This window comes from Bombyx mandarina, chromosome 17 (genome assembly GCF_030267445.1).
Source record: "Bombyx mandarina strain Sakado chromosome 17, ASM3026744v2".
NCBI classification, from domain to species: domain Eukaryota; kingdom Metazoa; phylum Arthropoda; class Insecta; order Lepidoptera; family Bombycidae; genus Bombyx; species Bombyx mandarina.
Window position 1 is genome coordinate 9,828,112 of NC_143223.1, and position 144,179 is coordinate 9,972,290.

Genomic DNA, 144,179 nt, shown 5'->3' on the forward strand with positions numbered 1-144,179 from the left:
TAGATCGGCCGTAACACCAATTTCGTGATAGATCTAATTACGAACCTATAACCTAATAACAAGAAATAATCGGGGTCTAATCACAAATTCACCAGGCCTAGGATTCGCTGTATGGTGCGCACGAAAGACTGATATATATAATTAAATATACAAATATTAAACAACCAGACAAAGACCAGTCACACTACTATGTGCCCAATATAAGAGTCAAACCCATAACCCATGGCTTGCCAGTGACGGGCGCTAGATTCTACGCCACCGAGCTTTCAAGTAAGACTACTGTTTTAAGCTCTACTTGCCAAATCGTTTCCTTACTGACGACAGCTCTTTATTTGCAAGCATTTACGGTTCTGTTCTCAGATTCAAATTACCATTCATATTATGAATAAGTTTTCCATGTAAAGGTTTTCGCTAAACTAGTGGTCCCCTGGTAGTCGAAATTCGACTACAACTATTGGAAATTATAAGCTTGTACACTATTATAATTCTATTGTCAAGGACTATTAAACTTCTTTAATCACAGATTTCGTCAAGACTATACTTTAGACAAATATTAATAAAGAGAAAACAATATTTAATCTATTCTCAATTTGACAGACTATAACTGACAGACTGCAAAGAAAAGTTTGACAATAAACAAATAGTATGCATGCGTGTGTGTGTCAAATACATGGTAGTGTGTGTAATGTTTTTCTTTATTGATTTAATGTATCTTTTATGCATTATTTTAAAAAAATATTAGCATTGTGCACTTCTTCTCTATAGTATTTATAAGTGTGGAAAATTTCATACTCCTCCGTCCGCGCAATTTTCGTAAAAAGGGATACAAAGTTTTTGCTTCACGTATTAATATATAGATTAGACAAAACTTTCCTGAAAATCAAATGAAATACTTAAATATATAAAACGTGATAAGCCGCAATTTCAATGCAATTGAGACTTCAATCTTATGTCATAGTATTTATAGTGGTATTCACCTTGGCTTCGGTAAAAGTTTAATATCAGATAGACAAATCATCTGCATATCTCAGCTTATATCGTACTGAAGAAACTACTATATAGTTTAATATTTAAGTACGATAGTTTATTTTTTATTATGACTCAAAAGGGGAAAATGTTACGAAATATGTAAATCATTAAGATTCTTTGTAGCTAAAAGCACTAAGGTAAGTACTGTGAATTTAATTTAAAATCTTGAAACGATCTCACAGCGAAACCCCTTGTGAATATTTGTGTTTTTCTTGTAGCGATGCATTAAATACGCTGCCTGCAAGAAGGTTTCGTTATCTCAGTAATGTTGAAGTACGTTCTAAATAAAATTTAAAAGTTTAATAAATTTGCATACTAGAAAACATAAAGAAAATTATTCTTATCTTTTTAAGCATAAAGAAATAAGTTAATCTCTGGTCTTTACTGTTAATAAAGATACAGTTATACCTATAATAGCCTGAAAAAAGCCTCAATAATAATCTAAGCGATATTATGTTCTCATAACCTTTATATTTCCATAAGAGAAACTTCAGCCAGTATGAACAACTATGCTTTAATATTATTTCTAAGAGTACTTCATCACGTTGAAATATTTTAACCGCTACATTTGAAAGATTGTTATTACCATATTTTCATAACATTCACAATTCTACTGTATAGCCGGCTACTAGATTACATTAACTACAAATGGAATATCGTCACCCACCTATAGATATGGCTCTTACTCGAAATGAATACCTCCCTCCCATTCAAAAAAAAAACCTTTGTATGAAAACAATTCAGCTCAAGTTCATGTTTCATATTCAAGCACTTAATTTCCAAAATTCTGTGATTCCCTTCTTATTTTTCAATTTGATCTTCAAGAACTGAGGCTCATGTTCCGTGGGGTCTTAGAAATCGTACTAGTGATTAAGTGAGGTAGCTCAATTCTTTCGTTTTCTTTTATTACATTACTGACAAAGCAACAAAGCATACCATAGGAGCTCTTCAATAGACTAACTGGCACTAACTGCAAACCCTCTAACTACAACTTGACCAACAAGTACCTAATAGTTTAGCGAATCAAGTTACTCATCCTTGGTATGTTATGAGAAATTGTTTTAGACGATCCCTTCTTTTCCTTTTACCATCTCACCGCCAGACGTCATTGCAACAATGCATGGATTATGCCTTTTTTGAAGTACTACTTGGCTTTGAAATTAACTCTCCTCCAGAGTACTGTGACATATTTTTCTTCAAACGAGGTTTGATAAAAGGCATCAGTGGTAGCCCGGAGGCTTTTCCAGTTTCACCAGGACAGGTGGGCGAGCAAACGCTCAGCCAGGAGGGGTGGGATTTTCTAACAGCTGCCCGAGTGCCTCCAAAGGAGACCTCAACTCAAGAGCAACTGCTTCGCCAATAAATCGACTACCGGATCGGAATCACGACCTGCTGAGGAGATACAGCGAGAAACTCAGCAGACTGATGCATGCCTTAGGTTGCACTTCGAACCCTTTGCCGAGTTCGACGAGTAGGGTTACCGGGGTCCCTAAGCTTGCTATTAGTGTTAGAGCTAAAGGCGTCTAATGCAAGAGTTATTGTATCTGATGGATCCGTAAGGACGTGTCTAGGGCGACAACGGTGACTGGCTTCTGCGTGATCAGGATTCGGGGAGTACTCAGCGGCGGCAACGATAAGGCGATTATCATGACGCATAGTCTTGTCGAAGTACCGTTCCAACGCTGACTTCTTGTGATACCCGATTGATTCGAGGCACAAGTCGTCGTATAGGTCAAAGTTCCTCACGAACCGCGGAGCTCCGGCAGCTAACCTGCAAAAGCGGGATTGTAAGATTTGGAGGGTGTCTATGTGTGTGCGAGCCGCGTGAGCGAACACCACACTCGCGTAAGTCATGACGGGACTTACGCAAGCTTTGTACAGTGTCATCTCGTTCCGAAGGAACATTTTACTCTGCTTACAAATCATAGGGTAGAGTCTGCCGAGAATAAGCGCGACACGGTCGCAGACTGAGGTATCAGTAGTAGGAAGCGTCTTGGTTTTACTCCAGATATTATTTATGTCCTTGAGTGACGTTAATAAACTTCCTATGAGACGAATATGGCTCAATTTTTTTTTCTTTTCTTAGATGGTCGGATGAGCTCACGACCAACCTGGTATAAAAGTGGTTATCGGAGTCCATAGTATTCTACAACGTAAATCCCACCACCCATCGAGAGACAAGAATTCTAAGGTCTCAGTTTTTACAGTACAATGGCTTCCCCACCCTTCAAGCCGACACGCATTCAACACGCTTCAAGGCAAAAATAGGCAGGATGGGGGTACCTACCTGTTCGGTCTTATAAGGAGTCCTACTACCAGTAACTGTCTCCAAAACCATTAAAAACTTCTTTATTAATTTAAATGAAACCCAATGTATGATACAACCAATGAAGGCTGCGCGTATTATTACAATTATTTATTCAATACCTACTAACCATCTAAATAAATTAAGGAAGACTTTTAATTTAGTCCAGGGCGGAATAACCTGAATTTTATCCTTTGAGGATCTCAATTTTATCATTTAAATTGGCGTCGCCCAGAGCGAGCGGGGCTCTGCCAAAGGCAGTTGGCGTCAGACGCCACGGAGTACTTCCAGAAACTTCGATTAACGAGTTCCGAAGATTTAGTGGCACTGTAATCGCATAAGAATTACGTCTGTTGAAAGTTTATCGAGTTTTTTCTTTAAAATTTATAGTGCAGTGTGAGTATAGCACGTTGCAATTTTCAAATTTATTTATCAAAATTTACACTCTAACAACCAGTTTGATAAGGATTTAAATCTTTCAAGATTTTAAGAAGATGATTCCTAATATAAAACGCAACATTTTAATTTTACTTAATTACGCTTATGATAAATTATTAGGGGTTACCTCAATAAATTGAAATTCAATCTGAGATTATTTTGTTAACACTATTTGCAATTTTTTACAAGACATAAATCAAACTTAGAAACGAACATAACATGTTATATGCAATCACGTGACATAAGGCACTTCAATATATTTGTACTAGCTCTATCTTAAATAGATTAATAAATATTTGGTCAGTTATTTTTATTCAATAAATGTTGGTTTTGTTTTGACTTGATGACGAGTGCTAATTGTCGCTCTTAATCAACCAGTGGTACGACTAAGGCTCTGCCTACAGCTAAAAATCTATTCAAATCTAAATCTATAGGGCTTTCTCTGGGCTTATTGGTATTAGAAATACCATACAGACTCCGAATATGAAATCGCTTGCTAATCCCGACTAAGAAATATGCTTATTACGATTACTATGAAGCAATAAGGAAATATCTGTGATTTTTTTTGACGTGACAACGTCTTATAATTCGACGAAGCCGGCTGCACGCACGAAAAAACATGACTCATGAGGCGTTCCATTTAAGGCTTGAAGTGCAAGCGAGAGCGCGCAACGAGCGACAAAGAGGCACAATCGGCCTCCGCGTTCGACAGCGTTCGACATCTGTCTCTCTCCTACTTGAGTGAGCGTGGACAGCTGTTATACAATAATACATTTACATGTTTTCGTCAAGTATGAAGTTCAGTGAAAAGTGAATGTGGTGTCAATTGTCCATACAAAATATCTATCAAACAAATAAAATTAAAATTTTCTTTTGAAAAATGAAACCATTCCATCAGTATTTTCTTATCACGTTGTCACGTTCAACTATCGTCAGTAAACCGACTTTACAGACAACCGTTTTTTTTTTACTTGCATAAATTCTGAAAATTACAAAGCTTTGCTCAAAATTTCAACCCAAAATCAAACTTACACAAATCTCGTTCGTCAAAATGTAATTGCATTAATCCGGGTTCCATAGTTCGAAACTTATTTGCTTGACTACAACGGTATTCCCCAAGACAAGATTGCTAATATTACTGTGACAAACTCGTATCTCGGAGGTTTGATCTTTGAAATTAGCTCGCTCTACTAATTAACGTAAAGTTTTCGCACAAACTTTTGGCAACACTATTAACGTCTCAGCGAAAATATTAGAATGTTAAAAGATTAATTAGCTTTTTTGCTGACGCTCCTGAAAGATTATTCACAATTTGAAGTAAATGTTTCACGCATGAAAATATAGTGTAAATCATTATGATTAAATTTTTTTTTTTTTTTTTTTATTGCGTAGATTGTTGGACGAGCTCACAGCCCACCTGATGTTAAGTGGTTACTGGAGCCCATAGACATCTACAACGTAGACGCGCCACCCACCTTGAGATACAAGTTCTAAAATCTCAGTACAGTTACAACGGCTACCCCACCCTTCAAACCGAAACGCATTACTGCTTCACGGCAGAAATAAGCAGGGCGGTGGTACCTATCCGCGCGGACTCACAAGAGGTCCTACCACCAGTAATTACGCAAATTATAATTTTGCGGGTTTGATTTTTATTACACGACGTTATTCCTTCACCGTGGAAGTCCATCGTGAACATTTGTTGAGTACATATTTCATTAGAAAAATTGGTACCCGCCTGCGGGATTCGAACACCGGTGCATCGCTTCAACACGAATGCACCGGACGTCTTATCCTTTAGGCCACGACGACTTTTGTATATCATTTGTATATTATTATATTTGTATATTAGACGTTTGTATATCATGTGTCTTTATTAACTGTACTTTGGGTTTTTTTGAGCTTGAATGGGTAGTGACACACTATATATACAATACAATTGGGATTAGCATTCATGTTTCAAGGTTACGATAATCACGTCATGATACGTTACCGCAACTACTTTATAGCATGTAGACCATGAGCTGGTTTGATCATCACGAGCGTTAATATTAAAAACATTTTGACATTGTAAAAAAAAATATGCAAAATTTCATAAATTTTAATTAAACATAAAAGTAGTTCATGTAAGTTTTGTCACACTTCAAACTTTCGGCCATCTTACTTTAAAAGTAAGTCTTGTATAAGACTTGGTAACAAAATACTTTGGGAGCAACAAAATTACTCCGACGTTCTTGGTGGGCGAGATAGGAATATCCTTAAAGGCGTAGTAAACTCTTCAGAAAGAAATGTATTTACTGTATTATAAGATTCTTTTTCGTTTGTGACAAATTATTGCTAAGTTAATTCAACTAGTTCTCAATAATAGACAGTAATTCTTGCGTAGCCTACGGACTGATTTGAGAAACATGGCAGAATAAACTTATTCAGTATAAATTTATGAAACTAATTCCACCTGCCTACTTATGCCCTGAGCAGAGATCGGTGAAAATACTCAATACGGTTTTTTTCCTGCGAACTGTAATAAATTCGTAAAACCGGGAACCATTTCTAAAAATTAATTTATGTCAAGATATTTCAGTAGATTACATTAACATATAATTACAGGCGAAATATTATTATATAATAATAAATGATATGTAATGGCTACTAAAAAAAACGGTATAAGATAAATAAATAATCAGTCGATTAAGTTAATTACTGAAAAAATTGCAAAACTTTGCCCACAGAATAATAACACACGCAACAAACGTGGTAATTCAGAAATTTCAGTTTATTAGAATGTTTTTTCGACCTTCATTAATAATTTGTAATTACTGAACTAACCTAAACATTATCAAGCAAAAATTAGACGTAAGACTTCACTACGTAAGTTCAAAATCACTTTGACAGGCGCCACATTATTAATTCTTCGGCGTTAAACTTCGAGCCGGGGTGGCTCTGCCTCATTTTGAAGTTAATTAAACGGCCCTCATCGACGTCTTCATTACGGACCGTAACGGCGTGTCGAAACTCACAGATTCACTAAGGTTTCCGCATATCACACTATACCAAACACTTTTTTTTTGTTACTTAATCATTATTTCTAAGTTTTAGCTTATTTATTGGCATGGATAATCCGAGGAGCTCACGCTCTTAACTGTTGCACAACTATGAATGCCTTTATCCCTAATAGCTATGCTCTAAGCCTCTATTGGATTGCAATAATGACTTTTAAGCCAGACCGCATGATTGCTTCGCGGCAGTAATGCTGACAATGATAAGTCAGTCAGTATATAAGACAGACCAGCTGGAAATTTACGGTCATTAAATAAAATTACTGCTACGCAAACAAGTGATGGAAGCGTCAAATTCCGAAGCTCGTATGTTCCACAAGAAGCTCCTGCCCCTAGGGGTTGAATAAAGGGGTTCCCGCAGTCAATAAGACTAACGGCGCCACCCAGAAAACATCCTGCTGACCAACGACAGCAATAGGTCCCGTCTTATCTTTGTGGCGAGGATGCGGCCCTGCTTTGTGAAAACGAGGCAGTACGCGAGCGTGTGCTCCGCCGTGTCCTCGTCGCAGCCACTGAGGTGATGGCACTGCGGCGTGGGGTCTCTCCGTGGGACGAGGTGCAGAGAGTGGTCAAAACAACTAAACAGCCGTGTTCCGTGAGCACTTGCGTTGCCCGTTCTCAAGTCTCACCTTCCGGGCAGAAAGGGGTGGAGGGAATCGCTACCGAAGGGTCGCAATTCGCCATCCGTTCGCTGTTTCGCTTCGAATTTATTCATAGACTTAACTACCTAGCTTAGTTAGTGATTAGTCCTATAAGAATAACTGATTACTGAAAACTAACGATATATCGTCTTTCCCATAGTGCTAGTCGCTTCGATATCCGTTTTCGCAATATGACAACAGACGGCATTACTGATGCCACCATAACACTTCTCAAACGTTCCCGATAGTACTAGTTATTTTCATATTTGTTTTTGCTATTTGACGACCGATGGCGTTAACCTTACCGACATAATAATATTTGTTACTGCAGCACCTAAGAAATTTTAAGGATCAACCTCATCCTTGTAAACTTTGTACTATATTGTTATACACAGACACACGTATTGTAGAATCAGGCTAGCTCGTTACCTCAGTTGGCTAGCGGCGATTCTATTGTTCTCTTGCATTCATAGAATTACAGACTGATTATTCAATGACTATTGTGTGTGTATACATCTATTATATAATTATTAAGGACATATCGGACTGAAGATGATTAAAGTATTATTTTAAATAAATTAGAACGCCTAAGCCATTATAGCACTTTCAGCGCTTTTTTTTTATTTACATCTAATCATCTGTTCAAGCGCGTCTAATAAAACGGATTGTTACTTGTGAGATAATACTGGGCTTTAGATTTACAAGTTTTTAATTTATTGTGTGTATCACTGAGTTTATTTTGACCATGATATTTCAAGTAGTTTTTTTTTTAGTTTTCTATGAATTTATATTTGAATTCGAAGCTTTTTAACTTTCCTTACAATTTTTATAGCTTTTTAAATGCAAAAGCATACCGTTAAATAAAACCGTTAAAATTTTGTGTCAAATTTTGTGTAATACAGTAAAAAAATGGTGGTGTACAAATAAGTAATTTTATTGCGTACAAATAAGTAACTATAGCGAATTAGATGTCACACCACAAAATTAATATCTAATTATGCAGCACTCAGTGCCGTATTTTGACCGTTTCCCTCAGTATAGTAGCCCATTTTATAAAAAAAAGTTAAGTAATTATTAATGACTTTTAACACTATTAAATAAAAAATAAATTTTGTTTTGATTATGTTCGAATTTTGATCATTGCGGGAGCACTACCTTTTTGAAAAAAAAGCACTTATTTCATTTAAAGGGATTTAGAACATTTTTATAATGATCTTTAAACAGTCAACATGTACTAATTCTGTAGTTTTTTAACTGCTACTGTAAGTTCGTTTCCCACACTGGCAAACGGCACATCATTTCCCAGTCCGAAGGCTTTTCAGAATAAGGTAAACCTTTAGTAGCTCTCCGGTTTCCAAAGAACGTTTTACGAGGGTCCGACAAATCCCCGAAATGGTTCTGTGTGGCACTCAAACTTGCCGATTTCTGTCCCCCAACCCGCGTTTCAATTTACCCCTTGTACAGTTTATCTGCGAAATAAAAGTTGACGTTTTTTTGTTTTTTGTTTTTGTATTTCAACAACACAACCGTTCTTGCTGTTTTTAGTGTCCAGGTCAAATAGGAAAACTGTGTGAATGCAGGATAATGTAAACGAAATATATTCACGACGTCAATACGAAGTTTTTTTTTTATTTCTTAGATGGGTGGACGAGCTCACAGCCCACCTGGTGTTAAGTGGTTACTGGAGTCCATAGACATTTACAACGCAAATGCGCCACCCACCTTGAGATATAAGTTCTTAGGTCTCAGTATAGTTACAACGGCTGCCCCACCCTTCAAGCCGAAACGCATTACTGCTTTGCGGCAGGAATAGGCGTGGTGGTGGTACCTACCCGTGCAGACTCATGAAGTCCTACCACTAGTAATTACGCAAATTATAATTTTTCGGGTTTCATTTATATTACACGATGTTATTCTTTCACCGTGGAAGCCGATCATGAACATTTGTTAAGTACATATTTCATTAGAAAAATTGGTACCCAAAAATTAGTACCCGCCTGAGGAATTCAAACACCGGTGCATCGTTAGATAAGAATGCACCGGACGTCTTATCCTTTAGGCCACGACGACTTTATTTTAGTGGAAACAGAACCAACGGCTGTCCCAACCATAGAAATTTAGATCCATGCAACAGAAATATGTAGGTGTGACGCCTCAGAACACATCTTGTCACAATGGTCACGCTGTACGTGACTGGTGAGTACTCACTCAGATAAGAATTCGGTAATGAGGTAATTAGTAGTAGAAAGTAAATATTACTACTACTGATGGGTAATGGAGAAGTACTAGTCGAAGCATATAAATAACAGAAGTGATGGTTACTCGTTGATTTACAATTGTTGGGGAAAAGGTAGGGGTAGGGGTGAGTATTATATTGTATTGATATAAGCGTGGGAATTAATGTTAACACATGAATTGTTGTTTATATAAATGGCACCGCATCCGAGTGTGAGTGAAAGGAGAGAGGATGTGAGCAGGATAGTCGATGTTGTCTTTTTTTTCCGTACCTATGCTGATAGCCTTGAGAGGCTATTTCAGCTTCACCCTAACGTGTATAGGTGAGCTCACCGGGCTCAAACCGAAGTGATGCTAACACTGACCTTAGCAAGAGCAGTGCTTCGCAGAATCTACCACCGGATCGGAAACGCGACCCACTGAGAAGATTCGGCGAGAAACTCAGTGGGCTGTGTCTATGGGTTAATTCGCTCGTCGAGCCCTTCGTCGCAAGCGATGGGTTCGACGAGGACGTAATGTAATAAATAAAATCCGTAATGATGGGCTTTGGGTGACGTCGACTGTTTTCCATTCGGTCTACAGGATCGGGTATGTAGTTTCCAGCGGCCACGACAAGAGGACTCTCATGTCGTCGATGTTGTCGGGAACAAGACGTAGCGCTCACTTCAAAACGAGGAAAATAAAGAAGTGATTTGAAAATGAATATTTTATTGCTGAACTCACGATCCCACATTGCCGATATCAATTATAATATTGCGGTAAAGTCGCCGGGTAATTGTAAGGTATCTTATACATCCTGCCAGTTCTGTGGCATTTCTAAAAGCAAGTGACGATATTAATATTTGTTGATGTTTATGGGCTCCGGTAACCACTTAATAACAGGAGAGAGTTGAGCTCGTTCACCGGTCTAAGCAATAAAAAATTATAATAAAAACGCCAAGGCTTTCTGAAACATAGACGTTTGCCTAAACAGAAAAGGAAAATTATGTTACCATTGGCTAATGAACAAACGGTTTTGTTAAATACTAAAAACAAATGGTTCAAATAGTTTATTAATCATATTCGATAAATTTTAAACATTTTACAAGCAGTCACAATACATTTATTTCGTTTGGAATAGCATTCCGATAGAATGAAGTTGCAGAACTTATGTTGAACTTATGTCTTCTTAGCAGGCTGAAAAATAAAACATATTAAGTTTGGCGTTACATTATTCATCTCTGTCTCATAATCTCTCAGTCGTCCTCTGACATTGTGTCTTTGTGCACTCATCAAATAAAATACATATAGCATTTTCATAGTGAAACAATAGGTAGGTATTAGCGATACTTCAAACTTGGTGTCTTATTCTATACATCCCACTAGTTTAAAAAAAAACTATTAACAAAAATTGATATCCAACAACAACCCCCAGGCATCAACGTGTCAAAGCTAACACATATGTACGATTGCAGTGTATTCAAATTCTCTATTGAGCATCTTAGGATTATTTTTTTTTGCTTAGATGGGTGGACGAGCTCACAGCTCACCTGATATGAAGTGGTTACTGGAGCCCATAGACATCTACAACGTAAATGCGCCATACACCTTGAGTAATAAGTTCTAAGGTCTCAGTATAGTTACAACGGCTGCCCCACTCTTCAAACCGAAACGCATTACTGCTTTACGGCAGAAATAGGCGGGGCGGTGGTACCTACCCATGCGGACTCACAAGAGGTCCTACCACCAGTAATTACGCAAATTATAATTTTGCGGGTTTGATTTTTATTACACGATCTTATTCCTTCACCGTGGAAGTCAATCGTGAACATTTGTTAAGTACATATTTCATTAGAAAATTGGTACCCGCCTGCGGGATTCGAACATCGGTGTATCGCTAGATCCGAATGCACCGGACGTCTTATCCTTTAGGCCACGACGACGACGAAGTAAAGACATCGTGACCGAATGGATATGATACCCAGTGTAACCGTATCGAACGACGCGATCACGTCGATGCTCAAATCTAAATCAAATGCAGGCAGCTACTGATTTATCTAATGAACTGTATACTGAAGACGAGTTCATTAATGATTTCCACGATGAAGGAACTACGTCGTTTTAATAAAAATAAAAATCCTCAACAAATTCAATTTGCGTAATCATTACACAACAGTTGAGATACAAATCTAAAGTCTGAGAAAGACTGGTCGTTTTCACGCCATTATATGGGCACATGCTTAAGCCACTGCGTTTCTCGTCGGATCTTCTCAGTGAGTCGCGATACCTATCCGGTGGTAGATTCTGCGAAGTACTGCACTTGCTAGGGCTAGTGTTAGCGAATTCTCTCAGGCTTAGCCCGTGAGCCCATCTACTCGTCTGCGAACTTGAAATAGCCCCTTAAGTTACCAGCGAACAGGTAGGTAAAAAAGTTATCCGGCAACCACGATACGGTGAATGCTTTTAAATTCAGACAGGAACATATGGCGTTGGAAACTTGTAACATTAATGCGTAAATAATATATATTATTATATTTACACAACAATGCACACAGTACTGTGTAAAGTGAGCTATATGTACAAAATTTATTTCCTCAAAATTGTTGAACATTAAAACGTCGCAAGCGCCAAATTGTATAAACAACGAATTTGTTTTTGTCTGCATCAAGAAAAACAATGAACTCCAAAATGGAATTCATGTCAAATGAAACTAAAAGCAGTTAACTTAGACCTTCAACACCAGGCGATACAGACCGGTTTTAATTGAATTGTTGTTAAATGATATCACTGTCGTGTTTATCGAGGCAAGTGTATTGAAATGACGCAGCTTGTTTTGATTTCGTTAATGACATCAATATAATGCAGAACGACATAATTTGAAATAAAACTCACCAGCCTCAATCCCAACCTGCTCTGCTGTTCCTCAGGAGTATAATCAGCAAATTTGTTAATGCCAAACGTAGTATATGGATTCTTCTCGTTCAATTGGTTTATCTCTGCCAAGTTTTTCTTGAATGATTGATAATGCAGCTCTCTGTCGGCATCATCCTTGTATTCCCTGTTATGTTCTTTGACGAAACTCTCGAACAATTCTTTGGCTTGATTGAGGTCATAATGTCTCGGAGGATCTGTATCCGCCGAGGACGCCATTACTACTGTGGCTATTAACAACGCCACACTGACGAAATTCATTTTTGCGCAATGTATTAACAGTGGAACCGGTTCACTTGTGCCTAGTTCTGCTACGTTCACTCAAATGTGTCGTCTCGTTGATCGCTATGTTATTTATATAGGTCGGTCCACATCGTTACCAGTGTTTGTCAACCTTTGACTTTTACAAGGAATAAACAAACAATCAACCATACGAAATGTGCAAAGTTTTAGTTTTAATTTGATTATCTAAAATGTGTACGTGAGAGATAAATTTATATTTTACTTTGTGTCTGATTTGAATTACGTCTTTTTCGACATGGTTTGTTTGGTACAGGTAGCGATACGTTTTGTTTATTCAATTGGAAATAATGTGCCAATGCCTTTTTTTTTAATTATAACTGATTGAAACTTTTTTTAATAGCGTCAAGTATTGAAATAGGTATTCTGCAAGTCGTTTTCATTACCGGAAAAGTTTTTATAAATTTATTATTGTTTTTACATAAATTAAAACTACGTTTTATCATAATTTTAATTTTAAAAAACGAAGATGATTTCATGAGGGGCCTAGTTATTTGATAGTGAGGTTTTTTTGGTTGTTGGTTTTTACTGATGATAGGACCTCTTGTGAGTCCGCGTGGGTAGGTACCACCGCCCTGCCTATTTCTGCCGTGAAACAGTACCTAATGCGTTTCGGTTTGAAGGGTAGGGCAGCCGTTGTAACTATACTGAAATCTTAGAACTTATATCTCAAGGTGGGTGGTGTATTTACGTTGTAGTAGTTGTGTCTATGGGCTCCAGTAACCACTTAACACCAGGTGGACTGTGAGCTCGTCCACTCATCTGAGAAATAAAAAAATTGTTGTCTTACTGAAGGGCAACACTGTTTACAAATAAACAAAGTCGTCGTCGGTCTAAATGATAAGGCGCACGGTGTACTTGTATGTATGTATATACAAAACCGCGAAAAGTAAAATTTATGTCATTACCGGTAGCAGGGCGTCTTATGATCCGACACGTGTATATTTGCTTTAATGAGTTCCGGTTTGAGGGGACAGTAGTAATAATTTCCAATGAAAACTAAAACCTCTGAGAAGAAAAAATTGTAAAATAATCATTAGTCGATCGAAGGCCTGCGAGTGCGATTCACATATAAAAATGAAATTATTTGAAATTGAAATGTTTTCAAAATTTTACAATTTTATGGAGTTATTTTATCGATTAGAATGCGTTCGTTGAAGAGTAAAGTTTCTTTTAATTCACCCACCGACTGATATTTCACTGTAGTGATATTTCTCTGTAGCGATATGTACATATCAAAGCAATATAACTTATATTTGCTGATTGCCTTACTCAAAAAAAGGGAAAATATACACTGACAATAGATGTAAGCATGTCTAACATAATTTATGTAAGTTTTCCAGAATCAAATATAAATAAATATGAAAAATTATTTTATTAATAAATTATTTAAATTAATAAAAAAAAGTCGTTCATTTCCAAACGCTTTATTACTTAAAAACTAAACATCAACAAGATAACACTGTACAGACTCCATTAAATATCCATAATATATAATATACACAGTACACATCTAAATGATGAATTAAATAAAAATTATTCACTCAAAGCTAAAATTGTAATATCACAACCTTTCATTCATATAAAGACTTCATTTCGGCTTCGGCAAGTTGGTTTTCGCCGTCACGAGTAAGTTTTTATAGTTGATACTTTAACATATACATATCTACATTACTACATCTATACTAATATATATCATACACGCACTAATTACAAACTCTGAAACTAAAATACTATAATTTCTTAGTGATTTTTTGGATTCTTCAGTTTTGAATCCATATTATTAAGTGATAGAAATTGGTATTGCTATTTTTGTTGTATTCAACTAGAAATACAGGAGTTTTTTGGTTCGTCAACATAAGTTACATTATCTTATTATTTAAATGGACGTTGTCAGTTTTCTAGAGCTGTGTATCGCTTATGTTTACCTGTGAATCTTCCGACAGAGTACCTGGAACCAATTAAATAACGAATATCGGTATCATTCATGCTGGGCGGCTTGTTACAGTTGAAGTCAAAATATCGAATGTTTTGAACAGTAAAAATAAATTTGATTGTTTTTTTTTATTGCTTAGATGGGTGGACGAGCTCACAGCCCACCTGGTGTTAAGTGGTTACTGGAGCTTATAGACATCTACAACGTAAATGCGCCACCCACCTTGAGATATAAGTTCTAAGGTCTCAAGTATAGTTACAAACCGAAACTCATTACTACTTCACGGCAAAAATAGGCGGGGCGATGGTACCAACTCGTGCGGACTCACAAGTGTGCCTGCTATCAGTAAAAACCAGGTCTTGGTTTGAGTGACAGTTTACTGAACAATTTCATGTTATAAACATTACTTTTAGTGTTAATTATGTTTCATAGTGAATGTATGATTTTTTATGATTGAGGGATCATCGGTGGCCCGGAGGCCTTTCCAGTTTCACCATGACAGGTGGGCGAGCAAAAGCTCAGCCAGTAAGGGTGGGATTTGCTAACAGCTGTTCGAGCGCCTCAAAGGAGACCTAACAACTCAAAAGCTTCGCGAATGAATCTACTACAGGGTTAGAATCGCGACCCGCTGAGAAGATCCGGCGAGAAACTCAGCGGGCTGATGTCTAGGTTAGGTTGTATTCGTGTATATGATAAACCGATGATATGATGACCGACACGGAATTCATAGGACAGATTTTATTCGCTCTGACACTATTAAACACTAGTTGACCCGGCAGACTTCGTAGTGCCTCAATCGATGAATAAAAGACCTAAACTTTTGTATAAAATAAACTTAAAACAAACAAAAGGAATCCGTCCGACGGGGGACTCATCAAAGGAAAAACAAAATCGTTATTTTTATTTAATTCCGAGCATTTTCATATTTATCTACCTTTTAAACCTTCTCTGGACTTCCACAAATAATTCAAGACTAAAATTAGCCAAATCGATCCAGCCGTTCTCGAGTTTTAGCGAGACTAACGAACAGCTTTTCTTTATTATATGTATATATTTTAAAAATGACATTACGTAGAAAATATATGGATAGTCCATATTGCGAAAAGTCCCGTTTGACTGTTTGCCTACGACATCATGTATAACACTAATTCGTATGCAGCCAATCAAATTATTTTGATTGCACATTAAACGATCGGTTGGCGGTGCTCCAATAATAAATAAACTCAATTGTACCATCAATATGTCACAGTCGACTGGTACATTAACACTAGCCGCGCGCGCATCGCAACCGGAAACTGCTTTTAAACACTTGAAATATTGAGGCAAATAAAATCATTTTCGGCCGGTTTTCGAATTTCATATGATGCGTTGTTGATTGCTTATTTGTTCTGCTTTTAGTATTCGTATTTCGGTTTACGTTAAAAAAAAAATGACGGTAGTTTTAGATTACCAATAATGTTCACTGTTTTGATTGAGGCACGATTTTGGTAAAATTCTTATTCAGTACTTCCTTTTGATTAATCGAAGTTTAAATTATTGTTATATGTTACGTACATTATGCAACGTTCGAATTATGAAAACGTTGAAATAAAAATCCACGAAACGATAAGGTTTTTTTATCTTTTCGATTTAATCAAGAAAATGTAACAACAAGTATGAATTGCGCTACAGAGATAGATAACTTAGAAGAGTAACGAAGTCGACGGACAATGACTTGCTTCATTTCGCAAATATGATAGACGCAAAACACTCTTGAATATTAGATAGTGGAAAATTTCCAAAACAAAACTCTAATTGAAAAGTTGAAAAAGTGTTTTACCTGTAATCAGCATAGTTATTGAAGTTAAACTTCTTTAGGCGCGTTAAGAGTAAAATTTTACTACCAACAGATTCATTACGGCTATAAAGAAAAGATACAGTGCAGACTGAGAAAATAGACGGAGTGTCTCGCGAACCACTCGACCGTGAAAAGAGAGGGAAAGGACAAAGCGAACGAGGTCGTTTCTCTAATACACAGCATTCCCTATTAAAAGATAAATTTGATTTATGGATTAAAAAGAAGAAAACTGCAAAAGAAGTTTCACTTCTTTCACACGCACCAAGCTGCACGCGCACCAGTTATTTGTTGATAGACTCGCCGAAATAGCGCTTGTGTAAGAAATGAAAATGATATCAATATAGCGATATTAAACACAGCGAAGTGTGCTGGACTGAAATGCAATATGGCATTTTTTGGCACCATTTTTAAAATCCTTCCGCTTGCTTCTATTGATCCACTTTTGGAGCGAAGTTCCTTATGGGACGATGCGGAGGGGTACTTTTTTTTTCCGGGTAGGGGGCCGAACCTCCTACGAGGTCCCCGCGCAAAAGGGGCGCGCGGGGTATGTGAGACATAACGATCTGCATGGTGTTGTGAGCAGACCGCGGGCACCCTAACCGGGAAAAAACTTCCGTAACGTAAGATTTTTATTAGTAATGCACACAGTGTACGACTTAGCTTTGTAATAACGTACAAAAAATAATATATTTTTTATCATTCATTGACCACGATCTCAGAGCGTTCGTTTGCGCGAATAGAACTTAAAATTAATATTTTTATAATAAGGAACTTCGTTCCTATCCGGTGTCCCACGACACCACACATATTTTTTTTAATAAACTGATATGATGCTCCTTATTTCTGCACTCCATATACTTCTGTGAATCAATTCAAAGAATTCAAAGGTCGATCGTTCCGCCGGGAGATATAATTTCTTACCGGCCAACAGTATCCTGAGCTGCTCGGCGTCGCAGAAGTGAGGGTCCTGGAGAACGTTGAGCAATTGTTCTTTCACTAAGGGATTCGCGTCACACCAGAAAACGTGACCGCCACGTGACCATTCCGCCACTAACATTTTCAAACTCTGCAAGAAGAGAAATAAAACGCATAGTACATATTTTCTTCGGTTTTTGCGGGTCGAGGACATAATAAAAACTAACTTTTACGGTTCAATTTTGCATTTTTTAAGTAATTATATTATTTCCAACGTTTCGGGTACTTTACAGTTGTTCATGGTCACGGACTTAGGTATTGTTTGTCAACATTTAAACATTGCGTCAAACATTTTTTTTTATAAAAAACTAGCTGTACCCGTCCGCTTCGCTGGCCATTTAAATTGACATTATTAATTCTCACCCCCACAAAGATTCTCATCATTAACGCCCCCGCAACTGATGTAGGGAGTCCAACACCCATATAAATATTAGCCTATTCATTAAGTACATGCATTTTCTACATGGATAGTAAGTTTCAAGTCAATCGGATGGATGGTTCAGTAGTTATAACAGAACATCCGTAAAAACCACTGTAGATTTATATATTAATCATTCAGAAATCATTATATCGCAAAAGTTGCTTTAATTATTTAAAACAAAACTGTTTTCTTGATGCATTATTTAACTAACTACAAAGAATTTTTTTCGGTTTCCAAGTAGAAATATGTAGGCAGATATTTATGCCTTAAAACTAAAGTATGTTTATACTAAACGTTGACAAAGAATTTCATAGTTTTAATACTTGTCAAACAATAAACTGTACTTTATGAGACAACAAAGCAATACAATATTACAAATTCGTATTATTCACATCCCATGATATTCCTTTGTTGTGCTCTGACTCATGACCGATTTATTAATCGCTATAAATAACACCTAGTAAACAATATAATTAATTCCATTATAATGAATATTGAAATGTAATAAAATTAAATGAGATGCTATATTGAATAATCTATGCCGTAAATGAGAGAATAGGTACGATCCAAAACATGGACACGCTGTTGAAAAATGGTTGGAAGATACATTTCTACTGGTGTTAGGGCATCTTGTGAGTCTGCACAGGTAGGTACCACCACCCTACCTATTTCTGCGTGAAGCAGTAATTCCATTCAATTTGAAGGGTGAGGCAGCCGTTGTACTGTAAAAACGGAGGCCTTAGAACTCGTGTCTCTCATACATTTACGTTGTAGATATCTATAGACTCTGGTAACCATTTAACCACCAGATGGGCCATGAGTTTGTCTAGGTAGGGCGAATCCTGAGTGCAAATGGCTAGTGCTAGTCCCAATATCCTATTTTTAGCCCTAAGCATTAAGGCAGAACGGCTGCCATTATTCTACAATTAAGACATTTTTCCCTACCAAATCGCCGCTAACCTCGGGGGCTATTCTAGTTACTCGCGGCTTAGTGGACGAGCTCACAAGGTTCAACCTAAGAGAAAGTGCTAACACTAGCCCTAGCAGAGAAGTGCTTCGTTTCGTGCGAAAATTGAGATGTTCGCGTCATATCAGTATCTTTATTAAATATATTTAGTTTATCTCGTGTGTGTTTCCGGCAACCAGAGTTCTTAGTGCGAATTTTTTAACGTTTTCGATATCGTAAAGGTTAACCCAATTTGTATGCAGATGAAACAGCTAGCGTCAAACGTAGATAAACGTTCCAACTCCATACAAATTTGAGTTAACTTTTACGCTATCGAGAACGTAAAAAATTCGCACTAAGCACACAGAAGACAGAACAAAGTCCTAGCTTAAGGCCGTCGAATGACGTTAACGAATGAGCTTTTCGCAACCTGAAAAGTCATTTCAACATCCACCTTGAGGCATTAGGTAGAAATCTTCATTATATTGTTTACCGGCTCTCCTCTATCCTCTAATCCACAAATCATGACTGCTTCGCGGCTAAATAGCGGTACCAGATAACAAAAATCCGAAGGGAATTCTTACCTATCAGAGTTTGGTAATGTGGCCTGTTGTTTTACTACGATATTATACTACGTACTAGATTTGAACCGACGATAAATCATAAGAAAGGAAACTAGTACGTTGAGCGATGTGATTGAGTGCGAATCTCTCGTCTAAGCCGTACGTCATTTATGAAGCCAAATTGCATAACTGTGTAACCGTAGATCGGAACGTTTCCGAAAAAATAATACAAACTCAGTTTGTTTTGTTATTTGTGCTTAATATGTAAACGAGGAAAAAGGGAAAAACTTTAGTTACTCAAACGCAGTTGAGAATAATTCTCTGTCCGATGACGAAATGAATGTTGAATCGCGTAATTTTTTTATGTGATTTATGATTTTTGTACGCGCGGTCATGATGCTTATTGAATTTAATAATTCCAAAAATATTCAAGTGCCATATTGGCAGATGCGGATATATACTCTAGTAGATAGTGTGTTTTATTTTAGTGAATATCCTAGTGAACTTTGTAACAAAACTATATTATATTATACAGAGACCATCAGGTAAATCTAATAGAGTTACTAACTGCATGTGCTAATATGGCACTTAAATATTATAAATGTATCTATTACTAGGTATATAAAATCTATTGTTTTGCAAAGCAGAAGGATTTTAATATTGTTGTTAAGTTACACGCGGTCTTTTGGCCTCAAACTAGGGCTTCGTGTTACTCTATAGTACTCTATACAAACAATATATATTACATACAACAAGTTCCCATATACAAACTTATATATATTTTAGTTTACAGTATAGTATCTATCAAGTGTCAAAGCAGAACTATTCCTGCCTTTATATTACAATGGAAACTTCGATCACATATCTCAAATGGGCAATACTCACGTACATCTGGTTCCAACTTAACACCAAACGAGTCATAAAATTACTACAACTATCACTAAATTATTAATAAAATAGAAATTATTTTTCATTTAACCAAGAAACTTACCTGCAAAAAAGTATAGTCCATTCTAGACACTGCGTCACAATACACGACTAGAAGTTCTGTGGACCTTATAAAGTTACCGTTAACATTCCCATTGGTAACATTATTCCCGTGGCTAGCATTATTCCCATTGGATAAATTCCCGTTGGCAATATGATTTCCATTAGCGATATTGTTCACATCACTAGTTCCATTATTATCCGAATCAGGTATTATTGTTAATGTTTCTAGTGCTGTAGCCGGGATGCTGTTGTTTTTAGGTTTTCTCAGAGATATCAGTTTTGATCTGACTTGTTCTGCTCCAGCGAAATACAAACCGCCGCACGGATGGATCGCAAAATGCGCTGGCAAAACTCCGTCCTGTATAAAAAAAAAATTATAAGACCATTATTTCTTAATTTACTCGATTTTTTATGAGAGCTTTTAAACGCCCCTAAGATAATTGATCTTCAGATTCTGTAGCTGGGTATTATTTTTATAATTTCTAAATAGTACCGGCTCACAATTTACTCACGCAGTGTATACATAATTGCGCATATCCCGCAATGAACCAAAGGGAAAGGGGGGTGACTGAAAATCAGCGCTGTTCGACTTATCGACTCAGAACAGCATTAGCTTAGCCATTTGCCTTTTTCGTTTTATTTTTCTTTTCTTTTCTTTTATTTATATTTTATTTTATTTATTGTGAAAGGCAATAAATGATTTTATTATTATTTATTTATATTTATTTAAAATCTTATTAATTACATATTATTTTTATTATTATTATTATTATATATACACAATAAATATAACTGAGTCAAAGTCGCAAAAATATATCTGTGTCATGATTTTCGGAGCCACCCAGTGGTTACCATTTTTATGTAACATTTCACAAATAAATGCACAATTAATTAACTACAGTGGCCGTGACGTTCCAAAAGAAGCCGTAGTCGGTAAAATATTTAAAAAAATCAGCGTTCTGAATCGAAAAATCAAACAACAACAGAAATGAAATTGTATTCGACTCACATTAACATAAACTATATCGAGTGGGGGTCTGGAATGGTAGTAGAGCAGCAGTAGCATGTCTACTACAACTCCACATATCAATCCCACTTCGATACCCAATGCTAGACAGCATACGAAGGAACCCAACAGCGGTATCAGGTCTAATCCTGTGGATAGAAAGTTTGTGTGAACTTCATCAGCATTATTCAATAGATACGCGGAGACGGCGGCTACCAACAGCATTGAGGAGACGGACGCGAGATGAAGGAATTATTTATGATAAAAATAAACGCTGTGTAGTTACTACTAGCACCATGACCACTGCCGTGGCACTAGTAGAAATAGCAGACACTACAAATCGTGGTAAGACACAACAGTAAATGTAAATTACTGAGAAAAAAAACGTAAAATAATTAAATAAATAAATAAATATTTACTAACAATCACGCCACGTTAACTGGTCCCGTGGTAAGTTCGTAAAGAACTTGTGTTACAGGTACCAGACAACGGAAATAAATGTTCTATTTTTATTATACACATACATATATTAAATATACATCCACAACCCTGGAAAAGACATTTTTATATTTATCATACAAATATCCTCCCTTGGCGGGATTCGAACCCGCGACCCCCTTGTGTAGTGACCATGTCACTTACCACTACACCAGACGGCCGTTGAATTGAGTCACTCATTAGATTTTCTGCCTTACGGTGATCTTTAAAAGGGTATTTTTTGTTCTAGACAAGCAAACAAGCGACTCATTGCTAAGTGGATACCAAATTCAAAAATAAGGTCGAAATCTCAATTGTATTCTAAGACCGAAATACGTGACATCCTATCACAGTCTTGGTTCTTTACAGTCGCAGGCGATATTAGCAATGTCACACCTAAGCTATCCTTGTACATTGCACAACTACAATACATTACCTACGTAAATAAATAGGAATATATGATATATTAGCAGCTCTTGTGTAATCCTTCAGGAATAATTTAGTGATACGCTTCCTCTTCGGTCAGCGGTCATCCTTAATTAAATAACTGAATTACTCATTATAATCTTTAGTGAGATTATACGGGTGCGGTTCGGTGCCATACCGAATACGAAATTTAATATAATCAAATAAATCAACTGATACTAAAATTATTATTAGACCAGAAAATCGATCGAGCCTGCGAAAAATACGTTACGGGTTACTTAAAGCTGATAATGATACTTAAAATAATTGATTATGCTGCATTCATAGTGATGAGGTTTAAAAATGGAACATCTAAAAATGTTTCGATTTAATGGGTTTTTTTTTTCAATTACCACTCTCTCGGGGACATCCACAACATCGCAAGCAACTGTACCGGAAACACCTTTCATTAAAATACATTACATTACGTGCCAATTCATTTTCACCACACCAAAATCAAACTACGAATCCATCATTGTATTACAAACAAAATAAATTTCCTGCGAATCTGTACAACGGAACGCGAGTTCATAAATTTACGATCAAGAATCTGACGCAGTGCGGTGACCCACGTTAATATTGTACACAGTTTGCGTCGTAAATCATTACGGTACTCACGGCTGGTGTTCCAGAGTTTCTTCAGTATGTCCGTGTCGACCATGTGCAGGACGGCGCAAACTATCACGGCGGAGAGCGCGGCGCGCGGAATGAAGAAGAAGTACGGAGTCAGGAGGGCCAACGTCAGTAATACGATTACACCTGTTAATGTTAATATTACTTGCAAACCCACATCAGTGTGCTTAGTGCTAATTTTTTAACGTTCTCGATAGCGTAAAAGTTAGCTCATATTTGTATGGAATGGGATCGTTTGCGTACGTTTGCCGCTAGAGGCGCTGTTCCAAGTGCATACAAAACTGGGTTAACTTTTACGCTATCGAGAACGTTAAGAAACTCGCACTAAGCACACAGTTGTGTTACAGTTTATTTTCCCTACCTCATCGCTGATAGCCTAAGGGGCTATTCCAGCTACTCATAGTCCGGTAGGTGAGTTTGCTAATACTGGCCCTAGCAAGAGCAACGCTTCGCAGAATCTATTATCGAAAGCTTCACTAGTATTTAGGTGTGACGATCTATTTGTCGAATTTCTCTGGTAAGCTTTATTCTGTCTCGTTTTTAAGAATCAACGCTTACAATTCGATACCATCCTTAACTTATTAAATACGCTTTGTTTATAAATGTATGACGTAGTAGCATAATTACTCATCCCTATCGCTCTAACGTGACCCCCGTTATCATTGTTATGTCCTGCTAGAGACTGGGCTATCTATCGGCATGTACGAAACAGGCTAGTGACATCATCCCACCCACACGCGTATGATTAAGTTCCTGTCCGACCAGGTGAGGTGATCATTGCCACTGAGTCAAATATGTACCAAAAAAGATTTACTTAAATACCCTAAAAATGAACCCCTAGCCTTCATTAACATAATATAGTATTGAATTAGTGTGAAATTATCTAACATATTGATTTCGTTATTCATATGAACAAAACAAATTAGTCACTTATTTTATGTCAAAACGCCTGATGGTTAAGTGAGAGACAATTTGATTTAATAAAATTTCAATACACCATCACTGCTATCATTACATAGCATTGCATTTGATGAAGATAACGTTAATGGCAAAGAAGTATGCCCAAAACTTCCTCAGAAGTATAACAATTAGTTGTTTAAAATTCTAATCGATTTTGAATTCGACACACCAGCAGTCTTTTGAAAAATTAGATGATGATATTTTAAAAGCCATAATTGCCTACAGTATTTTAGGCTTTTTTTTGAGCAGGCGAGCTCTCAACTGATCTAATTTGATATAGTCTCACAAGAGCTTATAAATATCACAACGTGAATACCCATCTTAAAACCTGAATTTAAAGTCGAAATGGTACGGTTCTTCACTATAACGCCTTTATAAAAAAATCTACATTTATAAAAACAATACATTTTATCCATTAAAGGAAAAACATGAAATCCCCTGTCTTAAACTTAGACTAAAATTTGCACTGGGCATCATGTGATCTCTAAATCACTTGTACAATTTCAAAACTCCGCGGAAACTGAATAGTGACAGTCAACTATAATACAATGAAAACTTTTTGAATTATTTCAGTCTCCAAGACAACGTCATATACTGCACAATATGAGAAATGAAACATAGAATATTCATTACGTTTGCCTTAGCAAATCTTGCGTGATGTCATCTGACCGCGTCGAGTCAAACAGATTAAATCTGATCAATTTCGTATACCATCGAAGATATTCCATAAATCAAAGGTGCCATTTGTCTAGATTTAATTCAGATGAGATTAAAACGTTCTCGGTGCTGTCCGAGATATCTCACTCGAATGAAACTTTGACGCTATCTAAAATTTATATTGAAAAATCTCAGACAAAAGTGGCCTCGAATCGTTTCGTAGATATGCTCAATTTTAATGCAAAACCCGAAAAATCTATTGAAATTCAATTGAGCCGAGTAAATATTCATCGGAGGGATCTTTGAATAATGCAAATTCTAAATAACCGAAGTTTGCAAGCTGACGAAACGCGACATGCGATCGTTACGGCGCCCTCAGCGTCAGGGGTGCAGGGCATTTGATTAAACAAGATGTCAGAGTTTGCTTAGGGCGTCCATCATAAACGTGAAACTTTTTCACCGAATGCCTTAAGTCCAAGAAAACTTACTCGTTTTTCTTTGTTACTTTGAAATGTTCAATATCTTTCTTATTAGATGTTGCTACTGAATATTTGGTAGCAGTTAACAAAAATTATCATTTGATTTCTATTTTAAATACCGTTAACATTACACCCAGTTTGGAATCCGTATTCCGTAGCCCCGTGACTGTTTTGCCTCTGACATAGCTATCACCATGATCGACGATTACCACTCAGAATCAGGTAGATACCTTGAATACCTTCACAAGCCATCTGATTTTAAATGATTACTAATATGTAATATTGTATAATACTGATTGATTTGAAAATTTTAAAGCAGATATTTTGCGAAATTTGAGAATGGTTGGAAACCGCCCCATCTTCCCTCAACACCGTATATTATGTTCCCTTGTACATTTTTAATAATTGTGAAATGTAACTATCGTCGCTGGACTAACGATACAGCTCAGATCTTTGCTTTACTGATGGTAGGACGTCTTGTGTGTCTGCACGGGTAGGTACCACCACCCTGCCTATTTCTGCCGTGAAGCACTAATGCGTTTCGGTTTGAACACCCTTCAAGCCGTTGTAACTATACCGAGACCTTAAAAATCGCATCTCAAGGTGGGTGGCGGCATTTACGTTGTAGATATCTATGGGCTCCAGTAACCACTTAACACCAGATGGGCCGTGAGCTCGTCCACACGTCAAAACAATAAAAAATTAAAAAACTGAATATATTTTTTTCCAACACATGCGATGCCTCCATGAATACGATACGGTCTACAATAAGGAAAACTTGACTTGTATAGTATGGTTTGCTAAGCGACTATATACATATGTATCATAATATATAGTATTTTCGAATGAGATTTTTTACGGCTATCGTGTCAGGAATCTCAACACTGGCTGTTTTCATTTCAAGGACCATTTTGCGGTACAATTTTCTGTACAATCTTCAGTAATTTGATAAGTTCATAGTTTATAAATTCCTCCAATTAATCGTTAACAGTCTGAGGAATATAATAATTGGAAAGATTTTCAACTTTCAACAAAATTTAATTCGAATCTAGTCAATAATCCAATATCTTAGACTGATTTGTATTTATTTGAATAGTTTCTGAAATTCGAATCATTTATCTTGAAGTTTCTAAGTTATTCGTCTATGGTCGTGATTCACTAAGCGTATAAGGGATTGTTATCGAACTTGAAGAGGTTTGATTAAAATAACCTTCTTCAGAATTTTAATCATATGATTCTTATTTGACAGATTCTTATTACAACTTTAAATTGGATTGAGCTCCCTGTGCTAGTTGACTCGTCTATGATATAAATTCACGATATTGAAAGCCTTTTCAAAGAACTAATAAGCCCATTATTGTTGATCTCCAATGGTAACAACTAAAAATGAACCAAAAAAAGAGGATCATCTATCACCAATTTCGTCATCTAAATTTTCTTTCCAAAGTCGTCTACTTCAAACGGAAAAGAGCGATGTGATAAAAAAAATTCTACCTAATCGTTGGTAGCCTAAGGGGCTATTCCAACTTCACGTGGACCGGTAGGTGAGCACGCGGGCTCAACTTGAGAGAATTTTGAAGTCGTCATGGCCTAACGGACGTGGCCTAAGACGTCCGGTGCATTCGTATTGAGCGATACACCGGTGTTCGAATCTCAGACGGGCACCAATTTTTCTAATGAAATACGTACTCAGCAAATGTTCACGATTGACTTCCACGGTGAAGGAATAACATCGTGTAATAAAAATGAAAACCACAAAATTATAATTTGTGTAATTACTGATGGTAGGCTCCAGTAACTACTTAACACCAGGTGGGCTGTGAGCTCGTCGACCCATCTAAGCAATAAAAAAAAAGATTTGCTAACACTAGCAAGAGTAGTGCTTCGCTAAATCTATGTACTACCGGATCTGAATCGCGACTCATTGAGAAGATCCGGCGAGAAACTTAGTGGGTAGCGATGTGACAGAAAAGAGAACGAAAAAAGTTTAAACCTTAATCGCGCTTACATCAAGATAATCTTAAAGCTTAAGTACTTCGAAGTTCCGAACAACAATATTAGGCTTGTTTTTGATAAGATGAGCTGATGAGCTCACGGCTCATTTAGTGTTAAGTGGTCACCAGAGCCCATAGACATCAGCAACGTGAATGCCGTCGCCCATCTTGAAACATGAAATTACAGTACAAGGGCTGCCCCTTCAAACCGAAACGTATTACTGCTCCATGGTAGAAATAAGCAAGGCGGTAGTTGGTGTCCATCGATGCGGGCTTACAAGATTGGCCGTGATGACTTTTTTCGTCGGTTTACCGAGCAATGAAGCCCGATTCATGAATGACCTTTCCTTCCCGTAATTACTTACAATAGTCCTAATTAGAAATTTTTAATGTGAGGAAAATGAAAAGAGAGAGAAAGGGATACTGGACCCCGTCGAACAAAATTATTTTTAAACATTTAAAACATTTAAAACTTTACAATCTGCAATTTATTTTGAAGTCGGAAATACGACGACATTATTTAACTTATTTTCGCTTAATACTTTTAACCAAATATCGTTATCTTCATCATTAAATTTATTTTATTCACTATTGAAACTCTAAAACAAACTCTCAGCCATTATATTACAAACGACGTATAACGGTATTTGACTATAGACGACCACCGATATTTTTTTTATGATTGAAAGATTACTGGTGGCCCGGAGGCCTTTCCAGCTTCACCAGGACAGGTGGGCGAGCAAAGGCTCAGCCAGGAGGGGACCACCGATTGTGCTCTGTCATTCGACTATAACTAATTGAAATTATAAGTTTGTACAGTATTACGATCCTATTGTCAAATTCCATAACCACATATTTCGGCAAGACTACACTTTAGGCAAATATTAATTAAAGACAAACATTATTTAATCTATTCTTTTTTTAAGGGATTTTATGACCTGGTAACTAAGGTCTTTAGGTCATTTTAATCTTTTTTTTTTTAAAGGATTTTATGACCTGGTTACTAAGACCTTTAAGTCATGTCTTATTTTAATTTATATTCATATTTTTATGAAAAATGATATTATGGATTGAAATGAAATGAAGATGATTAATTTGAGACATTAATCAACTGGGATGAAATTAAATGAAATTAATTGAGATGATATAGGATGAAATATAATCTCAGTAAAATGGTGGTCATTTACTAACATTTTTTCAGTGGACTTTTTGTAGGATCCCGAGAAGTTACGTCCAGCGGCTTTGTTTCATTTTCCCACATTTGTGCACTTTCACAGATATTAAACAGTTAATAAACCACCATTATTACACATTTAAACCTGAAAAAACACTAAATAGACAAAATAAAACAAATCACACAACTTCACTCCTCGCGTTCCCGCCAAAAAGTCCTCATTTTAATCTATTCTCAATTTACCCACAGATTATAAGCAATAAGAAAAGTTTGACAATAAACAAAAAGTATGCATGCGTGTGTGTGTCAAGTACATGGTAATGTGTGTAATGTTTTTATTTATTGATTTAAGGTATTTTTTATGCATTATTAAAAAAAAAAATTAACATTCTGCACTCCTTCTTTATATTCTCTATAGGTGTGGAAAATTTCATAATGCTCCGTCCGCGTAATTTTCGTAAAAAGGGGTACAAAGTTTTTACTTCATGTATTAATATATAGATTTTCTGTCTGTGCCAACAGCCTACATCAGCAACAGTCACCCATAGACACAGCCCACTGAGTTTCTCGCCGGATCTTTTCAGTGGGTCGCGTTTCCGATCCGGTAGTAGATTCTGCGAAGCACTGCTCTTGCTAGGTCCAGTGTTAGCATCACTTCGGTTTGAGCCCCGTGAGCTCATACACACGTTAGGGTGAAACTGAAATAGCCTCGCAAGGCTATCAGCATAGGTAGGAAAAAAAAAAAAAAAAGCAACAAGAAAAAATTTGACGAAAACAAATTTTGATGCACTGTCACGTATCCAGTGCAAACTTAGACAATATATATATTTATTTAATTTAAGATACTTACCAGTATAGAAGCCAGCGGCCGGCGTCTTGACCCCGGAAGCTTCGCTGACAGCGCTCCGTGTGAACGAACCGTTCACGGGAAACGAACGAAAGAATGCCCCGAACAAGTTGCAAGCGCCCAGAGCCACTATCTCCTGAGTCGCGTCCAACGTTCTGCCGTTCGCTGAGTACCGTCAACTTTGTTTAAACATCGCTTTAACGTTCCCGATCGTCAGTGCTGGATTTAAACTAGGCGCAGTCGGGGCAAGTACCCAGGGCGGCAAATTTTTGAAAGTAATTTTTTTTTTTATTCCTATCAACATTGCTCAATATAATTAATTAATAATTTTCTTTTTAATTGATAATTCAACAAATTCAATTCATCAAAATGATTTAATCAATTTATTTCCTTGGACATTTAAAATAATAATGGATTTTTCTATTTTCTGGAACTAAAGAAATTTAATTAGTTTTTTTTATGATGTAATATAATTATGAGTCACCCTTAGTGAAAAATTTATAATTGTTAGAAAAAAAAACAAATATTTATTTATGTTTTTGGAGTGTAATACATATTATTATGATAACGTTTCTGCAATAAATTAGTTACTTTAATTTTAAAACATAAAATTTATAAACTATAAGTTTAAGTTTAAGTATAAATTCCAGTATTGAGGCGAATTTTTTTCCAGTGCCCATGAGCGGCATTAAGTTTAAATCCAGCCCTGCCGATCGTTGCAATGAAGAATAATGGATTGTTATAGTTTATATTCTTGGGCGATATTTTACAGGGAACAGTTCAGTGTGAATGGTCGGAGCGATATTAAGTTTTATTGTATCGTTACATCGTGGCGTCCGAAGCGGTGTTGTTTCATAGTTTAGTACTATTCGAGAAATTTTATTCGTCGATAAGTTAATTAATAGTGTTCAACATCGACGCAATACAGAATTGAAAAGCAATTCGTTCGTACATTGTAGAGTACTTTATAATTAGAGCTCAATCTTTGCACTAGTTAACTTATAGATTGTATTGTTAGCAATATTTTATGTAAAAATAAGAACGATCATATCACTCGTTTTATCAAAATATATCTGCACGTACTTTTCTTTAGAACAAACCAGCAACGTCGTCAATAACCTTAAAAGATATAATAAAAACTACTTTTATGGTTTAATCTTACGTTTATTATTTCCGACATCTCGATTACTTCACAGATTTCGTAATAACGGACGACTAAGGTGCTATCGTCGACATTTCAGTAATGCGCTAACTACCGTCTAATATTATCCATACAAAAAACATTTCCAATTGTTTTGTAAAACCGTAAAATTACTTTTAATTATGTCTCCGATCAACGAAAACCAAGGAAAATACGGCTTTAAAATATAGCTTTCAAAAACTTCAATCGTAATATCAAAACATAACCTATTTATTTTAAAACTTCCTGAAGAAGCTTTATCAAATTATAAGAGTTAGTGACATTATAGAAACCCGTGAGAAGCTCACGAAACATTAAAGTTTATTCTGTCACCACTGAACTCATGTTTGAATTGATGTTGAAAGTCCTTAAAAGTTGTTCGCGAACTGTTGAAAACTTTCGCATACTTATCTACGTTCGCGACATTAAACAGTTTTCACGCCTACTTTTTTACTCGAAGGGTCACTTTCTTTCTGACTACTAATAAATCGAAAAAGTTTGATGAACCGTTTCTCAAGCTGCCTTTATTTCGGGTAAATCAAAACGAAGTCAAGACAAAACTTCTCCTTTTTATAGCGACCAAAGCAGGCTCCCTAATCATGGGTAGCTCAAGTCATCGATTCTTTTCAAAAATATGTATTTTGAAGATGGGTATTTAGAAATACTTATGGTATAGCTCATTCAACGTAATGCTAAAAATGAATGGAGACGCAGCGGCTATGGGTATTGGCAATGAACTATACTCCTCAAATCGGATACGGTAGTAACTATGCCCCCCCTCGTAGGCCCCTCAGGCCGACTCACGGCGTTCGATAATGACGAAAAAGCAGAGCTGCTGGCCGATACATTGCAAACCCAGTGTACGCCCAGCACTCAATCCGTGGACCCTGTTCATGTAGAATTAGTAGACAGTGAAGTAGAACGCAGAGCCTCCTTGCCACCCTCGGATGCGTTACCACCCGTCACACCGATGGAAGTTAAAGACTTGATCAAAGACCTACGTCCTCGCAAGGCTCCCGGTTCCGACGGTATATCCAACCGCGTTATTAAACTTCTACCCGTCCAACTCATCGTGATGTTGGCATCTATTTTCAATGCCGCTATGGCGAACTGTATCTTTCCCGCGGTGTGGAAAGAAGCGGACGTTATCGGCATACACAAACCCGGTAAACCAAAAAATCATCCGACGAGCTACCGCCCGATCAGCCTCCTCATGTCTCTAGGCAAACTGTATGAGCGTCTGCTCTACAAACGCCTCAGAGACTTCGTCTCATCCAAGGGCATTCTCATCGATGAACAATTCGGATTCCGTACAAATCACTCATGCGTTCAACAGGTGCACCGCCTCACGGAGCACATTCTTGTGGGGCTTAATCGACCAAAACCGTTATACACGGGAGCTCTCTTCTTCGACGTCGCAAAAGCGTTCGACAAAGTCTGGCACAACGGTTTGATTTTCAAACTATTCAACATGGGTGTGCCGGATAGTCTCGTGCTCATCATACGGGACTTCTTGTCGAACCGCTCTTTTCGATATCGAGTCGAGGGAACCCGCTCCTCCCCACGACCTCTCACAGCTGGAGTCCCGCAAGGCTCTGTCCTCTCACCCCTCCTATTTAGCTTATTCGTTAACGATATTCCCCGGTCGCCGCCGACCCATTTAGCTTTATTCGCCGACGACACGACTGTTTACTATTCCAGTAGAAACAAGTCCCTAATCGCGAAGAAGCTTCAGAGTGCAGCCCTAGCCCTAGGACAGTGGTTCCGAAAATGGCGCATAGACATCAACCCAGCGAAAAGTACTGCGGTGCTATTTCAGAGGGGAAGCTCCACACGGATTTCCTCCCGTATTAGGAGGAGGAATCTCACACCCCCGATTACTCTCTTTAGTCAATCCATACCCTGGGCCAGGAAGGTCAAGTACCTGGGCGTTACCCTGGATGCATCGATGACATTCCGCCCGCATATAAAATCAGTCCGTGACCGTGCCGCGTTTATTCTCGGTAGACTCTACCCCATGATCTGTAAGCGGAGTAAAATGTCCCTTCGGAACAAGGTGACACTTTACAAAACTTGCATAAGACCCGTCATGACTTACGCGAGTGTGGTGTTCGCTCACGCGGCCCGCACACACATAGACACCCTTCAATCTCTACAATCCCGCTTTTGCAGGTTAGCCGTCGGAGCTCCGTGGTTCGTGAGGAACGTTGACCTACACGACGACCTGGGCCTCGAATCTATACAGAAATACATGAAGTCAGCGTCGGAACGGTACTTCGATAAGGCTATGCGTCATGATAATCGCCTTATCGTAGCCGCCGCTGACTACTCCCCGAATCCTGATCATGCAGGAGCCAGTCACCGTCGACGCCCTAGACACGTCTTTACGGATCCATCAGATCCAATAACCTTTGCACTAGACGCCTTCAGCTCTCGGAGCAGGCTTAGGGACCTCAGTAACCGTACTCGTCGAACTCGACAAAGAGTTCGCCGTGCAACCTAACCCATGAATCAGCTCGCTGAGTTTCTCGCCGGATCTTCTCAGCGGGTCGCGATTCCGATCCGGTAGTAGATTCATTCGCGAAGCAGCTACTCTTGAGTTGTTAGGTCTCCTTCGGAGGCGCTCGGGTAGCTGTTAGCAAATCCCACCCCTCCTGGCTGAGCCTTTGCTCGCCCACCTGTCCTGGTGAAACTGGAAAGGCCTCCGGGCCACCAGTAATCCTTCAATCATAAAAAATAAAAAAAAATAAAAAATTAAAAAAAACTATACTCCTGTGATACGATTACAAGAGATCAACCTAAAACTACTTAAAATGCACTTAATAACTTTATTACTTCAGTCATTAGGTCGCATACACAAAATTAAATGTCATGGTACTTTATGTTTTTGGAAAACTATTAGTCGTATAGGAATAAACTAATTACATTATTTGAAAGCAGAGGCTTTAAATTGGTTCCTCATATTTTACTTTCCGTCTATTTTTATTTGGGATTACAGGAGGCCAATCCGAATTCTTCTGAGGACCAAGAACATATCCAGTCCCAAACCCGAACCATGTTCTCCAATTATACCAAAGAGCCACGAATGTGTTTCCCTAAAACCCTTTGTTTACATTATCATTTCAATTTTGAAATAAAGCTGTGTGTATGTGATGTTTCTTTATGGACTGTAGCGTGTTTGAGGAAGAATTTTTGATGAGGATATAATCCTCTTTGCACCGAAATCACAACAAACCTCCTGTCCCTTACAGAGAATATTACTCCGGAATCATCGTGATTCGGGCCTCACGTTGCCCGATAATATCGTGTTCGAACAGAACAAATAATCACTAAGTAGTGATAATGTTATTTAGTTCGTTCAGACGAATATTACGGCGCTTTGTGCTCCAGACAAAGCTCTTAGATTTTTTGCCAAATATTCGGGATAAAGGGAATGGCTAATGCGTCATCTAGCCAGTCGTGAACGAGTCTTTTCTTTTCTAATTAATTGCCTCCATTGTTAAGTAATTCTTTCTTTCGGCGATCAATCATAGTTTTTACGGCGCTAATGTTATATTGGATTTTTTCTCCCGAAGCATATTGTTTGGAAACTTTTTAATTCATGAGAGTTATTTGTTTTTCGTGTTTTTCGTGGTTCATAAAGTATGTGGGTAATTTCAGTTACAATATTTTTTAATTCTGTTCAGTATACATATATATAATAGTATAATTTAAAAGGTTAATACAATAGTGATGTATTGTTGAGAATCTTTAAACTATGCTTATGTTGTACTTTGTTACAGGAAACGAAAAAAATACTCACAAAAGGTGTAACTTCATAGAATCCTCGTAAAACAATTACAGATTTTTTTTGCCTAAATAGTACCATGAAAACGTTAAGTAATTTAGATGAAAAATACCAAAATAAAAACTTACAGAAAGCTTTGGCGATGGCCACATTCGAGATGATTCCAACTAATGGAACCACCAAGAGACCAGAGCCCAAATGCGTGAACATTTCCACTGCAGTATATGTAGTATTACCCACCGTTGTGTGGAAGGCAGGTGCTTGAGGAATTGGAAGGCCTGGAGTAATACTACCTATAATAAATTCAGGCATTATTATAATAGGAGATAGTTCATAACTAATTACAAACATATCTTTGTCGCTAAATGATAAGACAGTCTCGCGGGCCATATAGTGTTAAGTGAAACATGAATTAGATCACCCAATTCTATAATAGAACGAGCCCTCCTACCATTCAAACTGCAACGAAACATCACTTCGCTACAGCTCGTAAATATATGTAAAGAAAAACCTTAATTAATTAAAACTCTTTAGTTTTTAAAAAGGATTTTTCTTCAGTGTCATAGAGTAAAGTCTGTCATTGAGTAAAAAGCGAGTTCAGTTTTGAATAGTTTATTAATACTGTTTACTGTTTAATTTTTAATATTAATTTTAAAAGAGATTAAGGGCTGTAAATATTGTTTTCTTATTATATAACAGAAAACACTATTAAGTCTTTTATTGTTTATTCATTCTGAAATACTCCATAACATTTTATATATAATTCATTCGAGGGGTAATTACAGTACCTATCAGTTACATTCACGAAAAGCAATACGTTGAGTACCACGTACATAACAATAATATATTGTCCGAATAATGAATTGACAGCATGACTTGCGAGAGCACCGTACCGTATGTTCCATGTACAGTTTTGTACCGTATGTTCCACGGGGAAAGCTCTGAGGAATTATTCGAGACGATCCCCTCATCTCCTTTTTACCATCACACCGCCCGTCACCGGAGTATAGTCCATCCATACTACCTGGAACCCCTGCGTTCATCCACAGTGCGTTTCCAGAGATCTCTTTTGCCACGTACCATCCGGCTTTGGAATGAGCTCCCCTCCACGGTGTTTCCCGAGCGCTATGACATGTCCATCTTCAAACGAGGCTTGTGGAGAGTATTAAGCGGTAGGCAGCGGCTTGGCTCTGCCCCTGGCATTGCTGAAGTCCATGTGCGACGGTAACCACACACCATCCGGTGGACCGTATGCTCGTCTGCGTACAAGGGCAATAAAAAAATAAAAAATAAAAAAAACTCACCCGTCAATATGAGCGGGTCCCTTTTATCTTCATGTACCGTGTACGCCAGTACTGCAGCTAGCACCACGACCACGGCGTTCCGTGAGACTCCAACGAACCACAAAAACCTTTGCAGTATCAGCATACCTTTTCGGTTCTTGTCGTTTATCACACTTTTGATTTCGATATCTTTTAATGCCTGAAATTTTGTATTCCATTTGAGGCATTCGTGTATCTCTTTGAATTGCCTAAAGACTCTGGTACTTATGTCGAAGGTCAATCACACATACTTTCATTCACAAGACTACTTACTAGTTTTTGTTTAGTTAAGACTTTTGGCCTTAAAAAGTGCCCAAGACCTACCCGTGTAGGTATGACATGAAAATTAACCGTATTAGAGTAATGATATTAGTGATATATTTGGTACTCGAAGGTCGCAGTTCAGGGATCAGAACAATACCTAGCCTGTGATTAGTAGGGAATGAATTGGAACTGGTGCAATTTGGCACTGTTAACTTCGATCAATAATACTACTATTGATCGAAGACTGTTAAAGTCATTTTAGAAGCAAATTTGATTTTACTTTCCAAGTGACTGTAATAGCCGCTCAAAATTGAGAACCTTGAAGGCTTTTTGACCTGAACATACAACAACAAATTATTTATTTGACAATCCATTCCATTTAATTAAACTTTTAGGTCTGCAAATTAACAAAATATTATTAAAACAATCCTAAAGTGACATTGAAAAACCACATGCAGTACCAACTCAGATTATAATCATTTTATCACCCTAATTTATAATTTGAAGTTTGTAAGTACGGTAATTACTGATTAACTTTAAGCAATTGTACAAGTTAACAAAGATTATATCGGGCTAGCACACATAAGTATTTTTATTGCTGTAAAAGGGCAGATAAAACAATGCTCAAATGTATTAGAATCACTATATTCCTGTCTTTTATACTTCACTATACTAGCTGACTTGAAGCCTACCACAAAAATGACAACACTTTTTTCATTTGTTTCAAAATCAACTAAAAATGTTTTTTTTGTTAATTTTAACCTTCTGTAAAGTTTATTCCTTACCTACGACTATCTCAATCTTTCATTGTGGTTTTTGAGCAAAAACGTGAAACAAAAGCGATGACAATGCTAACAATTCGAAATATAATTATTATCAACAAAGGTAAAGTTCTAACCGAAACACATATGAAACGAAACATTATTAATTAAAAACAATACAAGCAACCTCCCAAAGACCTTTAATAATTTATTTAACCTATTGTTTCGTGTTCCGACGCTACCGTCCATTACGCAGACAAACTTAATTCATATTGAATGAATAAGGGTTCAATTTACTGTCAACAGACTGTGCTTTATGTCCCCGAAGTGTATCCTTGAAAATAATTTTATGTCGGCCAATATGCAAAATAGTTTCAATAAAATATTTAAGACCACTTTATTTATTCCATTTTACCTTTATATTTCGTCGAAATTTTACCGTTAAAATAACTGCTCAGGTAATTTTTATTCATTACTTTGATTAATTTTATAACGTGCTTTGAATTATTTTTTTGCAATTTAGTTTTTTGTTTTTCTCTTTTTTAATAAATATTCACGAACAACTTCCACGATGAAGGAATAACATCGTATAATATAAATTAAACTGCAAAAATTTTAATTTTCGTAATTAGTGTGGTGGTAGCCCTCAAGGGTGGGTACCACCACTCTGCCTATTTCTACCGTGAAGCAGTAATATTTCGGTTTGAATGGTGGGGCCGTTTAAAACCCATGTCTCAAGATGGATGGTGGCTTTAACACGGTTGATATCTATGGGCTCCACTGGCCACTTAGTACGACTTACCATATTAGCACAGTTTTTTTTTTAAATTCAGAATTTAGTTTTCATTTTAACGGATGAAATAGCTAAGTTTGCATCTGGCACGCTATTTTTTCTTAGAAACTTTAAGCCAGTGTGAGTTTACAGAAATATAGATCCAAACTAGTCGGTTGTCGTTTGCCTAACCACACATCGTAAAGTAATTGACTAATAAATAATTTCCATTCACATAAGCAAGTTCTGAATGAAGATAAATCAAACTGTGAAACTGCATCGGAGTGCGCACACCACATCGCAACGGACAAAGTGAGACAATCAAACCGTATTTACTTTGTAACGGAGTTTGCGAAGTTGCGGCGACCTCGGTCTCCGGTTGTACACAAGAGCGCAATGTCGCATTGAATTATCGACGAAATTAATACAGAACTAAGAAATTGGAAACTTGGCCGAAGGAATGCCTTAAGCGCGTTGGAGTTTTCGCAGTATTAATTTAGATTACACCTAAGGTAAAAATTGAATTTAATAGCCTCGCTAATGTTTTTCTTGGTCAAAAATATCCATCTAAGAAATTTAGAAGATCCTATATTATATCGTAGACATTATAGATAGATAGATTTAGAAAAACTTCTGAAGTAATTTTTTTTTTTTTCCTACCTATGCTGATAGCCTTGAGAGGCTATTTCAGCGTACCCTAGCTTGTGTAGGTGAGCTCGCGGGGCTCAAACCGGAGAATTGCTAACACCGCCCTAGCAAGAGCAGCGCTTCGTAGAATCTACCACCGGATCGGAAGCGCGACCCACTGAGAAGATCCGGCGAGAAACTCAGTGGGCTGTGTCTGTGGGTTAATTCGCTCGTCGAGCCCTTCGTCGCAAGCGACGGGTTCGGCGAGGACGGTGACCGGTGCTTGTATTGCCTAAAAGCACCGTTAATGGATCAGGAGGATCCGTGATGACGTGCTTTGGGCGACGTCGACGGTTTACCAAACGGTCTACAGGATCGGGTATGTAGTTTCCGGCGGCCACGACAAGAGGGTTCTCATGTCGTGCCGCCTTCTCAAAGTGGCGCAGCGATGCCGACTGTAGATACTTACTGACGGGGTCGAGCTCCAGGTCATCGTGGAGGTCCACGTTCCTCTGGAACCATGGTGCTCCGACGGCTATCCTGCAGAATCGGGATTGTATAACCTGAAGGGGTTTCAAGTTGGTGCGGGCCGCGTGAGCGAACACTACGCTTGCATACGTCATGACGGGGCGTATGCAAGTTTTGTAGAGGGTTACCTTGTTACGGAGGGACAGTTTGCTTCGTCTACAAAGCATTGGGTAGAGTCGTCCTAGTATAAACGCGGCGCGATCGCGTACCGTTTTTACGTGGGGACGGAATGTCATCCCTCTGTCGAGGGTGACGCCTAGGTATTTGACCTTCGGGGCCCACGGTATGGGCTGGTCAAAGAGAGTGATGGGGCTAACGGCGGAGGTGTTTACGCGCCTATTGGGGGGTGGGGTGCTCGAAGTGGTATTCGGAGGGCGACCCCTTTTGAATAGCACCGCTGTGCTTTTCGTGGGTTAATGTCTATTCGCCACTTCCGGAACCACTGTCCCATGGTGGTTACTGCGGTCTGGAGTCGCCGATGAAGCAACGACATCTTCCTACACGAGTAGTAGATAGCCGTGTCATCGGCGAAGAGCGCTAGATGGGTCTCCGGAGACCGGGGTATATCGTTGATATACAAACTAAATAGTAACGGGGAGAGTGCGGAGCCTTGCGGGACTCCGGCAGTCAGATGACGGGGACGAGAACGAGTTCCCTCTACTCGATATCGAAACGAACGGTTCGACAAGAAGTCTCGTATGATGAGCACGAGTCTGTCTGGCACTCCCATGTTGTACAGTTTGTAGATCAAACCGTTGTGCCAGACTTTGTCGAACGCCTTCGCTACATCGAAGAAGAGGGCGCCGGTCGGGATTTGTTTACGCCTATTTAGCCCTATTAAGATGTGCTCCGTGAGGCGGTGCACTTGTTGTACGCACGAGTGTTTGGCGCGGAATCCAAACTGCTCGTCTATTAGAATTTTATTCGCGGTAACGAAGTCCCAGAGGCGTTTCCGAAGGAGCCGTTCGTAAATTTTGCCTATCGCTGGGAGGAGACTAATCGGTCGGTAACTAGCGGTTTCATTATTCGGTTTGCCCGGCTTGTGTATACCGATAACGTCCGCTTCTTTCCATACCGCCGGAAAGATGCAGTGCGTCATAGCGGCATTTAAGATGGTAGCCAACATTGTTATCAGTTGGACTGGTAAGAGTTTTAACGCGCGGTTGCGGATGCCGTCGGAGCCGGGTGCCTTCTTAGGTTGAAGGTTGTCTATTACTTCTCTAACTTCGTCAGAGGTAATGGGGGGTAACGCGTCCGAGGGTGGCAGGGAAGCTCTGCGCTCGACCTCCCCGTCGACTGCCTCGGTGTGTTCGGGGTCCGCGTATTGAGTGCTGGTGGTGCACTGCTCTTGCAGTGCATCGGCCAGCAACTCTGCCTTGTCATCGTCATCGAAAGCCGGTGGTTGGCCTGAAGGGCGTACGAGAGGAGGCATAGTAGCGGTAGTTTCGGACTTGAGAGTCCTTGCTAGTCGCCAGTATGCTTGATGAGAGGGCGCGAGTCCTTCTAAGTAACTATCCCAATTCTCATTTCGGGCGTCGCTTAGGCGAGATTTTACATCCCGCTGTAGACGACGCATCCGAATCCGGTTTGAGTGCGTGGGAAGTTGATCGTAGGCCCGGATTGCCGCGTTTCTAACTCTTAGGAGGTTCCTAAGTTCGGGGGACAGTCTGATGCGGTGGAAGCTATCCTCCACATCGACTTCTTTTGAGGATCTTATGATCGCGGAAGAGATGTGATCCGTGATGATGTTTATGGATTCGACTGTGTCCTCGGGGGATGGAGTTGAATCCGGGCCGCAGGGGAGGATTGGTGGAGCGGCATCGGCTAAGCATTTGCCCAGCTTCTTCCAGTCCACCATGGTCCTCGTAGCTGTGACTGGGTTGTGGGGGCGACCGAGCTGCATAACGACAGGTCGGTGGTCTGAGTCGAGCTCTGACATTGCTTCGATGGAGCGTAAGCGCAGAGTTACGTTCCTCAGCAGTGCCAGGTCTATAGTGCTCGGACGGAGCGCGATGTTATACGGATAACATGTTGGAGTTGGGGGACCGACTACTTCGAAGGTAAGGTCGTCTATAAACGCGTCGAGACGCCTACCGTTTATGTTTGAACTGTGGCAGTTCCACCTAGTGTGGTGGCAATTTAAATCGCCTGCCAGGATGACGGAGTCTCCCATGCCGAACAGTGACTCGATGTCACTGCTCAGAAGGGGCTTGTCCGGGGGTAGATAGACGGATGCGATGACGATCGGCTGGTGTCCCGTCAGCGAGATACGGCACACTGACGCCTCGATATGTGAGAGCGAGGGGGTATCGAGAGGGACAACGTGCAGGGCCCGCCTATAGTAAATGGCAGTCCCGCCTTTGGAGGCGGTGAGTCTGTCATTCCTAACCATGACGTAATTCGCGACTTTCGGGTCACGACGCGAGGGCTTCAGGCAGGTCTCCTGCACTAGCAGAATATCTACTAGATTGTCGCGGAGGAATTCGTAAATTTGATCGCGTTGTCGCGCGAGTCCGTTAGCATTGTAAAATGCTAACGTAAGGGAATATGGTTTCTCTCTAGCGTTTTGCGCCATTGATTACCGGTGATTTTAGAAAGTACGGGCCACGGACTCATAAACGTCCATGTATTCGAACGCGGCCGCGAGCCGTTGTTCGGGGTTTACCACCCTTCGCATCGCGTCTGCGAACGATCGCAGACGGTCGAAGTTGACCGCCGTGACGAAGTCGCGCACGAGCGTGAAGTCGTTGACGGCTGAGGGTTGCGGGGGACGGTACGCGGGCGCGGGGGAGGTGCGAGCAGGGGCTGCGGCGCGGGACGTGTCGCGAGCGGGGGCTGGGGTGCGGTTTGTGTTCCCGACCTCGTATACGGCAGCGGTTTTTTCCACGCCGAGACGGTGGGAACCGCAGCCGGTACGAAGGCGGGTTTCGGTGCTGAAGGCACCGAAGTCTTTGGGCCGACGGTACGGGGGGCTGGGTGAGTCGGGCGTTTTCGCGGAGCCCTAGGACATCCACGGTAATTCGCGGGGTGCCCTTGCTTAAGGCATAGGACACAGCTTGGAGGTTCGGTCGCGGTTTCCCTAACTCGCGAGCAATCTAACGTGGCGTGATCGCCGAGGCACTTCACGCAGCGGGGGCGCGCGTGGCAATTCCGAGCCGAGTGGCCATAGAGTTGGCATCTGTGGCACTGTCCGGGAGTGCCACGTCTATGGGGGGCTTCAATGGTAACCCCGGATAGGCCACATACTGTCGCGAGACATGCGATCTTTTTCTTGGCCTCCGGGGTTGGTTCTAGAGCGACTAGAACCATGTTATATGGTTTTTTGTCGCGTCCGTTGTGCATCCGGTGCACACTTACTATCGGGAGGGACTGAGCGGTCAGATCCTCCCTTACGTACTCTATGTCGAGTTCCTTCGGAACTCCGCGTATTACTACGCGGAGCTCGCGGTCCTCCTGAAGAGCATAGGTATGGAAACCTATGTTCTCCTTTCGGAGGTACGCGGATAGAGCCCTATGGTCGCCCGGCGTTGCGACCTTTATTTGGATCCCATGCGCGACGTTACGCGCATGGGTATAATTTATTTTGTTTGCCTGAAGGGCCTGGGAGACGCGGTTCCATGCTGACTTCTCCTGGAGAATCAGCGGGGGCGGGACGACGGTTTTTTGCGCGGGTGCGGGCTTGGGACGCGGCGGTGGGGTTGCGCGGCGGCCGGAGTCCGACTCCGGTGTCACGACTACCTGCGGACGGGAGGCAGTCGCTGATTTTGTTTGTTTTGTCGTGGAGCTCCGGGACTCCACGGCGCGAGTACGTTTTTTCCCGCGTTTTACCGTTTGGAACCCATCCGAGGTTCCGGGCTGCGGGCTCGTCGCGGACTCGAAGTCCATCTCCGATCCGGTATCGGAGTCTGAACCTGAGTTGATGATTACGGACGACGCGACGGATGAGATTGGCGAGAATGACGTCGCGGGTGCGTTAGGCGCTTCGTTGGCGCTAGGCGCTTCATGGGTCGCTACGTGCGTACGTGCGCTCAAATTGGACTTGGGGGCGGGGCATGACTGCGCGGCTCGAAATGACGCGGCGAGGGACGCGGGCGGGGCGGGACTCGCGCGGGCGGCCCTGTAGGCCGCGAATTCGGCCGTGAGATTTGATAGCACCGGGTACTTCTCGGCAAGTAACCCGAGAAACCCTAAAAGCTCTTCTTCCATTTTTTCGGTTTTGCCCGGGGGGGGCGTCCCCGGGACTTAAGGCACACTCGCCGAAAGGCGAGTCCCCTGAGTGGGAGTTATACCCCTTGCGCTGTGCCAGCAACAAGGGGGGGAGTGCCTTTGCCGTGAAAACGGCAGTCGGCTAGGATTGGGGTGGAAGTTTGTGAAGGTGGGGCCCCCCTGGGTTGTGAGAATGCCACAACAAGCGGTGATCTCAGGGGGGGTTAGTCTCGAAAGAGACTGTTTTACTCGCCGAATAAATAAATAAATTTAATAATGATATGAGTGAATGAAAAATGAGTTGTCGTTTTCGATAGCAAAACTAACGAACTCGAATTATGTTTTACTGACTCAAGGTCGCGATGCCAGCGACAGAGCGTCCGGAATGCCAAACAAAGTCGCGATCAAAGCGACAACGACGATGTCGTGCAACCCAAACACACAATCGCGACAGCAGCGACAATTATTCAGGAAAACGCGTCCGGGCTCAACAGCGTTGCGATCGGAACTGTTCTGAAGTAAATTAGCCCATTGTTTTTAAATCCCATCTCCAGTTCCGAAAACGACAACTCATTTTTCATTCACTCATATCATTATTAAATTTATTTATTTATTCGGCGAGTAAAACAGTCTCTTTCGAGACTAACCCCCCCTGAGATCACCGCTTGTTGTGGCATTCTCACAACCCAGGGGGGCCCCACCTTCACAAACTTCCACCCCAATCCTAGCCGACTGCCGTTTTCACGGCAAAGGCACTCCCCCCCTTGGAGCTGGTAAAGCTCAGGGGGTGAACTCCTACTCAGGGGACTCGCCTTTCGGCGAGTGTGCCTTAAGTCCCGGGGACGCCCCCTCCGGGCAAAAACGAAAAAAAAAATGGAAGAAGAGCTCTTAGGGTTTCTCGGGTTACTTGCCGAGAAGTACCCGGTGCTATCCAACCTCACGGCCGAATTCGCGGCCTACAGGGCCGCCCGCGCGAGTCCCGCCCCGCCCGCGTCCCTCGCCGCGTCATTTCGAGCCGCGCAGACATGCCCCGCCCCCAAACCCAATTTGAGCGCACGTACGCACGTAGCGACTCACGAAGCGCCTAGCGCCAACGAAGCGCCTAACGCACCCGCGACGTCATTCTCGCCAATCTCATCCGTCGCGTCGTCCGTAATAATTAACTCAGGTTCAGACTCCGATACCGGATCGGAGATGGACTTCGAGTCCGCGACGAGCCCGCAGCCCGGAACCTCGGATGGGTTCCAAACGGTAAAACGCGGGAAAAAACGTACTCGCGCCGTGGAGTCCCGGAGCTCCACGACAAAACAAACAAAATCAGCGACTGCCTCCCGTCCGCAGGTAGTCGTGACACCGGAGTCGGACTCCGGCCGCCGCGCAACCCCACCGCCGCGTCCCAAGCCCGCACCCGCGCAAAAAACCGTCGTCCCGCCCCCGCTGATTCTCCAGGAGAAGTCAGCATGGAACCGCGTCTCCCAGGCCCTTCAGGCAAACAAAATAAATTATACCCATGCGCGTAACGTCGCGCATGGGATTCAAATAAAGGTCGCAACGCCGGGCGACCATAGGGCTCTATCCGCGTACCTCCGAAAGGAGAACATAGGTTTCCATACCTATGCTCTTCAGGAGGACCGCGAGCTCCGCGTAGTAATACGCGGAGTTCCGAAGGAACTCGACATAGAGTACGTAAGGGAGGATCTGACCGCTCAGTCCCTCCCGATAGTAAGTGTGCACCGGATGCACAACGGACGCGACAAAAAACCATATAACATGGTTCTAGTCGCTCTAGAACCAACCCCGGAGGCCAAGAAAAAGATCGCATGTCTCGCGACAGTATGTGGCCTATCCGGGGTTACCATTGAAGCCCCCCATAGACGTGGCACTCCCGGACAGTGCCACAGATGCCAACTATATGGCCACTCGGCTCGGAATTGCCACGCGCGCCCCCGCTGCGTGAAGTGTCTCGGCGATCACGCCACGGTAGATTGCTCGCGAGTTAGGGAAACCGCGACCGAACCTCCAAGCTGTGTCCTATGCCTTAAGCAAGGGCACCCCGCGAATTACCGTGGATGTCCTAGGGCTCCGCGAAAACGTCCGACCCACCCAGCCCCCCGTACCGTCGGCCCAAAGACTTCGGTGCCTTCAGCACCGAAACCCGCCTTCGTACCGGCTGCGGTTCCCACCGTCTCGGCGTGGAACAAACCGCTGCCGTATACGAGGTCGGGAACACAAACCGCACCCCAGCCCCCGCTCGCGACACGTCCCGCGCCGCAGCCCCTGCTCGCACCTCCCCCCGCGCCCGCGTACCGTCCCCCGCAACCCTCAGCCGTCAACGACTTCACGCTCGTGCGCGACTTCGTCACGGCGGTCAACTTCGACCGTCTGCGATCGTTCGCAGACGCGATGCGAAGGGCGGTAAACCCCGAACAACGGCTCGCGGCCGCGTTCGAATACATGGACGTTTACGAGTCCGTGGCCCGTACTTTCTAAAATCACCGGTAATCAATGGCGCAAAACGCTAGAGAGAAACCATATTCCCTTACGTTAGCATTCTACAATGCTAACGGACTCGCGCGACAACGCGATCAAATTTACGAATTCCTCCGCGACAATCTTGTAGATATTCTGCTAGTGCAGGAGACCTGCCTGAAGCCCTCGCGTCGTGACCCGAAAGTCGCGAATTACGTCATGGTTAGGAATGACAGACTCACCGCCTCCAAAGGCGGGACTGCCATTTACTATAGGCGGGCCCTGCACGTTGTCCCTCTCGATACCCCCCCGCTCTCACATATCGAGGCGTCAGTGTGCCGTATCTCGCTGACGGGACACCAGCCGATCGTCATCGCATCCGTCTATCTCCCCCCGGACAAGCCCCTTCTGAGCAGTGACATCGAGTCACTGTTCGGCATGGGAGACTCCGTCATCCTGGCAGGCGATTTAAATTGCCACCACACTAGGTGGAACTGCCACAGTTCAAACATAAACGGTAGGCGTCTCGACGCGTTTATAGACAACCTTACCTTTGAAGTAGTCGGTCCCCCAACTCCAACATGTTATCCGTATAACATCGCGCTCCGTCCGAGCACTATAGACCTGGCACTGCTGAGGAACGTAACTCTGCGCTTGCGTTCCATCGAAGCAATGTCAGAGCTCGACTCAGACCACCGACCTGTCGTTATGCAGCTCGGTCCCCCCCACAACCCAGTCACAGCTACGAGGACCATGGTGGACTGGAAGAAGCTGGGCAAATGCTTAGCCGATGCCGCTCCACCAATCCTCCCCTGCGGCCCGGATTCAACTCCATCCCCCGAGGACACAGTCGAATCCATAAACATCATCACGGATCACATCTCTTCCGCGATCATAAGATCCTCAAAAGAAGTCGATGTGGAGGATAGCTTCCACCGCATCAGACTGTCCCCCGAACTTAGGAACCTCCTAAGAGTTAGAAACGCGGCAATCCGGGCCTACGATCAACTTCCCACGCACTCAAACCGGATTCGGATGCGTCGTCTACAGCGGGATGTAAAATCTCGCCTAAGCGACGCCCGAAATGAGAATTGGGATAGTTACTTAGAAGGACTCGCGCCCTCTCATCAAGCATACTGGCGACTAGCAAGGACTCTCAAGTCCGAAACTACCGCTACTATGCCTCCTCTCGTACGCCCTTCAGGCCAACCACCGGCTTTCGATGACGATGACAAGGCAGAGTTGCTGGCCGATGCACTGCAAGAGCAGTGCACCACCAGCACTCAATACGCGGACCCCGAACACACCGAGGCAGTCGACAGGGAGGTCGAGCGCAGAGCTTCCCTGCCACCCTCGGACGCGTTACCCCCCATTACCTCTGACGAAGTTAGAGAAGTAATAGACAACCTTCAACCTAAGAAGGCACCCGGCTCCGACGGCATCCGCAACCGCGCGTTAAAACTCTTACCAGTCCAACTGATAACAATGTTGGCTACCATCTTAAATGCCGCTATGACGCACTGCATCTTTCCGGCGGTATGGAAAGAAGCAGACGTTATCGGTATACACAAGCCGGGCAAACCGAATAATGAAACCGCTAGTTACCGACCGATCAGTCTCCTCCCAGCGATAGGCAAAATTTACGAACGGCTCCTTCGGAAACGCCTCTGGGACTTCGTTACCGCGAATAAAATTCTAATAGACGAGCAGTTTGGATTCCGCGCCAAACACTCGTGCGTACAACAAGTGCACCGCCTCACGGAGCACATCTTAATAGGGCTAAATAGGCGTAAACAAATCCCGACCGGCGCCCTCTTCTTCGATGTAGCGAAGGCGTTCGACAAAGTCTGGCACAACGGTTTGATCTACAAACTGTACAACATGGGAGTGCCAGACAGACTCGTGCTCATCATACGAGACTTCTTGTCGAACCGTTCGTTTCGATATCGAGTAGAGGGAACTCGTTCTCGTCCCCGTCATCTGACTGCCGGAGTCCCGCAAGGCTCCGCACTCTCCCCGTTACTATTTAGTTTGTATATCAACGATATACCCCGGTCTCCGGAGACCCATCTAGCGCTCTTCGCCGATGACACGGCTATCTACTACTCGTGTAGGAAGATGTCGTTGCTTCATCGGCGACTCCAGACCGCAGTAACCACCATGGGACAGTGGTTCCGGAAGTGGCGAATAGACATTAACCCCACGAAAAGCACAGCGGTGCTATTCAAAAGGGGTCGCCCTCCGAATACCACTTCGAGCACCCCACTCCCCAATAGGCGCGTAAACACCTCCGCCGTTAGCCCCATCACTCTCTTTGACCAGCCCATACCGTGGGCCCCGAAGGTCAAATACCTAGGCGTCACCCTCGACAGAGGGATGACATTCCGTCCCCACGTAAAAACGGTACGCGATCGCGCCGCGTTTATACTAGGACGACTCTACCCAATGCTTTGTAGACGAAGCAAACTGTCCCTCCGTAATAAGGTAACCCTCTACAAAACTTGCATACGCCCCGTCATGACGTATGCAAGCGTAGTGTTCGCTCACGCGGCCCGCACCAACTTGAAACCCCTTCAGGTTATACAATCCCGATTCTGCAGGATAGCCGTCGGAGCACCATGGTTCCAGAGGAACGTGGACCTCCACGATGACCTGGAGCTCGACCCCGTCAGTAAGTATCTACAGTCGGCATCGCTGCGCCACTTTGAGAAGGCGGCACGACATGAGAACCCTCTTGTCGTGGCCGCCGGAAACTACATACCCGATCCTGTAGACCGTTTGGTAAACCGTCGACGTCGCCCAAAGCACGTCATCACGGATCCTCCTGATCCATTAACGGTGCTTTTAGGCAATACAAGCACCGGTCACCGTCCTCGCCGAACCCGTCGCTTGCGACGAAGGGCTCGACGAGCGAATTAACCCACAGATACAGCCCACTGAGTTTCTCGCCGGATCTTCTCAGTGGGTCGCGCTTCCGATCCGGTGGTAGATTCTGCGAAGCACTGCTCTTGCTAGGGCGGTGTTAGCAACTCTCCGGTTTGAGCCCCGCGAGCTCACCTACACAAGCTAGGGTACGCTGAAGTAGCCTCTCAAGGCTATCAGCATAGGTAGGCTAAAAAAAAAAAAAAAAAAATCCCATATCGTTCAGATTGAATAAATTATGAAATAATCAAGAGCTGATTTTAATTTAAGAAATTACCATTCACATTTCGCTTTAATAATAATAATTTCGGAAAAAGCACACTATGTGGCGATAGCTATCACTGAACTTAATATATTTGACAGATGCCTGAATCTCGCTAACGACATTTTCAACATAAGTTTACATATACACAAGTTCCAAACAACAACATTAGGACTGTTGGTCTACCGAGCAATTTCATTGTTAGTCGTTACATCGCAAAACTGCAGTATTTCATATGAGTTTTTGTCAAAGTAGAAGATTTTTAACAGTATTTTCTTACATTCAGTTACGCTAGAAACGCAATCTAAAAGATTAGGTTTTTTCTCTGTTTAAATTACCCAGCATTACAAGATTGTTCATAACAGGAAAAAATCATATGTAATGATACCTAGAAAAATTACTTCGGTAATCGCTTACCCCAAGAATAAGATTCGAGAACTATTCATAACGAAAGGAATCATTTCAGAAATAGGCAGGAGGGCAGTAATTACTAGTGACATTTCATCAAAGTAATATTATAAACGCATTCAATAGTAAATTCAAAAAGAAAAAGTTATAGTATATTCCTAATTTTCATTATTCAAACCACGTTATACTCACAGAATTTGATATAAACAAAATGAACGTCTAACCCGTGTTTTAATGAAATTTCAAATTTAAATTATTGAAGTACATAATAAATTAAAAAAAAATTTAATTAATTCAAAATATAATTCTCACCTTCATTCCCATCAGCACAATGCAGCAGAACAAGCTGAGCAATGTGTCCTGCATCCTCGTTTCTCCGATATGAACAAACAGTTCCTTCCAAGTCGATATGAAGGTCTCTGCGCTGAACTTCAATCCTAACAAGCCTTTAATTTGGGATGAAGCTATAGTGATGGCAGCTGCCGACGTGAAACCCGACACTACTGGTAGCGAGACGAACTCCACTAAGAACCCTGAAAATGTTTACGTATAAAATGAAATACTCTAAAAGCAATTGAATATGCAATTTCGAAAAAGGCACATGTCGCATATTTTGTCAAATACGTTTTTTCATATACTTGCAGTTTTGAGGCTTACCTACACCCATTTTATAACAATTCCAGTAATTTTCAATTGCTAATTAACACTAAAATATATCTCAAAAGTTAATATTGTAAATTTTACACTGCTTTCGAAAATAATTAGTTTTTTCATTTCCTGAACATTTTACATTTTCAGAGATGTGCCCTTTTCGAAATTGCATTTTCAATCGCTTTGATGCATGAATAAGGATTCATATTTTTAATATGCTTTTATAAGCTTCAGACGTATGTATGTACGTTAGTATGTAACGGAATCTTTGAACATGATTTTGACCAAAACGTCGGATTAACTCGAAATTTGGTATACTTATTAAGGACCGATGACAATTCAATATTAAAAAAAAATTGAAATTCAACTAAAAAATGAAAAATAAATAATAGTTTAAAAAAACTAACAAAATACGCTTTTATAGATAATCCAACTAGAAAATAGAAAATAAATTTTAATAAATTTGAATTAAAAATAGTGTAAGAAAAAATGATTTTATTGTAAAAAAAATCATGGGGTACATGGTATCAGTAGTTATAAATATTTTATGAACAGATAGAGTAGAAGGGTTATTTTGATAATATCCTAAAAAGCAGCCCACGCTGTATTTTTAGTTGGATTTTCTATAAAAACGTATTTTGTTAGTTTTTTTAAACTATTATTTATTTAATCGCATTTGTAGATAGATGAACAGGTCCACGTGAATCTGATAGGTTAGCGTCTTACTTCAGAGGATTCTCAAACCTAGTACCAGAAGAAGATTGTTGATGTCTCACCCAGCTGTGCGAATCCAGCGAATAGCTGAACTATTCCGGCAATGAAACATAGTAGCACGGCGAAGTCGGCGTTAGTGCCGCTTGTGTAAGTGAAGGTGAGAAGTGACAGTAACGCTGTCGGTCCGATGTTGATCTGAGGGCATGTGCCCATGATCGCGTAAACGAATCCACCCACGAAAGACGCGTACAGGCCATACTATAAAATAAAATATTACATCATTAAACTAACGTGACTAATGTGAAATATAAGATTTAAAAAATTAGGTGTCCATTTCTGCAGTTACGTAATGCAATTTTGACCTCATGTCTTAAAGTGACTGAAGAGATTACTTCCGGTAACGACTTGACGTCACGCGAACTGTGAAACCATTAGCGCATCTGTGCCTAATAAGATTGCCAAATAAGTTTAACACATATAATATGGTTTTTTAAAAATATTTCGCCATTAAATAAGGGCGATATAAAACATATCGTGCAGTCTTACAAGCAGGAACTCTGATAGCTAACAGATTGGAGCAATAACGACACTCGCTCACCAGTTACGAATGGTATTCTTAATAAAAATGATGCTTATGACTACTTTACATTTATTATTTTTGAATAACATCAAAAAGAGATTATTTAGATGGATAATGAATGAAATTAAACAAAAAAAGTAATGGAAGTATTTACAATGTATAGCATAAATAAACGTCCAAAACTCGGCCATAGCTGAAATTTTCATTCAGCAATCCTAAAAACATGATAACCCAACTATATACTCAAATGGAAGTTAGAAAAGAAAACAAATAATCACGTAACATAATCAATTTGAACCATAATAAAGAACACTAAAAGTGATTTGACTATCGAACCCAAAAAAAATCGCGATCTGTACACATGGCACGTGTGTATTATTTATTACGTATTAAGACAAGAAATACACGGATGTCATCCTTTTTTGTTACAACGTATCATATTTACTTAAAACTAGTTGGAATATTACCACTCGCCGACGCTTTAAGTGTCCTATTAAACTGAAGAACGTACAGGGGTTTTCCCGCGCAAAATACACTGTCACTTCTGTGTGCTTAGTGCGAGTTTTTAACGTTCCCGATAGCGTAAAAGTTAACTCTAACTCTAACGTTAACTAGTGGCGCTATTCCAACTCCATACAAATTTGAGTTAAATTTTACACAATCGAGAACATTAAGAAACTCGCACTGAGCATGGATTTGTGTGTAATTTGTCCTCGAAGGGCTCGACCTGTCTATAAATTTAGATCGATTTTTTTTATTACCCTTCTGACTACAAGACGATCATAGGACTCTCCTGATGGTAAGTGATTACCGTCACTCTTGAGCGTCAGCAATGCCAGGGCAGAGACAAGCCGCTGCATTACTGTAAGTACTGTTCTCAAGCCTCATTTGAAGAACGGCATGTCATAATTGGAAAACATCGAGGAGGGGACTTCCATCGAATGTCGGATGATACGTGGAGAACAAGATCTCCAGCAACGTAATGTGAATGAACGCAGCGGTGTGCTTAGTGCGAGTTTTGTAACGCTCTCGATAGCGAGCCAGTTTGCTCAAATTTGTATGCAATTGGAACAGCGCCCCTAGCGGCAAACGTACCCGGTGTTATTTTGTGAGTGCGAGTTCATATTAACGTTGTGATCTCGTAACCGAGTAATTTTATCGAAATGAGTACCACGAATGACATTTGTGCGAGTGCGTGTTACAAATTAGTGGGTTTTAACGTTTCGATCGAGTATTTCTTTAGTAGTTCTATTTTTCCAACTAGAGAGGCAAAAGTATCATGCCATAAAGCCTAATCTTTTTTTTATGAAAAATGATAATATGGAGTGAAATGGATTTGATTAATTTGAAGCATTAATCAATTGGCATGGAATTAAATGAAATGAGATCAGATAATATGGGATAAAATATAATCTCTGCAAAATGCTGATTATATACTGAGATTTTTTTCAGTGGACCTTTTCGAAGACTTCGAGAAGCTACGTCCAGCGGTTTTGTTAATTTTTTTTAAATTTTTGCACTTTCACAGATACTATACAGTTAATAAACCCACGTTACTTTGTTATTGCATAGATGGGTGGACGAGCTCCCGGCCCACCTAATCTTAAGTGGTTACCGGAGCCCATAGACATCTACAACGCAAATGCCGCCTCCCACCTTGAGATATTAGTTCTAAGGTCTCAGTATAGTTACAACGGTTGTCCCACCCTTCAAACCGAAACGCATTACTGCTTCACGGCAAAAATAGGCAGGGTGGTGATACCTACCCGTGCGGACTCACAAGACGTCCTACCACCAGTAATTACGCAAATTAATTTTGCGGGTTTGATTTTTATTACATGATGCTATTCCTTTACAGTGAAAGTCAATCGTAAACATTTGATAAGTACGTATTTCATTAGAAAAATTGATACCCGCCGGCGGGATTAGAACACCGGTGCATTGCAAGATACGAATACACCGGACGCCTTAACCTTTAGGCCAGGGCGGTCTCAAAATTACACTTATACACGAAGAAATATTAATACGCATAAACTAAGAAACATTAAATAGACAAAATAAAACAATTCACACAATTTAGCTCCTCGCGGTCCCTCCAAAATGTCTTTTCATCTTTTTTTCCTAGTTGTTCAATTGTAAATGAATAAATCAAAATCAAATCGAGTTTACGTTTTATACGGTGAAAAATGAAGAATTGTGAGTGTGAGTTGAGATATGCTACTCGCTTCGCAGGGCGTTTATTCACCGAGAGCAGCAATAATATTATTTCTCGTATATTAGTAGCACGTGGTGTTTTGGCATTAGACCGTCTAAATGAAATACAACGTATTTTAACAGTATTTTAATGGGAACCTACTACTTTCAAAATTATTTGGGTAATGTCACGTGTTCAATACTATTTTGTACCTTTAGAATTAAAGTGGCTCAACCCAAAATTCTTAGTTTCTGGTAAACTTCAATATTGTAATACAATAATTGTATTTTTTTAGTTTTTCGGTTTAAACACTTTAAGGCATGCCATTTTATTTGAAAAAGACAGAAAGAGTACTTTGTCCTTTTCTAGACTAAAAGAGACTGTTTAATTTTATAAGCTGATAGAATAATATAGAAAAGAATAATAGGATACCCTCTAATCGTCACATTGGAAAAAGGTATGGCTTTATCATGTTATCATTTAAATTATTTTTTATTGCACTTATAAAACTAATTTAATTTACAATATGTAACTACATATATCTATAACTAATCCGTACTTGTCAAATTCCTCATAAATTGTCAATATTCTTAATAAAATTCCTATTAATAATATACTAGCGACCCGCCCTCGCTTCGCTTCGGAAACATTAAAACACACATGAAACCAAAAAATAAAAATAAAAAAAAATAAAAAAAAGTAGCCTATGTTCATCAGGGACAATGTCGGCTTCTAATGGAAAAAGAATTTTTCAAATCGGTCCAGTAGTTTCGGAGCCTATTCGAAACAAACAAACAAACAAATCTTTCCTCTTTATAATATTAGTATAGATATAGACAAGTGCAAATGTTGAGCTGCTTGCTAGAAATGATATAATAGTGTTTTGTTTTTTTGTTGTTTCCTTGTAGGCTGCCTGTAATAATCTAAATCTGTGTGAAAGGCAATAAATGATTTTATTATTATCTACTAATGGTAGTCCAGTGGTCGAAATTTGACCATAATTTATTTAAATTTTAAGTTTGAACATTATTATAGTTCTATTGTCACCTTTCTATTATCATCATTTCTATAATAATCATTGCTCTATGTCGCCAAGGCTACATTATAGAAAAATAATATTAAAGACAAAAAATCTATTCTCAATTTGACCACAGATTGATAAATCAATAAACAAAAAAAGTATAAATGCATGTGTGTGTGTGTGTGTCAAATACATGGTAATGTGTGTAAGGTTTTTTTATTCATTTAGTTTATTTTTTTATTGTTTATGCACAATTAAAAAATATATATTAGCAATCTGCACTACTTCTCTATATTTTCTATAAGTGTGGGAAATTTCATACTTCTCCGTCCGCGCAATTTTCGTAAAAAGGAGTACAACATTTTTGCTTCACGTATTACCTACTTAAAATGTAGGTTCTTAATAATAATACATAAGTGTTTTGAAATATAAAACTAATCTTAAATTTTTTAGTTATACCACTTCCATTCTAAGGGTGCAATTTCGTAAACAAACTTTGCCGTAATGGCGTAACCTTTAAAATACACGAAAACTGCCCAGCATAAACATATTTTTTTAGTAACTTTAATAGAAGTATTAGAATTAGAAGTTTATTATAGAATTTATTTAATTGTAATTACATATTTAGACATACTTAACATAATTAATCTTGGAATAGGTAATTATTTCAGCTTTTTTTAATTAAGAAATTATGTTTTACATAGGTTTAATCTTTTACCCGTTGAACGTTTATAAAATGATTGTATTTACGGTAATAGTGTTGATGATCTTCATTAGGTGGCCCAAATATACTAAAATTATTACGAGCATCCATCCTTATTTATAAATGTGTAAAGAAGCAAAATTATTATTACATTGTTCAAATTTCTATATAATTTATAAATATAAATCTGTACGTATGTACCTGTAAATATGTATATTGCGTGCGCGCGTGTGTGTGTGTGTGCGCGTGTGTATGTGCGCGCGTGTATATATTTCTATAATAGATAGGTACACAGTGTGCAATTCATTTCGAAATTATTCTTACCCATCTAATGGTTGTCTGGAAGAGATCACTCTTAGCGATAAGACCAAGAAAGAATGTTTCACAATATTTATTAATTTTGTGTACAATAAAGAATACCTACTCTTTCACTGGTGGTAGGACCTCTTGGGAGTCCACACGGGTAGGTACCACCACCCCGCCTATTTCCGCCGTGAAGCAGTAATGCGTTTCGGTTCGAAGGGTGGGGTAGCCGTTGTAACTATACTGAGACCTTAGAACTTATATCTCGAGGTGGGTGGCGCATTTACGTTGTAGATGTCTATGGGCTCCAGTAACCACTTAACATCAGGTGGGCTGTGAGCTCGTCCATCCATCTAAGCAATAGAAAAAAAACAACTCTAACTCACTCTCTCTCTCTCATCAAACAACTCTTTAAAAAAAAGCAATGATTTAATAAGAATTAAATGAAAAAGCAAAGAATTAATATGTATTTACAACTAGCTAGACGTCTATAAAATTTTCTAACCGAAAAAATATATGTGTATAAACCATTAGAATAGATAAAACCTTAAAAAACAACATTATTATTAAAAACGAAAGAAAAAATCTTGATATTGTATTGGTTTCACGGCAAAATTTTTAGTGACTACTTAACTTGCTTGAAAGTGAAGAAATACTCTCAAAATCCATTAATTTGCAACTCGCACTCGCACATACAATAATCGAGAGGCTCACTTCGGTAAAGCTATTCGATACATGAGACAGCAACATTAACAAACCTTCTCTCTCCCACAAAATGAGATTCATAAGCTTACCACTAGGTGGCACTGATACAACCTCACACAAATTAAACATATCATTAACATCGACTGAGTAATTAAAAAAAACTCGCACTAAGCACAGGTACATTACCCATTACCCGAATAATTATAAATATCGTTAGAAAGCTTGGCATTTCAATTAAACGCCTTAAAAAAACCCTTGCGTGCTACCAATATAAAAGAAAAAATTATCGCTTCTCAAGATGAATAAACGTCCTGCAAATCAAGTAACTCGCACTCAGAGCTCCGCACGTTTCACCGTGAAGAGCGTACACTCGATGCGAGTCATTCGATTCGATTTTTGAAACTCGCACTAAGCCTACGGCTCTATGTACTCTGCACCGATGGCGAGCGTTGCAATACTAAAAACGAGATGATAGGATCATCTCATACAATTCCTCAGAACACTACCCGTGGAACATAAGGTACAAAATACAAAACGAAGACACTCCATAGACCCAAATATTCCAAGCGATCCGAGAGAATGGGATCATGAAAAATCCGAACAGCTCCTCTTCTGTAAGGAGTCAAATAAAAGTAGCTGGTATTTCGGAGGCTCGCCCAATAGGTGGGAATAGTACTCCACGCGAGTCTAAACTTGTTCTTGGTAAAGTTAAGTCTTAAAGTACCTAGTCAGGTCATAAATTCTGTCACATGTTTAATGCAAAATAATTGAAACAAGTTTATTCATTATGTAACCATTCATATACCAAAATGAACTTAACAAAACATAGATTCTTACGACACTAAAGTTTATTCAAAATGACCTCCGTGATTTTGAAAACAGGCCTTCAATCTGCGTGGCCAGTCGTCTATCGCAGCACGAACGAGGTCCATGTCAATATCGGCGGCTGCCTTAATCAAGGATGTCTTGAGTGACTCCAAATTGGGATGAAGCTTTGAGCACGCCTTTTCCTCCAAGTGTTGCCATATCTTGTAATCTAACGGATTCAAATCTGGACTGGAGGAGGGCCAGTCTTCGTGCCGGATGAAGTCGATTTCACGCGCCCCCAGCCAGTCTTGTGTGCTCTTCGCTCTATGAGCTGGCGCCGAATCTTGTTGGAATACCCAGTGCCTGTTATTGAACATGGTATGAGAAACAGGTTCCACAAGGTTCGTCAGGACTGTATTTTGATACACAACTGCATTCGTTTTTACACCTTTCTCACAAAAATGTACCTCTGCAAAGCCCCAATAAGAAACTCCCAACCATACCATGAGCGAGGATGGAAAATGACCTCGTTGGACACGCAGAATACGGTTGCTCGCTTCTTCACTACTGTGTGCGTACACCTTATCATTTTGTTTGTTGTAGCTCTCTTCTACGGTAAAAATTTTGACATCCGAAAAAAGAATTTCCCGATATTTTTTTCCCGCGTACCGCTTCAACAAAGCGCGGCATCTCTTCAGTCTCAGGTCCATTAGACGAGCATTCAAACGATGTCCTGTTTTTCTTCAATATGCCCGAAGCCCTAAGTCTTCATTTAACACCCTTTTCTCCGTGGTTCTGCTTAACCCCATCTGAAGGGCCAACAGTTTCTGCTTACGTTTGGGATTTCTTTGAATTCGCGTCTTCACAGCTTTTATCACTGCTGGAGTCCTAACAGACCGAGGGCGACCACTTCTTGACCTGTCATCTACACTAGAGTCTTCATTGTATCGTTTGATGGTACGATAAATGAATCTTTTGGTTATATTCAAATTTTTCAGTATGTTAATAATTTGAATTGGCGCGTAACCGCAACGATGCAACGCAATAACTGCAACACGGTCTTCTTTAAGCGTCTACTCCATATTTTAAAATGAGAAAAATTCTAAAAGTATACATTTTTATTTTCATGAACAATTCGAAATTCGACTTCAATAAACTTTTTTGTGGCCAGCATTCTAAAAGAAAAGTTTTTACTGTGTGACAATACTTATGACCTGACTAGGTATTATCGCTTTGCTCTGTTCAGGACTACCAGCTCTTTTATGCCAACTTGGCTTTACCATCCTAATGACTCCGATATTAGACATCGCTCGAATCGTCGACACAAAGAAATCCATTACTAGAGGAAGGTTGCAGGGATACTCTTTGAAATTGATCCGCGATTCCAACCTGTCTCTCTAGTCGGCTGAAATGAACTAAATTCAATTCACTGCATTCGGAGACTCGCCCCAGAGAGTTTTCCACCTCAGATACAAGTTTTGATTGTCTCTTCTGCATTACGATTCGAGAGACACTGTGCTAACCGATATATCGCGCATCCTCTGGGCTGTCATCCGCATAGCAATGCATAGCATATGATTGATATACAGGATGGAAAACGTACCAAAAATTATAATTTGCGTAATTACTGGTGGTAGGACCTCATGTGAGTCCGCACGGCTAGGTACCACCACCCCGCCTATTTCTGCGATGAAGCAGTAATGCATTTCAGTTTGAAGGGTGGGGCAGCCGTTTAACTATACTAAGACCTTAAAACTTATATCTCAAAGTGGGTGGCGCATTTACGATGTAAATGTCTATGGACTCCAATAACTACTTAACACCAGGTGGGCTGTGAGCTTGTCCACCCAACTAAGTAATAAAAATAAATAAAAAAAATTACTACAATAACATTGAATTCGAAAAACTGCAATCATGTAAGACTAATGACCACAAAGATGACTTCAGGAAGCCGTAGAAAAATAAACAATAAGAGTTCTTATTAATTTGATTTTCTAGAATACAGATTATGAATGAATGGAAACGCTTGTAAAAAATATTTTATTATTATGAGGATGTAATTTATCAGGCTTTATTGACGATTAAATCAGCGCGGAAAATATAACCCAGGAACTTGATCATTTGATCAATGTTACTTACTGCAATTAATGTCTGTATTATTCAATTCAATAACATACAAAAATTTCCAATATCTAGTATTGAGCATTTTTGATTAATATTTCTCAAAAATTATCTAATAACAAGTAATTGGTTAGTGATAGTTTGATAAGAGTATCTTGTGCACTTATTAAAACATCCACATAATATACCTACATGAGCACATGCATAACACATACATATCATCATTGTATAGTAGAAATAATTATGTACCACAATGTTGTGATAACGTTCTTGGTCTAATGGTTAATACGCCCGGTGTAGTATGATGTGACTTAGTCGGCTTCCTAGTCATTTAATCAGGTATTACTTTTATTGGTAAATACGAGCATATAGAAAATCACGAATGACTTCTTGATTGGGATTAACTTATGTAATTTGGTATTGATGGTAAGAAGTATAGTGATCCTTGTCTGGTAGACAATACTACCGTTTTACTTCATCACTGGGGGACCCGTACCGAGATACCCGGTCGAGTGGGGTAACAAACTTGGTTATATCGGAAGACACTACTGCCCAGCCTTTTGATTCAAAGTATTACTTGGAAAAGAATTGTTTCCATTGTCGAGTTTACCAATTTTAAACAATGAAAAATGAAATTAAGTATATTTCTCTGCAATTGATTAAACTATGAAATTCAATCTTCAATCAATGAAATTTCAATATCATATTGGATGAACCCGACAAGCAAATCCAGCAATTTTATTTCGCTTCTCAATCTTCATAAAGTTTCTTCTAATTAATGAATAAAGTGACTTATTGATCAATAAGTTTCTATTATATTTAAAAATATTTAAACCTGATTAGAACTAAATTAAATGGTTTCACTTCTCATGCGAGGAATGCTCCGGCTACAAGACCGGCTGCGATATGGACATGAATTTATGGTTTAAGGGTTCAGTCGTTAAAAAATAAAATTGATACTTCGTTTTTATCTCTCTTTTTTCAAACCGGTCCGCTAAATTACTGCTAAATTATATTATTATAAAATTGTTCTTATTTATAAATTTTTTTAATTATTTTTTTTATTTTTTATTGCTATGATGGGTGGACGAGCTCACAGCCCATCTGATGTTAAGTGGTTACTGGAGCCCATAGACATCTACAACGTATATGAGCCACCCACCTCGAGGTATAAGTTCTAAGGTCTCAGTATAGTTACAACGGCTACCCCACCCTACGAACCGAAACGCATTACTGCTTCACGGCGGAAATAGGCGGGGTGTTCGTACCTACCCGTGCGGACTCCCAAGAGGTCCTACCACCAGTGACTATGCAAATTATAATTTTGCAGGTTTGATTTTTATTACACGATGTTATTCCTTCACCTACATACATATATACCTATACTATAGTTCTCTCTCGTTAATTACAAAAATACCCCGCAAACATTTCACAACATTACAAGGTTTTGTTTTCGTTTCATTGTACGAATAAAAGTGAATATCACGAACAAGAGGTGATCCCTTCAAAAATAAGAGTACTGCAGAGAACAATAGTGTAGGTACATGCTTCTATGGCACTCTTGTTGTAAACGTTTGAATTTCCGTCGGAAATGGGTTCGGCTAATGTTTTTGTTTTCATCGCTTTAGGTAGGGTACATTGTAGCGGCTTGCGAATTGTCTGATACAACGTTCTGTGTTTGTAAATCGACTATTAAAACAGTCATTTTGAGTAGATTAAACACGTAGCGGCGACATTTTTTGATGATTCCAAAGGTTATGGAGTCGACACATTATTATAATTATTTTTATTTTTAAATATTTTAACTTTGTGTAATAATGAGGCAATTTTTTTAATACTAAAAATACCAATGTATATAATGTTACATTCAAAAAAAAACTAAGATTAATTTTAAATACAGATATTCTCAAACCACAAGTCCGTAGCTTGTGACAATCGTGCAAGTATGTAAAATATGAATACTGCAGACACTTTACGGCCAGAATTACAATCTTCGTTGAATACATGGACCTACTTCAAGTAAACACATAAACACAAGATTGCTCAGTAACGGATGTCTTCAATTTAACAAATATGAACTCAAGTACGTCACTACACTAAGAGATCACAAATTGCTTCTTTTTTCTTTATTGCTTAGATGGGTGGACGAGCTCACAGCCCACCTGGTGTTAAGCGGTTACTGGAGCCCATAGATATCCACAACGTAAATGCACCACCCACCTTGAGATATAAGTTGTAAGGTCTCAAGTATAGTTACAACGGCTGCCCCACCCTTCAAACCGAAACGCATTACTGATTCACGGCAGAAATAGGCAGGGTGGTGGTACCCACCCGCGCGGACTCACAAGAGGTCCTACCACCAGTAAAAAACGCGACGACAAAACAAAAAAAAAATTAAATTAGCTCTATGCGTGACTTTGACTTGTTTCATTGAAATACTAATTCTCATTTCTAAAACAGCTTAAGTCTTAAGGAAACTTTACACAGATAACCTGTTCCGAATAATGTTTAGTATCACATTAATTTATTTCAATTGAAGCAAGAATACAGACAATTTGAGGAAAAAGAAAACGGACTCTGGTAAAACCGTGTCATATAGTGGCAAATATAAAATGTTTACTCGGTTCAGTCGAGCCGACTATAAACTAAGTAGTTTAAACTAAGTTATATTTTTCATTAAAAAAAAATTAAGTTGTATGTAAACAGAAGGAACTTGTCTAACTTTGGGAATATACGAAGTCTACATCCCATCCTATTATTACCTTACCTTATACCTTTAAAAAAATATACAATACCGCGGCTTGGCAGACTACGCAATCAGCTTAGGCTAAGCTGATTGAGCTAGAGATTTAATATTTTGGGAAGATATTATCTGGGCCCAATAGAAGTATAAATAAAAGCTTACGGAATTAGTAAGTGTAAGGTGAAAGGAACTGATATTATTTTCACATTTAAAAGTGGTGATTAATTTTAAATAACGCATCAATGTAATGTTTATAAATATATACATAAGATATGTATATAACATATTTAAAAGTAAAAAAATAAGTAACACTTGTTTCATTATTTCGCATTTAAAATTAAACGCCCATAATTAATAATATTAACTGAACAACATTTTTTTCCGAATCTCGATTTTTTTTCCTCATTCATTCTTAATTATAGCTACTAGGCAAAAAATACCTTTAAAAAAATATAAGTACGGACATACATATGGTAATTAGTGTTATTCGCTTTTTTCCAGTAGGTTGAAATAGGTTATTCTAATTATTGTCAAATATTATACAAGCTCCCGAAATAGAATTCGAAAATTATGAAGAAAATATCTTCACAGCCGACGCATTAGAGTATCACATCACCATCATAAGCCCACACCTGCCACTACTGGACATAAACCACTCGTGATTTGAAAATGGATGGGGAGAGTCTAAAATCGGGCTTAGTTTTTTTTTGCTACATAGACGACAATTGGACGTGCTCACGGGTCACGCGTCACCTGATGTTGAATATCAGTACCCAAAGACATCATAATGTATGCCAGGTACTTTGAGGTATACTTTTATATAATTACACTCCGTGTTAAGAGAAGTCACGAGGACTTGTCTATCGAGACTCGATGTCTCCGTTACTTATTGTATTTGAAAATTCTAAATTTTAGTGTAAATATTAATAATAATAAATTACAATTCATGGAACGTAAAACGGATGAAGTAAAAGTTACAGTAAGAAAGTTACTCCATAGTAGTGGTGGTAGGACCTCATGTGAGTCCGCACGGGTAGGTAATACCACCCCACCTATTTCTGCCGTGAAGCAGTAATGCGTTTCGGCTTGAAGGGTGGGGCAGCCGTTGTGACTATACTGCGACCTTAGAACTTAGATCTCAAGATGGGTGGCGCATTTGTGTTGTAAATGTCTATGGGCTCCAGTAACCACTTAACACCAGGTGGGCTGTGAACTCGTCCACCCATCTAAGAAATAATAAATAAATAAAATATGGCACAATGCAATGGATATACTATTGCAGATATAACTCAAGGAGGGGTGACGTCAGACTAGCGGTCGGTCATACAACTCATGATAAGCCCCTATGCAGCATGATAAGAAGACATGCGGTATAAGAGCAAGAAAAAGTTACTCATTGTGGCTCTTAGGGGGTCGCGTTTCCGATCCGGTGGTAGATTCTGTGAAGCACTGCTCTTGCTAGGGCCAGTGTTAGCAACACTCCCGGTTTGAGCACCGTGAGCTCACCTACACGTTAAGGAGAAGCTGAAATAGCCTCTCAAGGCTATCAGCATAGGTAGGAAAAAAATAATTGTGACTCTTAACTCCGGGTAAACGACTCAGTCGTTTTGTCGACATTTCACAGGGAATTACGAATGACACCGCTATTGTTGCAGACATTCTAATTGTTCGTATACAATATAATAATTTACCACAAATATAACATTTAACAAATTATATTGTTCTTACATTAACAGAATATTTGCATTGACAAAAGTTAATTTTCCGTGACTGAATGTTTTAAAAAACGAAACAATGTTTTCATTTTAAACGACATAAAAACGTGTTTTATCTTTTAAGGTCAAGTTTGGATCGTTTCAGGGAAGATTTAGATATTACAGAATAGTATAAACTGATTGCCTACATTTGCCCATATGTTTCCTGTGGGTATTCATTTTCATTTTATGCAATAACATTGTGGAAATCATCAATGAGCATGTATTAGCTACATATTTCCTTTTCACAAATTGGTACATGTCTGTGGAATTTGTTAGTCTGGTAAAATTTACATAATTATTTCGCTCGATAAAAATACACCGAGCGTTCTTTAGGCCATGTCAATTACTGTATTACTGCTAAATGCTTTTAAATTGAGATTAGAATTATTACAATACAATAGTAATTATTTGTAAATAGGTAAGCAGCCCCTAGCATTACTAGATATTCATGAGCTAACCAAACATCATGAAATGGGCTGTATGCTCGTCTACCTATTTAGGTAATAAAAAATCAGGCGTGCAATTCTGACGCGGTAGAAATTTACCTTTCAGATGTATATTATCTCATTCTCTTGCAGGCCGAATCGTAAATCTAAATGTTTTTCCCTTATTTCACTTTTTCGTTTCATCTCAAGTTTCAAACGATAACAGCGCTAAAGAAGTTTTCACATCAAAAGATTTTACTATTGTAAAATAGATAATAATGAATGTCAGCTTGTAATATTGAACGATGTTTATTTTTACATAAACTATGAACAAACGTGTATTTTACCGGTTTAGATAAAAAAAATAGAGTAGTTTCTTTACCTCAGGGACGGTTTGGCCATAATACAATCAACGTAATATAGGCGATGGAGGGAATGGATGTTTTAAGCTTGATACCAGAATAAGCAGTAGTCACCACAGTGGAGCACAGACGATTTTACTAGTATTTAACATAAATCGCTAACAATTACTTTAGGATTGTTTCAGGCACCATTGTGTTGTTCGGAGATAGTCCGTAAATTCCTATTCTATATCTGTCGAATGTAGCTCAACAATTCCCCGTGAGAAACTGCTTACAGTATTGGCAGTTTTCTATATCTTCTTATTCAGCTTAGATCAAAACGACGCATGTTTAACTAGATATAAAGAATTGAACTATATCTTTGTGTAGTTTTTTTAATTGCTTCGATGGGTGGACGAGCTCACAGCCCGCCTGGTGTTAAGTGGTTTCTGGAGCTCATAGACATTTACAACGTAAACGCCACCCACCTTGACATATAAGTTCTAAGATCTCAGTATAATTACAACGGCTGCCCTACCCTTCAAATCGAAACGCATTACTGCTTCACGGCACAAATAGGCAGGAAATACCTACCCTCGCGGACTCACAAGAGGTCCTACCATCAGTTATGTGTATGTCATTGTCGTGACAAGGCGTAAAAATGAATGCATAAATGAGAAGCATATTATTTTATTTTAGAAATTTATGCTAGTCTTTTTAGCTTATTCAAATATTATTATAATAGTTAGTATAGTACCAATCGTTGAATATTTAAATAAAGAGAGCTACAAAACTTCAATATTGAATATTAAAGTTGAGTCTCTCGTTAAAATGTATTTCAACCGAATATTCTCAAATTTGCATTTAACCATTTATTTTGATCGTGAATAACATTAGCAAAGCAACTGAATAGTAGTTAGCAGCTAATTATTTATTTCACACGAAAATAGAGTAACGACGAATATTGATACTAAAAGATATAAAATAAAATATAAAACAAATTTAAAGCAGAACTAAACATAATTCAACTAAAATAATAAAACTGTAGCGATTTTTTTTTTCTACAACGTAGTGTTTAAGGAAAAACATAATTAATTGGTTTAGATAATATTATATAAACGTGTAAAAAATCATCAATACTTAAACCAGTTCAATCATTACTTTAATTCGATTTTAAATACATCGACATTAAGTGATTGATAAGGAGTCGTGGTGTCTTTGATTGCGTAGAATGCAGATGAGCTTCTAGTTCACCGTTTGGTAAGTGGTTACCGTCGCCCAGGCACGCATATCAACAGTCCTAGGAGAACAGCCAAGCCACAGCCTACCGCTAACACAGCGAACCCATTATGCGCCCTAAAACTCATACTAACAGATGGGCCATGAGACTATCGGCTCATATACGGCAATGAAACAATCACTCTACAAAACAATCATCTTATGGCCCTAACATACACATATACCTAACTAAATATGTATTTAAAAAATTGCAACGTTTCTCTACACCAGTGATTCTCAACCACTGTTCCGCGGCACTTTTGTGTGCCGCCAAATTTCAAGTGTACCGCCAAATTTTTCGATTATATAATGTTAATATTATTAAATTATATCATTTTTTTATTTAATTATATTAATTATATTATTTTAATTATATCATATATTTTAAACATGAATATATATTTAAATCCACAAAACAAAAAATTATAGTATATTTTAGTTTATTTCGTATATTAAAATTTTTTGATAATCTACTTATGCAGTGTTTAGTAAGTAAATAATTTTTATCTTCTTTTTTTGTGTGCCGCCAAATTTTGAAATCGTTAAAATATGTGCCGCAACAAAAAGAAGGTTGAGAATCACTGGTCTACACTGTAATATCTTGTTGTATTTTAAACAAACAATACATTTTTCCTGCATCGCAATAGAATGCACATAACAAACGAATTATAGCATTTAGAACATCACAGCGTTCAAATTAAGGTTTATATAAGACTGTAAGACAAAGAATAATAGTTATTATCATTTTACTCGTTACTGTGAGAATATTTTTTTTTCGAAATCCCTATAGTTTCTCTTGTGGCTATTATGTTAGCTGATCTCATGGTCAAGGGCAAACAATGCAATGATGATTATGTAATGTCATTAAAAACAACCATGAGGCAACGTTACTAGAAAACTCACACACCTAATCGTGGTAAACTACCGTATAGTAGCTACTTTGGTAACGATTCTTTTTTAAAAGAAATAATATCTCAAAATAGTTTGGTCAAATAACTATTTCATCATTGGTATTTTGGTATGGTATTTTTTTTAGTACCTTAAGCTAACAGACAATCTTGTAGCGCTTTTTAATCATATTATCACGGGTCCCTCTAATTTACAATATTGACCCCCTTAATCTTTTAGGCGATATCGATGATTATGGAATCAAAACAAGATCAATTTTAATTGATCAACTGAAAAATGAATACGTTTCTCGCTGTGAAAACTTACAATTCATCGTGAAAATAAAAAATTATACATGCAAAACGTTAGATTAGTAAAACACGGGTATAAAGAAATGACAATAAAATTAAAAGCATTGTATTTTTAATGTGCATACTATCTGTAATAATCAAAAATCAAAATTTTCATAAGAATTAGTAGCCAAGTCAAACAAATACAATTCAGTGTTGTTACAAAGTCGTCTAAAATTAAAACGACATGTAGCAAAGATTACCTGTGGTTCGAATCCAGCCAATGAAGCGTAAGCTATCGACTGCGGTATCAAGGTAAGAGCCACCGTGATCCCGGCTATTAGATCCCCGATCGCTGTCCTCAGATCGTAACTCTTCGACCACCGCAGTATCGGGAGCACGCTCTCGACTAATCTCATGGGATTGCTCAGTTTCAACATTCTTGATGCTGGAATCGAGATAAAATTTAAATCTTATATATCTTATATCTTTAAACGAGCAATTCTTGTATATATATATAATTATATAATCTGAATCTCGGAAACGGCTCCAACGATTTTCATAAAATTTAGTATACAGGGGATTTATTTTCAGAAAATGTTGTTTTATTCGTGTTTTCTATAATCAACTCTTCCCGACATCTATTGGCGAATAATAATACTATTTTTCTTAATTGAGGGCAACTAACCGCTTTAAAGAGGCACAAGATGGCGTTATAAAAAAAAAAAAAAACGAGCAAAGCTCGGTCATCATCTAGTTAGAATTAAAAAGAGAAATCCGGTTGTTTTGTAGGGTGTACACACAATGCATGCCAAAAAGAATACATATTTATTATGTAAAGAGTTACGTCAGAACCATCTGTCCGACTAGTTATATAATAAAGGGTGTATTAAAACCGTTGAACGAAGACTGGTTATTCCTAATAAGGTGGCATTGGAGATACCACATTCGAAAATTTGTTACTTTATTGATTTTGTTGTTTGGGGGAAAGGCTTCCAACTGTCTTTACATTATATAGCGGGTTCACAAAAACGAACGTACTAAAATAACATTAATATTATTGCTCGACGTTACAGCTCTAGGTTTATGAAATGATTTCAACTTTTCAAAATCAACCTTAGGAGCTATAATTATTTATTTTACAAAGTTAATTTCATACGAATGAAAATAATACCTGCCTATAGGATTTGAACACTAGCATAGTCACATCGATCAATACTAATAAGAACAGATCCTTTATCCAACAATGATTTCAAAAGTGAGTCTCATTCCGCCTACATTGGTAAAAAAACTATCACAATCCTGTCCAATTTACCACAAGACAAATGTGTGATGCTGTTTAAGGGAAGTGAATTGTTTATTATCCATTCGTAAATTAATTATATAAGAGGTTCACATTTCAAATTTTATTGTATACTAGCGACCCGCCCTCGCTTCGCTTCGGAAACATTAAATTTTATTATTGAATAGCTGAGTCCCGCGATGTCACCCGCGATTATTGTCGTACCGCGGGTGACGCCGTGGGGCGAAGCTAGTCTAAAAAAGTAACCTAAGTTACTCCTTATATAATCAGCTACCTATCAGGGAAAATCCCGTCAGAATCGGTCGGCCGTTCCAGAGATAAGCCGGAACAAACAGACAGACAGACAGACAGACAGACAAAAATTGTAAAAAATGTTATTTTGGTGTATGTATCGTATATATATTCATATGCATGTAGTAAAAAGCGGTTATTTCAATATTACAAACAGACACTTAAATTTTATTTATATGTATAGATTATCCCTTGTCTGATCACTCGTTTTTTTCCCTACCCATTCACTGGTAGCCTAAAGGGCTCTTCCAGCTACGGCCGGACGGGTTCACTGGGGCTGATAATACTTTATTTCTTTGAGACGTGCTGGTTTAAGTATTATCTAAATTAAAAACAAATCAAGGGCTCAACAAGTTGAATATTAGAGGACAATTCAATTGATAATACAAAACTTAAATATTTCACTTAAATAAATAAACGAAGATATTTGAAATGAATCAATTTGTTTTAACGACAATTTGGATTTTATTCTTTTTATTAATTGCAATGAAAATGAATTAATAATAAAAACACACATTTATTTATATATATAAAAATGAATTGCTGTTCGTTAGTTTCGCTAAAACTCGAGAACGGCTGGACCGATTTGGTTAATTTTGGTCTTGAATAATTGAATAATTTGAAGTCCAGAGAACGCTTAAAAGCTGATAAATATGAAAATGCTCGGAATTAAATAAAAATAACAATTTTGTTTTCCCTTTGGTGTGTCCCCCGTCGGACGGATTCCTTTTGTTTGTTTTAAGTTTATTTTATGCAGAAGTTTAGGTCTTTTATTTATCGATTGAGGCACTACGAAGTATGCCGGGTCAACTAGTACTTTATAAATTACTACTATTGTCATTTAAACATTATAACCAAATACACTGTATCTGCCGGCCCTAGAATTTCTTAATTCAACACGGCCAACATGGATTTGTCTCGCGTGTCTATTGTTTGACCTTAAAATGCAGGCTCTAACAATAACCACATTGACTGCATAACTAATTCTATTTGTTGGAAATATATTTTTTTATTCATTAAGGTACCTAATTTATATTCACAACATAAAGCGTAATAATAAATAGCTGTGCTCTATCTGTATCAATGTATTCCATATTATTATTATAAGGCATATAGGTAGGACGTTTTTTTTTATTGCTTAGATGGGTGGACGAGCTCACAGCCCATCTGGTGTTAAGTGGTTACTGGAGCCCATAGACATCTACAAGTTAAATGCGCCACCCACCTTAAGATAAAAGTTCTAAGGTCTCAGTATAGTTACAACGGCTGCCCCACCCTTCAAACCGAAACGCATTACTGCTTCACGGCAGAAATAGGCGGGGTGGTGGTACCTACCCGTGCGGACTCACAAGAGGTCCTAGCACCAGTAATTGACGTTGACAAATTATTTGACAGTAAACTAAAAATGTTAACGCAAAATAAAACCGACTTTAAGGAAATTAAATAAAAATAGCTCCAAAACTACTCAGGAGATCTTCATAAAATTTCAGTGAGACTACCCACATGAGAAGTATCATCTTTCAAACACAAAAACATCCTTAAAATCGGTTCATCTAGAAAAAAGTTCTGAGGTCAATAATACAGATTTAAAAAAAAAAGTCTAATTGAGAACCTTTAAGTTTTTTGAAGTCATTGTACAAAACGCAACTTTCAAGAGAACGAAACTACGTCTGCACAACTGTTAGATTTCCATTAATAAGCTAGTGCAAGCGGAGCAAATGTCAATTGTTTACACAGCTACAAAAGTATTGACGTTGAACGAAAAACAATTTTCTATTTGGACAAAATACAGTTCTTAACACAACTGAAGTCAACTATTATTATATATTTTTAAGAATTGTTCTTTATCCAAATAGAATTGTTTTTTGAAAAATATTATCAGCCAACTTCAATGCTGGACTCTTCAATTGTACGCCACTGAACACTATCATCAGCTTCTCTCATCCGGCTCTTGCTAGCCACCCTTCGTAGCTCATCACCCCACCGAGCCTGAAGATCGCTGGAGTGAACTAAACTATATGGAAATTCAAACATGTAAATCTACGCGGATACCTATAAATGCAAATTGGTAAAAGAAGTAAACAATATAAACGCAAGGATAAAATGTTTATAGTATCAGAAAAATAATAGGCTGTGTGTATTTTTGAACAATATTGCAACAAGGATAACATTTTTTTTTCAAATCGCTCTAAGTTCAATGCAGTATGTAGTATATTTTTATAACTAGGCTCTTTTGTGTTTATTTTCAAATAAAAACGACATAGCAAGTTACAGTTAAAATTAATAGAAAGACAATAGTTTTTTCGAAAGCACCTGAATTTTACTATGACTTCATTTTTTTATGTTATTTTAAAATTACTCAACTTAGACTAGATGACATAACCTTTCTAACTAAAGTGTTACCTAAACCGATTAAATATGGAAACAAGCCGTGAATTAAGTGATGTAAGATCGTCAACGAAACATATAAGAATACAATATTTTTATGAATATATAATTCACAAAATCCCCACTGTGATTTCATATTTTTTTAATTATGTTAAGGATAGTAGTAAGTATGTTATGTAATGTGTTAAGCTTGAGTAGTAAATAAATTAATGAAAAATAAAATCACCTTATTTTATTTTGAACAAGGTCGTTTCCTTACGCATACATAAAAAAGTTACAACACGTTAAATACGGCGCTGTATATACAATGACGCTGTATTTTTTTGCATTGTATAATAAAAATATGACAGAAAAAAATAGATCATTGTTACAATTTTCGTGCCATTTAAAAATAAAGTACTATACTGCACCATAGCTCCGCCTGAAATGAAAATCGCCTTGTACTATTAAAGACAGTGTACCCAAGCACGATTATTCTACACAAAATTGGTCGAATTGTCGAACTTTGAGCACAATTTGTCTTATCGATTTTCAACCCTGGCTTCTTCAAGATATCAGAATTAATCGTCCCTCACAAGCAATAGTATTTGTATCCTCTCCTATTTTCCCCTAATAAGATAATATGACCACCCTATAAATATCCACCATGAAATAATCAACGCAGTATTATTTATGATAAAAAAAATATTCGAACTGATATCTCAAGATGTTCACTTCAACGGCACGTTGTAAAGTTTATCCTCATTATTCTTTATCATAAATTCGGCCTTAAGCTCATCTACAAATCAATTTTAATAAAAATGAAACCTTGTAAAAATTCGCTGTTATTTCGTATCTTATTAATTCAATGTGCTTTCAAAAACCTTCAAATTAGTCTAAAAAATATATATTTACAATGTAAAACTACTCTCATTTGAATAAAAGGTGAACGTTTCAAGAGGGGCAAACAACTAGACGACGAAATATTGACAATGAAAATTTGTACACGGAGCAAATACTCTTAAATTTAATTTTAAAATTAATAATATAATTATTTTACGGTGTTTTCCGAGCGCTATGACATGTCCTTCTTCAAACGAGGCTTGCGGAGAGTACTTTATGGTAGGCAGCGGCTTAGCTCTGCCCCTGGCATTGCTGACGTCCATGAGCGACGGTGACCACTTACCATCAGGTGGGCCGTATGCTCATCTGCCTGCGAAGGCAATAAAAAATTATATACAGTCAAACCTGGATAAGCGAGAGTTCAAGAGAGCACAATCTCATTCTTGCTTATAGAGGTTTCTCACTAACCCGAGTTTCTCGCTAATGCTCCCTCTGAATTTCGATTCGTGATTTTACGCATTCAAATGCATTCACTATTTTAAGTTTATGACTTTAATGATCCACGAAAATGAAGTTCCACGAAAGTTAAAAATGAGTCATAAAATAGTAGATGTTAAATTTGTAATTTGTTTTGTCATTTGTTCCTCCTAAATAATATAAATAAATAAATAAAGCTCGGCTGTCGCTTATAGAGGTATAGATAGGTAGCAGTCTCACTTACGGAGGTCCATGAGGAAAAAACGACTCTCTCTTACAGAGGTTTCTGTTTCTCGCTAATAGAGGTTTTGGGAGCTTAAAATGACGGGTCCTTGCTATTACTCTCACTTATAGAGCTTTCTTACTTATCCAGTTCTCACTTACCCAGGTTTGACTGTATATTTTATTGCCTAGTTGGGTGGACGAGATCACGCCCCACCTGGTGCTAAGTGCTTACCGGAGCTTATAGATGTCATTCACCTTGAGACACGAGTTCTAAGTCTCAGTTTTTACATTACATTTGCTTCACCGCAGAAATCGGTAGGGTAATGATACATTTTTACCCTGCACTCTGTCGGTACCAGTAATTATGCAAACTTGTTAAATGGTGTCTCACGAACAATATTAGATGCATATTTATTTAAGCCGCGGCAGATGGCATAGCATGACTTGGTACAAGGACACCTCGCGTGCAACCTATTAAAGTTCATTAAACCATCGATGCTTCAGTTTGTCATTAACACGTATTTGAGTCGACTATTATCAAAGGCGGCAATCTGACTTTTGGACAATGATTGGTAAATCAGAAAAACGAATTATTGACTTTGTATTCCATTGGCAGTCACAAAACTCTTCGGAACGACATCTTAGATAAATAATAAATAAAGATAAATAACAGGTTAACTATTAACCTTTATTTAATGCAGGTTTTGAACCGTATTCTTTGAAGGAGACGATTATATTCAAATAAATCTGTATTGACATATCAATAAAATTTTTTTGTCCAAATGCACAGATTGCCACCTTTGATAATAGACGACTCATTTGTTAATACGCTCTTAAAATTACTCAATCAAGAGGTTGAAAGTTAGAGTCTTGGCCTGTACCACTGGGCTTACAGATTTACTGGATTAGCAAAGTATACACTTTGTATAAACATAGTATTCATAAACTATTCATCAAGAATTTAAAGTGGTGCAACCAGACTGTTAACGACTTAATAAAGTAATCAAACTTCAATCATTAACATACATACCAGGACGAAATTTATTTACACGTAAAAACATTAACGATAGCTCACCTCGAAGATTTTAATGACAAATTTAATATAAGCATTCACGAAAACATAGCATAGTTTAAATTACATTAAAATATAAGTGTTTTAAAATAAAATCATGTTGATTTAAAAACGACAATTTACATACTTCACTTTTCCCGCGTTTTTAATTTCTTTAAATCGTAGCGCGCGCATGCGCCTTCAACATTTTAAACTGCGCGTAGGACGACGGCATTTCACAAACTGCCTCCTAAGCATACTCCTAGCAGTGCGACTACAATAATCTCGCAATCTGTTAATTTCCCAGTCACACTCAATGATTTTGTTTACAAGTATGACAGGCTCGGCCAAAAATTGTGCTTAATTTAAAATTTACAATTATACCTGTAACTCATTATCGGTACGTTATTTGGATACGTTCACATATGTTTCGAGTATCCACATCATTTATATTCTTAATATCAAATATCAATATCAATAAAAGTCATTACATAAATAAAAATAAATATTGACTTCACTACACTTTATAAAATTAAATGTTATGTAGGTTCTTCTGTCCTTTAAATAGAGTAATAATCTCGTATGAGTGACCTAAATACTCAAGTTAAGAAAAAATAATTTGTATTTTTTATGTTTATTTAGCTTAGAACACTTTAGCTTTGGCGTCTGCCAATTGGGAGTCTTCCCAATTCCATTTTTTCATTAGTACAAGAACTATTTAGACCCAATGGTCTTACATGTATAATAGGCAGTTCGACTATTGTAAAGAAAACAAGGGTAAGCTACTCTGACTTACTCAAAGTACCTACATGACTCATGAATTCTCTTCCTAATCCTATCAGCTACCACGTCCAAAGATTGACTTTCCACTATAGCGCGACAGAAATATGCCAGTGTCTGATACCACCTAATATATAATGGAACTGTAAGTTGATTTTAGCGTAAGGACATCGTGTTAAAATAATTTCAATAGCAGTGTTGTGTTACAAGTAAAAATCACATTGAATTACTAGACTACAGTTTATTTATTGTGAAAATAAAATAAAACTAACAAATACGAAATAAACCCTAATTTAAAAAGAAAATCTTGAAATAACGAACATCAATTATATCAAAGCATATTTTAGGTAATTTAATGAGTGCTTTTCCATGCCTTAATTTTCTGAATGCAAAGGAGTTCATGACGTCATGTGCCTGCATTTACAGAGACAATATGAGAACAGCTTAGACTCTCAATCTTTCTACCAGCTCTTCGCAGTGGCTAAATTTTTTTTACTGCCATTTTTACGTAACAGACAATGGAATCTTTGACGTGGTGACGTGACGTTGTGTTACAGGAAGCACTAAGCATTAGCGGGCTGTGAACTCGCCTACCCAGATACGGTTGCTCTGCACGCGTTTTACAAAAGAGCATCCGGGTGATGGAAGGCCGGCTATCCTTGACCCATGCTGGTTCTGACCCAGCGGGGTATTTATACGGCGAATCCGGCATCCCGAAGGGGGGGGGCTAATGACATGCCCCGCCCGCCATACTCAGTAGAGGGTAGAAGTCCAGAGATTTCCTCCTGATCAAAAAAAAACCAGATTCGGTAGAAATATAAAACAAAAAACAAAAATATATATAGACAATTACAAGAGCATCAATTGTACCTATATTCGTTACTAAATATTGTTGGTCTAATTTAAATATAGGAAAAAATCCACAGTCTACTAATATGGTACTCGAAAAATAAAATAAAACCCGTAGTCTCTTCATGGTACAATGAAAAACAAATTCACAGCAAAACGAGCAATCTCAATGTGAAGGGTTCAGGTGTTTTTGAACCTAAAGAAATATTTACTTCGATTAGTTTCGAGAGTAGCATCCGAATTCCAAACAGAATGGGGATCAGGAAGCCCGAGTTTCTTGTATACCAATAAGAATAACAATAACAATGGGAACTTTCGCAAGGGGACTACATATAATAATATTTACTATATAGCTGTAGGTGATTACAAATTTTTATACAATATATAAATATTTATTTTACGATACATATCTTTAGAAATCATGAACACTCGTGAGCTTTATGTTATGCAGGTTTAACTTTTTTTAGACTGACGACTAAACCTTGCACGAGATAGCCACATTAAAGGGGTGCAGTGGTATGTGAGATTCCCAATCTTGGATGTTTGAGAGACCAACTAACCATATGCCCTGCATTTATAGCCTGAGCATCCGAGCCCCACCGGGACCGAATCTGGGAAATCTATGAGAGGCGACCGCGGTGAACATTATAATCATAATCCGAAGAGGTCATCCCGAAATCGATGAAAAAGGCTCTACCTTGGTCTAGGTCTAGTCTAGATGATCGATTATATGCTCTGGGTAAATTGACAGACTTGACTTCCCAGCAAAAATGGACAGAATGGGCTACCTACCTGTGCTGGCTCACAAAATACCATACCATTGGCAACTGCGGTTGGCGAATGCAATGTGATTTTGTATTGCTTTCTGCAAGATTTTATTAAACTTAAGACGCGTGCAAAATACGAATGCTTATCGATTAGGTAATAAAAATAGTATTGTATATTTCTCTGTAACGTTCTGAAACGATCTCTACACGGTAGATTGTTTCACAGATCGTTAAATTGTAAATCGTAACTCAAGATTAAAAAATTACGATATTGATATTTGCAGAAAATTAACACAAAATTGTCAAAAAGTTACCATTGAAGATATTCTGTTTTTATTGCTTTCGTGCTTAAAACCTCTTACTCTAAAGTAAATTAAAGCTTTTCAACAGAGTTACCACTAAATTCCAATAGCCCGATAGTCTGAACGAGTTCAACATTCCTTAAAGTACTAACGCTAAGTCAATACTAAGATAGCTTCTAAGAGCACTCAAGGGAAAGTACTTAGGAAGATGTGATTTATTAAAATAGTTTAATTTGTTGAAAGCCTTGTAACTCATGTATTAGAAGGAGATCGTTTAATCTTAATTTTATGTACTATCTACGATTTTTATTATCCTAAGAGATTATAATTTGAATTTGAAAATCTACGGATATTGTTTTCATAATCACTTTTAATCACAGATTAATAATCTCTTTTCTATAAAAGGCATATATTTTTATTCTGCGATTAACTATTCAAATCTAAAACAAAACACTCAAGTATCATATAGAATTAAAAGTACTGGATAACAAATCAATAAATAAGGAATGAAGAAATAAATCCTCGCCAATAGAAATGAACGGATAATGAATTGAGATCTCTATAAAGGTTCCCACAGCATCGTTTAATCTAGTGCGCTTTTTTTTTTCTTTATATAGAGTTTTTCTTATTTCCCCCGTGAGCAAGGGCTAGATGAAAGAGAGGTTAGAGCGAATCGCCCGTTCAGAATCCACAATGAGGTGAACAATGGATCATCCGGATATTGCCTGTCAACCAAGCTACCTACACGGGAACCGCCACTACGGCAGGTCAGTCGCTGGACCCGGGTAAAACGTTTCCATAAAAGATGAACTGTGCATTAGAAGTGTGAGTAGTCTGTTCAATGTTTTTCGTTCCGGTACGTATACGACTCTTTAGCTACTCTTTTATATCACAGTAAATAGGTAGATAACTTTACAAGTATCTACGAAATAGCGGAGTGAATATTTTCTGAAATTTAGATTAGAAAATCGGGTAGTGTTTGCTCTGCAAATTGTATCATTGTATCGGCAAAATGTAAAGGCTGACCAAAATAATTGATCTGCGATCTATCAAGGACAATCCGAGTCAGTGGGTCGCATGCTATGCGTAAAGAATTCACAATACACGGCCTTGCGTATTAACTATTGATGACTGCACATGGCATGGATAAACATTACATTATTCTCCTTTCAAGCGACAGTAAGTGTGTCATTAGCGTAGATAGGCAAACAAGCCCAAGGTAAATTTTTTACTAATACGCATACCACTGTTCTCGTGCGATCTCTCATGTTTACGTCACAGGTTCAAGATGACTTAGATTCTTGTTAGGGCCAGTGTTAGCAACACACCCGGTTAGAGCCCCGTGAGCTCACCTACACGTCACGGAGAAGCTGAAATAGCCTCTCAAGGTTATCAGCATAGGTAGGAACAAAAAAGAAAAAAAAGAAGTAAATATCATCTCACACCCTGAGACTTGCAGCCCCTTAACGCGGACCGTACTATTACTACTTACAGCCCCTGAACGTGGTATTTCAGGCTCGAAAGGGCTCACAATACCCTCAGTAAATACCGTTTAGTTAGTTTAGTAATTGAAGTATGCATGCGGTATAACACTCAGAGAACCCTGCAGCCAATTCTTGGATCAGCCTTAGTCACCTTTACGATACTTACAGAATGAGATAGGTTGATACTATTCTAGGCATCACATGGAAAACGATTGATTTACTAAGCTAATGGCTAATAGTATTTATCGAACGCGATTTGTTTGCTATTACAAATCGCCAACGTAACTACCTAAGTCATAACATGATAACATTAAGTGTGCCTTGTAGTCTCATGAGTATGCAGGCGATCTTGCTGTCTAATAGGGCTGTGTGTGCTTGTCTTTGCGATTAGTTTATTCATATATTATAACTACAAATTATTTTTTTCTTTTTTCATTGTCCTTTTGATACTGGTCAGGATATTAGTGCAAAGTTATAGAATGGTTATATTGTAATCGGTCCTTGATCCGTGTGATCTTATAAGTTGATTGGACGTCTTTAAGTCGTTGGAAATGACTTTCAAAGATTCCGTTACATACAAACCTGCCAAGCTAATAAAAGCGTGTTAAAACAGCTAAGTAACGATATTGTTTAGATACTAAGACTAATCATTTGTAAATGCTATTACTATTTAAGACGCTATTAACATGTAAAATATTCATTACTTGTTAAGCCCTTTGATTAGTTGCTCGAAGTAAAACGTGCCATGCAACGCTGTGCCTGCCTCAAAACTAGGTAGGTACCTATGTATGTATACATGTACAACGCTCGTCGCAGTTATGTTTCTAAGATCCATGTAGTTTAAAATTGAGACAGCTATCGTCTTTTCTGTCCACTTCACCTTGAAGGAACAAGTCACGTATTGAAAGAAAAATGCATAAAATAAGTACTAATGGTATAGTTAGAGCGGGTAGTTGTTTATTTTTTTTTTTAAATTTCATCCCATATCATCTCATCTCATTTCATTTCATTTCATACCAGTTGATTAATGTCTTAACTTAATCATCTTCATTTCATTTCATTTCACTCCATATTATCATTATTCATAAAAATAAGATTAAGAATTGAAATAAGACATGACCTAAAGGTCTTAGTTACCAGGTCATAAAATCCCTTAAAAAAAATTGCTTAGGTAGGTGGACGATCTTGTCTTGGCGATCTGAAGACATTGGAAGCGGCCCGCGGGCCGAAGTATGTTTTAGGACCCTACCCACTAAACGACTTCCCTTGCACTCTCTCGCCCAACGTCCGATCTCCGTCCGGGGTCAGAACCCGGGCAGAGTAGAGTTTCCCGCGATCAATACTACAACGAGACCCACGGCCTCAGCCCGCGGACGCCCGAACAGCGGGTCGTCGAGACGATAGTCGACGACCAGCAACGCCAGTCTCCGCGGTACAAAGGGCGATCGGGTCAGGTCGCCCCGTGAACATCATCGGGAGGAGACTATCCACTCACGACCGCATCCTCCCGCGAATTGTTGAACTTGCTAAAGTCAACTATAGCCTGCCAGGACTCTTCTCTGCCGAGCACCGAAGCCACAAAAGTCGGCAGCTCCGCGTCTGCGTCACAGCCACTGCAGTGGTGGCATCTGACGTCGGCTCCCTTCGCACGACGAGGTGCAGGTTGAAACCGAAACAACCGTGAACACCTTCCTAGCCCGGAAGATATGACATAATCGGTCACGATTCACCCAGTTCGAGGAACTTGCGAATCGCCTCGAAGGTCCGTCACCCTTTTTACAGCGTCCGCAAGAGGCGAGATCATGCCGGGACGCGTCTCCGAGCTGTAGCAATAGCAATGCTTCGCTTTTTTAAATTTCTACATCTATACCGCGCTATATTTGAATAATTTAATTCATTAAAATAATCAACTTAATAGGGTCCCTTGATAGAAAACGTCGACAAGGTTAATAATGCGACTGAGAAATTATGCAATAGTCAATAAACAGTTGACGAACGAAGTTAGTCAACCAAGAAGCGTTTCACAATGAAGCTTCACTGTGAAAACGGTTTGTTTTGATAATTTCAAAATAAAATCTAATCATTAAACTTAAACTATAGATGTCAATAGCTTAAAAATGTATTAAACATTATTTTTTTTTAGGTATTTCAAATTTATATTTGCGAATGTTCGGCGGTTTTGTCAAAATTTGTTCTAAATTAATATTTATCTATAATTCTAGGTTATCGCAATTTTACGTTCACACAAGAATAAATCGACTAAATATTTAATTAAAATTTTAGATTCATGTTCCTAAAGTTTCACACAAAAATATCCGACATTTTTACAAATCAACTCATTTGGACAAAAATCATTTTATATACAAAATTGTTTATTTCAACTTGCGTCTCATTTATTATACCTAATGAATGTCAAAAAATGCCTATCACAGATTCGAAAGAAAAAAAAAATCGGTTGTCTGTAAAGTTACTGACGATAGTTGAACGTGACAGCGTCATAAGAAAATACTGATGGAATGGTTTCATTTTTCAATTATCGCAATTATCGTTGCTATAAACAATTGACACCACATTCACTTTTCACTGAACTTCATACTTGACGAAAACATGTAAATGTATTATTGTATAGCAGCTGTCCACGCGGATGCGTCGTTCTCAAGTAGGAGAGAGACAGATGTCGAACGCTGCCGAACGCGGAGGCCGATTGTGCCTCTTTGTCGCTCGTAGCGCGCTCTTTTGCACTTCAAGCCTTAAATGGAACGCCTCAGAGCGAGGTAACGCCGCATGAGTCATTTTTTTTCGTGCGTGCAGCCGGCTCCATCGAATTATAAGACGTTCTCACGTCAAAAACATTTATAAAAAGTACAGGCGAAACAAACGATAAATAGCCAATACCTGTTTATGTATCAAAGTATTTGTTGCGTTTTCTTATTACCCTGCACACTATTAGCTGAGAGTGATTAGTAAAAACCATTAGGTTGTTATAGTCACGTTCCCATTAAACATTACATTAAATACGAAATGCTCCGAAAGGTTACATAGTTGTTGAAAGCGAAAGGATTTTCACGTTTCTTGTTCTCAAATAAAACAAAGTAAAGTATTAATTCTTTTAATCACATTAAATATGGCTATTTGTATTGTATTTTATTCGATTTTTTTTTACAAAAACGGTCCCCATCCGATGTACATTTGGCATAGATTGTGTATGCTGGTGGCCTCGACGATAAGATGCTCCACTTGTCCCTCTGGAGATAAGAGTGACGGTTGTTTGTTCTTTGTTCTCACCTATAAAATTATAAGCGCTGCATTTGAATGTGAGAGAGAGAGAGAGAGAGAGAGAGAGAGAGATAGAACATATTTTATTGCACACCAAAACACAATCAACATTAGAAAACAGTCAACAAGCACATACATTAACACAATAGGTGGTCTTATCACTAAAAGCGATTTCTTCCAAACAACCGTTTAATTAAGAGAAATTAAAAAATGATAAAGATACAGCAGTTATGTTGCGGTGTACTATTAATATATTTTTTTATTGCTTAGTTAGGTGGACGAACTCACAGCCGACCTGGTGTTATGTGGTTACTGGAGCCCATAGACATTTACGTTGTAAATGCCGCCACCTACCTTGAGATATAAGTTCTAAGGTCTCAGTATAGTTACAACGGCTGCCCCATCATTCAAACCGAAACGCATTACTGCTTCACGACAGAAATAGGCAGGGTGGTGGTACCTACCCGCGCGCACTCACAAGACCTCCAATAATTACGCAAATTATAATTATGCGGGTTTGATTTTTATTACATGATGTTATTCCTTCGCCGTGGGAGTCAATCGTGAACATTTCAGTACGTGAACAGTACGTATTTCATTAGAAAAATTGGTACCCGCCTGCGGGATTCGATAAGTTATGCTAATAACAGTATAAATATTTATTAATATTCAAATTTTTGTATACTTTTCCCATCTCTAATGTTCGTCTGTGTTTTGGATAGAAAAACTCGTTAATGAGTTAAGCTCGTTTGTCATTGTAGATATTTTTGTCATGTTTTGAATAGCTTTTAATAAATAAGAATTTGTGTAGAATACAGAAATAAAAGAACTAATGATGCGGCCCTAAAATTCGCCCTACCAGTCGTAATACGGTAAATAGTCGCTAAAGAAAAAAAATTACTAAATATCATCCGCGAGGCATTAGCTTTTAAAAACTAAATCAGAGATAGTTGATGCTTACACACCCGATAAGATATCAAGACAAAACATACTACCAGATCTAAAAATAATATTCATTCTTTATAGCATTTTCTAGATCTTCTCGAGTTCTAGACATAATCAAAACTACTTTTATTGTTTAATCTCAGACGACACAGTCCGTGACCACGAAAATCGTAAAATTTTCAAAACGTCGGATTTATTGTAACGACGTTGAACGATTTAAATGATAATTTATAATTTAATTTTAAAAGGCAATATAAATAAAAATAGTTTAATTACTACAATAATAATAAACGGCCGTCTGGTGTAGTGGTAAGTGACATGGTCACTACACAAGGGGGTCGCGGGTTCGAATCCCGCCAAGGGAAGATATTTGTATGATAAATATAAATGTATTTTCCAGGGTTATGGATGTATATTAAATATATGTATGTGTATAATAAAAATCTTACATTTATTTCCGTTATCTGGTACCTGTAACACAAGTTCTTTACGAACTTATCACGGGACCAGTTGACGTGGTGTGATTGTTAGTAAATATTTATTTATTATTATTATTTATTTACAATTTATGTTTATTTTAAATATCAAGTATTTATTGCACTAATTTCAAAACCCATGACGAAGAGAACGTTAAAGTATTCGAAAATTCGTTAATCGTAAAACTTCAATATTAAACGCTAGATCAAACCGTAAAGATGCTTTACGAAATTTGCATTTATACCAGTTTTTTTTTTTTTACAAACAACGACATTCGTTATATAAAAGTATGCGTCAATAAATATATAAACGATTTATATAACAGACGGTTTTCCCGAGAATCCTAACTACATGTCAAAATATGGCACATTTGTGTACATAAAATAATTAACACTGTCGCGTTGCGTTACAACTTCTGAATAATTTACGCTGTACGATATTCGAAAACAGACGAGTGTCGATCGTTTTAAAAAAATTTTTGTCCTTTATCGTTTGTTTATTCTCAAGAAAACAGCCGCGTTCGCTGCACAAGGTCGGCGTGACCCTACTGAAAGGCAATTACGAATACGCTTACAAATAGAACAAATGAAGCGAGCCTTTTGATTGCATTTTAAAGTAAAATCAAGGTTGCCTATCTCGTCCGTTTTATACCTAACTTATATTAAATATTTAATTACCAGGAAGTATGTACCATTATCATTTTCAACGAAACAATTAGTACTTATTCTATTATTTGCACGTTCCGTATTAAAAACCTTGAAAAGATTTCGATTAATTCTATTTCAGTTTAAAAACCGATACGATGAGTGGGCAATTTTCCGTACATTTTCGTCATTATTAATCGGGAGGGATGAACTTTTTAAGGACTATCTCAGCTGAAGTCATGCCGATGCCAAACCCGATAGAAGACATTTATGCGGTTTATTTACCGGTCACCGTCCTCGTCGAACCCGTCGCTTGCGACGAAGGGCTCGACGAGCGAATTAACCCATAGACACAGCCCACTGAGTTTCTCGCCGGATCTTCTCAATGGGTCGCGTTTCCGATTCGGTGGTAGTTTTTTTTTTTTTTTAATGCTTAGCTGTTTGGACGAGCTCACAGCCCACCTGATGTTAAGTGGTTACTGGAGCCCATAGACATCTACAACGTAAATGCGCCACACACCTTGAGATATAGTTCTAAGGTCTCAGTATAGTCACAACGGCTGCCCCACCCTTCAAACCGAAACGCATTACTGCTTCACGGCAGAAATAGGCGGGGCGGTGGTACCTACCCGTGCGGACTCACAAGAGGTCCTACCACCAGTAATTACGCAAATTATAATTTTGCGGGTTTCTTTTTTATTACACGATGTTATTCCTTCACCGTGGAAGTCAATCGTGAACATTTGTTGAGTACGTATTTCATTAGAAAAATTGGTACCCGCCTGCGGGATTCGAACACCGGTGCATCGCTTCAACACGAATGCACCGGACGTCTTATCCGTTAGGCCACGACGACTTTCTGCGAAGCACTGCTCTTGCTAGGGTCTGTGTTAGCAACACTCCGGTTTGAGCCTCGTGAGCTCACCTACACACGTTAGGGTGAAGCTGAAATAGCCTCTCAAGGCTATCAGCATATAAAAAAAAAGATTTATTTACTTAGATGAGCACCCGTCTTTTCAAGCTACATCCAAACCTTCACTCTACTTTCCTAAAAAAATTCACTCTTAACTTTTGTCTTGAGTAACAGCTGTATGGTCTATTTGTGTACTCACACGTGTCACTGCCTATTTCTGCCCTAATCAACTTCTACCAATTCAAAGGGTAAGCTATAATAGGCTATTGTATAGCTGTTGATTCAAAGGGTAAGCTATAGTAGACTATAGCTGTTGTCGATATTATTGTACAATGGATAATTCGATCTTACTTTCAAGAATATATAGGATATCAAAAAAGAAGACGTAAGTAAAAAAAGTATCTCAGTGCGTAGTAAAAATCCCTGACTGCCAAGGTTCGATTCCTAATCGGGCAAAAGTACAGGTGACGAACATTTTTGTTTGTTCATTGTCTGAGTGCGTAAAATTTATGATCAACGTTAACAGAGTACTCATTTATATTTAATCAGGTAGGTCGTTACGAAACTATATCGAGTTGATTAAACGAACAACTTCGTACCGGAAACTTTCTGAATTTTAAAATATTATTATAATACGATACGACTTCACTTCGGGGTGTTTCGTTGATTGATCAAAGCAATTGTTTTTAACAGAGACTATACAGCCTACCACTCTGTCGACTCAAACCGAGAGGCGATTGCCATGCGATACTTTTAAAAAATAAATTTTATTTCATAATCAGTAAAGACTGATGACTGAAGAAAAAAAGTTTTTTAGTAATTTATTTTAATACGAAACCAATTTTCTACGGAGTCGCGTCCATTGTGTACAGTTTTACATTTCCTTATTACTTGCTCGTGCATTTTACGCTATTTTTGTTTTTCACATGCTGTGAGGGGCACAAAGAACGACATAGGGTAGGTACGTTTCATCAAATATACCAAGAAAAAAGTACTCTTCCCGAAGAGTATAATTTTACATTTTGTAGTTGTACATTTTGTAGAGTATAATTTTACATATCGAAGGTTATTTTTTTTTTTAAAATAACAATTTTTTTCCATATTAATGTGACCGAAGACACTTGTAAAAATTATTATCTATTTAATAGGGGTTAAAGTATGAAATTTCCGATTGGTACTGAAAAATTGAATTTTTTTTTAGCATAGGGACAAATTAGGGATGTCACAATACTTTTGTTGAGTTGTTAGATTTAACTTAGTTTTAGCTACTGGTGGTAGGACCTCTTGTGAGTCCGCACGGGTAGGTACCATCGCCCTGCCTATTTCTGCCGTGAAGCAGTAATGCGTTTCGGTTTGAAGGGTTGGGGCAGCCGTTGTAACTATACTGAGATCTTAGAACTTATATCTCAAGGTGGTTGGCGCATTTACGTTGTAGATGTCTATGGGCTCCAGTAACCATTTAACACCAGGTGGGCTGTGAGCTCGTCCAGCTACCTGAGCAATAAAAAAAACCTATTAAACACTTATTTTTTCGTTTTGTTTCATCTCGTTTCATCGAATCTGAAATCACTATTCTAAAGAAGTTTCACTTCAAAAGAAATACGGATACCATTCCGTTGAGTCTCTGCCGTATTTGCTGCAGATGCTGCATGGCCTGCTCGTTGGTCCGCTCCCCGCAGTCCGGGGCCCGGTTGGCGCGCCCCCACGACACGAGCGGGTCGTACACGAACGGATCTATGACGGACATCAGGGCGGCCGTTTGCGAGCGCAGCACCCGCATTACGGCTTCGCAGCTTTTCCTATTCGGTAAAACAAAATAAAAAATTCAATAATCGAACTCCTAGAGCAGGGCTGTCCGGAAAACGGCCCGTGAGCCATGTCCATAATCAGAAAATAGTTTTTTAGAATTCTTTGTCAAAACATATAATCAATGTATTTGGCATGGCACGGCATGGCATTGCTGACGTCCATGAGAGACGATAAACGCTTACCATCAGGTCGACCGTAGGCTCGGCAATAAAAAAAAATTAAGTGAAACTATCTTTTATTATTATTATTTTGAAAATATTTTTTTCTGCGGTCCTCCAGCTTTTGTAGTAAATTTATTTATAGCCCACAAAGGTATGTGGTTTGAACAGCCCTGTTCTAGAGCGTTCCGTTGTCATCGGGGGACGGGGCAGACGAAATCCCAACAATGACGTGGAGTAGTTAACGTCACTAGAAAATTGAGGACATCTAGCGAGGCAAGGCTTACTATTTATTAATAACTGACCCGGCAGACTTCGTAGTGCCTCAATCGATAAATAAAAGATCTAAACTTTTGTATAAAATAAACTTAAAATAAACAAAAGGAATCGGTCCGACGAGGGACACATCAAAGGAAAAACAAAATTGTTATTTTTATTTAATTCCGAGCATTTTCATATTTATCTAATATATCTATCTTTTCTATCTCTCATATCTATATTTTAAACCTTCTCTGGACTTCCACGAATATTTCAAGACCAAAATTAGCCAAATCGGTCCAGCCGTTCTCGAGTTTTAGCGAGACTAACGAACAGCAATTAATTTTTATATACTTAATCTGGCCATAAATACTGTTAAAATTAAAAATTTAAAAAAATCTATTGCAAATAACATTTATTACTTTTACAGTGTGTTAGTTTAATACATAATATAAAACAATTTAAAGTATAAAAAGCTTATTCGAAGTGGTCTCCATCGGCTGCAATTCCTTTAAACGTTGAGGCCAGTTATCAATAGAACCATGCACTCTTTCCATGGGAAAATTTTTCACTGCCAATCGTACGGATTGTTTTAGGGACTCCAAATTATCATGGGAAGCTTCCTTAGAGCTTTGAGCATAAATACGCTCATTTTGTTTGTTAAAATGTTGCTCAATTGTAAAAAATTTCTCATCCGTAAACAAAATTTTTCTATGACCTCCCTTTGCGTACCGCTTCAGTAGTTGTTTCGATTTTACCACCCTATTCTCTTTTAAATTATCAGTTAAGAAATGACCAGTACGCCTCTTATATGCTGCAATAAATTATCAGTTAAGAAATGACCAGTACGTCTCTTATATGCTGCAAGGCCTAAGTCATCTTTTAAAATACGTGACATGGTTCTAGGTGCTATCTTCATCTCCCGAGATAAAATATTTTGCTTTCGGACAGGATTTCTTCGAATTCTTTCCCTTACTGCTTTGACCACCTTTTTCGTACGAACACTACGTGGACGGCCAGATATTTTTCTGTCTCAAACAGAGAAGGTCTCATTGCACCTATTAATAGCCCGGTACACAAACATTTTACTAATACCAAGCGTATGGAGAGTTTTAAAAATTGCATTTGGCTCCATACCTACTTTGTGTAATGCAATCACAGCGATTCGGTTCTCTTTATCACCCCACTCCATTTTAATATCGCAAAATATTGTACAATGTATTGGCACCAAAATCAGAAAACTCAATGAGCAATCATATAAAAATGACAGATTCCAAATTCAAATGTAATATTTTGTTTATTTTTAATTGTAACAGTATTTATGGCCAGACTAAGTATAGAGAAGAAGAAGATTACCCGTTTTACCTGAACATTCCTTCATGTTTCAGAGGACCCATAGCGGCCTCCATGTTGTGAGTCAATCTGAAGGGCACTCTTTCGGGCCATTCGAACCTCTCCCCTCGGTTGAACAAACAATTAAAATCAACGTGCACGGTGTCGCCATTCGTCGAATCAAAGGATATGTTCTCTCCGTGACGATCGCCCAAACCTGATTCAGAAATTATTATCTACCTACATATTCTCAATTATTTTTCTCTACACAATAAAGTACATACCTAATTATATAGATTTTCGAAAATTAATACCAAAAATACTTAATCCGATTTGATTATGTTTATAATTTTTGGTCATTATTGAACCAACAGCTGACATGAAATTTGTCACATTTGTAATTAAAAATTTTAAGTGGTTTTTTTCCTCCCTATTCACTGATAATTTATAATGTAAATCCAGACATAACTCCGAATCCTTTGTGTTCTTATATTATCGTAGATTTGATTGTTCCGATGTGGTTGCCGCATAGTTAGCCCTAACAATTAAGCCCAGGCGTCAAACTGAACCCGAAGATAGCCAATTAATACCTTATTCTGTTATAAATAAAGTGCATAAACGAAATCGCAACGGAAGAGATATCGGATCATTTCAATTCTATGTTGGCCAAATTATGATATCTATACTAATATATAAATCTACAGTGGTTTTTAAGGATGTTCCGTTATAACTACTGAACCATGCATCCGATTGACTTGAAACTTGGTATCTATGTAGAAAATACATGTACTTAATGGATAGGCTAATATTTATATGAGTGTTGGACTCCCTAAATAATATTTTAATATTGAATGCCCAGCGAAGCGGGCGAGTACGGCTAGTCGTTTATAGATATCTTATAGTTATAGTGTAATTTCCACCAAAATACAAACGTGCAGAAATGTTCGTTTTAGACATTTTATTATGCTTCATTAAGCGTCTAACTCATATAACAATGGCGTGAATTTAAAAAAAACTGAAACAAAAACGTTTGCAAGAATTATTTTATAACGTAACATGACAACTTTAATATCCATGCCAATGTTAGTAAAAAACTATATGCAAATGATATTCCGTTACCAGTTTTTACTGAAAAACTCTATATTTATTTACATATGTAAAAAATATGAAAATAGTTCTCTAAAGCAGACCGTAATGCTTTTTTGTTCTCATTGTCATGGCGAGTTTGGTTTTTTATTTCATAAATGAATCTTGTTAACTGCTTGGTAAAGTTTGTGTATTGTAGACTCGTGCCAAGTCTCCAAAAAAAATAGGGATATTTAATACGAACAGTCGGAGCATGTCCCAACTTCACCACCACATTTATAAATTTTAATTTGCTACCTACTTAGAGATAAATGCGTAATTAGAATCTTATTAAAACATTTTTTCTTTACAGGTTTCATTTTAGTATATATAAACAGATCGTTTGAAATCGGAGAGAGATCTTGAGTATTTAGATAATTTTTTTTAAAATTAATCATACAAAAATCCTATCACACATGTTAGTGCGAGTTATTGCGTAAGAGAGATAGTTCATATCGAAATCAGCTGATTACTCTGCGAGTGTGAAGTTATATTAATTTAATTAATCATTTCTAAATATAAAAAAATACTTTAAGCTTTGGGGTATTAGGACCCTGGTTGAATAAAAGACACCAAGGAACTATTTAATTGACTCAGGTGAATGCGTAAGAAAACTTTCACTGCAGCTCGAGAGATGTTGATCCAAAAAAGCTTCGGACAAAGTGACTTGTATAAAATAAGGCTGCAAAATATAAAAAATTCTTTAAGCTTTGGGGTATATCAAAATAGGCTCAAAGCAGGGGTGCGAGGGAAATTATATTTAATACAAACCTAAAATATATCCGACCATAGACATAACTGCAGCCGTCCTTATGTACGCCGATCTGGCTTGATACCTTGAACAAATAATACACTCATGTTTTGGAATTTCCTTTCTCAAATCTCTCTTATCCACGCCATCTGTTGACGCTACAAGAGAAACTTCATGAGCCTCAATGTAAAACAGGAAATGGCGGTAAGTCTCAATGGTGGATTTACACCGAGGGCAGTCGAGGCAAGTGCCCACGGTGGCAAATTATTTAGGGCGGCAAAATTATGAAAGTGAAAAATATAATAATATATTTTTTATACTTGTCAAGATTGTTCAATATAATTAATTAATTTAATTAATTAATAATTTTCTGTTTAATTGATAATTCAAGAAATTCAATTCATCCATTATTTTTGTGAATTATAAATTGGCACTTTTGGTAAAAATTAATAATCAAAATGATTTAATCAATTTATTTCATTGGAGATTTAAAATAACAATCGATTTTTTTAATTTCTCCAATAAATTAGTTATTTTAATTTTGAAAAATAAAATATATAAACTTAAAGTTTAAGTAAAATTCTAGTATTGGGGCGGATTCTTTTCCGGTGCCCAGGAGCGGAATTAAATTTAAATCCGGCTCTGGTGAGTCTAGAAAACCATGCCAAATACATAAAACTGTGAATATTGCGAATCAGCGTGCTTCAAAAAGTTATCGAGATAGTGAGATTTTTAATTGCGTTTAGGAGTTTCAGTGTGAGACATTTAACCTATTATTTTCAAAGTGCTACCAACACTAAACATAATATATCATCATCATCAGTCCCACAGGTCCAGTGTTGGACATAGGCCTTCCCCGAGGTCCGCCAGACTGACCGCTCCTACGCAGCCCACATCCAACTGATTCCCGCGACCTTTAGCACATCATCAGTCTACCTCGACGTACCAACATCATTTAATTTAATTTTCAAAACAATAGGATGTAGACATATAGAGCAAAATTTAATGAGACACTTAGCAATGACCAATAAAATACTTACCATCCATAAGGATCCGAAAATACACCTCTGAACCATTCTTGGAGGACTGGAGGATGCCGAGGTAGCAGTTGGTCTTCGAATATTCTCCTTTTCTTTTCAACGGGATCTTTAGTTGTGCACATCATCTCTTTTAATTCTTTATTACTGGTGTGCATACCTGTTAACGATGACTCCATATACAGGATGATTTTTTATGTGCCCATTGGTATGATGAATATATATTTAGTACGAGCGCATTGTTATTTTCAGGGACGAGATATTGTTATTCGCGAAACAAGCTAAGCATGCATCATAGAGTGACCTCGATTAAAACAAATCACATCGGACTGATATGAATTGATAAAATTACATAGAAAATACTATGTAATTTTAAGTCTTTTTGAAAATTTGTTTTAAACACGAGATTAACCATATGCGTTAACTATAACGTAACTAGTATTTCTAGTACTAACTATATCGAGACCTCAGAACTTATATCTCAAGGTGGGTGGCACATTTACGTTGTAGATGTCTATGGGCTCCAGTAACCACTTAACAACAGGTGAGCTGTGAGCTCGTCTACCCATCTAAGCAATCAATAAAAAATAATAACAAGATTAGCTTATTTGAAATCCCTAGGCAAATGGCATTGAAAAAAAATTAATAAAATATAATGAAAGGGATTTAAAATGAACATACCTTTTTGCTTGTAAATGTGTATTAATATTGGCCTTAAGCCAACGAGATTCGGTACCCATTCAATGAGTCCGCACTCCTCGTTGAGTGGCAGGACGCAGTACGTGCGGATGTACAGGCGACGTTTGCGTGTTTCGGGAGCATCTTGCAAGAACCGGTTCACCACTCCGTTGAATTCCATCAATCGATAATCCTTGCGGAGGTCGTCACGAGGCTTCAGCATTATTATGTAATCTTTTCCGTCTGACCCTAAACAAGATGATCGTAATCAAGCATTTGCGGAGTTTTCCGAACTATTAACGTGTAGACAGACAGTGTCGATTGTCTAATGGAGATCTTAGTCAAAATACTGGTAATAGGACGTGAAGTTGTCTTTCAAATTGTGGTCTATTTATAGCATCCAATTTGTCAGTCAACACGAAATAGATTATGAGCTGTAAAAACTAACACAGGTGCCGTGTTACCCAACTTAAGACGAATTCAATTTGATTAAAGTAATGACTATCCTACTATCTGTACTGAAGCGCACAACTGCATAGAGGTAGAGTAACAGAACATAATTGGAACAGAAATGCAAATTAAATCTTTGAAAAACTATATTTTAATTTATCTGTGAATTGAATTCTTGGTCATTAATCATTGTAGTAATAAGCTTTATTTCATTTTTAAAGAATATCATTAATTATTTTTATTTTTAACTGACTCCACTTATTCATGATAGATTTTGACATCATAATATCTAGTCTACATTCTAAAGTCATCTATATGTTTCATAGATATAGAGTTCAAAATAGTAGAAAACGTTTTTTTACCTATTAACGTCACTTTCCTAGGCTTCTGTAGGGACGGTAATATACTTATATGTTCTTTTATCCCGGCTATATAAACCGGCGGTTCCGTGGGTATGTTGAAGTCGAGTCGTTCTTGTCTGGCTGCTTTTGAAGGTAGTACTATCTTGCAGAAATCTTGGAACGGCATCATAATGTGGCTGAATTTTCCGTTTGTTAGACAAACGGGTAACGATCGTACCAAGCTCGAGACTGTAGTAGTCTGTAAAATGATCCTTCTTAATATTGACGTCCAAAGGTAGTCAAGTCTTTCGTATTTCTTAAAATTAATAATAACGGTGAAGCATGCATGAATATTTGGTTTATCATCAAATGCTGAAAAAGTGATAGTCTAACTTTTTATTAAATTTTCATTCTTTAAAAATCTTTTTGTTCGTAAAATGAAATGTAAAAAGAACACGAAGTTTATTCCTGAATTGAAATAAAGACCAACGACTTCAAAATGAACAAAAAAAAATACAAATGTAATTTAGAAACTTTATAAACACGCTTAAATAGCAAGCCAAACTAACAAATGCTTATAACTTCTTCCTTTATCCTATTAATACTTCTCAGGACATTAAAGCAAAGTTTCTAATTATTGTATGTTCATTAGGCCTTTATGCGTGTGCACATTTTCAAGTTAATCGGACCTCGGTGAAAATATTATACAAAAAGTACGCTACATGCAAACAAACAAACATACTAACACACACAAACCAATAAAGGCGTGTTAAAAACTTTAACAAGCCATGTTTACGTGGTCCCAGTGCTTATTCGATCATAATATCACACATTCGTATCAAGATATAACATATTAGGTACATTAATGCGACACGAGTTAGCTTGTTTGTTAAGTATGACTGTGAACACGATATTTGTCATTGGAAGCAGTTTAATCGTTCAACTAGCACCTATGTGCTATAACAGGCGGTGATCACAACGCAAATAAATAAAGCGATGTATAATAATAACTGATAATGTTAGAAAACGTGAATATAACATTCGTGAATGGATATTTTGAGGGTTTACGTAGCATTAGTAGTACTGTATGTAACGTTCGTCTGGTGTAGTGGTAAGTGACATGGTCACTACACTAGGGGGTCACAAGGGAAGATATTTGTATGATAAATATAAATGTCTTTTCTAGAGTTACGGATGTATATTAAATATATGTATGTGTATAATAAAAATCTTACATTTATTTCCGTTATCTGGTACCTGTAACACAAGTTCTTTACGAACTTATCACGGGACCAGTTAACGTGGCGTGATTGTTAGTAAAATATTTATTTATATCTATATTATATTTGTATGGAAGTTAAATAATAATTTTGAGGTTTACGTAGCATTAGTAGTATTGTATGGAAGTTCGTATGCTTTTATTTTTGTTTGCTTGTTACAAGCAACGAGCAAAAACTAGTGAATTTTGTTGCAAAAGGTAGATTGCTGGTGGTAAGACTTCTTGTGAGTCCGCACGAGTACATACCACTACTCTGCCTATTTCTGCGTGAAGCAGTAATGCGTTTCGGTTTAAAGGGCAGCCATTGTAACTATACTGAGACCTTAAAACTCATCTCTGAAGATGGGTATTTACGTTGTAGATGTCTATGGGCTTCGGTAGCCATTTAACAGTGTGGGAGTGCTCTGAGGAATTGTTCGAGATGATACCGGCATCTCGTTTTTACCATCGCACCGCCCACCACCGGAGTAGAGTTCATCCATACTACCTGGAGCCACTGCGGTCATCCACAGTGCGTTTCCAGAGGTCTTTTTTGCCACGTACCATCCGGCTATGGAATGAGCTCCCCTCCACGGTGTTTCCCGAGCGCTATAACATGTCCTTCTTAAAACGAGGCTTGTGGAGAGTATTAAACGGTAGGCAGCGCCTTGGCTCTGCCCCTGGCATTGCTGAAGTCCATGGGCGACGGTAACCACTCACCATCAGATGGGCCGCATGCTCGTCTGCCTAGACGGGCAATAAAAAAAAAATATAACACCAGGTGGGCCGTGAGCTCGTCTAGCCAATTATGCAACAACAACAAAAATTAACAATGTAATTAAAAGTTTTCGATTAGCTGTTTTTTTTTTCTTTTACTATCTACTTCAAACAGTTATTGAAGTGAAACTTCTAATGGGACTTCCAAGAAGGTTGCGTTAAACGTTTAACGCTACCATGGAATAGAAAGAGACAGAGCGAGAGTGAATGCGCGGCACTCGAACGCATGCGCTTATACCTGTTACAGGCCAGCGCGAGCGTTAGCAACGAGTAGCGTCCAATATTTTAATGAAGTATTTAAAAATATAATTATATATTTTTTTCTATCCATAATTTAAAATATATATAATATAAACGTTGAAGATGTCGCATATCTTATAGACAGCATTCCCTATTACAAGAGCAATCTGATTTAAGGATGAAAAATGTAGAAAACCACAATATGCACATCGAAAAAAAGTTTCACTTCATTCTCATGCACTAAGTAGCACGAGCACCGTTTTTTTTTCTTTTTTAAATTACGTTCTAAAAATATTTGTTTGTGAAGGCTTCTTTTTTCAGTGGAATTTTAATACGCTTTTATTAGCTTCAGACGTATGTATGTTTGTAACGGAATCTTTGAACATGATTTTGTACCCCTTCAAAACGTCGGATTAACTCGAAATTTGGTATACTTATTAAGGACCGATGACAATTCAATATTTAAAAAATATTGAAAAACACATTTAAAAAAATTTAAATTCAACTAAAAAATGAAAAATAAATAATAGTTTAAAATAAAATAAAAATAAAATCTTTTTTTCTTACACTATTTTTAATTCAATTTTATTAAAATTTATTTTCTACTTTTTTGTTGGATTTTCTATAAAAGCTTATTTTTTGTTAGTTTGCATCGTCTTAAACTTTTTCGTCTGTGTTGCATGTCGCGTGACGGTCGGCCGCGGAGTAGGGATAAAGTGAAAGGCGCTCGTCAGAGCAGCCAAGGCCAATATGACGGTGCCTATAGTTCGCAGCAGCTGACCGTATAGACTATTACTCATTTGTGCCAGTGCTCCACGCTATTTTATTTGTTTTTGTCAATGGTTAATGTAAATGTTGTTTGTCAGAGTTAAATGTCTATAATGTGAAAAAAAACATGTGTGCAATTCACACGTGGTAGAAGTGAAACCTTCAAAAATTAAAATACAACTATCCTAAATGTCTAAGTATATGTAAAATTTTGTTATTTATTTGTCAATTATTTACTAATAATTGTAAATCATCTTTTATAGTATGAGGTAGCGCCCTCTGTGAATTGATATTTTAACTTCACGTATAATGTGTTCTATGTCATTTTTCACCGGCTGAATCCTATACATTTATGTGTTTGTGTCTCTATGGAGTTATTTTTTCGTTTCATCGAGTTTGAGATCACAACGATTCTAAAGAAGTTCCACTTCAAAAAGTTTCACTTTTACCGTGGTTTCATAAAACCACACAATCCTTTTTTTTAAACTATTATTTATTATATAAAGGAGACTGACCGACGCGTTTCCGGCGATGGGCTTGTTGCAGAGCTCGATGAGTCTCTCGGCGAGCAGCGTGAAGTCGCCGACGAGCCGCACGAGCGCCGCGTCCCGCAGCGCCGGCTCCGAGAACACGTCCGCGCAACGCTTCTTGCGCTGCGGGTAGCCGGACTTCATCACGCACATCATCATCCAAAGCGCGTGATGCGGATACGCCTTTATCAACTTCACTATTATCGCTTTTAATTGTTTGTAAACCTGAAAACCGAAAACAAATAAAGTTTACTAGTACACTACTAGTAGAATATTAAGCGGTAGGCAGCGGCTTGGCTCTGCCCCTGGCATTGCTGTAGTCCATAGGCGACGGTAACCACTCACCAACAGGTGGGCCGTATACTCGTATGCCTACAAGGGCAATAAAAAAAAACACTAGTTAGAAGTATAACAATCTAAAGTTCGTACATGGCTATACTAAAACTATATAGTCAAAAACGATATACATTTAGAAATTTGATTCTATTTTGTGTTGTAATCCTAAACTTATTTTTGCTGGAAATCGAGACCTCGATTTGAAAAGAAAAGAATACACCCTGTATATTTTTATACATCTGATTTTACTTAAAAACCAATAGCGCGATTACTATTCGTGGAGCAGGTTGTAATCTCGCTCGGTATCGACGTACCGACTATGTACTTCTCCAAGGCAATAATGCGTTCTAGTTTCAAGGATGCAAATGCTGCCACACCACATTTGAGAAGCAGCTGTAAACTATTACAATTTATAAAAGCTATTACATATATAATACGTACCTCTTGGACGGGATGACATATCCTTGATACGATCTGCGAGAAGGCCGTCAAATAAAGATACAGAGGTAATCGCTCCGAATAACTCTTGATGATGTCTGTCATTTCAGCCAATACTGAGTGCATGCTAGAATCCGACGCCGTCACCTCAACGTCGAGCCTGGAACAAGCGATGACAGTTTTATTAAAGCCGCGTCCATGGAGGGTAGAGGTAAGGAGAACCGTCTCTGTGTATGTAAAGAGTCCGTTAAAATCCGCTAAATAATGGTGGCGCTACAGTAGCAACCGGGTAATTTTAAAAAAAGGCGCTAAAAGTTATTAGAATAAGATAGAGAAATAAAAAAGGATGAAAGAACTGTAAGCACTACAAAATCACAAATTGTATTTTATTTAAAGCTGATAAAAAAATGCAATCGATGTACCACAGCAATAATTTTAGGTTATATTGACGAAATTAGTTTGGACTACGTAAGCATGTGAGGTTTTGTATATTACACTGTCACTAACTACTCTAGTCGTTAAATATATTAAATTTCCTAACTCAGCATACTTCAATCAGTTAACAACTGCTCACTTCATATCATACCCTGTGCCTATGCTAGCGCCATTCTGGAGGATTTTTGAACTGTTATTGAGTACTGAAAGTGGGACACTTTTTCAAGCTTCTCCCATATGAGACGGTTCTCCTTACCTCTACCCTCCATAGCCGCGTCTAAAGGTATATTATTGGTAATTTAGATTTAATAACATACGTGATATATACATAATAATATGTAGATATTTATGTATTCGTGAAAATGGTTGAAGCCTTTATTAAGTTTGATTACTAATTTATTAGTTTTAGCTTGGTTTTTTATTCAGAGCTTCCATTAAGAAACAATAATATCACGTGAAAAAACACAACAAGCAAATTATGAAAAGCGAGTTAGCACGAATAACTAGTGCCACCATTCTGAATTTAATTCTGCCGTGAAATAGCAAGCTGTTTGCAAATTACAACACAATTGAAATTTCGACCTTACGTCACAAAACGTATGGTTGCATTCACGTTGTAACTTCTATTGTCTCGTTAGCGTTTCTGTCATATACAGCTATGAATGTTATAAATTCAATATTACTTACCATATAGACAACATCCGCGGCATGCTCTGATATAAATACTTATGGCCGTATTGCAAAGCTTTCCCGTAGCTATTCAGTGCTAACGTACGGCGCGCCCACATTTCCGTAGGAGACTTTACGGTCTCACTGCTGCTCACCTTCTCGTAGTACGCGCCCAAGCTTACCTGGAACACAAAGCAGTAATGCATTTCGGTTTGAAGGGTGAAGCAGCCGTTGTAACTATACTGAGACCTTACAACTCTCAAGGTGCGTCGCGGCATTTACGTTGCGGATGTATATTGGCTCCGGTAACCACTTAATACCAGGTGGTCTGTGAGCTCGTCCACCCATCTACACAAATAAAAAAATTGATTCAAATAATTTATCTTAACGTATTTTTCTTCTGTTTGTAATTGACTGGGTCTCTGGATGGTATATAATCACAATTAGAACGGCTAGATGGCGTTACTAGTAGGTTCGCTAGTTATTCTCTTATATAACATTGCTATTCTCTTCTTCATCGTTCCCTTGCTGCTGAGGATCGCGACCACATGTGACTTTCCTCCATAGTATTAGCTCATGGGTGGCATAGACCGCATGGTATAGACTATAACATTGCTATTTTATTTTATTGAAAAGGACAATTTTTTCTTGGTAGTTCTGTTTTTTTTTGTGAGATACGTATAAAGGTACGTATATATGCGTTAAAAGGAATTTACGAAAACTATAAATTATTCGAAACGTCGTAAATAATAAAAACGAGATTAAACCGTAAAATTAGTTTAAATATTTTATTCCTGAATTACCAAACTTTTTTCCCATTGATTGAAAACTTCCACTGACTCTTTGTAGTACCCGATATTGACATCTACGTCGACGTTTGAGGTTTCGTCGTTGTATTTCGCTATCAGCAGTTTGGCTTTGGCGCATATTTTTCTGAAAAAAAAACCCATCCATCATTAAGAAAGGCATACGTATCTCAAGAAAAGCACGTGTATTTTTTTATTTATTGCTTAGATGGTTGGAAGAGCTCACAGCCCACCTGGTGTTAGGTGGTTACTGGAGCCCATAGACATCTACAACGTAAACGCGCCACCCACCTTGAGATATAAGTTCTAAGGTCTCGGAATAGTTACAAGGGCTGCCTCACCCTTTAAACCGAAACGCATTACTGCTTCACGACAGAAATAGGCGGAGTGGTGGTACCTACCCGTACGGACTCACAAGAGGTCCTACGACCAATAATTACGCAAATTAGAATTTTTCGGGTTTGATTTTTACTACACGATGTTATTCCTTCACCGTGGAAGTAAATCGTGAACATTTCTTAAGTACGTATTTCATTAGAAAAATTGGTACCCGCCTGCGGGATTCGAACACCGGTGCATCGCTATATACGAATGCACCGGACGTCTTATCCTTTAGGCCACGACGACTTCAAACGGTGAACAGACTTACCTTTGTTCTTTGGAAAGCGTTTCAATAGCGGGATAAGAGTCTTCAAGGCCGCGCCTCAGCGTTATGAACGCTTGCTCGTTCTGTCCGCGGGCCCAGTACATTTTAGATTTTTCAATAAACAATTCCTCGGGATGGTATTCTTCGGCATTCAATATATACATGTACGCCTAAAAGGTTTTTGTTTGTAAAATGTATTAGAGATGAAAACGTGTTAGTTTCTAACTCGTGAGGAAATCGCAAATATCACAATTACCGTTCGAACAATAAACTATAGTACGCGAATGTCACGGAAACAATGAAACCTGGTGGTTTTTTAAATATTTAAGTTTTTACTATAACTATATCGTGGGGTAAAAGGCTAATTGTTATAAGTGACTTTTCGCTCAATACGCGACAATTATATTTATAATTAAAGGTACGATTTATTAGGTATTAGTTAAACAGTTCGATATTTTTAATTGGACTTCAATTAAATTTATACTCCATTGAAATGAAGATGCTGAAGAAGTTTTTTTGTTATGATATTTTTCAAATTTTAACCTTTAAATGGCTCTAATGTAATAGTAATGTTGCAAAAATGTCGCTTAAACCGAATACCTCTTCACCCTTCGATATGTACTTTAATCAATGAAATCGAATAATTTTATTGTTTATAAACCTACTGAAATAATGAATAGAGACGATCGATTCACACCAAATAGTAACTCGTTGCGAGAAAAGGACAAAACATCCCCTCATTTATCCCGAAAGGTTTTAAACGCTTACATCTCAGAACGTTATTATTTATTATTAAAAATTGTTTATGTAATAATAAGCTTTTTAGTTTAAAACGAACATAAGTCAACTGTTGTATTTAAATTGCATTATTGGCATAGTAATCAGAGGGCGAGTGAATATTCAGCTACCTGTTGGAAAATACCAGCTTTCCTCGCGTGCTTCGCACTCTGCAGCCACAGATCACCTATAAACGATTTCAACGTATTTGCGGTCATCGGATGACTTGGTTCGAGGATCTCCTGGAAATTAAGCAATTCAATCAATTAAAACGCTCTACCTACACCCCTAATGTAGAATATTTTTTTGTTGATACAAAATTTACAAATAGTATTATACAGAACAAAAATACGTATGGTAGAGGGTTTTATGTTTTTTTTATTGCCATTGTAGGCATACAAGCATACGGTCCACCTGATGGTGAGTGGTTACCGTCGCCCATGGACTTCAGCAATGCCAGGGGCAGAGCCAAGCCGCTGCCTACCTAGTGGTGGGACTTCTTGTAAGCTCGCACAGGTAGGTACCGCCACCCTGCCTTTTTAAGCCACGAAGCAGCCATTCCGGTTTGAGGGGTGGGACAGCCGCTACACTACACAATCGAGACTCAGACCTCATGTCTCAAGTGGGTGTCGGAATCACCGTTGACATCAGGTGATAAGTTCGTTCACCTGTATACACAATAAAGTATAGTTCCATTATAAACATTATTTACCTACCTTGGCTTGCTGTAAAACAATTCTTCTCAACCTCAACAAGGGTTCGATGGTTCGTACGTCGGATTGCACAACCGAGCTACGACGACGCCATTCGTCTAGCAACTGATTTATTATTACATTGCTCCGTCTGTCCCCGTCTTGCAACTCTTTCAACCTAGCGTCGACAAATTATAGAAACGTTAGTAATCAGTTATGATCGAAAAATTGCATCGACCAAAGCAAGCATTGAGGGGAAAATAATACAAAATGGTCGCACTTTAGTCTCATACGTTCGATACTATTTACTAACTCAAGATTAAGTTGAAGGCATATAATTGAAGACATGAGTGTATGAAAGAGACATATGATACAATTTGTTAATTTTGAGAAGACGAGCAACAAACATTGTTACTTGTACTTTTTCTTCGTACTCTCCTTCATTACATGCAATTTCTAAAAATAGCCTTTAAGCCGGGAGTTTTAAGGTCTATTATGGTTTATAGGTACACAACACCTACATTCAATGTAAAAACTCAAAAATCTTAAAAATGGTAATGTAGGTATACGATAAAGGAAAGATCTTCCACCGAGCGGGTGATATTGCTGCGTAGACCGAGACGGTCCGAATAATGTTGTTCAGAACTTGTACATATGCAAGCTTATCTTGAAAATGTCGTAAGCGAGATTCAGGCATCTGTCAAATATCATGCGTTGTATGATGTCTACCCGCCACAGTAATCAACCCCTTCATCCACTCATGTCTTCAATTGAATATGCAATTTCGAAAAGGGCACATGTCGCATATTTTGTCAAATACGTTTTTCATATACATGTAGTTTTGAGGCTTACCTACACCCATTTCATAATAATTCCAGTAATTTTCAATTGCCAATTAAAACTAAAATATATCTCAAAAGTTAATATTTTAAATTTTACACTGCTTTAGAAAATAATCAGTTTTTTTCATTTCCTGAACATTTTACATTTTCAGAGATGTGCCCTTTTCGAAATTGCGTATTCAATTATAACGTGTGTACCTGCGCAGAACCTCCTCAGCGTGTTCGACTTCAGTAACTATGTGGAGTCCGAGCACGCTCTGGTAGCCGCTCCGCAATGCGCTCTCGCCTTTGCTCTCACCGTCCATTTGCGCTAACAATCTCACGGTGGCGTCTTTGCAACACACAACGAAGTTGTCGTGATCTTGTTTCCTGTACGCTAGTAGCAATCGACCCATGACCACACCCCAGTTTTCTTTGCAAATTGGCTGCAAATAAAAAAAATATAATTAGTTATAACAATTATTCTGGTCTTGTCGAGTTTTCAGTTTAGCTTCTTTTATATCAACTCAGACTAATTTACTTCGTTGCGTGTTTGCGTGCAAATTATATTTTTTCTTCTTCTACATTAATATTTTATGATTTTTGTTAAAATTAAAATTAAAGATAAATAAAATTATACTCTAAGCTGGAGCTTGTAAGCGACTTTGTGCTTAGTGTTTAGTGATGACGTCACCAAATGCGCGCCACTCAAATTTCATACGAACATTCGCTTTGCGGAAAAGGGAGCCCACTGAGTTCCTCGCCGGATCTTCTCAGTGGGTCACGTTTCCGATCTGGTGGTAGATTCTGCGAAGCACTGCCCTTGCTAGGGTTCGTGTTAGCAACGTCGTCAGGTTTGAGCCCCGTGAGCTCACCTACTAGTTAAGGTTACGCTGAAATAGCCTCTCAAGGCTATCCGCATAGACAGGAAAAAAAAAGGAAAAGGGATAGCTTAAATATTCATACCCAGAAAAAAAAATTGCCGTAATTAATCGCTTCAAATTATTTCTTCAATTTCCCTTTTTGACTATATTTATTAGTGTTAAGAAATACGGTAGCAGTCAAATGTCCAAGATATTGGCCGACATCAATTTAGTATTTAGCAGTAGGCAGCGGCTTGGCTCTGCCCCTGGCATTGATGAAGTTCATGGGCGACGGTAACCACTCACCATCAGGTGGGCCGTATGCTCGTCTGCCTACAAGGGCTATAAAAATAAAATAAAAAAGTCTTACCACAGGTTGGCTGACCAGCTCCTCGAGCTGCTCGAAGCGTCCCAATCGCCAGAGCGGCTCCGCAGCTAGTTCCGTCATATCTTCGGCTTCGTGCTCGCTTATCAAGCGGTACGCCGTGAACGGCTGATCTAAGCCTAGATAACAGTCTATCATACCCTGTGGACCAGACAAAACGTGAATGTGTAGAGATCTGTTGATTAATAATGACATTTTAAGATATTTGTTGCCACTTTATTTTTTTACAATTTTTTTTTATTGCTTAAATCGGTGGACGAGCTCACAGCCCACCTGGTGTTAAGTGGTTACTGGAGTCCATAGACATCTACAACGTAAATGCTCCACCCATCTTGAAATATAAGTTCTAAGGTCTCAAGTATAGTTACATTATATTTTATTTAATAATTATTATATTTAATAATATTTTAAGAATCCAATACACATATGAAAAAGCAATATCTACACTGCTCACTAGTAATAATAATTATTTTCTAATTTAATTAAAATATTCCTCAGGCAATTCAATTTTTCATAGAATATGTTATTGATATTCTTGACTTAGCTTCCAAACTTTATATTAAACACGACATTTATCCAACTACCCATTTAAAATAATTATTATCCTTTGGATTTCACAGTACATTAACGAGAGATCATTTCTGCAACATGCCATCCGGCCTTGGAACGAACTTCCCTCTAGTGTTTCCTGAACACTACGATATGTCTTTTTCCAACGATATTTGCAGAGTAATCCGCAGCAGGCAGCGGCTTTGCTGTGGGCCTGACATTGCTGACATCTATGAGTGACGGTAAACACTCACCACCAATTAGATCGAATGTTCATCTGCCTACTAAGGCAATAAAAAATAACTTATTTGAAACTAAAATAAATAATAGTGTAAAAAACTAACAAAATACGGTTTTATAAAAAATCAAACTAAAAAATAGAAAATAAATTTGAATTAAAAATAGTGTAAGAAAAAATGATTTTATTGTAAAAAAGCGTGGGGTGCTTTTCAGGATATTATCAAAATAACCCTTCTACTCATATTGGTTTATAAAATATTTATAACTACTGATATCATGCACCCCACGCTTTTTTTACAATAAAATCATTTTTTCTTGCACTATTTTTAATTCAAATATATTTTCTATTTTTTTGTTGAATTTTCTATAAAAGCGTATTTTGTTAGTTTTTTAAACTTTTATTTATTTACTTTTAATTTTTTTTGTTGAATTTTATTTTTTTTTAATTTTTTTTATTTCTATTTTTTTTTATATTTTGTTGTCATCGGTCCTTAATAACTATACCAAATTTCGAGTTAATCCAACGTTTTGAAGGGGGGTCAAAATCATGTTCAAAGATTCCGTTACAAACATACATACGTCTGAAGCTAATAAAGCATTCACCTGTAGACTGGATCTGTCCAACTGTCCCTCTTGGGCAATACGTTCGTAACATAATGCGGCGTCTTGCAAACGACCTGTCACTGCCTGAACTAAAATTAATTCTTTCAACGACGGCTCTGACCTCTTCAGAGAAACTATACCTAAAAAATCGTTTTTAATTTATACAATGTTGTTGAGCGGTTACTGTATATGTACTTAAGAAAGAATTACTGTTGATTTAAAGACCAGATTCACCAGGTCAGGTTGATATATCATGATTTCAAATGTTCTATCCATATAGTGGTTGTCGCATTAAAATCGTGAATTTCGAATTAAAATAGCAAATAATACCAGCAATAGAGTCCGGTTCGTCTAATAACGCGTATATTTCAGCCATGAAAGGCAATTGTTCTTGCATTCGATCGGTTTCCTCTATATACAACTCCAAGTATTGTAACGCCCTCTCTAATTCGCCGCAAGCGAATTTTCCACGGGCTATTGTGAGCTTATTGAATTTCTTGACAAACGAATTTATAGTTCTGTGAAGAAAACAACAATATGTATACCTTAATTGATTTTTACCCCTATGAGGAAATCTTATCATATTATAAATTCTCAATTAGTAATTAGGTTTTGTAAAAATAAGAAGTTAATTATCGAAAAATGACAAACGTTTTAGAAATTGAATGATAGAATTGAAAGACATAGATGAAACAAAATTACTTATAATTATCGTGCTCCAGTGATCCTTGTTTTGAATGAGCCCATTCCAAGAGCCATCTATTCAGGAAATCCAATAACGCGTAAGTAGTCTTGCTGCATTTACTCTGTGACATAATTTTTAAAAGGTTAGTTACACACATAAGACGACAAGCAAAGGATTTTCCATTGTCAGCTCCTAATGCTAAATAGAAATACTAATAAGTTAGTCGAGGACAGTAATTAGGGTCACTAATGGGGAATACATACAGGCTAGCTGCTATAAATAAATTACTTATTTATATTACTTATATAAAATATTTTTTTCTAACTTCAATTACTGAATATAGCGCCTTCAGAGGATTTCAATGTACGCAGAAAAATTAAAATTAAATATGACAAGAAAAATTAATGACACCTTAACTAAGGCGGTAAGATGGTCAAAATTAACTAATTAAATGTATAATAAGGAAAAACATCATTCGGGCTTTCTTTAAAAATTAATAATAAACAATAATACCGGTATATCAAGGGTCAAGCGCACAATCATAATCGAATCCGCTACAGTATATGACAGTACCAACAATCCATAATCAAATATTTATTTGTTTACCTCATTTCCTTCTTCAGCTTGGACTGTGCCAATACTGGGTGTCGTTCTGATGTGTCGCAACATTCCATGTTTACAGCGTTCTGTTACTTCATCTATCTGTTCAACATTGTCCAAGCCTTCAATTTAAAGATTAATTTTAATTTTATAAGGGCTTGTTTTTAGCTTTTACAGTAATAATTTATTCGTTCTCGCTATCGTAATTGTTAAGAAACTTAATATACACACTCAGCACATTCGTCTGGGTTGGGCGTGAGCACGTGGCTTGTGTTGCAAGGCAGAGTTTTTACTTGTTGTTACTTATTATGTATATTTTAGCTTGTAATGTGTGTTTTGTGCCTAATAAATAAATATATGATTTTCAGTACTACCCAAAGGATATCTTGCCGAGTGTTAATCAGAATTTACTATTTTCTGATCAGAAATAGCAAAGTATGTACCTCGGTAACCATTTAGCATGATGTGAACCATGCATGCTATCCCAGTCATAATTAAAAAAATTACAGAATCATACATTTACTGTTGATTCTAACACGTCTCAAACGGAAAGAGTAGTTAGTCACTCTGATATGATTTAGGTCTGTAACAGTGTCAAAAGAGGGAAGGGTGTATTTTTTATTTAATGCATAGGGAAAACAAGTTCAGGGCGCATCTGGTGTTGAGTGGTTAACACAGCCCATATATTTTATGTATATTATATAATAGTTGGAACGAAACAAAACTACAAGTAAACCCAAAATACTTACCAATGACAGCCATCATTTCTTCCTGTATATACTGGTGGTTCGGTTTGGACATGACAGCGTGGAGCAACACGTAGGGTAGGAACAGGAATAAGGTGCTGACGTCATACTTTAGGCTTGGATGTACTTTGCGCAATAATTCGCGGACGCTGTCGGTCTCAATGAGCGGAATCAGCTGAGCCGCCCAACTGCAAATAGTTCGTCGACTTTGATACATACAGTTTTTTTTTATTGCTTAGATGGGTGGACGAGCTCACGGCTCATCTAATTTTAAGCGGTTACCGGAGCCCTTAGACATCTACAATGTAATTGCCGCCACCCACCTTGAGACTTGAGTTGTAAGGTCTCACTTTTAACAGTACAACGGCGGCCCCGCCCTTCAAACCGAAACGCGTTACTGCTTCAGGGCAGAAATAGGCAGGGTGGTGGTACCAACCCGTGCGGACTCACAAAACGTCCTACCCCACCAGTAAAAAGGTACTGGTTGTAGGACATTCAAATAATTTCGATTAATTAGGATAATGAAATCTCTACACGGCTTCCTGGGGATTGAACACGGTTAACGATCTGTACACAACCTTACACTAAAGTCGTGTTGGACTAAAGGATACGACGCCCTATACATTCATATCGAGCAATGAGACTGTCCGGTGTTCGATTTCGAAATTAGAAATTTTTTTATCACGTAATTACTGGTGGTAGGTCTACTGAGCCCGTACGGGTAGATAACGCGCATCTGCCTATTTTTGCCGCATAGCAGTATTGCAATCCGGTTAGAAGGGCTAAGCAGCCGTTGTATCATAGAACAGAGACTTAGAACTCATATCTTGAGAAGGTTGGCGGTATTTACGTTTTTTATATCTTCGGTAACCACTTAACACCAGGAAGGGGATGGGTGAACGAGACCCCTCCAAGTAATAAAAAATAATAATGAACAATTATATTGAAAGAAGAATTACAGTTTTAAACATACCATAGGTTTTAATACTGTTTAGCCACAAAATGAATGCAGAAATTTTCAGTATGTACAACAATAAGGTATCGAGTTTCAAAGTCCACTTACTTGTGCGCCCATTCGAGAAATGTGGTTGCGTAAGAAGAACCGAAAAGCGGATGTGTTTTTTCGGGTTGCGATGGATTTGTTAACATATACCTGTAATGATTTATGGTTAAATGGGTATTACTTTTAGAACGAAGTTCCTTATGGGACGATACAGAGGGGTAACCGGGAAAAAACGTCCGTAACTTAAGTTTTATTAGTAATGCACACAGTGTACGACTTAACTTTGTAATAACGTACAAAAAATAACATATTTTTTTATCATTCATTTACTACGATCTCAGAGCGTTCGTTTGCGCAATACACTAACTCTTATGCAAACAATCGTTAATGAAGTGTACCACAATAAGTTCGCACGTTACCGAATGACCATGGGTTGTTGCGAAACCGCTAGTTTTATTTTCTTTATACCTAGAATAGAACTTAAAATTAATATTTTTATAATAAGGAACTTCGTTCCTATCCGGTGTCCCACGATACCACACATCTTTTTTTTTTATCGAGCGGGACGCCGAACCTTATGCGAAGTTTCCTCGCCTAGGAGGCGCGCGGAGTATGTGTTCTGACGATCCGCAGATATCGGGAGCAGATCGCCCGAGGATGTTTTTAGGGCCCTACCAACAAAACGACTTTTACACTTTTTACCCCTTACAATTTTAATTTTACCCGACGTCCGATGTTCGTACGGAGTCCGAACCCGAGTGAAGTAGAAGGGTTCCCAGTTAATATTACAACCATACTCGCGGCACCCCCCGGAATACTCCCTACAGACGGATCGTAGAGGCAATATTCGACGGTCTCCCCTGTACGGCGGTCCGTCAAAAAACGATACACATACGACCGTGTGAATGGGTATTACTTAATTTAAGGTTTTTTTTTTGTGCACTGTATCTAATCACAACATTTTATTAAATGCTATGCTAAAATCAAGCATTCTGATAACTAAATATAATTTTACCTTGAACTGAGCAAAGGATACATAATTTGATGCTTGTTTTCGGGGAAACTGTTCCAAACATCCCTTTTCTTTCCATAAGGTGATATATCATAAATCTTTAATATCTCCTGAATGGTAAATGCGTAGCAATCCATATTCTGAAAAAAAAACACCTAATTAGTCTGTGGAATATTAATAAAATAAATTTTCTATATAAATTTTAAAACAAAATTAACCTTAGTGTCCTTTTCATACTGAAAAGCTCTAGTTAGTTCCATTAAAGCGGCTGTAGTAAAACAGTCGTCGACTATGGAGAAAGCAAAAGGCGATTTGTCTGGTTTTACATATTGACGTGGTAAGTGTCCCGCTTCTATTGCGCCTAGCTGTCCCAAACAAGAACCGCTGGCTTCGCTCACTTGAGGATCTGTGTCTTTACAGCCTAAAATAATATTACTGGTTTAGATACCTAAACACGATTACTGGTAGTAGGACCTCTTGTGAGTCCGCACGGGTAGGTACCACCACCCCGCCTATTTCTGCCGTGAAGCAGTAATGCGTTTCGGTTTGAAGGATGGGGCAGCCGTTGTAACTATACTGAGACCTTAGAACTTATATCTCAAGGTGGGTGGCGCATTTACGTCGTAGATGTCTATGGGCTCCAGTAACCACTTAACATTAGGTGGGCTGTGAGCTCGTCCACCCATCTAAGCAATAAAAAAAACACGATTAGCCCCAAATGAGCCATTCCAAGATTTTATAGACACCTTCCAATTTCATTATAAGATTAACTATACTAAATCGAAAGATATGCTTTTAATGTATTTTTTTAATAGAATACCAACCAGTTTCTAATCAATTTTCATTATAATATGAAAATTAGAAACGAGTAAAAGAAAAGGAATTAACCGGAAAGAAAAGGAAATAATCTACCTTTGTTTAAATCTCTAAAATTTGTTGATATCCGCAATATCTTTATTTTTTAAAGACAAAATAACATTATAAAGCAGGCATTTAAACTGATAAACATGTTTATTATAAAATTATAAAGAAATCAACATACCCATCAATAAAGAGTCCATTAGATTCACGATGACGGGATCTATGTTTTTCCCACCAAATATAGCTTTATGAATTTCCGTTCGATTATTCTTCAACAATTTGTTTAAATGTTTAAAAGTGTACACTTTAATCATTGGAATGTTCTGATTAAGTTGATTAAGATACCATTCAATTTTGTCCAGGAATCCGTCAGGCTGAGTCCTTTTTACGTGCATTTTGATTACTGTTTTTATCCTATCTGATATTTGGGTATCTTCTACGAAGAATAGATCAGATATGTGGCGGCTAAGTAAATTTTCGTTATTTATGACCAGATAATGAAAGATCTGGTTTACTTCTTGATGTGCGTATTCAATTTGCTGGAGTAATGATACTGCTAAATTCGATAACAAAGGCCCTAATGCAGCACTATCAATTTGATGTATAAAAGCGCTCCAAGCTTCAGCTAAAATGTTGGGATATTCTTTAGCCAACGGTAAGGCCGATCGCAGCGTGGCTAAAACTTTGAAACGTAGTGGGGTTATGTATTTCACACCCATTAATTGCATTATATCTGGAAAGCTTTTTAACGCTTTCCTTTTTACAGATTGCGCTACTTTAGCATTGACTAAATTGTGATCAAAGTAAGCCAACACTCCTAAGAACTTAGGATTTAAGAAGTCGGCTATTTGAGAAGTACTCATACTCATTGTACCAGTCGGAGTAGACACATCAGGATCGTGGCATGCTAGGTACCTACACGCGTTGAGTACTTTTTCAGGACAAGAACAGTATTGCAACAAAAACTCTGTCAGTATTATTCTGAAATGCTTATTTATTAGGTTAGATATTGTAGTTTTCGTTAATCTTTCGATAATTTTGTAGCATTTAGACGAGACGGAATCTGTTTCATTCAAATAAAGATAAACATAAATATGAGCAAAGCTCTTGATCAAAAAATCCGAAACAGGAAACTGCACTAAAGATGCAAATTCTTCAATCATTGAAGGCACTTCTTTGATGGTCACAGAGTAAGGCATCAGATAAGGAAGGAAGTGGCGAACATCTTTTGATATAAAATCGCGGTAACCAACGAATCCAAATGCCCTAACAACTTTGGAAAGGGCCAAGGCGAAATCTTTCCCATTATATAAGCTGCATTCAACAAAAAGGCGACAGTAGTCTTTTTTATATCTGTGGTAAACCTGGTTTGAAGTATATTCATGAGCTTCACAGATATCTCTCAAATACACAACGGCTTTAGGTCCAACAGGACACTGGGGATGCATTATAAAATAGACCAATAATTTAGTTGTGGGCAAAATAACTTTTTCATTTCGGCACATTCCTAAATCTACTATCATATTTAGGGCTTTTGTTTGATTCCCAAGGTTATTGCTCTCCAAACTAGATTTGGTATAACTTGCAAGTAAATTTACACTTGTAATATAAAACACATCCTTCCGTGAATTCAACTCTTCATCATTGTCCTGAAATAAGAAATCTGAATTCAAATAGCGCATTATATACATTAAAGTGGAATAACCAATACACTTATTTTTTATTTATTGCTTTGATGGGTGGACGAGCTCACAGCCCACCTGGTGTTAAGTGGTTACTGGAGCCCATAGACATCTACCACGTAAACGCGCCACCCACCTTGAGATATAAGTTCCAAGGTCTTAAGTATAGTTACAACGGCTGCCCCACCCTTCAAACTGAAACGCATTACTGCTTTACGGCAAAAATAGGCAGGGTGGTGCTACCTACCCGCGCGGACTCACAAGAGGTCCTACCACCAGTAATGTAATTCTCATTATGGGCTCTTTTAACCCTCAGATACAGCCCACTGAGTTTCTCGCCGGATCATCTCAGTGGGTCGCATTTCCCATCCGGTCCTAGATTTTGCGAAGCAGCATCTAAGCAATAAAAAAAAATAGCAATGTCGTCGTCAGGTTAGAGCCCCGGAAGCTCACCTCACAGAACACTATTACTTCTAGCGAAGAAGAACAACAGCTTCATAGTAAAAAAATGCCTACACCAACGCTCCAGTTAATGCCATCGGTACTAACGTATGGCGCGAGAATTTAAAATGGTATGCAAGTAGAGAATTTAATTAAGGAATAATTTCATGTAGAGAAATAAAACAAGGATTGTACATGGGTAACAATTTTATTAAGCTACCATAATTAAAAACAAAAAGTCTTAATGTATATTCTTATTAACAATTAAAGTATTTATATTATATACAGCACTGCGCGTGGCGGCAGAATAATTTTAAAGGATATAAAGTTTACATTTAGATTAGATTTTAGATTTAAAATTAGAATTAAGTTTTTTACTGTAATAAATTAATGAGAAAATCTACGTTATTTGTAAAAGGCTTACCACAGTGTAATTGACTGTTTCATATAAAAGATTTAGTGTGGTAAAATTATGGTGTCGTTATTTATTAACAATAAATATATATAAATTACATACTTGATGACTTTTTTACTTATTTTATAATAATTCAGTATATTTAAACGTAGAGAAACTTTTAATATAAAATATCCTTGAAAGGGACGTCATTGAAAAGTAACTAATTAGATGAAGTTACATAGTAACTGAACACGGGTGTTATATGACTTATAAACATGAAAATCTATCATTTATTGATGATTAATGACTCCTAAACTCGAAACATACTAATTTTAGTTTCTTGTAGAATTAGAAAAGGTATTATCTGACAATAAAGTATTGTTTTAAATTTACAAATGTGTTGAGCATAAATGTTTTGTAAATAATCTGACATCAATCTGAGATAACTGCAATTGTTTTACCACTAGGACTGCAATTAATAGTTAAGTTGCAATATAAGTTAATTGCAATAAAATTAATGCATTTTTATAATTTAATGGAATGGTTGAATATTTAATCGATTTACACTTTACATACATCATCACTTAATATTAAACGTTTTTCAATATATTTATTTTTCTCTTCCATGATTTTGGACGCTTCTTCCATAAATTCATCATTTTTTATTTTACAAAATCTTTTTAAACATATAGCAATTGTACTTTTTATAATTGTTTCAATATTGACTGCGTAATGTTCTTCACATACCTTTAGTCAATCTTTGTCCAAATTTTCAGTTAATAAAGTATATAAATTCATTTTAATTTTTTCTGTGTGACTGTGATCTTTTAGATAATTGTTTACCAAATTTGCAGCCTTTTCAACCATTTTACAAGAACTGTACTGAATGTAATTTAAACTACATTTAACATCGTCATATTCTTTGAACAATGTAAACAAATGACATACCTAAGTGTTCTGGTCTGCTAGCATAATACTTTTACAAAGAGTACAATTGAGTGCCATCTTTTTTACAATAAATCCGCAAAGATAAGCACATGCTTGCATTTCACCAGAACACTGAGGAGGCATATCTCCTAGCTCTTTGTTACTTTCACATAAAATATGAATTGGATCAACAAAATAACCTACTAATAATCTATAACAACAGTTTGATTTGAGTCGTCTATTATCAAGGGAGGCAATCTGTGCATTTGGACAAAAAAATGTTATTGATATGTCAATACAGATTGATTTGAATATAATCGTCTCCTTCAAAGAATACGGTTCAAAACCTGCATTAAATAAAGGTTAATACTTAACCTGTTATTTATCTAAGATGTCGTTCAGAAGAGTTTTGTGACTGCCAATGGAATACAAAGTCAATAATTAGTTTTTCTGATTTACCAATAATTGTCCAAAAGTCACATTGCCGGCTTTGATAATAGTCGACTCATTTCTTATAAATGCTTAAGGCTAACACTTTATCATCCAGTGTCCATCTCCATCCAGCTAATTTTCTTGGAACGTTGTTCAGTTGGCATTGTAATAGTAAATAAAATGAACTACTTAATTTGCTTTTTAATAATTCATTAGTAGGTTCATTTGATGTTAGTACACTTAATATAGATCTTTTGGATTTTTTAACACCTTTAAACTTTCTTCAGAGCCTCATTATTTCAGATAGGTTTTTCTGCATCTCTTATGCAGCTTTTGCTTTTTAGGTGTAAGTTCAGTGAACTTTTTCACATCCAAGTCCTTCAAAATACCTTTGCTTATTGATGGTTCCTGGAAAATATACAAAAATAATTAAATCACAAATTTCAAATTTAAATAAAACATTTAGAAAATTAATTCCTTTAAAGTAAATTTTTTGGTAACTTTAATACTTTCGATCTATGTATTCTATGTAGGTTTACATGTTATTATTATTATTTTGGAAAAAAATATTTTCTTAAAAGTGATGTTTATTTCTTTTTCACAATTTGAAATTCAAGTACTATGTCAAGATAACCAATGTGATATAACTACATCAGAATAAATTAATTATCTACATCCCCCAAGTGTATCCTAACATATCTACCTATTCTATATAGGATAAGTGAATATGTTTTACTTGGGAGAAGACTTTCTTCAATATGAAAAGGATACAAATCAATATTTTTTTGATTTGTTATGGAATATTATCACGAGATAAGAAGTTTAATGCCCGTAACTGTTTTATAATTTTTTGAGTAATATTTTTATGATTATAAAGTAAACTATGTAAATACTCACTTGGATGTCATGACTTGCTTTAGATGGACTACACTGTTCGTCTCTTAATTGGGAAAGTATACTTTGAGCTTCAGATGGAAGTCTTTTCCTGTTGCTGCTGGTAAATGAAGAATCATCAAAATGATTGCCACATAGCATCCTATGCTGTGCGTTCAACTTTTCTAACAATTCATTGGATGTCCAATCACCATCAGAAAACAAAATTTAGCCCTAAAAAAATAATGCTTTCATTGTACACAGGTATAAAGTATGAAGCTGTTCTACTTTAAATTAAAAAACAAAGTTCTAAGCAATCTTCAAAATAATATTAAGTAAGTACACTTTTTGCATAATTCAAGTCGGAATTGTGCAAAAAGTGAGAACTTGTAAAACCAGGAGGACGTTTATCTAAAATTAATCCAAATATTAATGTTTGATCTACTTACCTCAGAGACCGATGCTTGGACGGAAGAGGAAACCTATGGAAGGTTAAGGAAAATATTCTTTTGATGTAATGCCGCATTTTGAGCATTTTACACTTCCTTTCCCTACCATGTTTTAGAAAAGTACAACAGCCTAAATGTCGCGGAAAGAATCAATCAATCGCGGTAGTTTGTAAATCTTAAGTTTAAAAAAAATCCAAAATGTCGCGACAGTCGCTTTTTTTTAAAGTGATTTTATGACCAGGTAACTAAGACTTTTAAGTTATGTCTTATAATGTATATTCTTTTTTTGTGAAAAATGATAATATGGACTGAAATAAAATTCATCCCAGTTGATTAATGTCTCAAATTAATCATCTTCATTTCATTTCACTCCATAATATCATTTTTCATAAAAATATGAATATAAATTAAAATATAAGACATGATTTAAAGGTCTTAGTTACCTGGACATAAAATCCCTTAAAAAAATTTATCGCTGATTGCTTCTTTTGTAGAGCGCTTACTCATTTTCGCAGATATTGCCAGTGTTGGCATTGGCCGCTAAGAAAGCTGACGGACTGTGGCTCACCTACTCGTTCAACGAATTTAGTATGACCCCTCAAGGTCTTTATAATAGGTAGGAAATAAAAAAATATGGGCTCCAGTACCTAACTTATTTCATAAAAGCAGTCAGCACTAAATAAAAAAAAATATACAATGATATTTACCTGCAAATCCTCATTAAATGGTTTAAACACTTCCAAAATTGACTCAATATTTTCTTCACAAATTAGTTCTTTTGGGCCGTTATATTTGAATACATCAAAATGAAAACTCAAGCATTGCAGAAGATTCCAAACACCCACATTTTTCATATCAACATACTGCTTGTAATTCAAAAATTTTATCAATAAAGACTGTAAACCAGCTATTGTGGATTGATTAGAAGATGTTGATATGTCTTCCTTATAAATCTCAACACCCAGTATATTACTATTGGGTTTATTCATTTCCTTACTTATGTTTTTTCGATGACATTTTGAACATAACACAGATATATTTATAGCACTATTTAAAAATATCTGATGTCCTATATTATTTTCATAGGTATCAAGAATAGCGGAATATAAACCCAATGACGAGCATGCTATCGCTGGTAAAGTGTGACAAACTTGTGCCTGTATGTGGTGATCCTTACTTAAGAAACATGGCATTAAAACATCTCCAATTAATCTACTTGCTGAATATGTTTTGTTTAATTGTAACAAGGGACATAGTTCAATAACCTAAAAAATATATTAAATTAAATCTTAAGTTGTAATATTTTTAAGAATCCTGAATATTTCAAATGACACACTTACTTCACTTTTAAAATTCATTTTCTCCTTAAAAATTGTTTCTGTTAAAAAGTTTATTATTATGTTCCAGGTTTCAGTGCATTTTGTTTTCAGAATAAGTTTTATAATCAGTAAATATTTCAAAATCACAATTTTTATGCTGTTATCTAACCTTAAATCCTTTTCACTAAATTGTACATTGTTTTGTAAACACAACAATTGTAGAATCTTACTACCTTCTGTAGTTGTTAAATTCGAGTTAAGTACAACTACACTAAGTATTATATTTAGAAATATTACGAGACTGTTTTTATCATCCAATAGAACAGCTTTGTGCAATTTTATAAGCTTTAGCAGAGATTTTAATGTAGTTGTAGTATATTGTGTCTGACTTTGAAATGCAGCTCTTCTGTCGCTCTTTAGAAGTCCATTTTGTAATATACTTAAAGAAGAGAAACATCGCTCCAAATGATGATTTATGATAAAGCTATCGGTATTTGTTTCTTCACATGATTGTAATGTTTTAACAACCATTATTAATTGATTAAAAAACCAATTCTCATTTAGATCCACTGCTTTAGTATTATTAACATGCTTTATGATATTTTTAGAGTAGTAAATAGAAACTGCATCTATTTCTTTTGCAACCATACTCTCAACGTTAATAATATCTTTAGGATAATTCAATTTGTGACTCAGTGCCAAACACTGTAGTTTTAGTTCATTGCTGAATATATCTGATCTCTTTGTCTTCAATATTACTATACAGATACTCAATACAACACTTTTATGTTCTTCATTTAAATGCTGAGCAGAATCTCTTATGAGTTCACCTATTACTTTATTTATATCTTTAATGTAGATATTGTCTATTTCACCTTGCTCATAGAAATTTTCTAAGGAGTGAACTATAGCTTCTAGACAATTAAGCACTTCTCTGAATTCGTCAGCAAAAATATATTGGAATTTGGAAATGCCAACAGTCTTATAATTCTTAACTAAATTAGAAAAAAAAATTAAAGAATTTAATTTCAGATCTACACTGAAATTTTCCAAAATATATAAACCCTGTTTGAGTACACTTTTATATTGAAAGTTGTTTATAGAGTTTTTCATAGAATTTATGGGTAAATTGTCTGATAGAAGCTGTAGTATTAAATTTATCAAATGTTTACATGTTTTCAAATTTTTTACTTTGACAAATATGGGATCCAAATTTATTTGCACAAATGGGATTTCCACTTTTTCTGGAGCAAAGTGTGGTAATGTTATTTCTATATTGCTATTTAAATATGAATCTTCATAATATTTTACAAGTGTATTTAATGCCGATATGTATTCTGATTGGATAGTACTGTAAAATGATGCATTACCAATACATAATATGTTCAATATTTTCAACTGAGCATCTTTACTTGCTGTGTGTATTCTGTAAAAAGAAACCATTATTGCAAGGCACAATCCTATCGTGCTATCACTAAAGATCTGACTCAAGCTAAATTGAGCAATAACCACTACAACATAATATCCATCCATATAATTTATCAACATCTTATTTTCTAACACAATTTTCCCTTTAGTTCCTGAATGGAGCACTAGCAATAAGACATGTTGAAAGTCCCATTGCAGCATAGAAGTGGTTACTTTTGCTTTTGGATAAAGGTTACAATGGGTGCACAGCTAATCAATCTACTGTCTAGCACTTAGAACACCATTCAAACCTTGGGGCCGTGAGATTGCTGAGGGTGACTAAACTGTGGATGAGGTTTAATTTTTTTTAATGAAAATCACTAAGTTTAAATATTCTACGAAATGCACAAACCTAAGAAGATATTCCTCCGACCAAATGTAAAATAGCCTTCCAATTAACCATGTATTAAATGCACTATAGTAGACTTCAGGGTATTTTTCGTAACCAACTCTTGGAACTAAATCCTCTGAAAAATCTCTGTAGAACAAATTGATATTACAATTAATCTTTAGGCAAATAATCAGCTTAAATATAGTGTGTTTGTACAAATAACAAAAACTTAATAGTTTACCCAGAAAATTTTAAAATTGATGTTATTAATCGGTCCAGCCCATCTACAGCATGTTCTAGATTATTAAATAAAACCACAGTAGGTTCATTAAGCTTTTGCCACACTGTGAATGGTCCATCCTGGTAGTCATCTTCCATTTCTATTTTAATAACCTTTTTGGAACGATATCCTAAATTAGTTTGTAATAACTTAATCTCCGCAATTCACGCGGAATTCCTATTCGTTTTCTAGTTTGTTGAAATCTCTGTTTGAAGTTTTTAATAAACACTTCACTTCCAAGTTTGATACACAGGTTTGAAAATATTTATTTCAAAATATTTCAAACGTAAACCTTTTTTTATGAGATTTTGTGACCTGGTAACTAAGACCTTTAGGTCAAGTATTATTTTAACTCAAACCTTTAGAAAGTTCTTTTCTGCTTAATATAGATGTATTCACTATACAGACTCCAAAATAAGTGTATTATCTATTACGGATGTAACTGACAGACAGACTTGAATGGGGATCTCAAATCACTTATTCAGATTCCATTTTATGAGACAACTAATATTTTTTTAATGAATCGAAAATATATGTAACGAATATCTGTTTCAGATAGAACGCACCCATAAATAAATTACTAATAATTTAAATTCAGTCAATCAATTGTGAAATACTTAATTAACGAATGGTTGAACACATCTAAACACAAAATTTTAAATATTTTTTAAACTAAATAAATCACTGGACATCAGTAATGCTAGAGACATGCTAACTTGCTACCTGCTGCTGTGAAGTCTTTTTAAGCACGATTTAAAAAAGATTTACCACAGAACTTGATTAATACTGAAGCGGGACGCTTATCCAGATCGCAGATCCAGACGTTACAAAATTGATCTCTGAAAATCTACTATGAATTAGTGATTCCAGATATAATTTATGCACTCTACTCCAACAACGGTATTTTATCAAAATATAGGCAGCACCAATAACAATCTTTAAAACAGGCGAGCCGTATGCTCACCTGCGTACTAAGATTATGTTAGTAGTTACAATTCCTACAAGTCATTAATTTTAAATCTGTAAAAAAATCGAATAATTATACATTTTTCAATTCAAGTTGAACAGCAACACGTAATCATTATCATTTTTATCATATTTCATGTAGCTGATCATTCCGTTCTCTGTGACCTACTCACAAATCTATACTAATAATATAAAGCTGAAGAGTTTGTTTGTTACACGCGCTAATCTCAGGAACTACTGGTCCAATTTAAAAAAATCTTTCAGTGTTAGATAGCCCATTTATCGAGGAAGGCTATAGGTTATTTAACGTCACGCTAAGACCAACGCAGGCGGAGCACAAATAAAGATCATGATGACAAATAAAGATGTTTCAAAATCGGGATTTTTTCTCTTTTGACGGCAAAAACTTTTTTTTAGCAAAACTTTAACCCTTTCCACTGCGTGCGTTGCGGAAACGGTTAAAGTTTTGCTAAATTAATGTATGAGAGAATTGTTACACTATACATGATCTAAAAAAAAGTCCGTGACAGCATAATATGTCTACATGTTAAGGATGGCTCACTATACCGTTTTTTATGCTAACCAAATTTGTTCTAAAATAAAGCTTTATTTGTGAAGGTGTTTTTAGGAAGATGATATTAATCCCTATCCAAATAAATACGTAATTCATTACGAGGCTTTAAAAATAAGATTTTTCTGGATTTCTCCAGGATCCCATCATCAGATCTTGATGAAAGACCATTGGGGAAGTCAATCCTTTTGAACGATAAAAAGAATTCTCAGAATCGGTTCGAGCATTCTCGAGAAATCGGTGAATAAACATAGATAAAAAATTATGGTCGAATTGATAACGTTCTCTTTTGAAGTCGGTTAAAAGCGTGATTTTGGTTTAGCTAGTATTACATAAATGTCCATTAAAACACCAATATTTAAATACCATTCGTTTATTTCTATACAAATCATAACTTACTTTAAAATATCAAAAGAAAACAATTATCTCAGCAAAAAAATAAACATAAATTTCTCTTTTTTCAATGTAGAATAAAATAGGTAATATAATAATGTTGCTATAATACATTTTGCATTTACATAGATTACAAGGCCTTATACTAGAAAGCTAGAAAAACCAAATGAATCTAATGGACCTAGAATGTGGTTTACTATTTTTTAATGTATTATTTAAATGAGTGCTTACTATTACATACATTTAGATAATAATTTTCAAGCCATTTAAATACAATTAAGATATTCAATATTTTCTAAGAGTATGTTTAACATTTTCCTCTCCTTTCTACTAATAACACATGTACTTGTGACGAAATTATTAGTTTAAATACCTAATGTTATTCAATTATTTGAAATGAAATATGAAACTACAATGTCCTTAGGGTAATTTTACAAAAAAAGACTGAAACGGTAATTTATTGTTTTGAGTTCTGTCTATATTTTTATAATCTACACGCTCATTTTTTATTTCAAAATATGTCACATTATAGCTTTTCTAACAACAGACAATTACACAGTCTTGATTAAATATTTATGTGTCCTATTTAATAGCAAATTTCTGCATACTCAATTTTTAATCAAAGCTAATCAGTTCTGCTGTGTTATTGTTTGGTTCTGGCTTTACTGGTGTCTGAGCTTGTTGGGGTGTTCCGCTTTGTTGCTGTTCTTGTGGAACATTAGGAAATGATTGTTGCACCTTAACAGGTATATTCTGCGACAATGACTGCCCTTGTGCCATTTGCTGTGTTGGACCTATCATATGTTGAGGAACCGTTCCTGGTATTTGTTGCATTTGTTGTGCCATTTGACCTTGCATTTGCTGTCCAGGTATATGACCTTGAGGCAACTGATTCAAATTTTGACTGTGCTGTGGTATATTTTGACCCTGTGGTAACATTTGTTGTCCTTGCATCATAATCTGTGTTCCCGCTTGTTGAACACCTTGTCCGGGATTAGTTTGATGACCTGCCATTTGAGGCTGGTGAATTTGCTGAGGGACTTGACCCTGATTTTGATGCATTTGTGGTCCTTGAGATATCATATTTTGGCTTGTTGAATTAATGTGATTCGGGTTAGTTATTCCCTGTGTATGACTGGGCAATTGTTGAGTTTGCATCGTTTGAGGCCCCTGTAATGACACCGGAGGTCCTTGCATTGCCATTTGATGAGGTTGCTGAGGATTTTGTGGTTGTGGACCAGCTTGGTTGGGTTGGTTCTGAATATTTATTTGATATCCCGAAACAGGCACTTGTGGATTAATATTAGGATTTTGTCCTTGGATCAAAGGCATTCTCATGTTTTGCATTTGCACTCCAATCATTGGATTATTTGGGTTCATCATGGGTTGATGATTATGTTGACCGACAGTCGGTAGCATCATTGGGTTTTGTTGTTGAGGTTGATTTGGCATAACTGGTTTTTGCCCTGGCGGTCCATTGGCAAAGTTTTGGGGCATTATTTGATGCATACCCGGTTGCGACGGCATGCGCATTTGGTGCATTTGTTGCATCATCATCTGCGGCATAGACATCTGTTGTCCTGCCGGCAGGCGAATATTAGGTTGGTTCATCGGCGGCTGCGGCCCTGCAGATGACGGGCCGACGCCGGGCATAGACGTCGATATCCCGTACGCATTCGACATATGAGGCATAGACTGCGCCACAGTCGGCATCTGATTCGGTCCCATTGGGGCATGAGATTGGGATATTTGCGGTTGACCGGGCATCGGGACTGATGCGTCAGTCGTAGCTTGAGGCATCATTTGAGGATGATATTGAGGGCCTCCATACATAGCTTGATTGGGATATCCTGTAGGGAACTGGGGCACAGACATTCCGGGCACGAAATAGCCACTGTTGGTCGACATCATGTACTGATGTTTCTGCTGTTCCTGCCTCATTTGCATTTCTCGCTCTTGTTCCTGTAAAGCACGAAATGGAAATTTAAAACTAAAGAATCTTATATAGAAATTGTGTGACTATTTATTAAAAGATACAAAAGATGGAACTAATAGTTAAAACTTCTCAGTGATTCATATACTATGGACTCTTTGTACAACGATTTATTGAGTCATTTAGGTTAGTACAACTCTCCTGCCTATTTCTATCATATATTAACCAAGTGGTTTGAATTATATACGATGAGACTGTGGCGGTAGCCACCACAGAGCACAAGTTATTTGACAGACGGCTGAACCTTGCTTACGACATTTTCAAGAAAAGCTTGCATATATGGCCGTCTGGTGTAGTGGTAAGTGATATGGTCACTACACAAGGAGGTCGCGGGTTCGAATCTCGCCAAGGGAAGATATTTGTATGATAAATATAAATGTCTGTTCAAGGGTTACGGATGTATATTAAATATATGTATGTGTATAATAAAAACCTTACATTTATTTCCGTTATCTGGTACCTGTAACACTAGTTCTTTACGAACTTACCACGGACCAGTTAACGTGGCGTGATTGTTAGTAAATATTTATTTATTTATATGAAAGTTCCGAACAAAAACATTAGGACCGTCGATTTAAGATCTTCCCTTCATCGTTATCCCCAAAAGACATATCCACTAAAAATTTTAAATTAGAAAACGTAAAGATAACCTGAACGCGTTGCAGGGCGAGTTGTCGCTGATACTGCAGGTACTCGTGTTTCTTCTTCCTCATGGCCTGTAGTTTGGCGGCCATCTGCATCTGTCTCTGTCTTTCGGCGGCCTCGGCGGCGGCGGCGAGGCGGGCGGCGTGCTCGGCGCGCAGCGTATCCAGTGCCGCGCGACTGTCGCGGATCTGACTCACTTTATCCTGCCCAACATTATAATAATTACTAATGGTCCCCCGGTAGTCGAAATTCGACAATAATTACTTGGAATTATAACAGATTTCGCCAAGACAAATATTTAATAAAGACAAACAATATTTAATCTATTCTCAATTTGACCACAGCCATAAGCAATAAGAAAAGTTTGACAGTAAACAAATAGTATACATGCGCGTGTGTGTCAAATGGTAGTTGTGTAATGTTTTTTTATTTATTGTTTTGATTTCATACTCCTCCGTACACACAATTTTCGTAAAAAGGGGTACAAAATTTTTGCTTCACGTATTAATTATATAGATATACAAACACTTCTTTATTATGAAGAACAAACAAACACGGAATTCAGTTAAAAAAAAATATGTTGTACATGTGCGATCAGTAATTTAGTATAAATTTATATACGAGAGTATGTGCGTAGAGTACGTGTATAGGTCGTAAGTCATTGTAAGGGAATGATTTGATTACAGATGAAAGGACTAATTTAAAATAATTTCGTGTATTACAACAAGCAGTACGCAAAAAATGCCTTGTGACACTAATAGACGACGACCGAGCTTTGCTCGGTTTTTTTTTTTTTTATAACGCCATCTTGTTTGTCTTTAAAGCAGTTAGTTGCTCTCAATTAAGAAAAATAGTATTATTATTCGCCAATAGATTTCCGGAAGAGTCATAAAGTTGATTATCGATAAAGTTGATTATTGAAAACACGAATAAAACAACATTTTCTGAAAATAAATCGGAGCTAGATCGATTTATCGCCCCCGAAATCCTCTGTGTACTAAATTTTATGAAAATCGTTGGAGCCGTTTCCGAGATTCAGATTATATATATATACAAGAATTGCTCGTTTAAAGTTATATAAGATAAGAAAAAAAATTAATTTAAGAACACACATAAAATACCTCACAAAAAAAACTGCTCGTCAAAAAATTGTAACAGTACAAGATCTATTATTCTTGATACTTTTTTTATAAAACAAAATACCTGTAAGCTTTCCAAGTAAACGCGTTTGTCGTCTTGTTGTTGTATGTACTTCAGCAAGCGTGAATGCATTGTAGTCAGATTCATGAATAGAGTTTGAACTGCGGTGTCGTTGGCGATGGAACGTCCGCTACACAAAAAGTATTCATTCGTATGTCAATTTGAATTTCCAAGAATAATAAAATTATAATAAAAAAACATTCATCGTTCATGTTATGAATAAAATTGAGATAAATACCGTGACGAGTTACTCTTCATTCTGTTAACGAATATTTCTATCTGTGACTTGAGCGTATCAACGAATTCATCTATTTCTTTGTCTTCGGCGTCGTCGTCTTGCGCTTTGGCTGTCGACGGTTTTGTGAAATCCTGTAACCAATATAATACACATAACAATTTCTTACCTTATGCCACCCCCACAGTTTGAAACTCGGCGTGGCCTAAAGGATAAGACGTCCGGTGCATTCGTATCTAGCGATGCACTGGTGTTCGCATCCCGCATGCGGGTACCAATTTTTCTAATGAAATACGTACTTAACAAATATTCACGATTGACTTCCACGCTGAAGGAATAACATCGTGTAATAAAAATCAAACTCGCAAAATTATAATTTGCGTAATTACTGGTGGTAGGACCTCTTGTGAGTCCGTACGGGTAGGTACTACCACCCCGCCTATTTCTGCAATGAAGCAGCAATGCGTTTCGATTTGAAGGTTGGGGTAGCCGTTGTAACTGTACTGAGAGACTGAGACCTTAGAACTTATATCCCAAGTCCCCCCATCTAAGCGATAAAAAAAATTGTAATTGATTTCAAATCACACGTTTAAGTTAATTTAAAAAACAGTCGTAATTGTATTATAATAAGATGTATAATGAGTATAGCACCTCGGCTGTATCGTTGGAGGCAGTAGAGGCAGGTGCCGGCGCGGTGGGAGCCGCTCCCGCAGTGTCACGCGACAGTCGTTGCTCCCAATAGTTCCGGTCTAAGTATCGAGATAGCTCAGCGTTGGCCTGTGTGCTGTGTTCGGGGGAGGCACTCACTGATGACGGGGTTGGAGATACTGTGAATACAAATTTATTTGAATAATATCAAACAATTTTTTTTGGAGTGAATTATTACTTGTGGTCCGGAGGCCTTTCCAGTTTCACCAGGACAGGTGAGCCAGCAAAGGCTCAGCCAGAAGGGGTGGGATATGCTAACAACTGCCCGAGCGCCTCCGAAGGAGACCTAACAACTCAAGAGCAACTGGATCGGAATCGCGACCCGCTGAGAAGATCCGGTGAGAAACTCAGCGAGCTGATGCGTGGGTTAGGTTGGACGTCGACCTCTATGTCGAGTTCGACGAGTACGGTTACCGATCAAACAATATATTTTTCTTTATCCGAGTAGTTGAACTCGTCCCCCGCCTAAAGCTACTCGGCTACCGGAACTCATAGAGGTCTTAACGTGAATGCAGTCAGCTTTCGCTGAGACACGAGCATCTTTAATTTAATTTAAATCACTGTACTCCTATCGAGTGATGAGATAATGCCGAGATTCGAAGTCGTCGTGGCGTAAAGGACTAAGACGTCCGGTGCATTCGTGTGTTGCGATGCACCGGTGTTCGAATCCACCATTTTTTCAATGAAATATGTATGTGCTTAACAAACGTTCACGATTGACTTTCACGGTGAAGGAATAACATCGTGTAATAAAAACCAAACCCGTAAAATTATAATTTGCGTAATTACTGGTGGTAGGGCGTCTTGCGAGTCCGCACGGGTAGGTACCTACCACTCCCCCTGCCTGTTTCTGCCCTTGAAGCAGTTATGCGTTTCGCTTTGAAGGGCGAAGCAGCTGTAGTTAAAAGTGAGACCTTAGAACTCATGTCTCAAGGTGGGTGGCGGAATTTGCGTGGTTGATGTCTATGGGCTCCGGTAACCACTTAACATCAGGTGGGCCGTGAGCTCGTCCACCCAACTAAACAATATAAAAAAAACCGCAAACAAGAACTTTTTTTCTTTTCAAAGTAAACATGATGATACCTACATACTTAACTCGACAACTTCAATGATAACCGAACAACATCGTGTCATAAAACGAGACCAGTATATTACCTATGTACCAATGTAAGCACTAATTTATCTATTGTAAGCCAGCACGACTGCACTCCGTAGCTGTAGAGAAGCAATTGCACTTTCCTTGAAAGGGAGATGACAATTTACAATACAACAGACTTTAGATCTTAGAACTTATATCTCAAGGTGGGTGGCGCATTTACGTTGTAGATGTCTATGGGCTCCAGTAAACATTTAACATCAGGTGGGATGTGAGCTCGTCCCCCCTTTTAAGCAATAAAAAGAAAAAAGACTTCGATATCATGGCTCAAGACAGTAGCGGCATATACTTTGTAATGTCTGCAAGCTCCAGTGACAACTTAATATCATGTACACCGTGAGCTATCACACGGCATCTAGGCATTGACACTTATGGACATATGTCGGAGTCACTGCCTCTTACTTACTGTTAGGACGATGAGGCGTGGGATCCGGTGCGATATGAGGGCGAGATTTACGTTCTTTCTCTTTATGTTCAGCTTCGGACTGACTCAGCGCGATAGCCAGTTGCAACTCTTCTTCCTCTTGCAGTTCCTCAGCAGTTTTACCACCAGGAGGGCGCTTCTAGTGATATCAATGAATGTATAAAGAAAACAATATTTTCTTTTGCCGACTAAAACTAACTGAAGTTTATTAATTTAAAATATACAGTTACACTATTTTTATTTTCCAATAATATAGAGGATAGCTACAAAACTTTGTTAGATTTTTCAGGTTTTTTTACATAATTCTCTGTATAATAATATGAGCGTGTTTTTGTTATGCTTTAATGTGCGGGCGTACGTACGAGCGTACGCCCAAGTAGCTGCCTACTGCTGAATGTGCCCAGCTTCTATCAAGATAGTTCAATCATTGAGCATTAAAAATGATTTAAGTAATGTATATTAAAAAAAAAAATTAAATAATAATAGCAATAATCATAAACAATTGTGATGCAATTCAGTACTTTAACTGTGGGAATTTGATTGGGATTGATTGGATTTGAAATAAAACCCATTCTTTGTTTAAATAGTTTGTATTACCATAATTCAATTGCCAAATAAATCCAAATTAATAATGAAATAAAAGTATGTCTGAAACATTTACACTAAAAATTACAGCTATTCGAACTAAAGTAAATTATCTATAAAAGGGAATGTCTATCACTGCATTACATTATTTCAAGTAATAAGTCCCTGGGTTATATGAGGAGTTGTTCGTCGTTTAAATGACAAACTTCATATGTAAGAAGATTATTATTAGAAGATTAATTCTTTTATCAATCATTGTTTATCAATGTTGCTTCAACCTCCTTACAAATTTAGGTGTTTCAGGTACTGTTAGAGATGCTGCAGATTTTTCTGGTACAAATGGTACAAGCACTGGTACAGGTTTTGCATGGTGTATAAGTTTTGCTCGGAGTTCTGCTTTAGCTCTCTCTTCTGATTCAAGTCTTTCTTTCTCTTTCATCTGTTTAATTCTTTCCATTTCTTCTTCCTTTTCTCTCAATTGCTTCTCAAACTTCTCTCTCTCTGCTGCTCGTTTCTCTGTAGTCAGCTCAAATGGAACAGGTTTTACTATATGCAAAGATTGCAAAACTGGCTTAAATGGTTCTTTGTAAAGTACTATAGGTGGCCGAGCTTCAAATTTATGATTTTCCTTATTCTCTGAAGAAGCAGTGGATGAACTGCCTTTAATAGTGGCACACTTCATTTGTTTCTTTACAGCACCTGGTAAGGGTTGGGCTTTGAACAGGGAGGCCTGTTTTCTTTCTTCTTCAATTTGTTTTTTTATTCTTTCATCCCTACGACGTTTCATCTCCTCATCTCTTTTTTCAAAAGAGAAAGGTTCTGGTTTAACTGGTCCTTGTCTCAGGCACTTCTCAACTAGTTTCTGGGATGGCTTTTCATTCTTCAGTTGATCAGCAGAATTTGTCCTTTTATAATGAAATTTAGGACTAATTGATTTTGTAACATGGACTGGAGGCTTCACTGGCACTTGTGGTTTTTGAAGAATATGTTTGGGGGCAGGTCTAGCTTTAAATTTCTCAACTACTGGGGATGCAATAGGTTTTTTATGGATCTCAGTTAAGTGAAATGGTTCAGGAACTGTCACTGGCTTCTTTGGTACATCTGGTAGATTTATAGGCCCTTCCATCACAGACTTAGGTATAGGATGAGCTTTGATCTTATATTTTTTTAATTCTTCAAGTTCTAGGTCTTCCTTTTCTTTTTGTGACATTACATGTAGAGGCCGCGAACGCGCTTTGCAACGGAGCATGGGAGACTGAGGAACTGTAAGCCCATTAGGGCCTGCACGTCCTTGGGTTCTGAATATTTGAGGTTTAGTCGAACGAAATCTACCCGGAGTATCTCTTTGATAATGGTATATAGCCTCTGCCATGGACACAAACTTCGTTTTGGACAGTTCTTGTGGTCCCGCTGTCGGTCTCCGATATCTTTGGTACACATCATCATGATCACTGAATTCCAACTTAACAAGATCTTCACGAAGGGCTGCAATATCGCTCATTGACAATGATTTTCTCATTGAGCCGTAATCGTTCTCGTAACTATCCAAATTATTATGGTCACCAAAGTCTTCTTCAATAGGAGTGACCGGTTCGTCCTTTATATTCATTTTAGCATTCGGTGTGAAAAAACTTTCACCACGAAAATTAGTCACGTAATTTTTGGCCATTTTCTGTGTTTCGAAATACACAAAATAAAAAGTATATTCCCTCAACAGTGGATTTTTTCAATCTCGTGTTGTCGTTATTTTCAAACTCTGACAGAAGTATTTTTTATTTGTGTCCTGCTTGGACAGGCCACAGGAACGATTTCATACAGCCAATATTTCCATTTTATAAATCCTCAGTTTAACAAATCTCAAAGGGGAAACTATCATCAGCCAAGACAAAATCACTTTACTACCGCAAAAAAGAAATGGTGTTAGTGCTTATTTTCAGAATAATTTTTTGTTCAATGCAACAGTTCTTGTGATTTATTAACTAAAATAACTAACTTCGAATGAATGCAGAATTACTACTCAAAATTAAGGTATTTAAAAGTATTTATATTTTTAATTATTTTACAATTTATTTTTTCAAATTTAGATTGGTAAAACTCTCGCAGGCATAACATCAGCTTGTGTTACAGGTCATGTTTATTTAAGGCTATGTACAAATATCACATTAGAATTTGTGTATTTCACACAATACTTAACATAATTTACCTTTTATAAAACAATTTACCAACAGCTGGCACGCCGAATCTGTAGTCATGGGGAAATGTTAAGATAATCGTGTAGCTAAATCAAACCCGAAAAAAAAAAATAGTGTAACGATTACTGGTGGTAAGGAATATTGTAAACCCACAAGAATAGGTACTACAATTCGACCTATTTTTACTGCCAAGCAATCATGTGTTTCGACATCTGTTTTATAATATAAACGCCATTTCTCTCGGTATATGACGATCATTACTCAAAACTAGATGAACCGTGACCTCGCTTACCAACGTACAATCTTAAAAAAGTAAATAAAATATTCATAGATTTTACTGAGGATACCGCAAATTTCTTTACTGGTATCACCGAGTAATAAACTCGAGTAAGCAGTTTTTCAGAAACAGGAATATCGAATTGAATTAATTACGAAGAAAACTTATGTGATTCAATTATTTCGCTAAATGTACATAACTTTTTCGTAGCACACAATTAATGCGAGGACCTAACATAACTAAACAAAAAAATATTTCGAACTGAATTTAGCAACAAAATATTTACTTCAAACTTCAAATCGCAGCCATAACATTTCCGAACGCTTCTTAATCTTCTTATATGTCACATGTCATTTCATGATTTCATACTATGAGTAGTAATTCCAAAATACAAATTAAAAGTTGTTTTTAGGTACTATGCTTTATGAAATTAAATAATCTACAAGTTGATTGTTATTACAGTAAATAAATTCCACGAAATCTTCGTACACAGAAAAAAAAAATGTCGCAAAGTTCATTACCGAATCCAAACACGTTACTGCCTCTGGAACTTGTTGACAAATGCATTGGTTCCCGCATTCATATCATAATGAAAAACGACAAAGAAATGGTTGGAACTCTACAAGGATTCGATGATTTTGTAAACATGTTACTAGACGATGTTACCGAATACGAATCGACACCAGAAGGACGAAAAATAACTAAGTTAGATCAAATTCTATTAAATGGCAATAACATAGCGATGTTGGTGCCCGGTGGTGAAATGCCTGGAGAATCATACGATGGATAGTGATGTTATGTGATGATTTTCTAAATAAACCAACATTTAAACCTGCAATCTGTGTTTTGATCAACATAATCCTGACATTGAGAGGTCAATCTTTGTATTATTAAGTTACAGACACAAAAATGTAATATTAAATGAAGTGATTCACTTACTTGTGGTTGTGTAGGTCCATAATCATTTGATGTGTCAGTGATTTCAAGTTTAGCAGTTGAAGTTGGAGGGCGACTCACTTTATCAAAGCAGGCATCACATACTCTAACCTGTTAGTATAAATAGTAGTTTCTAATGATTCAATTTCGAAAATAATTTTAGACTAAGTATGACATTGACGACGGATAACATTACTAAAAATTAGACATTGTGTAGACTAAAATAACCACCAAAAAACAATACTTTCACAGAAAATTGATTAGCCATGATTGTTGAAAAGTTTTACATTGTAAATTATTAAAAGTATGTAAGTGAAGATGGATATATGGGGAAATTTTTGATATTTTTCTTTTTAATGTTGTCATATTAACCTAGCTGGTTTTTTTTATAAAGAAATGCTATATCTATATTTATTTCATAAAATTAAATCATCAAATAATTTTTCATTGGTGTTACTCCACAATGGCAGTAAGAATTTAATGTTATGGTCTATTGATTCATAAAAAGTTAGGATAGATATCAATTAATTGATGATGATGACGTATTTGTAATATAAATCATCAATAACTATAATTATTAGTCAATTTGCAATAAATCATGAAGAGTGCGGTGGTAGAGCGCTGCAATTCTGTGAACCAGAGCATGACATTCCTTACAGCCTGAGGTTATCACCGACTGTTTTTCTTTGCTGCCCCTAAAAACTCTGTAGTCAATGCACAACCTCTGTCAGGGAGACTGCTACTGTTGGATCAGGTTTTGAATGGTTTTAAACAAGTAAATGTAGGTAATTTATATTGCAGTTACAGATACAAGTTAAGTACATTATATTATTAGTAATTTATAGCTAGAATATTGATAATTGTACCTACCTCTTTCTCAATTCCGAATTTAGGTAGAGTTGATGTTTTAGAGCTGCATTGTTGACAAAACACCTGACCACATGCTCGACAGTGATGGCGACGTACCATCAATGAGAAAGCAATACGGCATCTGTTACAAAAAGTATATTGAAATCTTTCCTACATTAACAGTCTGCCTTTTAAATTAATTTAGAATCACAACAAGATAAACAATATATGATATTTATGTAGAGACTTGTATATCTTCACCTATATGAAATTTAGCAAAATTTAATGTTAGTAAAAACTTTGTTTTTTCAAAATTAATGAAAAATTGTCATCCTGATCCTGAAACTCATAGAAACTTGCCTTATTTGTTTACATCCTTTTATCATAATATAAACTGTTTTAAACATCAGTATTAGTATGCTCTGTGCATGTTTATGTATGTAAAAATAATATTCTAAATGGATGGCCTGGAATTGGTAACGAAAAGCACTAAAAGTTATGAGAATTACAAACCTGTGACAAACTTCTCCATCAGCCCATTCCGGTGCTGTATCAGCAGAGAACATTGCATCTGATTCCTTCAATGCAGGAAATTTGTAACCTTCAGCCTTTAATATATTCACTGTATCCTGTTTGCAAAGAATATTTAAAATAACATAATTTTGTGAGGTAATTTCAATCTCTGAAAATTACAGGTTACAGTAGAATTTTTTTGCTCAACAAAGACTGTTTGTGTTGAATTTTTACCATGTAGTTACTTTGTTTGTATGACTCATTCTGATAATGATAAGGCACGACAAACAGGTAAAAATGAAGGCTGTGTGGCTTAGGTGTATTATTCTACTAAAATAGCAGTATAAATTCGTAATTTGTTCCTTACTATAATTTAGAATATGAAACTCTGTTAAATAAATTAAAGCATTATATCTAACATTGATGTGGATTTTGCAATGTAAACAGAGTAATAACAATATATTACCATGGGCCTGATTATTATATGAACGGTTCAATGAGTGTAGGCGTTAGCGTTTACTCATGTAGTGAAGTTTGAGATGGAATGATCACTTACATTCTGAATACTTATTCAATTTTATAGGAGACAAGTGACGAATAGAGGGATAACGTTAATTAAATTAAAGAACTACAGTGTTCTGATCAATACCGCCAACGTGACGCACACGTACGTAACAATAGGTATCGAAAGTACAGTGAACTGTCTCTCGCGATGGCTCTAACATGTACGGCGCACTTTTCTGATCTGAGAATCGTACTTTGACCACATTTCTGTACACCACACGGTATGGTTTAACACTGTGTTAAACAAAACTGACGGGCTACATTTCTTAAGAATGAGAAAGTCTAAAGTATGTTCTTTCTCAGAATTTGGTTAAATGTGATAATATAAGTTTCGGGATCGTCGAAAATGTAAAAGATATTACTGACATGCATTAAAGTAAAAACTTATTAACGAAAACAGGGTGGTGTCATCTAGTATAGCACCATACCCTTTCTTACCGTGAGTGTCGTAAAATGGGACCACGGAATTCACTGAGAAATGATCAGTAGCATTCTCTAATTATTATACCAATAAATTGCGATTGCTATGCGATTGCCATGCCTCGTTTACTCCTGCCGCACAGTGGGTCGATACTGTGATTTTAGTGACTTAGGGACCAACTTTGTTTTTTTATAAATTTTTTTATGTAGATAGATAGAGCTCGTTAATCTCAATAATCATTGTTTTGGGCAAAAATTACAAAAACTTTATAGTTTGGTCAGAAAAATGTGTTTTGTGATTTATTTGTATGGAGCGGGTCACATTAAATTAAATTCCTGCTAAGTACCGCGAGGTCCCGCTTTGAAACTTTATTTTCCTTATACCTTGTCTAGTCTACTATCATTTGATGCTATGAACATGTGCATGAAGTTGCAACTCTGCCAAATAAATGGATCGAAAAAAATTAATAAATACATAGAATAAAAACCTTTATATTTTTTTTCGTAAGTGCTTTTATGTTAAATTTGATATGGATTAGTAAGTAAAAGCACGTAATGATACCCATAATTACATAATACCTAACAACAATACATTTAGTAGGTCTCTAATTAAGCAATCTCTCTAATTATTAAGATAGTTAACATTATTTAATGAGGATAATTAGTTAAGTAGCCATTACTGGGTAGTAGAAAATATAGTAAACATTTGTTTGTCTCTGGAAGTATAAAGTGACCATGTTTATTATATACTAACTAGTGTTCGTTTATTCGTACTACTACTAACATCTCGTGATTGTCGTTGTGATCTTGCTGTTTCCGTTATAATTGATAATTTTGTTAACAATTTAGGATTATTTATGATTTTAAGAGAGCAACTACAGTCGCTGTCTGATAATAAAAAACTCTTTCAATTCCTACAAAATCAAATAAACGTGACCGAAGAGAAAAATGTTGAGCTCCAAAAATTCAGTACGCAATTTTGTTCAAATATAAGTGCAATATGGAAACGAAGTAGTCGCATGTTAGCACAGTTTATAAGAAAAAAATGTGATTGGTTAGAATGTGCAATAAACTGGCCCGAAGGAATGATACCTGAAGCTATCAACACTGCACATGAAAGGCTCGAGATTTCTAATACTGAAGATGTTGAAAATGTACCACCCTCAAATGTACTACAGAAGCCTCGACATCTATTTTTGCACCTCGAAAACCTTTTGAAGAATTGGGATCCAGGCAAAAACGAAGACGCATTAAACAAATTTACCAATCGCTTTCGTTATCCCCGGATGAAATAAAAGCTACTACAATTACTAGTTTGAGAAACACTAGAAATGAAGATGTAGGAGAAATAATGAACCACTTGTCAAATCACCCCGAAGATCTAGAAAAAGTTAATGAGTATTTAATTACAAGTAAAGTGAAAAGTAGTACATATTCTCCCGATAAGGCAATATTAGTTTCACTTAAATTAAGTGGCAGTATATAAACCTAAGAGAAGCAGCAAGTGAAAATGGGTCTGATTTATACCCTTCTTAATATAAAATTAAGCAAGAAAAGACCAAATGTTATCCAGGGAAAGACGAGGTAATTATTACTGAAGAAGGAGCTGCTATTAAAATGCAAGCATTACTAAACTTGGCGCTATATAGGCTTTTAGATGTGATTACTTCGGATTTGGACTCTGCAAGAGAGCTACTGCTTATAAGCAAATAGGCTTTGATAGAGCCCCAGGTCAAAGTAATTATAAACAAAAAACTGAAACAGAGTTTGATGATTCATCTATTTTCATGGTCAGTCTAGTTCCTATAAGGCTTCAGAAATTTGATGGAACAATTGTTTGGGAAAAAGACCTCATCAACTTTTTATTGCCGTCCAATAATGTTTAAATTTACAAAAGAAACGCAGTCAACAGTGACAATTATAAAAGCTAGCATAACAGAAGAAATAGAAAGACTTCAGCCATCAAAAATCAAACAAATTGAAGTTAACCATCAATTGCACATGATGATGATAGACGGCAAAATAACCTTATATTTTTCAGAAACATTTTCTGCTGTCTGTGATATTTGCAAAGCAAAACCGTCAGAGTTTTTTGGAGTGACTTGCTTATCAAAGAGAAAATAATGAAGAAATATTCCAGTATGGAATGCCATCTTTACATGCCTGGATAAGATGCATGGAGTGCTTACTTCATATCGGTAAATATAATTTTATTACTTCACAATTTTTTCATCGTATGTAGTTTCCTGTGAGATTATTTTTTATATGACACTTTTTTGTTTGCGTCTTATCGTTTGGACTTCAAGAAATGGGGTTGCAAGGGGGGATGACAAAGAAAAAATATCAATCAGAAAGAGCGCTATACAGCAAGCGTTTAAAAAGGAATGCGGTTTACTTATAGATGTTGTCAAGCAAGGAGTAGGAACAAGCAATGATGGCAATACTGCCAGAAGATTTTTCAGGGATGCAGAAGAAACAGCCCGCATAACAGGAATACGTAAAGATTTAATAGAGAGGCTTCACGTGATTCTTCCCTCTGTTGCATCTGGAAAGCGCGTTTCCAATTTTTCGGAATTTTTTAGATATACTGCAGAATTGTATGTTAATGTATATCCCTGGTATTATATATGCCTTCCAGTATCCATAAATTGTTGGCACATGGCAGTGATATATAATAATGAAGAACTTTGGTGCCATTCGTATAGGTAAACTCTCGGAAGAGGCAGCGGAAGCTCGCAATAAAGATTTTCGGAAATATACAGAGAGATGTTATTCAAGAATGAGAAGTAGAACGTCGACTAATGAGGATATTTTACACAATCTTCTTTCGTCTTCTGACCCAAAGATCGAAAGGTGAAACAAAATATATAATATTTAGAGAGATTGCATAATTAGAGACCTACTAAATGTATTGTTGTTAGGTATTATGTAATTATGGGTATCATTACGTGCTTTTACTTACTAATCCATATCAAATTTAACTTAAAAGCACTTACGAAAAAAAATATAAAGGTTTTTATTCTATGTATTTATTAATTTTTTTCGATCCATTTATTTGGCAGAGTTGCAACTTTATGCACATGTTCATAGCATCAAATGATAGTAGACTAGACAAGGTATAAGGAAAATAAAGTTTCAAAGCGGGACCTCGCGGTACTTAGCAGGAATTTAATTTAATGTGACCCGCTCCATACAAAAAAATCACAAAACACATTTTTCTGACCAAACTATAAAGTTTTTGTAATTTTTGCCCAAAACAATTATTATTGAGATTAACGAGCTCTATCTATCTAGATAAAAAAAATTATAAAAAAACAAAGTTGGTCCCTAAGTCACTAAAATCATAGAATCGACCCACTGTGTGCCGCTCACATCCGGTGCCCTACCCCGGACCGGGCCGGAGCCCAGTCGGGGCTATTGAGACGGCGGGACAGGGTTGACGCAGAGCATATTACATCCATCCCGCCGTCCCACAGACGCCGGACCGGCGGCCGCCGGCGACACGACCACTGGTTCTCTCGGTCAGTGGGCGGAGAACCCGCCTTGATGGCGCCGCGCTACACCTTCCCCCGGAGCGGTCGGGGGAACGCGGTCTACCATCACCCGGTTTCCTACTGCGGGCGAGTGCGCAAAGCACGCCGACCCACGTCTGGGTCCCTCCCCGCACAAAACGGAGCTCTTAGGGGGCTGGGTCATGGATACCACCCCGGTCCCGACCCCTGCTTAGGGGCGGTGGATTTTAGCGTAGTGAGGAGAGCTTTGCCTCACTCGCCCAGCTGCCTCCTTCTGCGAGATGGTGCACTCGCAGAAGTCGAGCATAGCCTTCCAGGACTCATCGCCGCCGAGCATCGACAAGTCAAGTCCTATCTATGCGACCAAGACACGACGCTGCGCCTCCCAAGCGGGACTGACAGCGAGCGTATGCTCCGCCGTATGCAGGTTGCATCCACAATGGTGACACCGGTGCAGGTACTTCCAGAAGCATCCGTGCCCGGTTTGCACCTGCACCAGAAGAAAGGTGAGGCGTCCTCCACCACGATTCACCTAGTCATCAAAGACCGGGTAAACCGCCTCGACGGTCCGTAGTCCCCACGTGGGGTAGGCCAATCGCCTCGACCACGGCTCGAGTACAGACCTCGTTTACTGGTGGTGGATTTTAGGGTAGAATAACCGTCATATATCACAGTCGAGCTTTCGCTCTTATATCGCAGGGTGGGTGGTGCATTCACACTGATATGAATGTACACCTCTACACATCCATCACTTTAGAAAACAAATTTTCAACAATACATATCCAAGAAACCACGTACCTGAACTGCTCGATATTTAGGAGAATTTCGAAATGCAAAAGCCCACGCCTGTATGAGTTCCAAGATTTTGCTACGAAGATTCTCATGCTGGGTCGTTTTCACCAGATCACGTAACATTTCGCAGAATGCCTTTGATGTCACTTCGTCGTGTATTCCAGAACCTATATGAAATATCTAATGTTGTACATTCGGAAATGGAATTGGTTGGTTAAATGCGTCAAGCTGATTTTGGTTGATTGCAGGGCATAAATATTACTTTGAGTCAATTAAAAAATTATTGTTAATAGAAGTTTTGTTTTTTATTTCTATGAAGGCAAACTGGTTAAAGGCCCGTAATATGTTAAGTGCAACAGGCATGAAGATGCAGTAATAGTAAAAGCACAGCTTACTACAGCTTTTCAGTTTTAGTATATTCAATTTGTAATTACTATTGATGATCATTTATGACTATGCAGTTTTGCTGGATGTGTAATGAAATGATAGTGTCTGCTTGTTACAACTTATTAAAAAAACATACCACAATTTTTGACAATGCTTTCTAATGTAAGTAAAGCAAACATAGCTTGATGAGGATTCTGAGAGTATAATTTCTTTTTGACTGCTGCAACTGCATATTTTGGTCTGAGAACAAAACAAATTTACCAACATTAAATCACATTTAAAAAAAAATACACTTATTATCTCCCTATATTATTTGAGCAGATAAATGTTTACTCATACAAATTACATTATAATTTGATTACGTATCATGGGCATTCATATGTAGTCTTTAAACTGTTTTCTAAATGATGATAACAATGATATATGATTTAAAACAAATATGCATTTAGATTGAACATTATTTGTGAGCAAATATTTATAATGTCATTGAATATTTTTGTTAGCTTAGAAAGGCAAATAAGGTAGCTTGAATTTACAGATCTGAATGTAAATTCCATTTTAAACTTTGAAACATCAAATTCTTAGTTTCATCAGAATATTGTTATCCTATTGTACAGGCAGAAAAATGACTGCACAATGTAGAAATGAGCTACACTGTAGAACACTCACACTAAGCTCCACTATAGGAAACAGTCCTCAAATATACAAAAGTTCTGAAAAGTGGGTAATATGGATGGGTGGCAATCACAGAATGTGAGCCCATTCCACACTGCACCTATAATTGCTTTACTTGTTTCTTTGCTCTCTAAAGTAATGCTGGTTATAGCTGGTTTAGTAATTCCAGATCTCGGGATATCTTAAAAATTGCCAGATGACTATTGACTGACAATATGAATTCTGTATTATACGACTGGCAACCTGCTTGTATACCAAATTCATTGTTCTCTCTCTAGTTGTATGTTTCTGATAATTTCATATATGGATTATGAGGGAGGCACTCGAGACAAGCAACTCAGAAATTTGGTTCAGGAAAGACGATCAAAGCTCATATTGTTTATTGTCGTGGGGAATGCTGAGTAAAGGCTATCCAAGTTAGGCAAATTCAATCTAGTAATCAAACAGATGAAAACTAGAGTAGCTATCTGCAGGGCCTCACATTTTGATCACCAAATTCAGAAGTACGAAAGGGAATTTTTAGAATTGGGATGGTGGTCTTAAAATCCCTGTAAGTCTTATACAAACCAGGCAAAATTATGTGATAATTCACCATGAATAAGAAGCTGTTAAGTTTTTTTTTATTCTTTGTATTGAGATTTTTGGGTTTCTTATTTTAAATGTTCAGTATTAGAGATAGTTCAGTATAGAATTAAATCAGTGGAAAATAAGCTTTCAAAATCCAATATAGTAATGTTTCATTTGTTTTTTTATCTGCATGTCAATTTCTATATATATATATCTATTTAGTTAAATTTATATAAGTATCTATTAAAATCTCTGATTTTTATGGTATATTATAAGTATAGTATGGTGTATCTCTGGTATATTATACATGTACCTTTATAATTTTAGGCTCTTTGTACTCTTGAGCTGTTGCTCGTTCACTATTGTATGATCTATATTTCTATCATACAATATTGATTTTTTTAAAGTTTTTACAAGCCTATAGATCTATACTGCATATTATCTTTGTCAGTTAGTTTTTCAGAAACATAACTGTTTGTTAGAGAAAGTTACTGTTAGATTGAAGAAAAAAAAAACTTTACAAGAAATTGTCAGTTTTTTACTTACGTGCAATCATTTTGTCTGATCAAATCACAAATTTGTAATATCGTCGGCCAATCAGGGTCTAGGCGTAGATTACTGGTAGCTTTATCTAAAAAAGAAAAAAATATATAATTTTGTTAGTAGCTGTAATTTAACTACTGATAATTACTTTCGTCATTAATTATTAACGACCCTAAGCCGTTACGTAAAGGTTGTTCTATTGTTTAAATGTGTTCTCGAAACAAATGTTTGAGAAAAGCAATGTTATGTTAATCAGTAAAAGTATGTATTCTATGGAAAAACAATTTTTTTTGACGTAATGATTGATCTACATTATGAAATTTACATACCTAGCAATTTATCAAAATTATTTGCACGAAACATTTTTTCAATTAGATTGTAACTAGTATTTTAGAAAATCAACATTTACATTTATAATATGAACAAAAATTATTTCAGTAAATACTGATATGACATGACACTAGCCATAGATGACAGTACAATTTTGTCAATTTTATTGTTTTTTAGGCATTTTTTTTTTTTTTTTTTTTTTTTTCCTACCTAAGCTGAGAGCCTTGAGAGGCTATATCAGCGTAACCCTAACTTTAGTAGGTGAGCTCACGGGGCTCAAACCTGACGATGTTGCTAACACGAACCCTAGCAAGAGTCGTGCTTCGCAGAATCTACCACCGGATCGGAAACGCGACCCACTGAGAAGATCCGGCGAGAAACTCAGTGGGCTGTGTCTGGGAGTTAATTTACTCGTCGAGCCCTTCGTCGCAAGCGACGGGTTCGACGAGAACGGTGACCGGTGCTTGAATTACCTAAAAGCACCGTTAGTGGATCGGGCGGATCCGAGATGACGTGTTTTGGGCGACGTCGACTGCTTTCCATTCTGTCCGCAGGATCGGGAATGTAGTTACCGGCGGCCACGATGAGAGGGTTCTCGTGTCGTGCCGCTTTATCGAAGTGGCGCATGGACGCCGACTGCAGATACTTACTGATGGACTCTAAGTCCAGGTCGTCATGGAGGTCGACGTTCCTGACGAACCACGGGGCTCCGACGGCTATCCTGCAAAAACGGGATTGAATAATTTGAAATGTTTTTAGGTGTATGCGGGCCGCGTGAGCGAACACTACACTTGCATAGGTCATGACGGGGCGTATGCAAGTTTTGTAGAGTGTCACCTTATTTCTAAGGGACATTTTACTTCGCCTACATATCATCGGGTAGAGACGTCCTAGAATGAAGGCGGCACGGTCGCGTACCGTCTTAATGTGGGGGCGGAATGTCATCCTACTGTCGAGGGTGACGCCTAAATATTTGACCTTCGGGGCCCACGGTATGGGCTGGTCGAACATCGTGATAGGGCGAACGGCGGGGGCGGGGGTATTGACGCGCCTAGTCGGGAGGGGGATGCTCAGCGTGGTGTTCGGAGGGCGACCCCTGTTTTTTAGGCAGGTATACACACTGATTTTTGTAAGGGATTTTACAACCTGGTAACCAAGACCTTTAGGTCAAGACTTATTTTAATTTAAATTCTTATTTTTATGAAAAATTATAATATGAAGTGAAATGAAATGAAATGAGATTATGTGGTATGAAATTTACTCCGTAAAATGGTGGTCATTTATTGAGACTTTTTCAGTGGACTTTTTAGAGGATCCCGAGAATTTCAGCGGCTGTGTTTCATTTGCTCCCATTTGTGCACTTTCATAGATACTAAACAGCTAATAAGCTACCGTTATGACACACTTAAACCTTTAAATGTGTCATAACGGTGGTTTATTAACTGTAGAAACACTAAATAAAAAAAATAAAAAAAGTGTGTGTGTCCGCTCCGACGCACGACTGGAGTTTACTGGATATAAAAAATTAAACGAAACAATACGAGAAATAGTTCTATATTACGACAACACGATACACTACAGATTATTAACAAATTAACGAGACACAAAACAAACGACTAACAAATATATGAAAATACAATAATGAGAGAAACGCGCGATCAGTACGAGGCTTTGTGGCGGACTGCCGGCGCATGTACTAGCATGTCACACGAAATGCGCATAACGCATTTCGTGTGACATGCTAGTACGATTTTGGTCCCCATAATTTTCATACCCCGGGCCTATATATGTAAATCGATTCTAAAGGAGTAAACTCCAAAAAAATAAAAAAATCATACAACATCACTCTTCGCGTTCCCGCCAAAAAGTCCGGTACACTCCGGTTTTTTTTAAAGGGATTTTATGACCTGGTAACTGAGACCTTTAAGTGATGTCTTATTTTAATTTATATCCATATTTTTATGAAAAATGATATATGGAGTGAAATGAAATGAAAATGATTAATTTGAGACATTAATCAACTGGGATGAAATGAATTGAGATGATATGGGATGAAATATAATCTCAGTAAAATGGTGGTCATTTACTAAGATTTTTTCAGTGAACTTTTTGGAGGATCCCGAGAAGTTACGTCCAGCGGCTTTGTTTCATTTTCCCACATTTGTGCACTTTCATAGATATTAAACAGTTAATAAACCACCATTATTACACATTTAAACCCGAAGACACACTAAATAGACAAAATAAAAAAAATCACACAACTTCACTCCTCGCGTTCCCGCCAAAAAGTCCGGTAAACACTGAAGGCTACATCGTGCACAGATTAATCACACAGCACTCAGCATGGACAATTAACTTTTCCAAACCCAATAAGATAAATGGAAATAAATCTACTTTTTTAAATACATGTAACTTAATATATGACTTTGTGGCAGGAATGCAAAAGGTCAGGCGCTTATATAGTAGTGTAAATTATTTTATTTTGTTCATTGTATTACTTTAGGAGTAAAGTGTAAGGCTGGTGGCTGATTAATGAAATTAAACATAAGCGCTAGATGGGGCTACTCCTGCTCTCCCAAAAGTTGACTGAAGTCTGAGTAAGCTCTTACCATATTAGTGGGACTTTATTTCATAATTCTGATGTTAATATAATTACAGTTTCCGATAAAAAATCATTTATTTCATTATATTATTTTTTATAACAAGTGTGTTCTATGTAAACAGTTATAGTTGAAAAATAAACGAACTTGACGATTACAGTAGCATTGGAAAAACCTGATTGGCATACCCAAAAAAAAAGAAAAATAATTTGACAATAATTCATGTTAATTCTTTTTTCATTTGATTTGGCCGTTAATGGCGACACCTGTTACAATATACTGAAACTTTATAATACCATCTATCACGACAAGATGACGCTAAAAGTAGGTATTAAAATTAATTTAATACAAATTTTAATTAACATTATTTATTTTACAAGAAAAAATTTAGCCTTTAGTATTACAAAAAAACGTGTCAAAAAAACGTCGTGCGATAGATATTATATTGGGCAATACATTGCATCCCTTGTAATATACATAACACTATTAAACTGTGTATCGCGAATAATTTCGAATTAAGAAACTTTAGCCGACGGAATTTTCAGAGAAATTAATTTTTTGCGTTTTTGCACCGTTTCTATTCTATTCTACGTATCTAACCAAGATTCACATGAAAGTTTATCTTTATCGTTAGGTATAATTATCGTTGCCGCCGCTGACTATTTCCCGATCATGCAAGAGCCAGTCACCGTGTACGCCCTAGACACGTCCTTACGGATCTATCAGATCCAATAACATTTGTACCAGACGCCTTCAGCTCTAACACTAGGAGCACTAACTCTTCACTAACTTAGGGACCCCGGTAACCGTACTCGTAGAACTCGACAAAGAGTTCGACATGCAACCTAACCCATGCATCAGCTCGTTGAGTTTCTCCCCGGATCTTCTTAGCGGGTCGCGATTCCGATCCGGTAGTAGATTCATTCGCGAAGCAGCTGCTCTTGAGCTGTTAGGTCTCATTTGGAGGCGCTCGGGCAGCTGTTAGCAAATCCCACCCCCTACTGACTGAGCCTTTGCTCGCTCACCTGTCCTGGTGAAACTGGAAAGGCCTCCGGGCCACCAGTAATCCTTCAATCATAAAAAAAACTATCTACCTATAAGTAGCACTGCAACTATATATAATACTTAAATGTATTTTTTTTCGTGATTCGTTGGGTTATTACTTGAATTAAAAAAAGTCAGATTCATTCTGATGAACAAAAATAAAATCACCGTTCGTAGCTAACCTTCGTGTAGTATAATATCAGTAGATATTCTTATCTGTCCTCTTTATGACGCATCATAAGTATGTTCACTATCTAAATTTAGATACGTATGAACGTATTTTAATAAGTGAAAACTAAAATCACGCCAGTATGCCTAAGTAAACGGGTTAAATAAGAGTGCTACCAACAATCCTGTATTTAATAGTATATTACTTCAAACAGTGTAATGTGCACAATCGTGGGAAAATACCTGAAAGCCCAGTTTGACACAAATAGTAAAATTTTGTCAAGACTTGATACGGATTTACAAAGCTGCACCACTCAGCTAACGGCGTTAAAACTGCTTGTGTCATCACTTCAGATACGAATGTCAGCGATGCAGACCATGTACAGAGACACAATGGAACTTAGAAAACTAATTGTCGTAATACATCCACATCTTCGGAAGGCAAGGTAGCGAATTGAAAACAGACATGTATTATTCGTCTCTAAATTTAAAAGTTGTTATAAAATAATCGAAGGATCTGGGCTGAACATAACGGTGAATTGATGCGAATGGTCTCATCGAATTTCGAATAGTTGACAACGTAACCTTGCCTCTCTCTGTGATAATCAACGACTTGAACAAACCGATGTCCCCACAAGATTTCCCTTGCAATGTAACTCGATTTAGCTTGCACCGGCTGACCTGTGGATTCTATAACACCTTCAAAAACTACAACTACTTCAAGCTTCGATTTCAAGATGTCATTAGCCGATAACGTGAAAAACGGACTATTTTCATCGATGACATGCACAACAGAAATAGGAAATATAAAGGGCACATTTTCAGCTGAATTAACTGATAAGCTCAGTTTTAATTGTTCATTCAATAAATCGCCGGAGTTGACGCATCGTATAAGGTAGGCGTGGACTCTAATGTCAATGATCCTAGATTTTCTTGTATTCCCAACGCGGAATATCAAGCACAAGTCGCAATCTCTCTGGTTGATAATGGCATGCTTAGAGAATATTAGAGTTTTCGCTCGACTTTTTGGTCTTGTTAATTTCGCAAATACGATACCCACTATGAACGACTGGGTTATTGTTCCAATAATGCTTTCAAGGCACATAGCTAGCCACGCTGATGGACATTCTAGAGTAATAGTCCTGCTTCCGTAGCCGATGGTCGTGTGAATTTCTATGCTGAAGAGGAAAATCGAAGTAAACCCATAAATTTCGCTTACGCATGGCTTCCATTCTGTAGACATATTTGCGTGAGGCATGTGGTTCTCTGTTAAATCCCCGTGCGAATACAAGATAACCCACCACACCATTGTGAAGAAGAGCCATATAAAAACATAAGTGAGAATGCAGTACACCAAGGTCCACCTCCAACGCGCATCTATAAAAGCAGTCACTACATCTGGAATCACATGATATTTGGATTTCTTTGATTTCTCCAGGTTCACGTGACCCGATTTAAAAATCACTCGCTTTAATACTTTCCTATGAGTCGAATTTCTTTGGCAGCCTCTGAAAAATAGTAATTTTTATTCAAAATATAGTTATTTTTTTATAAAATAATTTGTAATAATTCCATATTTGACTTTTTTTAAGTTCTTTGAAACTTTGCTATCTAACTTACTTGTGTAAATGCGTTCTTTTGTTGGAACTATTAACTGTCGATTTTTCTACGTCACCGTCGTCAATTTTTGTGACGAGATTCACATTTTCGTCATAACGCATATTGAGCAACAAATTTTTGCAATAAACAATTTTATAATAACTAAACGTGAGTTTATTAACCAATTTCAACTGCAACTGAGAAGACGTAGCTTCCGTAATTAAATCTACAAGAGATACTGATTTAATCACTGTATTTGAATAAGAACAATGACAATTTTAAAGTAATTTAGTCTTCAAATAAACACCTGGGTTTTTATGTGTATGATCCCAGAATTCGGCACCAATAAATGGTATTAAATTTCCTTAGCACATACATAAATTAATAAAAACTACTTTTACGGCTTAATCTCTCTCTCGATATTTCATCAGATTGATGTTACGGAATTGATTACGGGAAAGACAATTCTCTACATAACCGGTAATTTATTCCAAAGGTACTCCACCAAGGTAAGGTAAAGGTAATTATGTCTACGTGTTGCGATAATGCTCCATAATTGTAAAATAATAGAAATAAGTTTTAATAAAATATAAATACGTATCATTTTAACTAATCTATATATTGTTCATGCCTGAAATAAAAAAAGGGCTTAGCAGACGCATCCGCGTCACGCGAGATCGTTATTTGATAACGTATTCCAAATTTCTTATTTAAATTACAATTATTGTTAATAAGTAGTTTCTTTTAAGTAGTTATTGCAA

At 37.3% G+C, this 144,179-nt stretch overlaps 7 protein-coding genes and 1 long non-coding RNA gene across 11 annotated transcripts; 1 reads left to right on the top strand and 7 right to left on the bottom strand.

Annotated features, from left to right (window-relative positions):
* Positions 1-10,738: 10,738 nt before the first annotated feature.
* Positions 10,739-12,954, bottom strand: LOC114240710 (uncharacterized). Its single transcript, XM_028171363.2, has 2 exons — positions 12,576-12,954; positions 10,739-10,880 (listed from the first exon to the last, which is right to left on the bottom strand). Exons 1-2 carry the CDS (start codon positions 12,873-12,875, stop codon positions 10,863-10,865), a joined length of 318 nt encoding a protein of 105 aa, XP_028027164.2. The 5' UTR covers positions 12,876-12,954; the 3' UTR covers positions 10,739-10,862.
* Positions 12,955-14,325: 1,371 nt separating this feature from the next.
* Positions 14,326-73,196, bottom strand: LOC114240617 (sodium-independent sulfate anion transporter). Of its 2 annotated transcripts, none has more exons than XM_028171233.2 (12): positions 73,009-73,196; positions 66,567-66,751; positions 50,210-50,405; positions 49,095-49,315; positions 35,546-35,723; positions 34,370-34,534; positions 29,278-29,439; positions 23,149-23,289; positions 21,592-21,737; positions 20,584-20,940; positions 17,609-17,753; positions 14,326-14,865 (listed from the first exon to the last, which is right to left on the bottom strand). In XM_028171233.2, the coding sequence occupies exons 2-12, from the start codon at positions 66,741-66,743 to the stop codon at positions 14,816-14,818; spliced, it is 1,938 nt and encodes a 645-aa protein (XP_028027034.2). In that variant the 5' UTR covers positions 66,744-66,751; positions 73,009-73,196; the 3' UTR covers positions 14,326-14,815. The 2 variants fall into 2 exon arrangements, with proteins under 2 accessions (XP_028027034.2, XP_028027035.2); XM_028171234.2 differs by having other exon boundaries at positions 72,885-73,114.
* Positions 73,197-80,137: 6,941 nt separating this feature from the next.
* Positions 80,138-116,867, bottom strand: mei-41 (ATR serine/threonine kinase meiotic 41). The gene is made up of 29 exons (XM_028171246.2): positions 116,536-116,867; positions 116,316-116,441; positions 114,518-115,922; positions 113,885-114,442; positions 108,158-109,625; positions 107,334-107,536; positions 107,119-107,255; positions 106,164-106,253; positions 105,104-105,288; positions 104,361-104,476; positions 103,772-103,875; positions 103,400-103,587; positions 103,070-103,209; positions 101,663-101,818; positions 100,649-100,875; positions 99,633-99,786; positions 99,048-99,158; positions 98,143-98,309; positions 97,491-97,620; positions 96,706-96,869; positions 95,587-95,743; positions 94,795-95,034; positions 91,258-91,495; positions 90,449-90,694; positions 89,771-89,927; positions 88,751-88,815; positions 86,888-87,071; positions 84,907-85,096; positions 80,138-80,327 (listed from the first exon to the last, which is right to left on the bottom strand). The coding sequence occupies exons 1-29, from the start codon at positions 116,670-116,672 to the stop codon at positions 80,202-80,204; spliced, it is 7,569 nt and encodes a 2,522-aa protein (XP_028027047.2). The 5' UTR covers positions 116,673-116,867; the 3' UTR covers positions 80,138-80,201.
* On the bottom strand, positions 110,289-113,750 carry LOC149501141 (uncharacterized). 2 transcript variants are annotated; one of them, XR_016324527.1, is made up of 3 exons: positions 113,178-113,750; positions 112,753-112,962; positions 110,289-112,263 (listed from the first exon to the last, which is right to left on the bottom strand). It is a non-coding gene; the product is annotated as an uncharacterized LOC149501141 (long non-coding RNA). The 2 variants fall into 2 exon arrangements; XR_016324526.1 differs by lacking the exon at positions 113,178-113,750 and having other exon boundaries at positions 112,753-113,117.
* A 1,601-nt stretch (positions 116,868-118,468) lies between the features above and the next one.
* On the bottom strand, positions 118,469-138,161 carry Hrs (Hepatocyte growth factor regulated tyrosine kinase substrate). 2 transcript variants are annotated; one of them, XM_028171209.2, is made up of 13 exons: positions 138,007-138,161; positions 137,681-137,765; positions 136,029-136,132; positions 135,512-135,672; positions 130,218-130,333; positions 129,726-129,846; positions 128,859-128,966; positions 124,848-125,004; positions 123,229-123,404; positions 122,581-122,711; positions 122,346-122,472; positions 121,148-121,345; positions 118,469-120,466 (listed from the first exon to the last, which is right to left on the bottom strand). In XM_028171209.2, the coding sequence occupies exons 1-13, from the start codon at positions 138,038-138,040 to the stop codon at positions 119,120-119,122; spliced, it is 2,865 nt and encodes a 954-aa protein (XP_028027010.2). In that variant the 5' UTR covers positions 138,041-138,161; the 3' UTR covers positions 118,469-119,119. The 2 variants fall into 2 exon arrangements, with proteins under 2 accessions (XP_028027010.2, XP_089590538.1); XM_089734412.1 differs by lacking the exons at positions 135,512-135,672; positions 136,029-136,132; positions 137,681-137,765; positions 138,007-138,161 and adding an exon at positions 130,774-130,922.
* On the bottom strand, positions 125,440-127,645 carry LOC114240606 (targeting protein for Xklp2). The gene has a single exon (XM_028171212.2). The coding sequence runs from the start codon at positions 127,117-127,119 to the stop codon at positions 125,713-125,715; it is 1,407 nt and encodes a 468-aa protein (XP_028027013.2). The 5' UTR covers positions 127,120-127,645; the 3' UTR covers positions 125,440-125,712.
* On the top strand, positions 127,522-128,757 carry LOC114240607 (U6 snRNA-associated Sm-like protein LSm5). The gene has a single exon (XM_028171213.2). It carries the CDS (start codon positions 128,422-128,424, stop codon positions 128,707-128,709), a length of 288 nt encoding a protein of 95 aa, XP_028027014.2. The 5' UTR covers positions 127,522-128,421; the 3' UTR covers positions 128,710-128,757.
* Positions 138,162-142,273: 4,112 nt separating the features above from the next.
* LOC114240685 (inward rectifier potassium channel 2) lies at positions 142,274-143,540 on the bottom strand. The gene is made up of 2 exons (XM_028171321.2): positions 143,440-143,540; positions 142,274-143,327 (listed from the first exon to the last, which is right to left on the bottom strand). The coding sequence occupies exons 1-2, from the start codon at positions 143,538-143,540 to the stop codon at positions 142,307-142,309; spliced, it is 1,122 nt and encodes a 373-aa protein (XP_028027122.2). The 3' UTR covers positions 142,274-142,306.
* Positions 143,541-144,179: the final 639 nt, after the last annotated feature.

Bases quoted from the DNA above. Each gene is read 5' to 3' on its own strand.
- LOC114240685 (XM_028171321.2), bottom strand. From the start codon at position 143,540: ATGCGTTATGACGAAAATGTGAATCTCGTCACAAAAATTGACGACGGT. The intron at 143,328-143,439 runs GTAAGTTAGATA...ACTATTTTTCAG, and splicing joins AAAAGAACGCATTTACACAA to AGGCTGCCAAAGAAATTCGA.
- LOC114240607 (XM_028171213.2), top strand. From the start codon at position 128,422: ATGTCGCAAAGTTCATTACCGAATCCAAACACGTTACTGCCTCTGGAA.
- mei-41 (XM_028171246.2), bottom strand. From the start codon at position 116,672: ATGGAAGATGACTACCAGGATGGACCATTCACAGTGTGGCAAAAGCTT. The intron at 95,035-95,586 runs GTACGTATTATA...TTCGGTTTTCAG, and splicing joins TATGTCATCCCGTCCAAGAG to GTTTACAAACAATTAAAAGC. The intron at 91,496-94,794 runs GTCAGTCTCCTT...ATCATTTTACAG, and splicing joins CCATCGCCGGAAACGCGTCG to ACTACTACAGTCTCGAGCTT.
- Hrs (XM_028171209.2), bottom strand. From the start codon at position 138,040: ATGTTTCGTGCAAATAATTTTGATAAATTGCTAG. The intron at 135,673-136,028 runs GTATGTTTTTTT...TATTTCATATAG, and splicing joins AAGCATTGTCAAAAATTGTG to GTTCTGGAATACACGACGAA. The intron at 130,334-135,511 runs GTACGTGGTTTC...CTTTGCAAACAG, and splicing joins CTAAATATCGAGCAGTTCAG to GATACAGTGAATATATTAAA.
- LOC114240710 (XM_028171363.2), bottom strand. From the start codon at position 12,875: ATGAATTTCGTCAGTGTGGCGTTGTTAATAGCCACAGTAGTAATGGCG.
- LOC114240606 (XM_028171212.2), bottom strand. From the start codon at position 127,119: ATGGCCAAAAATTACGTGACTAATTTTCGTGGTGAAAGTTTTTTCACA.
- LOC114240617 (XM_028171233.2), bottom strand. From the start codon at position 66,743: ATGTTGAAACTGAGCAATCCCATGAGATTAGTCGAGAGCGTGCTCCCG. The intron at 50,406-66,566 runs GTAATCTTTGCT...TTTATTTTATAG, and splicing joins TGGCTGGATTCGAACCACAG to TATGGCCTGTACGCGTCTTT. The intron at 29,440-34,369 runs GTAAGTTTTTAT...GACGGTACTCAG, and splicing joins GGCCATCGCCAAAGCTTTCT to CGAACGGCAGAACGTTGGAC.